Consider the following 144,179-nt stretch of genomic DNA (forward strand, 5'->3'; position numbering starts at 1 on the left):
CTTGTCTGGGTAAAGAACAAACGGCCACCTCAAGTGTCTCCTCCTCCTCCTTCTCCAGGCTTCACAATGGTTGTGATTGGCATCACACAAATGGCTCCCCACATCTGCAGTGGAGCGGGGGAATGTGTGACAAAAACAAGCATTGTAAGAAAAATCTGCTTTTCCATATGCTCATGCAAAACCTGGATCTGCAGATCAGCCAAATGAGCGAGAGTGCGCCTTCTGTGCCTGGGCTAAAGAAAAGAGATTGGCAGCTACATTTGGATAATTATCTGTGAATATTATCTATAAGCATTATCTATTTCTATTCTTTATGAATGTTCTCTCATCCTGCTTTCCCTAATGAGAGCCGAATGCTCTTTTGCACCAACTGTGATGCTCAGCACTGTTAAATTCTCCTGGGGTAGGAATTGTTTTAGTTGTCCTTGCTCTCAGTATCTTCAAACGATCTCCCCGGTGACTGATGTGAGTCAACTAGCGCTGATGCTTAGAAATAATGTACCTTATTGTCTGAGGGCTGTCTTTTTAACCCCATGCTCTGCAAACTTTTTGAACAGTGAGATTCCTATTTGCGTGGCTTTGAAGATGGCACTCTGCCTTCCTCCCCTTTCCTCTTTCAAAGGCTGAATTTCTGTGATCAGAAAGGTTAATGGACTGACAGAAGAGGTGATCACAGTGCAAATTCATCAGTGTTCCCACCAGGATCTTTCACACTTGGTGTACCTGTTAAAACAGACTTATTCCCTTTGAAAGAAGAGCACAGACTCTTTTCCTCCATCCCCCCACCCTACCCCCTGCTTCCCCCAGCAATTCATATAAAAGTTCTTGCCAGCCTTTGATCAGTTTTAAATCCTCCGGTATTACATGATTTGACTTTCTGGTCTTGGTTTGTGACTCAGCAGACACTGATCTGAGGACACTACTTTCATTTTATTTTCATTAATATTGGTGCTGTATTCACAGGTATCCTGAAAAAGACATGAGATTTGATAGAATGGCTAAGGACAGGGTGCCTTCCGGCAGATTTAAAACATGAAATATTTAGATTCTCTAACTGCTGAGCACAGTTACCATTTTATTCCCTGTCCACATGTCTAATGACCATTTTAAAGCAAGAAACCCCCCACCCACCCCCTTACCCAGCCCCCATCATTTTAAAAACTTGAATTGCATGAGCAACAATTTTGAAAGAGAGGCTAGGAGGGTTTTCTATTATGTGCAGGAGAGAAAATTAACTCATATTTATATATCAGCATCTCTCTAAACCTAAAGCCATAATGTATTTAGGAGGACATATGAAAGCCATTCATTATTTTTTCCATTAAAAAAGGGACATGATACTGCTCTGGGGAGGAAAAAACCCTAGGAACAATGATGGCACTCTGCCATTTCTTTTCTGAGTAACTGGGGATTTATGCCCTCCCCTTTCCAAGTAAAATCAGGGAGTTGCTGTAGCAAAGACGGGAGCATTCACAGCATGACAAACAAATTAGAAAACAGCAGATGCAGCACAAATTAAGATGTATTTAGCACAGCAGTCCATCAGATGTGTGAAAGTCTTTTGTATTTGCTTTGTGAGATTGATGCATTACACCTTTGACAACTGATAATGAACCCTTCTAGCAATTAGAGGTGAAAATACAGAAGATTCAAAAATTGGTGTGATTCCCTAAGGGGGGGAATATTTGCAAAGAAATCATAGAAGATATTAGTGTGAAGGTTCATTTAAAAAAAAGACATTTGATTATGCAAACATTCTAATGAAATGCTTCCCTTCCCAAAAGCTGATAACACTAACAGGTTGGCTGACCCATTGCCCTCTAATGATAAGTCTCAAAGGAGCCCATTATGACCAGATATCTCAAGGCCATCCCAAGCCAGTTTGCAACCTGAAGCAAGACATTACCTGATCTCCTCCATTTCCATAAATGTATATACTAATTTTAATCTTATTTAATTTCCCTCTTTTCTCTGAGCTCTAATTCAAAACATGTCTTCTCCCTGAAATATTTATACCCAGCCCTGGATCTCCAACTTGGTGTCTGAGAAGTCCAGGGTACCTCTCTATAGGTTCCTTTGCTAAGTTTTCTGCCTTGCTAATGTTGTGTTTTAATTTTTTAACATTTTTTTTAGAAAGCTAACATGCTGCAAAGGAAGGTTGAACTACAGTCTATTAATTCAGTAATATCTTTGTGCCTCACACAGATCCCAGATACAGTCCTAGAAAAATAAAATGTTTGATGGATGCAGCCCATTACTCTGGAAACATGCTTACTTGCCCAGAAACAATACAAAAATAAATGGAGGTAACAGACAGCCTCCTCAGATGCTAAAGGAGATAGCAAGGGAACAAACTCACTGTTTATTCTGATAAGTGTGCATTTTGCAATTTTGCATTCAGAGTGGTAGCCATTTTAGGATGATGCATAGAACATGCTGTCAATCTTCCAAATTTACCAGTGGCATCTATTGAGGGAAAGGGGGAAAAATAGTCAGGGAGATAAAGAAAAATTCAAGACGGTGATAGTGACTTTGTGATTGAAAGTTCCACCCCATAAATGTGCTACATTTATGATGTTTGTAAAAAGGTTCAGGGCTTCAGACCCAAGGCTGTGGTTTATCCCTTCCTTTGGCAGACTTTTCTGTGCAAAATATTTGAAGGCATTTAAGTCATGCATGTAGGTTTTAAAATAATGCATTTGAATCTGCATTTAAAATTAATGTATCCCTTCCCCTTGCAGTCCAAGGAAATAGGAATTTTAAAAGTCAGACCAAAAGTCCTTGTACTTCCATATCAGGCTTATTAGAAAATAGTGAAGAGAAGAGGGTTACCTTGTGTGAAATGCTTGCCTTCCATTCCTTCCTCTATTTACTGGGAGATTAATTCTTGGCATTTCATAGGGTGAATACCTGCTGAGGGTAGAACATTATATTGTAGTGAGATGATGCCTGTTACATATAGAACAATCATTTTCCTTTTTATAGTCTTTTGTTTGAGGATGTCAAACACTTTACAAATTAAAGAAGCTGCACAGTTATTTTTTTCCAGTGATTTATGGGAAATTGTGGTTATTAAAGTAGGGGCCCTCCCTCTCATTTGCCATAGCTGCTCCTTTTAAAAATTTATCTTTTGATCTTCACTCAACTTGTTAATTAGCTTAGAGACATTTTCAAAAGGAGCCTTGGATGGGTCTTATAAGAATCCCTATGGCAATAACAATTTCAAAGGTGACTTCTAGATTATTAAAAAGCTAAGGCATCAATTATGTTGAATGCAGATTCCATAACTATTTCACGTGATAATAGTGACAATAATTTATAACTATTTTTGACAGAGGCTTCTAGTATATAGTTGGTATTTTATTTGAAAGCAGGCTTCATAACTGAAATAGGAAAACCATCTGACCTGAGTCCAGTGCAATCTGCAACCAGTGAATTAATGTATTACAAATTTCCACAGGAAGAGACTTAAAGAGTGTTTTGAAGACTACCTTGACAATTGATATTGCTACTTGTCAGTCCAGTCATTCTTACTGTCAGTTATGCCCATTTCTCACTCTGCTTATATAAGTTAAGAATTGCAACCTTAGTCTTTATTCCATCGTAACATTGCAGATGGAGATAGTGTATAGAGGGCACAAATGTTCTCCCAAATCCTGACCAAACATCCCTGCACTCCTGCATATGATGTCCATATTCTTATAAAATGAGAATTGTCACATCTTTCCTTAAACATTTAAACCTGCCATTACAATTACTATGAACTACTCTTTCTTAGAAGTTCAGACAATTTTTCATCAATAAGACCTAATGGACCTAATTTCAATTTTGTTTAGTACTGTTTAATTAGGATACTAGCAAAGGAAATGAAGATATAAACTAAGCAGCTGTTTGACATGATTAAAAAATACACACATATTAAGGCAGTTTGTTAATTCAGCCAATGAGAGGGCTAGAAAATAATGCATAAGCTTTTCCAGTTTTGTTAATGTAGATGTTTCTTAGTCAACTTTTTCCCATCAATCAATGTTTCTTTTTCCAAGATTTCCTTCCTGTTTCTTTCGACAAATTTTGAGATAGTTGCTGAAATGTTACATTCATTTTCTATTTGATTAGATTAATATATATGGCTGGGGATTATTTCATTTCAGCTATCTGCACATTGTCTCACCACCATTTTGGGGGTAGGTTTTCAGTGATCAGGCAGGTAGATTTGTGGAAAACCAGAAAGCTTACACTCTATTTGGAACTGTCCAATGGGCTTAATAAAAGTACTTGTTTTATAAGGCAAATGAATGAAATAGTGTTTGTTAAAGAAAGTTTCACCTTCATGGATTACTGCCCTGTCGTGGCGAAGGGGCTTGCGTAATTCAATGAAGCTATGAGCTACTGACAGATTTTATTTTCCTGGGCTCCAAGATCACTGCAGATGGGGACCGTAGCCAAGAAATTAAAAGACGCTTGCTCCTCGGGAGGAAAGCCATGACAAATCTAGACAGCACACTAAAAAGCAGAGACATCACCCTGTCAACAAAAGTGTGTATAGTCAAGGCTATGGTCTTCCCAGTTACAATGTATGGCTGTGAAAGCTGGACCATAAGAAAGGCTGAGCGCCAAAGAATTGAAGCCTTTGAACTATGGTGCTGGAGAAGACTCCTGCGAGTTCCTTGGACTGCAAGGCGATCAAACCGGTCAGTCCTAGAGGAGATCAACCCTGACTGCTCTTTAGAAGGCCAGATCCTGAAGCTAAAACTCAAATACTTTGGCCACCTAATGAGAAGGAAGGACTCACTGGAGAAGAGCCTAATGCTGGGAAAGATTGAGGGAAATAGAAGAAGGGGACGACAGAGAATGAGGTGGCTGGATGGAGTCACTGAAGCAGTAGGCGTGAGCTTAGATGGACTCCAGAAGATGGTAGAGGACAGGAAGGCCTGGAGGAACATTGTCCATAGGGTCGCGATGGGTTGGACACGACTTCGCAACTAACAACAACAAAGAAAGTTTAACCCTACTCAACGAAACTACAATTTTCCAAAGTCTACCTGATTGGTACATTCTTGGTCCCTTCAATAGGGTCATCTTTTGGGATCCAGAAAGTTCATCTTCTCTGTTGCCTTGCCCATTCTGTGGAACAAGTTTCCCTTGCAATCTGGTGGCTTCCATTGGATGGCATTCCAGAAGGCCTTAAAAACCTGGGTTTCCTAAGCCATGAGTTGGGTGTTAGCACCCACCTCTGAGGTGGATATATCTTTGTTTCCTGTACTTTTGGCAAGATTTGTGCTCTTAGGGTGTGTGTTTTTTCTTATTAATACCGTATTTTATTCTGTTGTGTTATGAGTTGTCCAGAGTCATTAAAGGGTCAGGTGATACCTAAATCAATTAAAATAAATTAAATTGGATTGTACATTTTTAAAAAATGTAATTTTAATAAGATTATCTTGATAGATTAACCTTTAACAGAATTATTAGGATAATTTTACATTATTTTACTATGGAGTTCTTTTGCATTTAAATTAGAGGTGAGCCATCCATCCATCAAAGAATTCATCATAGTAATTTTACAGGACAATTAAGTTTCTTTAAAATTTTTATGCTTATTTTGCTTTCAACTTATAATTTTGACCTTCATTTCTGATAATGTTTAATATAGGATGTTATTAGCAGTTATCCCCTGATATGATTGTTATTGCATTAAACAGATTGCCAGGCAATGAAGTTGATTGCATTTAATCAGGAATGAGAGTGATTCAACCTGAGCAAATGAATTGCTTTTTCTGCAGCTTGGTAGAAAGCAGGTGGGAAAGATCAATCAGCCCTTTTCTTTGTCAACTCTGATCTGTTCTCACACAATTGTATCTAATAATTAAACAATGAAATTTAGCCCCAATTTGTTTCTCTGTGTGTTTAGTATGGCTATATTTGAATCCAGATATACTATTTTACTCTTCAGGTGATTCTTGATTTTTCAAATAAACAATTCTTGTATTACTAAGCCGTAGGTTAGCTACTTAACTATATGCTTATATCTCCATATATGAAAATGACATTTAATTTAATTTAATTTAATTTATTGAGATTTCTATACCGCCCTTCTCCCAAAGGGACTCAGGGCGGTTCACAGGGCATAAATATAAATGACAATACAAAAATTAAAAGACAATTAAATAATGCCCAAGTTAAAACAAGAATAATAAAACAAGCCTATAAAAACCCATGTACCCCCATCAGGCCAGACCCGCTAGTTCAAATAAATGGGTCTTCAACCCGCGACGGAAGGATCGGAGGTCTGATGCCGTCCGGAGCTCAACCGGCAGTTGGTTCCATAATGCCGGAGCACCCACAGAGAAGGCCCTACCCCTGGGGGCCACCAGTCGACATTCCTTGACAGGAGGCACCCTGAGGAGGCCCTCTCTGTGGGCACGCACAGGGCGGAGGGGAGTCGACGCCGGCAGCAGGTGGTCCTCGAGGTATCGCGGACCCATGCCATGTAGGGACTTAAAGATCATAACCAAAACCTTGAACCTTACCCGGAAGACAACTGGCAACCAATGCAGCTCACGGAGCAAAGGTGTAACATGGGAGTACCGGGAAACTCCCAAGACAACTCTCGTGGCTGCATTCTGTACCAGTCGGAGCCTCCGAGTAGTCTTCAAGGGAAGCCCCATGTAGAGAGCATTACAGTAGTCTAGGCGAGAGGTCATGAGCGCATGAGTGACGGTACATAAGGCCTCCCGGTCCAGATAGGGCCGCAACTGGCGCACCAGGTGAACCTGGGCAAAAGCCCCCCTAGTCACGGCCACTATATGATCCTCCAAAGTGAGTCGTGAATCTAGGAGGACTCCCAAGTTACGAGCCCTATCCACAGGGGGTAAAAGCTCACCTCCCATAGAAAGAGATGGAACATCCCAGGTGTCCCGGGAAGCCGGAATGTACAGCCACTCAGTCTTGTCAGGGTTGAGTTGAAGTCTGTTCCTCCCCATCCAGACCCGAACCGCCTCCAGGCAACGGGACATCACAGCGAGGGCATCACTGGGGTGGTTTGGGGTCGAAATAAAAAGTTGGGTATCATCGGCATATTGATGATACCCAACTCCAAAACCACGAATGATCTCACCCAGCGGTTTCATATAGATGTTGAACAGGAGAGGCGAGAGGACCGACCCCTGAGGAACTCCACAAGCGAGAGTCCTAGGGGTCGACCTCTGCCCCCCTGCCAACACCGACTGCGAGCATCCCAGGAGATAGGAGGAGAACCACTGAAGAACTGTGCCTCCCACTCCCAATCCCCTGAGACGCCGCAGCAGGATACCATGGTCGATGGTATCGAAAGCCGCCGAGAGGTCTAATAGGACTAGGACAGAGGAATATCCCCTATCCCGAGCCCTCCAGAGATCATTCACCAGAGCGACCAATGCCGTCTCCGTGCTGTGCCCGGGCCTGAAACCCGATTGGTAAGGGTCCAGATAATCCGCTTCATCCAGGACCAGAGGGAGCTGATGCGCCACCACACTCTCAACAACCTTCGCAAGAAAGCGAAGGTTGGAGACTGGACGAAAGTTGTTCAATACAGCTGGGTCCAAGGCAGGCTTCTTGAGGAGAGGTCTCACCACCGCCTCCTTCAAGATGGTGGGGAAGTAACCCTCACTCAAAGAAGCAGATATAACCGCCTGGAGCCAGCCTCGTGTCCTCTCCCTAGCTGCATAAACCAGCCAAGAAGGGCACGGATCCAATAAACATGTGGTGGAACTCAGCTTCCCCATAATCCTGTCCACTTCATCAGGGGTCACAGAATCAAACTCCTCCCAGATAACATTGACAAGACCGCCCGTGTCCTGATCGCCAGACTCTGCCCAGCTGGAGTCCAAACCGGTCCGAATCCGAGCGATTTTATCCGACAGATGTTGACTAAACTCCTCGGCACGACCCTGCAAGGGATCCTCCCTCACCTCCTGATTAAGAAGGGAGCGAGTCACCCTAAACAAGGCGGCCGGGCGATTATCTGCGGACGCGATAAGGGTGGAGAAGTAATTACACCTCGCCTCCCTCATCGCAGCGAGATAAGACCTAATGTAGGTTCTTAACCGCAATCGGTCGGGTTCAGATCGGCTGGACCTCCAGCAGCTCTCTAGGCCCCGTTTCCGACGCTTCATCTCCCGGAGCTCCGCGGAGAACCATGGAGCTCACTGGGATCTGCGCCGGGTCAGGGGCCGCAAGGGTACAACCCGGTCGAGTGCCTCAGTGGCTGCCCTTTCCCAGGCTTCCACTAAGGCATCCGCCGAGTTGTGAGCAATGGAGGCAGGTGGGGACCCCAGCGCTGCTTGGAATCTATCAGGATCCATTAGGCGTCTGGGGCGGTACCATCTAGTTGGCTCCGTACCCCCACGGCGGGGGGTGGCAAACTGGAAGACCAGCCGCAGGAGGTGATGATCGGTCCATGACAGGGGCATAATAAATGGAAAGCCCCCACCAAGATCATCCAACCACCGTCCAGATAAGAAAATCAGGTCAAGGGTGTGGCCTCCCTCATGAGTTGGTTCAGAAATTACCTGCGTCAGGTCCATGGCCGTCATGGAAGCCATGAACTCCCGAGCAAGCTCAGATGAACCTCCCAGGGATGGTAGATTGACGTCTCCCAAAACTATAAGTTTGGGGAACTCAACCACCAACCCCGAGAGGATATCGAGCAGCTCGGGCAGGGCTGCCGCTACACGACTAGGCGAAATGTACACGAGCAGCAAGCCCAACTGCGCCCCAGAACCAAATCTCATAAAGAGAGACTCACACCCGACTATCTGAGGAACGGTGGTCTCCCGCGGACATAAGGTCTCCCTAACGATCACCGCCACGCCCCCACCCCTACCCTGAGCTCGAGGCTGGTGTAGCACCCGGAAGCCTGGTGGGCAAAGGTCAACCAAAGGGACCCCACCCTCTGGGCCCAACCAAGTCTCCGTGATGCAAGCCAGGTCCGCATGCTCACCCTCAACTAAATCCCTAACAAGGGGAGCTTTGTTAACCACGGACCTGGCATTCAGATACACCAGCCGGAGCTCAGGAGGCTGCACATCCTCGCTCCCGGAACCTCGGGAAAGAAGCAGAGGGTCGGAGCGCCTCACCGCTTGCAAATAGCGGAGACGGCCCTCCCGGTAACGATATGGCCCCCTGTCTATCCGCCTGCTGCCATTCCCCGTCGTGGGAATTGGTAATCCCACGACCCGCTCATGAGCCCCGGAGGCAACGACCCCCCGTTCTCCCCCCGCGTGGTCAGACCCAAGTCTGGCCTGAACTATGGTTGATTGGCCGCCCCCCATAGCCAGATAACCCCTACCCACCCCTCTCCCCAACCCCGTAAAATTTTTTGATAAAAACATAATCAGGGGCCTCTTATTAAATTTATGTTGACGGCCCCTGCCCCTGCCCAGCCATCTCTCAGAGACCCAAAACTCGGGCCCTTCATCGAGGTTAAAATTTAAAGAGGCGGGTTGCACCCAGGCGAGGGGGGCACCCCTGAGGGCGAGCAAGTCCTTGCTAGTATATTGTCGCATGTTAGTCCAGCAAGTCCAGAATAGGCAGTCCCGGAGGTGATCATGTCCATAGGAGGGTCGAAGGCCGGAAAAGAAAATATCTGGATCCACACCCAGCTGTACTGCCACTTAGCTGGGTGCCCCAGTAAACAGGTCACCCCCGCCCTCTCACGGCAGGTTGCAACTCTGTACCTGGGGGTGGTCAAAGATATACTCTGGGTAGGCATGCCCCATAGAGCTCCCACCTCTATGGGGCTGCAGATGTAAAAGTCAGCCACTCTCCCACCATGGCTGGTACCCAGGACCGACTGAATCCAAAGGGGAGAGGGGGAGGTAGGCAAAGTTATGTATTCAGGCAGAAGGGTAGACGGGCCAAAATGGAAGAAATAGTCTGAAAGCGTCACCGCCGTTAAAACGGTCCAACAGCGGTATAAAGACCGCCTGTTGCTCCATTGAAGCGGTCCGAAGACGCTGTTTCCAACACAAGCGGTCCGAGGCAGCACAGCAAACATCATCGCCGCTGGGATAACTCTCAGTCGCCCTCTCCGCCGCCAAAACGGCCCGAGGACGACAGCGTCACCAAAAGCAGCCTGATGCAGTCTGGGGTAAGATGGAAACACCACCGCCGGCGAGAGGGGCCAAGAGCCCGAGAAACATCGCAGCCAATCACCGGCCTCCACAAGCGGCCCGAATAGGCCAGAAAACGCTGATGCCGCCGAAGTGGCCCAGAAACAGATCAAATGTTGCCACTCGGGCCAGGAGGCCCCAGGAATGCCACCGCTTAGTGCTGGTCGTTGAGAACGGCCAGAGCCCACTGCTGCCGTCGTCGTTGTTGCCGGATGCAGGCCATCTCCGCCGTCGAATACGGCCCAAAGGGACGCCGCTATCAGCGCCAACGCCCACGCTGTCGCCGCCATCGCCGCCGCCAAGTCGGACCCACAGGCGTCTCTCTCGGCAACCAAAGGCAGCCCAAAGGTGTTAAAGGCGGCCCGAAACGGCCCGGGGAAGCAGGAAACGCCGCCACCGAGCGCGGCCCGAGAAACTGCCGCCGCCAGTGCCGAGGCCGCCGCCCACGCCGCCGCCGCCATCACCGCCACCCGAACGAACCAGCAAGCGTCCTCCTCACCGACCAGGAACAGCCTGAGAACACCAAGCAGCCCAACCGGTCCGGAACAGCAGGGAACAATAGGGAACGCCGGGGGCGGCCACGAACAGCTGAGGGTGGTCCGAAAAAGGCAAGCGGCAAGCGGCAGAAGGCAAGCAAAGGCGAACCGATGGAAAGGCGACAGATGAAAAGAAGCAGAGCTCGCAGGTTACCGACTGTTCTCTGCCCGTTTCATCAGCCACTAGCTGCCCCGTCCCCCAATCCACATCCCAGACAGCCCGAAGGCTCCTGAGGGGCTCCAAAGGGACGCCTAGTAGCTGGAACTCACGGAGCTCACGGAGCTCGATCAAGCACGTCCGCCATCTTGAGGACATTTGAGGACATTTTAGGAAAAGCAATATACTGTGTCATTGCCTTATACTATAACTGTAGGAGCTTGATGGCTAACTCCTGCTTCTCCCTGCTTGTGGGACTGTATCATAGTAATGTTGGTATTATAAAATAGAATCGTTTTTCTCAAGTTTGGCAACTACAAATGGTGGTTGTAGGAGTTGAAGCCTATACATCTTAAAGTTGCCAAGGTTGAGAAGTACTGAGATAAAGAAAGCAAATGCAAATTGCTGGCATCCCAACAATTTGGAAAATGATGGAGATTTCATTTAATTGCAAAAACAGAAAACATGCTAAAATTCTAGCATTGTATATAATTTTATTTTGGGAAAAAGGAGAGTGTAGAGCAAATCAATCAGTTAGTAAAAGGCGTAAGCTGGCCAGCAATTCTCCATATGGAGGAGTTTACAAGAAAGGGCAAACACTGATTGACTCCCACTTGCATAAACACATTCATGTTTACAATATTATGAAATTATCTGAAAACACATAAAGCAGCTTGGGTAGATCATAAGTTCATTTTAAATTGGATTTAGGTTTAGGAAATTGAACTGAAGAATTATCTGGAAGAATTTTGAGAAAGTCCAGTTTCAAAGAGGCCATGATGATCTGGAATATACTTTCTCAAAGTACTGTCATCCCGCATTAAAAAAAAATCCTTGTTGCATGCAATTGAATTGTTCCTACACTTTGTTTGTTTTCTCCTCCTTTGTTGCATAAGAACCAGGACATTATGTTTCTCAGAAACTTCAGGGATGAAGTGGACAGAAACAAGTAGTATGATTGCCTTGATAAGATTGCCTTGAAAATTAATGCACAGAACCCAAAGAAGTGAGGCCGGAAACACAGTATTCATTTAATTGTTCATAGCCTCCATTTTACCAGTTTTAACCATGTGATCTGAGGGAAGGCTGCAGAAATATGTGGATGATGGGCCACACAATGTTCATATGACATAGCTTATTCCACTTGTACCTCTCTATTATTTTACCATCACAGCATTTAGTTCCATTGTTAGGCATATGATTAAGCCTACCTGGTTGGGTTGGAAATATATAAGCCATGATGTATGATATCACTTTAAATGTGAAGATTGGCCAAGGGTGTGTTTGCCTCCCTACGGCCATAAGAGGGAGCTAGGGACGTAGTTTCTCTCTCTCTGCTCTTGCTGTTTTTTCACTGTTAGTTACACTGTTACTGCTATTGTTGGTTTACTACTGTGTTAAACCTGAACAACTGTGTTTTGACCTTTGGACCGGTAAGAAGACTTTGTATTTGAAATACTCCTTGGACTGTTACTATTGTTTATCTGTTCTTTACAGGTGTATGACCTGGACTGTTTATTTTTGACTGTGCTTTGTATTACACCACAAAGTAAAGTATTTTGTTTTTTTCCACACCTCAGTGTATCTGTGTGGTTACTGTGTGAACTTTGCTGCTCTCAGTACCTTTTTTGTCTGTGCAACTTCTTGTTAGCTCAAGGAGATCTCTGCACAATTCATATATATATATATATATATATATATATATATATATATATATATATATATATATATATATATATATATATATATATATATATATATATATATATATATATGAACAAAAAAAATCTGTTTTCAGGGGTGGTGAAAGAAAGGGAGGAAGATCTTAACAGCTGGCAAATAATTATAAGACTTAAGATGACAGAGTAGTGGTCAGAAATAAAAACCAATTCCAATCTATCTGTTCAGCTAAAAGTAGTGGTGGAATTCAGCCACTTCACACCACTTTGGCGTAACTGGTAGCTACTTTTTTGTTGCCCAGGCCAATGGACTTCTGGAAGCGGCATTTACACAGAGAACTGGTTGTTCACATATTTGAATCCCACCACTGGCTAAAAGGTTCCACAAAGAATAATAAGGATGTTTGTTATGAGCTAGAAACCATATCCAAGAATGAGTGAAAACAACAGGAATTATAAACAGCATTCATGGCAGCATTATCACATTTAACAATGATATTAAAAAATGAAGAGACAGTTCTGAAAAAAATTATGATGTTCTCTAGGATTTTCTGCACTAAATTTTCACTTCCCCAACATGGACTCCTTGGAGTTGGACTGGCCTATTGAATATATTCTTTAAAAAATAAAATCAATCCTGGATCTCCCTACACTTTATATTAAACAACTGTAAAGCTTATTGAGTTTCATTGATTCTTATAGTTTCTAAGATCCACCCTGCAGACTCTCAATTCAATGCATTTTTCTATAAAGCACATACTGTATACCAGTGAGTTCATTCACTGTCTTTCTCTCTTACGCATGCATAAATCCTGCCTGAAAATTATAACTCTTTATACTCATATGTTTAGAGTTGAAATCTTTTCCACATGTAGAGGATAAATGTTCAAGATACATGGTGTTAAAAAAAGATTAATGATGAGGGAGGAGGGTTTGATGCCCTGAAGTGTATCCAAGGGACCATTCACCCCAGCTGCTTCTTAAACCCAAGGACATGCTCAATTTCAAGGTCATTATTGCTATTATGAGACAGTCAACAAACATTTATAAGCATTTCCCTAGAGATCTCCTGTTCCCACTTCATTTCTTATGTCATGTTTGTTGTGCTGGTGTTAGTGATTTGCAATATGCCTGTTACTTTACACATTTAAGTATCTTTTTCAGCCTGTATCCAACTCTGTGAATCATTTTAATTATTGTATGCTTCATACTTAGGACCAGAATTTCTTTTCCATTGGTTTAATAGCCCAGTTGTGGACTTTAGTGTGCCAGTAATAAGTTGTAGACTTAGTGTGCCAGTAGACATGAGCCCTATAATAAACAGGGATGTGATTAAAGAATAAACAACAAAATTGCCGAAAAGGGTCTTGATTTGAATCATGAGGTTGTGCACATCCCTATTGCTTCAAAGTCTGAAAGCATCTAAAGCATAAATATCTAGGGATTTAATTGGCTTGATTTAGAGAAACTCCCTCCCATATGCTTCAAAACTCAAGTGCTGTTAAACATCAGCAGGTATGTATGAGCATAGGATGGAAAAGCAAGAGGAACTGTATTTAAAATTTTGAAAACAAAGATTCTCCAACCATATTAATTCATCTCCTTGCCCTGTGAAGAGAGTTCATATTTATAATATGTAATTTTCAAAAAATTAAGCTTAATGGATGGGGTCAATATTGTGTATAACGAAATATTTTTATGTATTCATATTCATAATGTAACTTCTGTTTCTAAGCATTTTTTCTGTATTATTCCTAGTACTTATCACTGCTAGTAAGCATCACTGAATTAAGCTTAGATAAGTATGACACTGCTTTGGTAATAGATCCCCAAGTAGAATGTTCATTCTTGCTGTTATTTAAAATATGTTGTTAAATAGACCTGTCTATTAAGATCAATGGCCCTGTAAATGGAGCACAGGCCTAAGGTATGAAATTACTTTTGTCCTGGCCTAAGGGTAACATTTTGAATGATTCCTTGTTATTGGTCTGGAAGGAAAAGGATCCTATATTTTTAAACATTGAAATACAATTCTGTTTATCAGTTCTTAATGGCAATTGTCTTATACTTTACAGTACATGCATACACAAACAGATAACGTACATACTCTACAAAAATGGCATTGCTTTTCTTGTCCTCACTTAACAAAGATGACCAAAGTTTTCCTATTTAAGAGTTTTAGCTGTTCCCAGCACACATCTATGCTCACTTTTGATTTGATCTGAAATGTCAAAACATTAATGGTAACTAATTAACTAAATAAGGTTTAAAGTTTAAGGCTTATAGTAACAGACAAGTATTCTGGTTTTCTCAAAGAGTTGACCAGATGCTGACGATAATTTTGTTAAATTGCTACAAAAGGAAACAAAATGAATCTTCACCACCTCTTATCCTAATTCTGATATCAAACGTAAAGTAGCTCAATGATTTAAATGAAACAAACCAGTTTCAAAATGCGCCTGCTTAGCTGTGTGTGACATTTTCTACAGAAGGATCATAAATAAAAGTTGGTCCCTTTATAGATTGGTCCCTATTTGGATTACACAATTATAGGCCTTCGCCACAGAAGGAAACAAATATGATAATGGGAACCTCACATTATTCATCATGTAGTTTGCCACTAATTTTTGCTTTATTTTTCCTCCATAATTTATTACATAAAACTGATCTTCTTGCCCCATTATTATTTCAGTTTAACACTGTGGATAGTGTTTAAAACAAAATCTGTTTTCTTAATCTAACTCTTTAGATGATGATTAATCTCTTTTAAAGCAGTAAGTCTATGAAAAGGTAAGCGCACATTACAGAAAAAAGACTTGAAACAGATTTTAGTATATTTAACTGTGAAATTTGAAGAAGGTTATCTGGATTCTCTTTTTTTTTCTTTTTTAGTCTGTGTGTTATGTTTACAAATTGGGCAAAAAGTGAGGGAATGGAGTAAAATCAAGAGGATGGCCTTTTTCACATCTGTTGCCTATGTGGCACATACTAACAAATAAGTTGGAATCCATTTTGACTCTTTTGATTTCTCCCCATCCCATAGATATCCCTGGGAAACTTCTTGGTGGCTCTATACTCCCAACCTGTAGGATGTAGGAAAATCTCCCACTTTCAAACACAAAAAGGATATCTATAGTCAAAGGCAAGGGAAAGAAACCAATTTGACCATAATAAAATATATAGTAATGGATATATTTTAATTCTTGAATTCCTCACTTCTGAATACTGAATTGGGTTTTCTTCTTCATGAATTTGGAATATTTTAGGAATATTGTGAAGTAGTTTTTCTTTCTGAGTAAAAGGCTTTGCTGTTACAGAATGATATTTTCTTCTGTTCACTTTGTTTTATATTTTTTCCCATTTAATGGCAATCTTACTCATTATAAAGTTATTAACATATTACATATTACTGAATTATCAGAACCAGAACTAAAAGTTACTTTAGCATTCAGTGGAAGAAATATGTCTAATCCTTGTTGATAGGACAAAATAAGGAAATGTAAAAAAAAATAAAGATGCTGAAAAACATAATGGTTTAAAATGCTTCTGAGAAAGTGGTCCAGAATCTTTGACAATGTTTAGGAGGATCTCTAGCACTTAAAGAATATACTTTAAATCAACGTGGAAAATATTTCTTGAACATTGGACATTTAAAAATCACATACGATTCTGTTATTATTAATACTGATTGACAGTTGAATTTGGGATTACAGTTTCTAAAGTTTTAGAGGCACATTATTTATGGAGGTGGGGAAAGTATAGTTGATTTCAGAATATAGATTTCACCACTAGGATATATTTAAAGCAATCTGCTAGTCTAACATAAAAGTAATATTTGCTTTTGGACCTATTTCACATATGAAGATTAATAATTTACATATGTTGCTATAGCAACTAGGTATCAAAGTACAATAAGTCTAGACAGTGCTGTTCCTGCCCTTTGAAGCCAAAATCAAATGTAAATATCAGGTTTTGAATCCTGCTGCCAGGAATAATTCCTAAATATTATAAAACAGTGGGGGGAAAAAAACCTGACTACTGAGCTTTTCCACCATTAAATTAAATATTCAAAGCTAATAGAAAGCTTAAGTTTTTAATGGTATTTCTTATATTCACTCTTTAAGTAATTAAGACACAAAGGGGTTTTGAAATAATCCCATTGAATGCCACAGTACCTAAGATGTTGACACTTAGAATTGTGAAGGTCATATCAATACACGTATAAAATAAAAGGTTCATGAAACAGCAACAAGGCACACATTCCTCATTTTGTCTATGAAGGAATGTGCTGCCAACATGCCATTTGTGTGGTAAGGGATTCAAGGCTATGTGGTGGGATTCAGCCAGTTTGCACCACTTCAGCAGAACTGGTAGTTAATTTTTTGTTGTCTAGGCTCAGAATGGACTTCTGGAAGTAGCATCCACACAGAGAACCAGTTGTTCACATATTTGAATCCCACCACTGGCTATCCTCCATCTGAGTGGGATTCAACTTCCAAGCTTCCCAATTTGCAAGGCCATTTTATTTTAAAAGGTTATTTTGATAGTACTCTTTTCAGAGTGACATTGTTCGCTATCTATATTAAATAATTTATTTGCTTGTTTATTGTTTCTTCAATTTGTATGACAACCTTCAAGGCCAAGTTTTCCTATGGCAGTATGATATAGGCATTAAATGATATTAGAAACAAACTAATCTCTTGATGATTTTCACAAGGGTTTTCACTTTGAATGTTAATGCCATTTGGTCAAAATCATCAAGAGAAGGGACTATTATACTGTATATCACATTGAGTTTTCAGAAGATAAGCAGTATATAAAGATAAAGCTTATGAGGCCTTGAAACATAGGAATATTTCATGGGAATGAGCAGTTAGACACTTAATGAAGCATAGGTGGAATTGCAAATGAAAAATAACATTTCCTTGTATGAATACTTTTAATACTTTTGTGATATTTTAAATTTTCTTTGTGATTCTGTCTTATTATCTTGCAATTTATGTTATTGCTTATTTTATTTTGCATCGATTGATCAATTGTTTCAACTCAACTGTTTGAATTTAGGAATATTATAAAGAACTTTGCCAACTTCCCTTTTTTTAAAGGGAAGAATATAGAATTTTATATAAATACATGCTAGTTTCATAAAACAAAGTGTTATATCATAATTTTGTTGTTGTTGTTAGTTGCGAAGTCATGTCCGACCCATCATGACCCCATGGACAACGTTCCTCCAGGCCTTCCTGTCCTCTACCATCTTCTGGAGTCCATTTAAGCTCATGCCTACTGCTTCAGTGACTCCATCCAGCCACCTTATTCTTTGTTGTCCCCTTCTTCTATTGCCCTCAATCTTTCCCAGCATTAGGCTCTTTTCCAGTGAGTCCTTCCTTCTCATTAGGTGGCCAAAGTATTTGAGTTTCAACTTCAGGATCTGGCCTTCTAAAGAACAGTCAGGGTTGATCTCCTCTAGGACTGATTGATTTGAATGCCTTGGAGTCCAGGGGACTCGCAGGAGTCTTCTCCAGCACCATAGTTCAAAGGCCTCAGTTCTTTGGTGCTAAGCCTTTCTTATGGTCCAACTTTCAATGCCATATATTGCAACTGGGAAGACCATAGCCTTGACCATACACACTTTTGTTGGCAGGGTGATGTCTCTGCTTTTTAATGTGCTGTCTAGATTTGCCATGGCTCATTTTAGCCACTGTCTATCCACTGCAGGATGAAGGCCTCTTCTGCATGTTTCCAACCAATATGGTGTGTGTGTGTGTGTGTGTGTGTGTGTGTGTGTGTATTAAGAAGAGGCTTGTGGTAGCAGAAATGAGGTTATTGAGAATATTCTTACACTAGTCTACTTTACTATATTTATATTGATAAAAATGAATGCAAAATATTATTTTGAGAATGCTTGAAGATTCTCAACATTTTAATTTGAAAAATACTTAATTCTTTTAACAAAAGCTCAGTTCTAAACAGAGGCCTTGTTTGGTGTACTGTAGTGGTTAAGGCAGCAGGCTAGGAACTGGGAAGCTGAGTTTTAACCTTAGACATGAAGCCAATTCAGTGCACTTGGGCCAATCTCTTTCCCTCAGCCCTAGAAGGCAGTCAATGGCAAAATCACTTCTGAAATCTTGTCATGAAAACTGCAGAGCTAGTACACGTAGTCACCAGAAGTTGTGTGTGTATCCACAGATGTATGTACACACAAACAGATACAAGCACATGCATACCTTGCAATTAAAATTTGTGCAGTTTACAGAATTTAAATATTAAAAGTTCTTCTATTTTATAATGGATCCATTGTTTATATTTCTTTTCATTTAGTGCAGCAGAGGCTATATAGAAAAATGAAAAACTAATTTTAGGTTAACACCAACAAAACAATATAAACATCAAGGAGATTTCTGAAAAGAAAATTCTGCAGCTTTATTTCTGCCTGGAAAGAATATTTGTTCCTATTTCTTCATTGTTCTTTTTTAAAAAAATCTTTTTTGGATAAGCAAACTATCTGAATATTTTTGAGGCCTATTTTGAAATAAACACATGAATTTATTTTTTTCCCTTTTTTAAAGTAGTAATCATGCTAGATTTTCCACAGTTACAATAAATATCTACTATCTGGCATTATAATATTTTAGGAAAAGATTAAATTTTTGTCAAGATGATAGCACTGTGACACCATATAAAAAATTCTGACAGATGTACTGGAGCTTCAATAAAAGAAGTCAAATTTGTGAAAGAGATTACCATGGGATTACTACTTAGTTCTGAGACATATGAACTGCAGTTTAACTTGTTTCTATTTCTTAAAAATGGTGTATTGGATAATATCCTAAAACATGCCAAATAACACATGAAAAAACTGTTTAATAGAATGTTTTAAGAATCTCTAAGAGTAGGAACACCTAGACTACATGTCCAAAATATTTTAAAAGAACAAATGGAACAAATTATTGGAATGCATTAGAAATCTGGACTTTCCAATAATGGAAAAATTAACAATTGTCTAATTTATTGATCATGTTTTTAATAATTTATATTGTTTTTAATTAATAACAGAAAAGAAATACATAAATACATACATTATCAAAAGTAATAATAAATTGAAAGCTAGGTGGAAGTCAGATCAAAAGGTTGGCATCACAACTACAGATCAAAATTTAGTAAAGCAAATTAGAGATTCAAATTGTGCACATATAAAGAGGATATATAATGCTTTAATTGAATTGGATTCGGAAACGGAACTGGTTAAAGACTGCATGATAAAGTGGGCACAAAATATTCAGGAACCAATTTCGTTGGACACCTGGGAGATAATTTGGGTCAGAAATGTTAAATTTACCCAGGCTCAAAATTTAAGAGAAAACTTTTATAAAATGTTTTATAGATGGCATCTGGATCCCAAGAAGCTGTCCAACATGTATCCTAATTTACAGTCTAAATGTTGGAGGTGTGGTAGTTTAGAAGCTACCTATTTTCACATGTGGTGGACTTGTAGAAATATAAAAGCTTTTTGGATTAAAATTTGGTGGAACATTCAAAAGATTTTTAAGAGAAAGATAAAGTTTTCCCCGCAATTGTTTTTATTGGGCATTGTTGTAGATTGTGATGTTAAAGAAACTAACGGCAGCACGGTTACTGGTGGGACAATATTGGAAGAAGGATAGTTTGCCCACTGTAGAAGAATGGGTGTTTAAAGTTTCTAATCTTGCATATCTGAAGGATATGCATATCTGAAGGATCATTCACAGGAAAGATATATTTCAGTTTGGAGGAGATGGATAAATTATATTCAAAACAAATATGGGACTAAAAAGTACCATTTAGCTTATGAGTAGATTTTAGTGGGATATTGTTATTGGTACGTTGTTGGTAGTTATGTTAAAAGAGAGTTAAAGCGCATTATGAATTTGGTTAATTGTATATTATGTATAATTTCTATTTAGAATATGATTATTGTAACTATAATCCTGTATTTAGCTCTGGGAAGTGGGGGGGGAAGTGGGGGGGTTTGGGGTGGGAGGGATTTGGGGATATATTGTAAAATTTTGTTTTTGTAAAACTCTTTAATAAAAAAAGACTTTAAATACAACATTCAGTATCGTATAAAACATTGTATAAAATACAGACTTTGGAGAAAAGTAATAATAAATGGTTCAAAAATTAGTGGAAAACACAATAGATTAAAAAACACAAAATATAAGGTACAGTATGTTATTACAGTACAGTTAGAATTCTGTACATAATTATATAATGCAAATATTATCCAAGTATGTATCTATATCCATACCATCTATATCTTAATACACTTATGTGCTTTTTAACCTATTATATTTTGTATAAATGAGTCCCATATTTCATTATTTTATCCATACACCTATAGGCAATCCTCTCATAAATAGCAAATATAATCAAGTTTTCAATCCACTAAATGGGGACATACATTTATTTTTCCATTGTTGCAACATCAGTCTTTTAGCTATAGTGAGGGCATGAAGAATCTATTTACATTGTCCAGTTATCAAATTCCATGTACTAGATATATAATTCAAAAGAATATTATCCTCTGAAAATTTTAGCTTTTGTTGCAGTCCAATTTTAGGGTCCAGTACTTTCTCCCAAAACTTAGTAAATAAAGAACATTATTAAAACATCTGTTTTACAGAAATGCTGTTCTAAACAATAATTTTCTATTCAGGCGTAATATACTCCAATAAATTCTAAATATTATTTGTTATTGTATATATTGTCCATTGGCATGCTTGCTTTAGAAACTAAGACACTTTCCCATTGTTTAGGTAATAAGAAACCTCTAATTCTTTTTTCCACTCATTTCTTAATTTCAGCATTTCAGATTGATTTATTGATAATACCTATGAAAAATAACAGGGTTTTACTTTTAAAAAAATTAACCAGTTGTTCTAGTATCTCAGATAACAAATACTATAAGTGTCAGAAGCTGAAAATGTTGCTGCTCCAAATAATGTTAACATCTGTTGTAGCTGTAAATATTGCTGCTGAGCTATGTCTGATAGATGATATTTATCTCTCAGCACAGCATATGTTAAAAATTTATCCTCATTATCTATCAGTTGGTCCAAAGTCAACATCCCCACTTTCATCAATGTTTCCATATCACCATCTTTTCCCCAATTTTTCAATCAATTGAGCATGGGGAAAAGGATCAAATCTGTTTTATGAGACATTGCTTTCCATAGATTTCTAACTGATACAATTGTTTCCAGAGAGTTTTATTGTATTTAGGCCCTAATACTGTCCATCCAACCAAAGGTGCTATATTTATATATTGCAAAGCTATCTGAAAAAGAAAATTAACACCAATTATTGGCTTCTAATATTTAATACTTGACAATAAGTAAGCTTGATGATGCAGCTCCATATTTGGAAAACCAAATCTCCCTCCTTAATTAGTAATTGCATTTTCTATAAAGATACTGTCTTAATTGAAGAAACTAAACAAAGAATTTATTTTCTGAAAAGATTTTCTAGTTACTTGAACTGGAATTCCTCTCAGATAATTTAATGATCATGTGAAGCCTGGTCTTTCTTCTCACATTTGATTTTTCTTGGAGATTTCCTTTTTCATTCAAAATGTACCATTTATGTCAGACTATGTCATATATTGACAGACAGACAGTTGGTGCTACATTCATGTGCAACCATCATAATTTCTTGTCCAGTGAATTACAGCTGGTATCTTTGGAAACCATTTTCTCAGATGTGATCTGCAATGCTTATGATGACTTATTCACACATGCAAGCTGCTGCTTGATGCTTTCATTAAATGGTGAGCATCATTGTATAAATAAACTTTGGAAATACCCTCCTCTTTGTGACAATTTCCCAGACAGCTTGGCCCTTCTGATGCTATTTCCATCAGAATAGAGCTGGAAGGGACCTTAGAGGTCTTCTAGTCCAACCCCCTACTCAAGCAGGAGATCCTATATTATTTCAGACAAGTGATTGTTGAGTGTCTACTTAAAAACCTCCTAGAAGAAATTGTAACCTCCATAGAATCTTATTGAGTTGATAATACTAAAGGCATGATTAGACAAAGGGAAATATGAAGCTGATTTAAATCAAACCATATCAGAATATGTAGAGGTTTATTTATTTCATATGGCATAACAGAATACAACATATTGTATTTTTTTATGCCATAACAATATTCATGCTGCTGCTTCTTGCTGGGAAATCCTTGTGAGGTCCACCAGCCAGAATATGTAGACTATTTAACTGTGACAAACTCATATTGCTCAGGGTGCACTATGGGGATACTGGTGTACACTGCACCCATAAGTAGGGGCAAGTTATGGTCACATTCATGATATTGACTCTTCCTGTTTTGTACCAGAATTTTTCAATCTAACTTGGAAGATGCTGGTGGTCCAACTGTAGGAATCCTGTGTAAAAAACATATGCCTAATGCTGAATGGCAGCATATTAACAAAATCTCGGATGTATTTGTTGCTGATTTTATTCAGTGGTTGCTGTGTTACATAGGTGGATCTATATGGTGTGGAAATGTTATGATCATCATATAGGCTAAGTGGATTACACTTATTCAGGGCAGCGATCATAACAATCCTAGGTCATTAAAAAAAGTTGATCTTTGAAAGCAGACTGAGAAAACCCCTGGAATTATGTTGAATTCTCATATCATCAATTCATTTTTAATGTCCCATGTTTTCAGAACTTGTATTATGCTATCTTTTAAAAAAAGATATTTTGTTGTTTTGGCTGCTGTTTCTGCTAACTATTTTTGTTATTTTTCTTTTCAGTAAATCTGGTCTCCAGCCAAAGTTCAACATCATCAAGGACCTTTCATTATCCCAATGCAACATAGGACGCTATAGTAAAACATCAGATCAAGGAATCCTTATTACTACTTCACAGTTGTTCTGACCAAACATAGATCAGGAACTGTTGTGAGGCATTTTGTGTTATACTGATGGAAGTAAATGATTTTTACTACTTTTATGTCTTCCCGGTAGTATCCATTTCACAGCCTAACAATTTCCTTGTTATCAGCTCAAGTGAATGTGGAATAACACATGGGCTAGTTCAAATCAAATATGGAGTATGAGCCTTCTGATGGCTCATTAGAATTAGCCCTAGAGGAGCTAGTAAATAATGCCTTTTTCCTGCATTCCCTCTGTACAAAATAGACTGGCATTGCTTTTCTGTACTGAATGGCATCTTTTCTACCAAACTGTTGGCAGGAAACAGCTAGGAGAATTGGTAGCTCACTGTGAACAGTTTACATCAATCTTTGTAATTGGATGCATCTTGGACACCAGTATTGAGATGTGCAATTGCCTTTTCTGCTATTTTATGGATCTTGAGGATGTTGACAGGTTATGTGGAGAGATGAGGGCTTACTTGAATTTTGCCCATTCTGGCAACTTAAATCAGCTAGGGGTGGACTGGTCCCATGTAAAAGATGGTGATTAATGACTCCTTGTGGGAAGGATATATTTTCTCTCCCCAAAGAAAGCACTGCGAAAAATTTCCCTTTGACTCAGGAGAGCTGTATCATAGTAGGCATTTCTCAAAAAAATTCATTTGTAGAAAATGATCAAGATGGAGACATCTGGATTGTCATGAATTTCTGGACCCATTTCAGCTGGGCTTTTGGTTGACATATAAGACTGAAATTATTTTAGTTGCCTCAGTGGATTAACCTACACTTAAAACCAAATGAATAAATTTAGTTATGAAGGAAAACAACCTGAAATTAAAATAGTGGTATGTTAGTAAATGATTGGACTCCAGGACAGAGCTTAACCCATTTTGGAGGGGACTACACTCTTCATGGGAGAGCAGAATGCTTAGTTTAGGAATGCTTTTTAAGCTGGAAGCTGAATGATGAGCTGCCTTAAAAGCATCCTTGTTTACACACATAGCTTCACATTCCAGATCCCTGAATGTTAGAAGAGAATACTGGAATACAATAAAATCAAAGTAGTTATATTTTTAAGTGTCCTCTTACACATTGACATATCAGATAATTAATGTTGTTGGAACCAAGCAGATTTAAAATCCTTGGCACATCTTGCCAAGCATTGGTGACTTGGAACCATCAGTAAAGGAAATCACAGCTAGAACCCCTAAATTTTCAAGCATAATTTAGCATTTTGACGATCATAATGGCAATAATCACCTCTTGCTGCCATTAAAGCACCCGAAGGCAGGACAAGAAGCAACGGATGGAAACTAATCAAGGAGAGAAGCAACCTAGAACTAAGGAGAAACTTCCTGACAGTTAAAACAATTAACCAGTGGAGCAACCTGCCTCCAGAAGCTGCAAATGCTCCAACACTGGAAGTTTTTAAGAAGAGACTGGACAGCCATTTGTCTGAAATGGTATAGGGTTTCTTGCCTGAGCAGGGGGTTGGACTAGATGACCTCCAATGTACCTTCCAAGTTTACGATTATGATTATGATGTCTTAGAATGTAAGGACCCACCTCAGCTAAACACCGAAGAAAGCAGACCTCTTGAAATAGGCATTGTCTCAAAAGGAAACTTTTATTAGGGGTTAGTGCCAGTAGGGAAGTCAAGGCGAGACCTGGGGAAAATCCTGCTAAAATTGATATAGTTAAACCAGCAATATTCCTCCTCCCACCAGAGTCATTTGAAATCCAGCCAATTCACAGGTGGCACAATGTGTGGGCAACCGGTATAGTTGGTGTGCATCTCTCTTCTCCAGTTTTGTTTCTCTGCAACCGTCTCCCTGATAAGGGAGACACATTCTTTTCTCAAGTGAATAGAGGTGGGAGAGGAAAGGTAGAAAGCGAACGTTATCCCAGGGCGAAAGCAAACTCCCCCCTCCTCCCAGCAGAATGGTAGGCCCCCAAACAAGAGCATATATGCAGGGAAAACAATAAGGATTTGGGTACCTGATATAGAGTTTTTGGAGTGCAGCTCTGTAGCTAAAAAGAATTAACAAAGTACAATTTAATTTTTGAGAGCTCTGCTGTAAGTGCCTCACTGTGTATTGAATGTCTCTCTGAAGGTAAAATCTGGACTAAACTTTTTAATGATAAATGTTGCTTTGTGTCACAGGTTCTTTTAACTACACCCAATTTGATGGGCTTAAGACACAAAACAGTGAACAACGCCCTTCCTTAGACAACACTCAAGCAATCACACTGTTATTCACTATTTACCACTACTCATAACATGTTGTTTGTCTGTATTGTATGTATGCACCCACATCGAAATATATATATATATATTTATAACATGCTTTGTTGGATATTTTTGGTATGTTGTTTTGGTCTGCACCATCAATTAAAATGCCTAAACATAGAAATAAATAAAAGATGGGTCCTGTGGTGAGAAATGCTTTTGTACAATTAAGGATTGGTGATTGCCCTTCCTCCTTTGGTGATATCTTACCTTGATTCCTGAAATCTGCCATTGAAAAGTATAACAAAAGTGTAATATATGAAAAATCTGTGGCAAGACTGCAAAAAAGACTGATAGAAGAATAGTGGGGATGTGATATACCGTAAAGTCTACATCAGTTGTTTACTGATTACAATTGTCAGTTGTCAGTTGTTTATTGATTGGTATTGACCTTTAAAATCTCAGTTAGTTGTAAAGTTGGACTCTTCAAGGGATTTCTTCCTTCATAACAATTTAAAGTTGAAACTCTTCTAAAGATGCTACTATAGTCTACCTTTCTGCTATAAGGAAAGGGTTTTGCCCTGCCATGCTTCGAAACTATGAAATGTACTAATTTGTGAGTTGCACTTGGCCTGGTATCATTCTCTCAGCATTTAGGAATTCTGTAAAGGTGCATTTCATTGTCCAGATCTTTGTTAGATTACAGTAGTGCCTATTTTAAACTCTAAGCTGTGCTTTTAACATTCTATGTTTATTTACAATTATTTTTTAAATTTGTCTCAGCCACTTTGAATACTCACTAAAATAGAGTTACAGTATAAATGAATTAACTAAGTAATATCAGTCTAAAACATTTATGAGCCATTTTTTCATGGCCAGGGTTTCAAAAATGGTACATAATATTAAACAATGAGACGGTGTGCCTCTTGAAGTCATGGGTGCTCCATCACTAGAACGTTTTCAAGAAAAACTGGCAAGCCACTTGTCCAGAAGGGTATGTGAATTCCTCCACTGAGAAAGGAGTTGGACACTCAAGTTCCTTTCCAACCTTATGATTCTGTGAGCCTATTGGTAGATAATCAGATAGTTATTGAGGGAATAACTATTGGAATTAATAAAACTTGTCTTTGATTTATCATAGCTCTTAGGTTCTTCTACAAGCAGAATATAAATAAATTAAGTGTACTTATGGATGGAGGCACTTTCTACAAATCATAATGGGTCCGGATTACCTATGGGAGCACCTACTGCCGGCGTCAACTTCCCTCTGTCCTGTACGCTCCCATAGAGAGGGCCTCCTCAGGGTACCACCGGTCAGAGAATGTCAACTGGTGACCCCCAGGGGGAGAGCATTCTCGGTGGGTGCACCAGTCCTTTGGAACCACTTACCGGCTGAACTACGGATGGCCCCCGACCTTCGCTCCTTCCGGCGTGATCTAAAAACTTATCTATTCGAACAAGCCGGCCTGGTCTGATGGGTTTGGGGTTTTAACATTGTTTTTAACTAACTTACTACATTGGGCACAATCATTTAACTTTAAATCTTGTATCCTGTATTCTTATTTTTATTGCCCTGTACACCGCCCTGAGTCCTTCGGGAGAAGGGCGGTATATAAATCAAATAAATAAATAAATAAATAAATAAATAAATAAATAAATAAATAAATAAATAATGATGACAAAATGATAAGAGCCCCACTGTTTTGTACTTGTATCCTGACATCTATGCAAAAATGTAAACCATGGGGTTCATATTATGATTTCATGCTATATAATTTTGCCTCTAGCTACGTCTTGCCCTCCCTGGGGATGCCTATGCTTATGGAAATCTTTATTTGTGAGTTGAAAAATCATTTTATTCCTTATGCAGACATAAATGAAGTCTGTCAATTTCCCCATTTCAAAGCTTTTCAGTAAGAATGAAATGAAAGTGGAAACTAGGAAACAAATTAGAAATAAAACTTGAATTATTACAAATGAAAGAAATGAGTACAAGCAATAAAATGACACTCCCCTTTTTATTTTTTGCTTTCTGCAGGCTAGTAAGTGATAAGTGAGTTTAAAGAAAGGAACAATGCCTAAAATATATATTTTGGCCTTGTTTGATTTTCTCATTGTGATGGTATTATCTGTTAGAAATTATTTTCTTTAACAGCCTTCAGGGAAGTGTTCTTTGTTTTAAAAGTCTTTTATATCATTCTGCAAAAGAAATGAAGCAATTTGATATGATCCTTTTATCCTGAAGAAAAGACATAGCTTTTTTCCCCCCAAAGGTAGAACATACTTTCATAGTGAAACCATAATTATATGCACTTGTCAATCATTCTTAACCTGCTGTGGTATGGCTGTGGCATTTTATATAAAAAGGGGAGGATTAAAGGCTTGGACTGAAATGAAAGGTACATATAGGAAAGAAAGTATAATGCATGTTATTAGAATTGTGGAGAGGGAGAAAAAAACAAGGGAAAGACAGTGATTACCAATCTCTGATTATTTACAGGTTTAAGGAATTATGGATAGATGGATATCTTCAGAAAAGGTAGTAATTTTCCATTTTCCATTGTTTTCCCTTCACATATTGCTGTCTGTGACTTTATGCAATAATCTGTGTATTCAAAGATCAGTCATTCTCTTCCAAGATTCAAACATGTTTCTGAAAGTTTAAGTTAATATTATTTTATAGGAACCTGTGAAATCGACAGTCATAGTTTATTATTATAAACTTTTAAACTGAAAGCTACATATTTAAAATCTAGTTCAGGGATTCTGTTATAACAAAACAAAAAAATACAAGAGCTTAAGTGGATTCAGTGTATGGAGAACTCCTTTAAGACATACATTTTTGGTATGGATGGAAAAAAATCATTCATTCATTCATTCATTCATTCATTCATTCATTCATTTATTTATTTATTTATTTATTTATTTATTTATTTATTTATTTATTTATTTATTATGCCACATGTCTCAACCTCCTGAGTGACTCTGGGCAACTACAGTACTCTAAAAGCATAAATATAAAAACATTAAAATTAACAACAATTAAATAAAAGGTTAAAATCAAAAGACTTATCAAGGAGAATCTGAGTTTACCAGGTTCCATATAAAAGATAAATATGATACAGCCGACTTCCGGTGGCTCCGCGGCGACGGAGGGAGCCTTCCCGGGCTGCCCGCGGCTCAGCTGTTGTTTTTTCGCCCGAAACAGCGCCGATCAGCTGTTCGGGCGAATCCGAAGCCCCCTCCTCGGGAGAAGAGGAGGGGGCGAGCTCCCAGGTAGGGGTAGAGTTCTCCAGGGCCGCCTGAGCTTATGGCTTGGGCGGCTGAAGGATTGAACTCCCCCGTAGCCTGGGCTGCTCCCAGCTGGCCGTCGCCTCTGCTCCTGACTTCTTGGAGCAGAGCCAGCCGTCTGCGACCACCCCTGCCTGAAGGAATGACTATGATTTAAAGGAGCAGGCAGAGCGATACAAGAGGAAATGGTAAAGAGGATTACTATGTTTTACTCTCCAGCTTGATGGACTTTTTTGGATTACAAATCTGAAGTGAAAGTGCGTCATATTTGGTAAAAGATGGCGGCTAAACCACCCCCTAAAACTCTTCGGAGTGCTGGAACTTCTCCCGTGCAACAATCATTATTGCAGGCGCTGCATCCTCCTGATGTATTGACATCAGAGGACTTACAAGATGCTCTTGAAAAACATACCCAGGTAATTTTGGAATCAATTAATATTAGATTTGCACAGATGGAGGAGAAATTGGAGAAATTGGAGGAGAGAATGGAGGAGAGGATGGAACAGAAGCTCAAAGCGATGAGGGTAGACATCTTGACTTCAGTGTTTAAAGTGGCTCGGTGTGTGGAAGAATTGGAGGAAAAGCTAGAAGACTTGTCTCAAAAGAATGCTATATTAGAAGCAAAACTATTGGAGAATGAAAATAAAATGGAAAGGGAACTGTGTCTTGCTCAATATTTCCAGATGCAGTTTGCCATTAGAATTAGAGGCTTAAAGGAGAATACTAAGGAAGATCTAAAGCAGCTGGTTTCTGAGGCTTTTGAAATAGTGTTGAAACAGCCAGCATCTGAAATAAAAGGAGGCATGGACAAAGTGTTTCGTGTGAATTCATGGATTGCCAGACAGAGAAAGTTGCCTAGAGATGTGGTGGTATATTTTGCAAAAAGGGAAACTAGAGATGAAGTTATACAAGCTGCTTATGATACTAAAGTTATGATTGCTAATCAAGAAGTTTTGGTTTTAAAAGAAATTCCTCCAAAGATTCTAAGGAGAAGGAAGGATTTTACATTTCTTGTGCAAGAGCTCAAGCAGCGAGATATAAGGTTCAGATGGGAGATCCCAGTGGGGTTGATGGTGACGCACGAAGGTAAAAAGTACCGTTTGGTTACTGTGATGCAAGCGCGTGATTTCTACAATAATGTTTTAAATGCAACGCCATTAACACTTTTGGAAGCTGGAAAGGGATCTGGAGAAGGAGTGCATCAAGAGGCCGAAGATGGTCAGATAGAAGACAACGGTGTTGGAGGAGATCAAGATACAACCTCGTCGGATGAATCTATAAAACAGAGGGTGACGCGTGCTGCTGCAAAACGATCTAAGAAGAGAAAGTAGCAGGAATTGCAGAAGTCTATGGAACTTTTACGATATAGTCAAGTAGTCAAGTAGGGGAGGGGGGAAAAGATTTGGGTGTAGACGCAATATATTTTTATGTTTGGTGGTTCTGTGGAAAGGGTGAGCTTTTTTGGATTGTGGTACTGGAAGAGGAACGGCCGATTACAGAAGAGTTGACTTTAAAGTTTTTTGATTTGGGATCCTTGGTTAATTTGGAAAATTATTTGTAAGAATGTTATATCATGGAATGGATAAAATGGATGGAGTTTATTTAGGATAAGTATAGGGTTGAGAAGGGGTTTTTTTCTTCTTTTTCCTTTTTTTGTCTTTAATATATATTTAATACTATTAAGGTTTGTTCCATTCTATATAAGCTAGAGAGTGTCCTTTTCTTATTCTAGGTTTTTTTTTATACATATATTTAATATTGTTAAGGTTTGTTTTATCCTATATAAGCTAGAGAGTGATGGATTTTAGAATTTATAGTTGTTAGTATATGGTTGCTTAGGTTTGCTTTTATATATATATATATATACCTTGTATTCAGCTCTGGGAAGTAGGGGGGGGAGGGGGGAGGAGGGGAGGTAGGGGGGGAGGAGGGAGGGGGAAGGGGTTTTTTTTTAAAGGAAAATTGTATTTTAAAACTTTTTAATAAAAAAAAAGATAAATATGATACAGATAGTGATCACTTAACAATTGTCCTGCTTGTGACCATTTAAAATTATGATGGCGCTGAAAATGTATCCATGATGTGAGTGATCACCATTTGCAGACTTCACAGCCATCTTCTCATAGACTCAGTGACAGCTGACAGTAAAATGTCATAAGATGTCTTACTTAACAGCCACTGGTGATTCTCTTAACGACCATGGCATTGTGAGTTCATAACTCTGTCACATCAGCTGATGTCTTGGTTAACAACTGTATTGCTCAGTGAATGAGTTGCCGGTCACAATTTTGTTTGTGAAGTGTGGAGCATACTAATAATAATTTAAAAGTAGTTCTTACATTCCGTACTATCAGCTTCATGAAGGTGAGGTTTTCCTTGGTTAAATGAAGTCTGAAAGTCAAGCTGAGAAAGAAATATTTGTTGGCACTCCTTGTTCACAAAAGGAGAGAAAAAAACCATTAAGGAATTATTTTAAAAGAAGGGCATGGCTGACATCTCTGTTTAAAATACAGTGCTTTTGAGACACGCATACACTACTGAGAATTTGAGTAGAAAGTGGATTGGACTTTGGTGCCAAGAACTAACCATCTCAATTTTTCTTTTTTGTTTTATCAAGTTACAAAAGCATTTTTTAAATCAAGAAGATTGTACAGGTTTATGTTTTATTGCTTCCTGTACACATCTACACAGAAGAGAGGACCGGAATATAAATGTATTCAAGGAAAGGATTTTGCTGTTTCTTTTAAGTTAAGGATTTGCCCTTCAAACCTGAGCTTAAATATTCTTATAATAAATAGCAGGCTGCCTTCTTTGGCATACACTGATTGCATTGTACCTACCTCCCCACCCCCCACTGTTTGTGTTTCAGGGGACTTAGATGGACATGTAGCCAACACTATTGTTTTTCAGTCCCTGCTCTATTATAGAAAGCCTTTGTTGATCCTTGCAGTGCAGTGCAGTTTGCCGTTTTTTGAGCTCTCCAGCAACAATAGCCTCTCATCATGATTACAGAGCCTCCTGCTGAAAGATGGCCTAATCCCAATGCTCCATCAATTCAGTAATCTGTTCCAATCAGGACTTGATAGATTTGACAGGCCATCTGTAGCCAAGTGAGGCAGACTCATGACCAGTCAATAAACTGAATGGCTTGGCTTTTCCAGCTATTCTGGCTTTAATACAGATCTCAGCATCTAAGATGCCAACTGCTAAAATAAAAGCCACATAAAATTCTACTGAATGAATAAATACATATACATACAGATGAAAAAAAAGCATCCTGGTCAAAATTCAAACTACAAATTCCTGGTACAATGCTTATGCTTTGTATTTTGAAAAGAAAATGATAGTGCAATTGCACTGAATGGGGACAGGGGAGGATGAAAATGCTATTTTTCAATAGTTTATTTTATGTATTCAGATAAGTTGCTTGTAAATTGCGTGCAACGGTTAAGAGCCATTACAGTTAAACTCCAGACAGTTTGTCTCCTGAGTTGTTACTTTGCATTTTAAGGTGGGAAGTTACTGTTTAATCTCATTGGCTGCCAACTAGGGGCAGACCGGATAAATAGAAGCTGAACAGCATTTGGTTTTTTTAAAAAAAATTTTTATTGCTTTTATATAAACATATATTTAAACAAAAAAATACATAAAAAAACAAGACATGACATAAGCAATACAATCAACAACAAAAATACAAAAAGAATACTTAACTTCCATTATTCCTAATCTTTCTAATCATTTTTGGGTGACTTCCTCGAATCCCCCCTATCTGCGTTTCTTCGTTAATCCTCATTAGCAATTTCTATTTCATAATTTTAAATTGTATTTAATATCTACCTATATTTAATTTCTTATCATTTAACAATCATTATTTCATATTATCCTTAATACTAAACATTAAATTCTAAAACTACAACCTATAAACACCTCCAAGTCCATTTCAAACTAGTTGGTATAGCAATATTTCTTCAAATAATCCTTGAATTTTTTCCAGTCTTCTTCCACCGACTCTTCTCCCTGGTCACGGATTTTCCCTGTCAGTTCAGCGAGTTCCATATAGTCCATCATTTTCCTCTGCCATTCTTCCACCGTTGGTATTTCTTGTGTCTTCCAATTCTTAGCTATCAAAATTCTCGCCACTGTTGTGGCATACAGAAAGAAAGTAACATCTTTTTTGGGAATTTCTTTTCCAACTATACCCAATAAGAAGGCTTCTGGTTTCTTAATAAATGTATTTTTCAAAACTTTCTTTAATTCATTATAAATCTTTTCCCAGAAGTCTTTTACTATGGGGCAAGTCCACCACATGTGGTAAAAGGTTCCTTCTACAGCTTTACATTTCCAGCATTTGTTATCATATGTATGATAAATTTTTGCAAGCTTAACCGGTGTTAAATACCATCTATACATCATCTTCATCATATTTTCTTTCAAAACATTGCATGCTGTAAACTTAATACCCTTTTTCCACATCCTCTCCCAGTCCTCAATCATAATATTATGCCCCACATCATTAGCCCAAACGATCATCACTGATTTCACTTGTTCATCTTCTGTGTGCCACTCCAGCAATAAATTATACATCTTGGAAAGGTTCTTTAATTTTGTATCTAACAGTAACGTTTCCAATTTGGATTTCTCTATTTGAAAACCTCTTTTTTTATCCATTTTATACACTTCGTTCATTTGGTAATATTGAAACCAATCATCAACCTTATCTTTCAGCTGCTCATATGTTTTTATCTTAAATTGGACTCCTTCTTGTATCAATATATCCTTATATTTCAGCCACTTGGTTTCCATATTTGACCTTTTCTGGGTCTTAGCCTCTAGTGGCGAAATCCACCTGGGTGTTTTACTTTCTAACAGGTAGAAGCTGAGCAGCATTTGGGGCTGCTTCTGTTGTAACTGAATAAACTTGTTCCTGTTTCACCATTCTGCCGCGTTCAATGCTTCACCAAACCAAGAACTTAACAGTTTGCATTTTAACATAAATAATAAAAAATCCCCTTTGAAATCATCTTGCTCTTATCTATCTTGCACTTATTGCCAAATAGCCCATATTCCTATGTTTCTGTTCCACACCAAAGCAGATCAGAAGAACATATTGAAACATAAATTTCTGGTTTTGTAAAGTCTAGGACTAGGTTGACTGAAAAGTCTTCTTTCCATTCCTATCTGGATACCCATTATTAATTCAGAACCTTCTACATGTTGGGCATATGCTCAGTTAATGAGGTTCAGGTCTTTCTTTGCTCCATAGCCCTGACCCTTTACCTCATAATATACGATGTTGCTTCTTTGCAATCCTCTGTTTCCTTCACAGTTGATCCTACTCTTTAACTTTGTATCTTCAATTATTTTACAAATAGTGAGATGCTGAAAAATTGTCATCTCTATCTCTCTTTCTCTTTTCATTAAATCTGGAGAGTAAGAATTTGTTTTTCAAATTTATTTCAAAGAAGAAAAATACAATGCATTATTGTTCCTGGGGCATGATATTGTTTCACTGATTTAATTGTAAGGAAGCACTTGCAAAGGGTATAAGAGAACATCTTATTTTTCACTGAAGCCAGTAATCTGTGACCTCTCTGATGTCCAAAATGTAAGTTGAATCCAAAGGGAAGGTAGTATAAAGGATCTCTCTGTGAGGCACTTTCAGACTGGCAAACGTGAGCAGCCAGGGAAACTTCAGAGTAAGGGAAAGATGTGCAAAAGCAAGTCACTTAATACCACTGGTTAGTCCAGCAATAAAGTAAACTCAAAAAAAAAAAAATCCAGCAAGAGAAAGTCAGATGAAATTCTCAAGCAGAGATCTGTTTTGCAGGGTAGACTAGGGGATAGGCAGGTTTCAAGGTAACATTCAAATATCTAACTCGATGAAGTTGCATTTTTAGCTAGGAGAATCACTACTTCTTCTAAACCATGGGTACTACTTTGACTGTAATATATGACTGCTAAACACAATTCCTTTGCCCATGATGATTTAATGCAGTATTGAAACTCATCAGACAGATCCATACTTTTCAATCAAGACAATGAAATTACTTAGTTAAACTACAGACTTTTATTTATGGCCATTGAATTGAATGAATTAATGAGAAAAGGATTTCACTGAACTGGGGTGAAGTCAGATAAAGAAGGAACAAGTGGACTAAAAAAATATTCCTGGACTAATGTTTATAGATTGGGGTAGGATAGGATGGGATGAGGGAGGGCAATAGAGGAGAACAGAGATTTCAATTAATATGGTACATTCATTTTTAAAAAAAAAAATGCTGAAATTTTATCCTAAAAAAAATCCTTCCAAAGTAATACATGGCGACTTGCAAAATTCTACTATATGTTTATGTAGGAAAATATAAAAATTAATTGCTGTCACTCATACAATGGAGTACACATTTTTATCTTAACAACTAATTTAGATCCAGTGTTCGGAACACTTAAGCTAGAAAAGAATTTTGTGTTCTTCTACAGGTAAGGCCATTGTTTTTGTTTTGTTTTTAAGGGCAATCATAGAATTTAGATATTTCTCAGTGGGTTTGATAGTCACAGACATTCTTGAACTAGTTTAAGTATTATCTCTAATACTTTTGGAAAATAGTTTTAATATAAATCATTCCATTTTATGCCTTCTTATTCCTTTTCTGTTCAAATGATGTGTTTTCATTTTCGTTTGACTTAGGTGACTATCGTAATATAGTCAGCTAAGTTACATTTTGCCTTAGAGGTACAATATACACAATGTTAATCAATCTAAATATGTTGTTAGAATTGCAAGAAAAGAGTCACAATAATAGTGAAATAATACTGAAACTGCTAAGAAAAGAACTAAAATGTTTTCACCTAATACTTTAATGAGAGAGCCCATGTTTCAGTGTTGTTTAGTAGTGACATTGCTTTGTTTCAGAAGGAAACTTTAAATGTGATCAGAACAGCTTTTAGCAAACAAGCATTTAAGATAAAGAACAGTAGCATTCTTGAAGTACATTTTTCCCCTTAGTTCTTTACTTCTAAGCCTTTCCTTTCAAATCCCTTGTAACATAAACACATCAAACCATAACCCCATGTCTTTTTTGGGTCACTTCTTAGCCGGCAGCTGTTTTGAGTATGTTCTTTGGCTGAGTTCAGCTTTTGCAATCTAATCACATCTGAGTACCACTGAATTCCCTATTGAGCGCTAATAGTATGTTAGAATGGAATGTGAAAAAGAGTCAAAGGGTTGACTGTCTTTAATAAGTATAAAAGACATCATCCCCTTCTCTAATTTAAAATTCAAGAATGCCATCGCATGAATAGTTACAGAGACAGGAAAACTACAGCAGGTCTAGCTTGTTAAATGTAAAGAGGACTCTAAAACAGGGCTTCTGGTTTTGTCATATATCTGTAATAACATGTTTAGAGAGAAGACATTTTAATGAAGGGGCATCTCCTTGTTACCAGGAAACAGCAAGAAGGAGGGGAGGGAGAACCTCTCTCTCTTTCTCTTTCTAGCATCATAAGCTCCACAAATACATCCACAAGCATTCTAAGCAGAGGGCGGGATGAAAATTTGTTGTTGTTGTTAGTTGCGAAGTCGTGTCCGACCCATCGCGACCCTATGGACAATGTTCCTCCAGGCTTTCCTGTCCTCTGCCATCTTCTGGGCTCCATTTAAGCTCACGCCTACTGCTTCAGTGACTCCATCCAGCCACCTCATTCTCTGTCGTCCCCTTCTTCTATTGCCCTCAATCTTTCCCAGCATTAGGCTCTTCTCCAGTGAGTCCTTCCTCCTCATTAGGTGGCCAAAGTATTTGAGTTTTAGCTTCAGGAATCGTCTAATTAATTTTACAAGACTGTTGCAATAATTTGAACTCCGGATACTGCAGACACTGTTCAGCTATTCCTGGCTTCTCTTGAGAGATCTTTATCAGTTATAGAATTTGTTGAAACTGGATATCAAGGATTCTCTTTCTTTTCTCAGATCTATTTATTGATAGTTGCATTCATAAACATTATCCTTTGAAAAGCCTCTGAAGTTGTCAGTTCTGAAAATAAAGGAAACCGTACCAAGGTTAGCAGTCTTTTCAGGATCTGGGCTTCATCAATGTGGTCTTGTGTAATTGTTCAGCTATGTCAGCTTGTCATAGTCCAGTATGATAAGTCTACCGAAGTCACATTTTTTTCTCTGCTTTCTTCTTTGAAATTTATTTATTAGATTTATATTTCACTTTTCTTCCACAGGCTTAAGGTATTTATTTATTTATTTAAATTCCATTTATATCCCTCCCTTCTCCGAAGACTCAGGGCGGCTTACAAAGCTTAGCAGTAGCCTTCATTCTATGTATATGCCTGCTTATTAGGGCTTTCATACACCCCCCAAGCGGTAACATCCATAGCATCCCTTCTTTAATTATCTCCACAAAAACAATCCATTATATGAGCTGAGCTGAGAAAACTTAAGTCAACAGTGATTTTTCCATGGCTGAGGACATATTTGAATTGGAGTCTCATTAGCTATAGTCCAACAAAAAGCTTCCTTGCGTGTAAGACTGCAGGGTTTTGCAGCAGATCCTTTTGTTTCTTGACTGGTATAAGGATTATTAAATGTATATGTCTGGTCTCTGAGGAGGATGATCCAAAGCAAATTCCTTTCTATTTTCATGGAGATGGGCAGAAGAAGAAAGGCTTAGCAGAAAGGGTAAGAATTTTGCAGCTATGGAGCTTATGATTTTCAGTAGATTCAGCCTGGCCTAGCACCAGCCTTTCATAAGTATTTTTTGACTGGGAATCCTTGGAAGAAGAGAAGGTTTTAAATTATGTCCTTTCCCAGTTTAAAATAACCTAGCAGAGCCATTTTGATTCCAAACAGATGGTCAGTTTAATGCCTTACAAAATTTGCCTTACATTGTCTTGAAAGAGGCTTTTCCCTTATTACTGAAAGCTTCCTGACTACTTCCATTTATCAGTCTGAAAGAGCCCTCATGAAGAATCCCTCTGGAGATTTGACCAGAGAACAGAAAAGAGGAATGCTGCAGATCTCTGGAAATAAATTAATAAAGCAAAATATACAATCAGGACCTCCACACCTCCTGTATGGTCTCTGTGGAACTTAGGAAGTACAAGAAAAACCTCCTCTTACTTCGCCCAAGTAAACCTGAGGGAAGTTTTAACATAAAATTTAATTTCAGCAAATGGAATTAGAACTGCTGGAAAAAGAGGCAGAAGAACTTTTAAGCACAACTATATGTTAAATATTTTGGTCATGAAAATAATCATAAATTGCCTGAAGAAGAAGAGGGTGGGTATAGAGGAGGAAAGAGACAGAAATTAAATTCTGATAATTCCCTGGGTATAGAGTATTATTCCAAAATAAGGAATCAATATACTGAACAAGCAAATAAGAGTTTGTATCAAGGGAAATGAATGAATCAGTTAAATTTGCTTTTATTGAGTTTGTTATTTTTCCCCATCTTCATTCCATTTTATTTCCAGAGCAATGTGTATAAACATTCTGCACATTTTTAGCCTATTTCTATTAATAGGTGCATTTTATATGTTTTGTCTTATAATTAGTGAAATTTCTCCTAAGTTTTTTTGTTTATATATGACCATAATAGATGCATTTTGGTGTGAATAAAGAGCATGTTCATCTTTGTATATTTTCTTTGACTTGTTTTAATTAATAATTTTGTATTAAAGATTAGAAATACAAAGATAAAAAGCTAATACAAACTAAGAATATCAAGATTTTTTTAAAAATATAGAGGAAAAGAAAAATGTAATACAGGTAGTCCTTGACTGAGTCATAAATAGCTTGGGTGGGTGGGGCAATCTGTCATAACTTTGAATGGTTACTTAGCCTTCAAAGTTGCTAAGCGACCATTCAAAGTTACAACAGACTGCTCCCCCACCAAAGCTATTTATGACCTATACTGCAATGCCCTCTTATTATTTTCCCCACCCATCCCATTTGGTCCCTGCAGGCCTTGGCTTGCTCTTAACCTGGCCATTCAGTCACTCAAGGAAGCCTAAAGCCAGCCAGCTCTAGGGACCAGTAGCACCCAACTTACCTTTCTGTTCTTTGAGACAGCCAATGCAATGTGAAGTTCAGCTTTCCTACAGAGGCTGCCTCATGGTAATCATGTGCTATTGTGCAAACAGGTACTATTGACGTGCACCTGTAGGGAGCTCCATTTTTATGGAGGTTCCACAAACTATCTCAATTATTATTTTTCATTGCGTTTAATCTCTCTCTTTTTTTAAAAAAAAATATGAAATTATTTTTCAAAAAACTTAACATTTTTTTTCCAAATCCAAAATAAGAAAGGTATTCAGGTCACTGTTTTATTTTTGTATGCCTTCTTTAATTACTAAGACATCAGCTGGTTTCATTTGTAAATCCAGTAAAACAGGTATGTCAAACTCACAACGTCACATGACAGGTCGCAACGTATCACAACTTTTTTGCCATTGCTGGCAATGGGGTGGGCGCGATTTTGCTATGATGCATCTGGCCCACAGGCCAGCAGTTTGACACCCCTGCAGTATAACATAATTTTCCATATAATTTTTATAACCTGACATTTTAAAATCCATTTTCAAATCCATATTGAAATCAGCTCCAGTCTTCATTTTATCTAATAACATCTGCTCCTTTTCCATAACTTCTATTTTTATAATAGCACACATTTTAAAGAGTAATTTCTGAGTGCGTTGTTCCCAAATATCCTTGAATTCTTATACAATCAAGTAATATTGATGGGTATCTTCTAATTATAATTTTTGGTTCTCTCTAGTTCCCTCTAGTTAATCTTCAAAGTTCTTTTATCATTTTTTTCTAATCAACAATACAAGACAAAACCCATAGGAAAATTTCTTACCGTTAGTTTCAAAATCTTCACATATGTTTTTGTAAAAATTTAAACAACAGAATTAATTACAGGTATTCTTGTAGTTAATTTCAGAAACTTATTTCAAGTCCATCTGGCCCCTTATTCTGTTTATAACTTTCAAAAAGCAACAGTCTAGTCACCCTTTTGCTACTTATTTAAGAATAATTTTGAAAGTCCTTAAACTTACATGAAACTTCTTTCATCAGTGATAAAAGGAAACTCACCTGGTGGGGTCTAGGACAACCTACTGCAGCCAACTCACCATGGCCAACTTGACACAGGACAGCTCACCATGGGACAAGAGTTATACTGATATTGAAGAAATGGTGGAATAGAATAATTAAAAAAAGGATGCAAAAGGAGGGACAAAATGAAATGTGAATGACAAAAATTAAAATTATTTTTAATTATTTTATTAAATTGAACTGTTGGATTGTCCCATGGTGAGTTGTCCTGTGTCATGTTAGCTGCAGCGAATTGTCCCACAGCAAGCTGGCCATCGTGAGTTGGCCATGACAAGTTGTCCCATTCCATACCTGGTGAGTTTCAGAACTTGCCTTCCCGAAAGTTGTTAATATCCAAAAAACATTAATAAGCAATTTCCTAAGGAGGTTAAGGGAGGAAGTACAGTATGTGAACCCAGTGTCCATTTGAAGACACAGATGAGACACAACTGCAGCTTAAGCAAGATGATGTCCCCCCATATCCAGAGCTTTACTACCCGTCAGAGACCAGTCTTTTGGTGTCCTTGTGAGGAGCTCCTATATGGAATGTGGCCGGTCCTTATCTACTCTTTGCTTTGGAGAAGAATTCTGAGAAACAATCCATTCATGAAGCTCCTCTTTTCACCATGGCTGTTAGCTCTGCTCTCTATCGAGCTGTTTTCAGTCCACCATTGCTTCCTCAGAAGTCCTATATTCTTTGCCTTGTGAACTGTTCTGAAATATTGAGGAAAATACAGATTTCAGCAAACAGGTGCCTGTATAATAAGAAGTATATATTGAGGTGGTTTGCAAATTTCTTTATGTCTGATTTTAACAAAGCAAAATATAAAAATAGCTTCAATATGTGCTGAAGATTAATCCATGGAGAGCTTGAGTTTTCAGTTAGGATGGGAGCATTATCTGACTCTGATTCCAGTTCAACATCCTATTATTATCTAATCAACCTTTAAAAGGAGAACTTTAGTTCATTTTGGGAGGGCAAATGAAATGTTCGTGCCACTTTGCAACAACCTAAAATGTTGAAACATTTTACTAAACACATCACTTTTTCAGTATCTATCATGAGATGCATATAGCAGAAATGGAGAACTGTACCATTAAAATGTCAACTCTGATGGATTTAAATGTCTGTATAAATCATTTATTACACACTCTTCTTTACTTCAAGGAAAAGTAATGGATACTAGAAAACTGAAAAAAAGACTTAACATATTTTTTGTTGCTTCTGTTTCTCCATTGTTATCAAAAGTTTCTTTCTTGGGATGTTTTGGAGGAAAAGTGATAAAATATGGGAATTATGATAGTTTGATCAGCAAGATTGATGGACACAATTATACTGGTGATGGGTGCATTTGAAGATGTGAAGGACAGGTTGGGGACCAATCATCTTGGGAACTTCTATCCATACTTGCACTAAAATTTGACATTAACTTCATTGCACATAATCAATCAGTGCTGTGAATCACTAGGCCTCTGTATAACAACTCCACTGTGACTTAAAACAGTAGCATCACATTATGAGACAGTGCCTCTACTCAGAAATTAAAGTCACACTGTCTTGATGCTTTGCATTGGTCAAAGTGAGCTCAAAGTGATTTAAAGTCACCTCAGTTTAACAGAAAGGGCCTCTGAGCTGTGTGTGGAGAGAAGTTCCTTTCTGCCTCTGGGCTGAAGCTGTAAAACTGTACTGGGTGCTTGAATTGGGGTAGGGCAAACGCAATTCTCCAAATCAAGGAATTGCCTCATATTAAATCACTACAGTGGTCTAGAGTAGGCATTTCAAACTCGCGACGTCACGTGACGTCACACAATGTATTGAGACTTTTCCCCCCATTGCCGACAATGGGGTGTGCCCGGTTTCAGTATGATGCATCCGGCCCATGGGCCGGCAGTTTGACATCCCTGATCTAGAGTGAAATGATTATAGATGGAGGCAATGACACTCCTTCAAAGTGCCACTCAGCCCTATACATCATAAATATCACTGATTCCATACAACTTGGGGGATTTAGAACTTGGACTGGATCTATGTTGTGGAAAGCAGTCGTGATGCACCCAGTAAGCAGCCATAAGAGATCAGTCGCATAAGTCCCCAGTTTCCATAAGAGAATGAAATTGTGAAGCTGCAGCCCAGTTGGGATGCTGAGTGCTGAAGTTTCTCTCTGATGTGTAAGGATAAAGTTGATAAATAATTAACACTTGCCACTTTGTATGGAAGTCTGGTCAAAGTGTGGAAGATGGATCCAGATTATAGAATATTTATCACACTTTGTAACCAGTCTCCTCTTTAGTTGTATTTAGTTCTTGAATTTGGCACTGCTGACAACTATTTCATAGGACTATAGGACTTATGAATGTCACATTTGATATTTATGTGCTATGCTTTGGCCAGTTTGCATTGCGGCTGGAAGGCTGTCAGCAAGCAATAAAAATAGCCAGGTTTTCATTTCATTCTGCCTACTCACTGCAGATATTTAATTAACAGAGAAAGGTTCTTACTGTTACTTGAAAATGAAACAATTTCCTAAACAAAACTGAGGACAATTATTTGCAGCAAATTCATTCCAGAAATTACATGGTTATAGGATCATTTGAGCCTACCAACTACACTGAGGGACATTTATTAAGTAGCTCAAGGAATGTCAGAAGACATCAGCTTAGATTTTCTGGATGACTCAGCAAAATGCAAGCATCTACCTGATATACAGCATCTCAATTTTCATTTTGTCAGATTGCAAAATGAAAAGAGAAACCACATTATTTATGAAGACCTTTACCACAAAAACCAGTGGTGAGTGACTGCCTAGGTAAAAATACCATTAACTATTTTAAATGAAATGTCACATTTAGTATATCCTTGATGCTCTGCAGTCATTTAAAGCATATTTATAAAAAGAAAGAAAATAATGTGATTTCTAATCACCTCCCCAACCTTTGCAAGGGGTGGGAGTAGAATAGTTGTATCCTGCATCATCCTTTATATATGGACAATTGATTCAGATTTTGGATCATCCCTGGTTTATTGCATAATTGCTCCTAACTTTTTCTTCCTATTCTTCCTTTAATGAAATTTAATTTTCAGCAGTGGTTAATTCACAGTATGCCTTTCCTCGCATCACATATTGTTGCCATCCCAGTACAGATAAATGCATTTTTATTTGGCATATTAGACTGTGACAATCTAATTCTGAATTTTATGTGCCTGTGACTTTTATGTATTATTTTTTTCCCTTGTGCTACTTTATTACTGCATCTTCAATAGCTTCCTCCTCTTTGAATTATTTTGTGATCCATGCAAAGAGCTGATTATAAATAAATAACTTTTGGTGTTTTGTAAACTACAGTCTTGCATTATAGCTGAACCAAACATAAGTTCTGATTTGTAAATTAGGAAAATATTGCAGCTTGTCATTTCAATTCATTCTTATTTGGAGAAATTACAGTATGCTGTGTAAAACAAATTATTCCTTTTTTTCGCAGTTCACTGTTGAGAATATGATACCTCTGATATCTTAGCTTCTCCCAATCTCAGATGGACTTTCTTATTCTCAGATATGAAATATAGAATCAGCAGATCCACAGTTATATAACCCAGCTATCAGGCCCAGCTGTATGTGTGGTCCTACAGACCAGGTGTGTAAAAAGGGATTTTGTGTGCATGGAACATGGGTTTCCATTTGGTAATTAATTATTAAATGGAATATGAACTTAACTGAGATAAATGATGGATTAGTTTTGTGATTTCATTAGAGCTAGGTTAAGCTCACCATTTCTAACAAAAATATTATAATAAGCAAGATATATTATTTTTCTGTGTAACTGCTGAATAAGTGAGTGTGTGTATTAAGGGTGACAGAGATAAATGAGATTACCTAGAGGTTGTTTTGTGTATTTTTTTCTTCCTTTCCTTTTTCTTGACAATATTTCCTTGGAACATATGTTCAGTACTCTCAGGGTTATTATAGACTACATGGCCTAATCAGGCTCAGAGTCAAAAACAATGACTGGAACACACTATGGGATTTTGATGTTAACAGAGACATTTCAATCTTTTATTAGCCTGGACACCCAATTGCCAGCAATGGCAAAACAGACCCAATACGTTGTGCGACGTCACGTGACATCGCAAGTTTGACATGTCTAATTAGAGTTTCGCTAATGTAACTCTCATATTGATTAAATCAACTAATGCTAATATTTAATTTGTAGATGTTTTCATTTTAATATAAAATATGATTTCTTATGATAAGTATCAACGGACATCTTCTTGCACTGAAAATGAATTTCAAACCAAAACATTTGTGGCCAAATATCTTATGTCTTTGTTAAGATTAAATAAATGATTGCAGCTTTCAGTTTTCAATGCAAATGGGTAAGTGCTGATCAAATTTAGCTCACTGCCACTCACAAAGGTCTTCTGTTTACTTAAAGCAGCTTCCTGATACATAGGATATTACAAGAGATTTCTCCTGAATTTGCAAAACCTGCAGAGATTACCTTTAACACCATTTTCTTAGATGTGCCAAAGGCACAGAAAGGCATAATTTAACAGATATCTGAGCTTTATATGCTGCTCCTTCAGAGATCCTTTTGCAAGAGACTCTGAATGCAAGAGCAACGTATGCAATTGATTCTTTTTTTCACACCACAGCAGTTCAAGAAGAAACTGAAAAGGTGCATAAATTAACATTTTTGGAGATATTTTATTCCCACTTAAAGGTATTTTGAGCTTAGTTAAGATATTACATCTTTAGCAGGGCAGGTTTTCTGAATTTGAGAATGAGTTCAAATATGGACAAAATCTACTTCTGCCTTTATAAAAAGAGGACAGAAGGAAAGCGGGGGGGGGGGGGGGGATAGTCAAGACAGTATACATCAAAGACTCTCTATTCATGCATAATGGTAATCCGGAAATTTAAACTACTAGCTTGTTGAACAAATTATAGTGTCCTGACTCACGCATATTACCAAGTAATAATGGATGACAATACATCATGCTGGACCAAAATCACACTGCATTGTGGATTAGCAAAATGATGTATGGACCTCACCTTCTCTAGTTCAGGAGGTGGAAAGCACAATTCAAATTAGTTTAAATAAAGACATACTTTATAAAATTAAGGGTATTTAATAATAAATTTATCAAATCATTAACATTTATATTATTTTACAATTAACTGTCAACATATCTTTGTATAATTATATAAGAGGGGGAAATAGTGGTGTTAGTTCATTCAAATTTTCTCAAAACACTTGGGCAGAAACTCTTATTTTCCTATTTCCACTGAAATTCTCATGCTACAGATACAAGTGCAACAAGATACAGTATGACTATCTTTTCACCAAGGTTCCTGGGCTACTGTCATTATAATATGATTTTCCTTAATATTGCTAATATTCCCCATACTTAGGATTTGTGATATATCTGAAGCAGGAATTCAGGAAAATTATCTTCCCCAAAAGTGAGAGAAACACACCTGTACATTTAATTTTGCAGAGATAGAAGAGGCAACTACTTCACTGGGTAGATACTTCATATTTATCAATTAATTCTTTTTTCCCCTAGTATGCTACTTGTTTGTACAGTGTTGAGGTAGGATTTATTGCTATGCATTTATTTGGAGGGCCTTCTTAATGGTACTTACTTTTTGATCAACTGTCTGGTAATCCTTCTGAAAACTATTAGGACATTTAAATTGTGCTTGTTCAAAAGTTCATACTCAGATGTTAAGGGTCAGTTTAGTTTTCACTTTCTAAAATAAGTCACATACCTATTTCAAATTATTAAGAATGAGCTACATATTACAATGAAGTCACATCATAACATCCTAATCTGTTCTTCTCTATCTCTAGCAAGAGGCAACTGGAAGCAGAGAAATAGTGGGAGGAATATTTCATTCTTTCCTTACTTTCCATATCCTTTTTTTTACTCTCTTGCCCATTCTTTTTTTTTAAGCCAGGGAAATAGGCTTGTTCTGTGATAAATTTGCGATTTATCAAATGGACATATTGAGGATGGTGGTTCTGGCATAGTTTCCTCAACTGTCCATATAGCCATAGTGTTTCAGTAAACTAGGTTATACTCCTGCTAGCAGTTTCCATACTCATTCTGGCAATTTTCTTGGTGCAGAGGAAAAGGGATGGGAAAGGAATGAGTACAACCAGGTGGACTGAAATGGAGAGGTCTTCTTGATCCATATTTGTTCCTAAGGGCTTAACTATATGTCTTCTGCTGATAATATCAGTCCATGCTAGGGGAATAATTATGCCAATTTGTGGATTCTATAAACAATATGGTTATATCTTCAGTCTTGCTGTCAATGCTGCAAACATTGACATGTTTTTGCACTGACAATATAAGAGGCAGACTTTTGCTTTAATGTTTGGTTTTGAATCACTAAAGCCCTGGTGGAATGCAACCGGATGTTTTGACAAGATAAGGGATTGCCACTTCAGAAGGGAAGTGAAACTTTGTGTGTTAAATTAATTGGTAAATGTGATCCATGACGTGTAAATAAGGGAGGGAAATTCTGTATGATGTGGTATGTCAAGGGGAGGAGAATTCAGATTCTGGCATCCATCCATGAGTGCTGATGCTCCGTTTCTGCTCATTATAGACTTTTTTAGAATAAATAATCATGCAGTACTATTTGACGTGTTTTTTTAATTGGAACCACGACACTTGCAACATGATAGATGACTTATTTCCTTGTTTTCCTTGCATGCCATATCAAACCTTCCATTATTATGGCTGGTATTGTTTCACTTTTATACAGAATATTAGTAGTACTAAGGAAGCTAAAGCTAGGCAATCCATAAATTCTTAATAAGCTGCTTTTTTTCCAGAAATAAGGTGAAGTAACATTTGTTAGCAAAATTGCCCCTAGTCATTACTATTAATTAATAATATTTGCATTAATTTTAATTGCACTAGTCATACCACTAAAACATCACTGATGTGCGCATATACCTTTTCTCTTACATAGATCTTTTTGTGGCTTTTACTAAAAGAATGCATCTTCTTAACGTCCTATCGAAATATTGATTTAAAAATCTTAGTCTGACTGGGTGTAATGCAATTATGTTGTCGAAAGAAAATAAATGTCATTATTACTGGGCAATTGCTCATAGAAGAGTAAAGAGGTTAGAATTGCAGATCAATTACCTGTTGGTTATGATTGGACTCACAGAGAAAGAGGCCATGGCAGATCAATGATGCCACCTTCCTTCAAAAGTATTCTCCAGCCACTTCTCCTCATGCCATGCACATCTGATTACAGTTATGAATGTACTACTGAACAACATTTACCTTTAAGGTCTTTTATTAACCTTCCAGTAAAGTTAACTGTGGTTATTTTAACGCCATTTAAAGCAGAAAATGTATGTTGCATTCCTTTGAATATTTACTCAAAGGTAAGTCTTGCTAAAAGGGACGCGGTGGCTCAGTGGGTTAGGACGCTGAGCTTGTCGATCAGAAGGTCGGCAGTTTGGCGGGTCGAATCCCGAGTGCCGCGTAACAGAGTGAGCGCCTGTTACTCGTCCCAGCTTCTGCCCACCTAGCAGTTCGAAAGCATGTAAAAATGCAAGTAGAAAAATAGGGACCACTATGGTGGGAAGGTAACAGCGTTCCGGGCGCCTTTGGCGTCTAGTCATGCCAGCCACATGACCACGGAGACGTCCTCGGACAAGCGCTGGCTCTTCAGCTTTGAAGCGGAGATGAGCACCGGCCCCTAGAGTTGGAAACAACTAGCACGCATGTGCGGGGGAACCTTTACCTTACCTTTACCTTTAAGTCTTGCTGGGTTAAATGGAGCTGATTCTCAAGAAAATAAGGGGAACTCTTGGTTCTATATATTCCAACTAATACTGTGTACTTTGTATTATTGTTAATCATATCGATATATTTTTGATCCAGCTATGCTGAAGGCATCTTATAAATGCAGCCAGACTGCAAACTTGTCCAGAAACAAAGAACAAGATATCTCATATGTGGTTAACTAGCATAACAAATGTTAAGATATAAAATAGCTTTGCATGCATGCTTAACTCTCATCTTTTTGCTAAATTATGAAGACTGATACCAATTTTGAGTTCAACTGTGGTACCTGTAATCTGTCTATCTCTTCTAAATATGTATAGCAACCTGTTCTTGACTCAGATAGATTTCTCTCCTAAGTCTGAGTTCCAGTTCTGGATGGCATGAGAATCTTTGTTTTAAAATCTTAATGTCCAAGAACAATGGCATTAGCCTATTTAAAACACCACAACCCATACTAAAATGCACATGTTTCTATAAATCAGAAAAGAGTACAGGAAAAGAACAAACATTTTGTTTTGTATAAACAAAACAAAATTCTGAGTGACCAATCTATGGTTGGTACTTTCCAATTAGTTTTGGATTTTTTTTAAAATGCCTTACTACAATCATAACACAAATACCTTTCCAAATTTTTTTGATGTATATTTTTCCTCAGATAGTGCATTATTGCTTCAGCTGAGAATGAAACTCCTGAAAAGACAGAATATTAATAACTGAAATGGGAAATTCATGGAAATTTGCCTGGTGGATCTTTTATAACACTGCTCACATTTTTTTAAATATACACCATATTGAAAATATTAATGTATTCTAAAAAAATTACAGAATAAATAAAACTAGCTTAGTATAGTTTCTTTCTTTCCTCCTCTCCTCCTCTGAGGATGTTGTAAAAGTTATCATATGTGTGCTTGGTATATATTTTTTCTCATGCTGAGATTCTGGTTAACTTGTTCGACAAAATGTTAATAGTGAGTGCAATGTGATGAAGTAATAATGCAATTGCTGCATTAACTTAACAGAATGAAACTGTCACTCGACTCATATCTTGCTGCTTAGTCTTAGTTGTAAGAATCAACCCTCAGGAAAGTAAACTAAATCTGTAGCAATCTGAAATAGAAAGTGTTTTAAGTTCTTTTTTGGTTTAAACATTTGTACTAGGCAAGAATAAATAGCATTAAGTATCAAAGTTGATTTGCATTTTTTATTTGCTGGGTTGAAAGCTCAGTCATTTAAATTTTATCATCTAAAAATAGACAATTTGGCCTGGCAAAATGCTTTGTTTCATTTGACAGACATTTTTTGAAATTATTTGTCTTGTGCAAAAAAATGAGGACACGCCTCATTTTTTTTTCAAGAAAGAAAGAGTTATTGCTTCCTGGGTTATTGCCATGGTAGAAAATATACTACTGCAGATTTTATTACTGAAGCACAAACTGTTATTGCTTTCTGCATTGACATTTAAAAAGAAGGAAAAAGGACAGGCCGTAGGTAAGCATTTTTATTAAGTTATTTGATGTTCTTTCAAAACTAGTATCAAATGGCTGCAGAATTAAATTATTATGACAGGCAAAGAATTGAGCCTAACAACTTTTTCCCTGCACAAGGACATTTCTATAGTCAAGGGCTGAAAAAACCTGTTGGCTGCAAGGGGTCAGCTTTGAGGAATGTGACAGGGACTCTGGAAGGGAGGAATTATTTCCTATAGAACCTAAGTATTTAAGATATCCCAATTTAATATATTTTGATCTTCAGAACCCTATCAAAGAATAATAATCCAGATGGCCAGAACAGAACTGGGTACACCAAACTGATGAAACTAAAACAAAATGGCTTTTAAAATATCTTTCACCTTTTTTTACTTTTTCTGAAGTTTGTGATTTCTTTTACAAGAGTAGGAATGAAAGTATCGGCATAGAAGTCATGCAAACGTCAACTCTCAGTTTATAGCACTTTGAAATGAACTCCTTTGCAGCTTTAATTAACAGTTGCATCTGAGCCTTTTTTAAAGTGCTTTCTTTGTAACAATAACATTGTCATTGCATATCAAGAATTGGTTCTGGAAAAATATCTCAGAAAACATTCACTACCCTAGCTCTGAATTAACTTTGTCCAACATGAGTTACATCATGTAACTCATCATGAGTTACATTTTATAGTTGCATGACATTATTGTAACTAGTGTGAATCCCCTTGGATAATGAGGCCAAAGAAGCTGCCAATTAAGATAGAAATATAGTTATTTTGTGATCTACAGAAGCTCTTTGATCTTCTGTCATTGGCTCCCACCACACCTGATGTTATCATTCTATATCTCTGCTGTTATTTATGTGGCCAGGGAAATCTCAGCTTTTTAATTTAATACTGAACTTGAAATTAGACAGCTGAGTAACTACAATTTCGGTGTGAGGTGTACATGGCACATTTTAAAGAATGTCAAAATGTAGCTATCATCTATCTGTCTATTTAGCTAGCTGGCTAGCTATTTTATCCAGGAATTGCCTCTATTAAAAGCTTTCAAATCTTATTTAATGGAGTATAACAGTCACGGCTCCCTGGAAATGTTTTTGCCTACTGTCATGAGCTCATCTTTTCTTAATCTAGAGAAGGTATTAAAGATCTCTTGGGCAGTGGTCTGTAGCGGCAATGCATTTTATGTTCTTGTTCAGCTTCTTCAGCATTTTCTTACTAATGTTCCCATTTTGCTTTCTTCCATTCTTTTTGCTCAATTCTCCCTTCAAATCCCATATTATTTCAGTAAGGCTCCACAGAAATGGATCTGGTTGCTTTTGAACTCACCAGAAAATGTATCCATACCTTGCAAAAGCCTTGATGGTATATAAGCCTAAGTGCTATTGCTATTCATGATGAAACAGAAATTTCTCATATTTACTCTTGAAAATAAAATAACCTTATTGAGATGCATTTTTATAATTCTTTCCAAAGAGTTGGAGTCCATAAGAGTCCATAATATATTTTTATTATGCCTTATTGATCAGGGGTCCCCAACCCCTGGTTCGTGGACTGGCACCAGGCCGTGGCATGCCAGAAACTGGTTCGCACAAACAAGCAAAACCACATCTGAGGGATGCAGACAGTCTTTGAAACCACACCCCTTCTGGTCCATGAAAAAACCCTCTATCCATGGAACCAGTCCCCAGTGCCCAAAAGGTTGGGGACCTCCGTTACAGATACAGTACAGGGTTTCCATTTGGGGTGAGTTCTGGATAAAAACTTTTTCATAGTGTATTGATACCAATATGAAAGTGAGTTAAAGTTAGTAGCATGGTGGATAAAACACATGTCTCAGAAGTAAACATTCCCAGATTTACTCCCAGGCATTTCAGAGTAGGGCTTCCTGAAAGCTCTGGAAATGTGTTGAACTAGATAGGCCAATGGCTTGCTTCATTTTGGTCCAGAATAAATCTTGAATTTAAAGTTCAGGGTTAGGTGGCAACTAGTGTCTAGTTATTATTATTTTATTTACTGGATATCTATTCTGTATATCTGATAAAGAATGGTGCCTAAAGCAGGAAATCTGTAAAAAAACAAAAAACAAAACAAAATTAATTTAAAACATAACCAAACCATGCATATAAGGGTTTGCTTAAAGAAATACATGTTTGAATAACAGCTTGGGGAATACATAGAAAGAGAGAGGCTCATTCCTTAGCTTGTGAATGGTCTAGTTTGAAATGAACTATGAAGCACAAGTCCCGCCTTGTCCCATTAATCATGCTATTTTTCATGGTGGAATTAAAGAGCCCCTGTTCTAGATCTTAAAACCCGAAAAGCAAGTTAGGGAGCATATGACATTTAAATAGCTTGGTATCACATCTTAAATGACTTTATAGCTCAACACTAATCTGTCAAGAGAGAAGATTTTTTTTAATGGGGAAGTTACATGCAGTTTAATCATATCCATTAATCACCTGATGAAAGAATTCTGACCTGGGCCTTGTAGAATAAACCTAGGAAATGTTTCATGGAGGAAAAATATGTAATCTCATACAATGGATGAGGATACCTGCAAATACCTGAGAAATCTAAACATTCAAAATTGAGGCTTAATACATCCAAGCTCCAAATCTGAGTGTACAAGTTCAACTTCCATTTCTTATTAACCTGAATATATAAATTAATGGATGAATAGATAGATGTTAGATGATAGATGGATAGATGGATGGATGGATAGATAGATAGATAGATAGATAGATAGATAGATAGATAGATAGATAGATAGATGATAGACAGACAGACATTATGTGTGCTTCTATGTATACACACATATCCAATACATATAGATCCACATACATTCACACACAGAACAAAACTATATATGTGGGCACCAAATTCAGAAGGCATCTTTTAACAGTATCAAAGGCCACTGACAATTCCAACAGAACCAGTTTTTTCTTCTCTAGTTTCAGCATATGTTTCAAGTGATCAATACACTGCATGTTTTAAGCCTGAAGCATAACATAAATGGACTAAAGTATCTTATGTCAACCAAGGCATCTTAGACCTGAGCTCTGGGATACCAGTATATATTCCAAGGCCTTATTGAATAATGGACTCTTGGAAACTATTTGGAAATTGTCTAGTCTGATAGTATTCCAGGAGATCTTGAATCGTGAAAAAAATATATATCACATTTTGTTCAAAGACAGTTCACTATTATTACCATACTTGGTCAGTACTTCTGTTTTTTGCTGAGAAAAATGTTTGAAGGAGACTGCAGATGGTCCTCCTAATAAAGGATACAGAGACATTTGCCCTGCTGAGCTGGCAACTGAGTCTATAGATGCCAGCACTGAAGTGTTTTGATCTTAAGAGTTGGAGGAGAATGTTGCGTCTATCAAACAGTCACACTATCTTGCAGGACGTGCCTGGGATTTCAGTAAGTAGATTACATTTCCTTGGAATGAACGGGCAAACCATTGGTGTCTGTATTTTATTAGGAGAAAATGGCTATTCCAGAGCACAACACTGATGCCTACCTTCCTGATCATGGAGAGCAGACATGATTTAGTGCCATTATTTAACCCAAAGCTCCTCTTTTGCTCTCTGTGCCTTCCATGCAGCACTCATTTGACTGGTTTTTGAACTCTCTCACATCTCTGCATGCAATTTTGATAATGGCAAATGTAACCACTAAGTGCAAAACTATCTTTGAGGTGCTTGTGCCTTTGTTACCCATCGTGGTAGAAAAGCTGCTTTTATTATATTCCATAAACTCTGCTTTATAGACTTTAATACGGTTTCCTAGTGATATTTTATGAGCAGATTTGTATTGTTGTCAGAACATCTTTTTAAAAAATGGATATTAATAATGGAGCCATTTTTTAAGTACAAAGTATAGAATTCTGTACAAAGTATAGAATTTTCTTGTAAGTAAAGGATGCATTATCTCTTGAAAGTGACATGTCAGAAATAGGAAAACATGAAAGCTGTATATCTCAGGTGATCAATACATTAGCATCTTATTAACATTATCCCACCTTTTCTCTAAGTAAGTTAACATTGGAGTCTTTCTTCATTTTCTCACAGCAGTAGCAACACTGTGAAGTAGGGTGGATTGAGACAGACTGTCTGTGTCAGGACCCACCCCAATCAACGTCTTAGGAAAACAAAAACTCTTGGAGTCAGTTCTAGTCCAAAAGGAATCTTTACTAGGACATGCTTGGTTGTGGGAATACAAGACAGGACTTAGTATTGTTTTACAAATTGAAATTTTATAAAGGGTACCTGGTTCAACCCCCCTTCCCTCAACCCCATATGGTCAGCCCCCATTCTTCTACTTCGTGTCATCCCTTTCGTGGAAAAAAAAGGAACTTCGAATCTTTATGGTTATTGCCTTCTTCCTCTCCAGAATTAAAAGAAGACACAAGCCAGATGCCTTCTTCTCTAACCCTCCCTTTTGTTCCCCCCAGTTCAAAAGGTTTCCTTGGTCTTTGAAATAACCTGAAGCAGGCTGAATCCATGTATGCTCCTCCTTCCTCGGGAGATGGCAGAATCCATAGGGGGGGGGGATAATGTTTTAAACATACATTTATGAATGTGATATGAATGGATTCTGACAGTCTGAACTAATTTACACAGCGCACTTCCGCAGTTAAGAGGAGATTTGGACCTGGGTCTCTGCAGTCATAATTCAATGCATAAACTACTACATCATACTGCCTCCGTCTCCTTCCCTCCCTCTCTCCTTCCCTCTTCTCTCCCTCCCTCCCTCCGCCTCTGTCCCTCTGTCTCTGTCTCTCTCTCTATTTGACCTTATTTACCAAATGTCAAGACATTCTATTTCCATTCTATTTCCATTCAAATGTCACTTTATACATTGTTTATATGTATATGTACATGTACATATATATGGTGTACATGTACATGTAGGTATAGATGCATATACATATATGTATATGTGTCTTGTTGTCAAATGAAAGTGGCATCAACTAAACATGGAAAATAATAGAAAAGTTCAGCGGTTTCTCAGCTTACAATACATTACATTTACTTGTATTGTTAATTGTTCTGCTTTTGCTGTTCGCAGAGGTTATACAATAGAAAACAACATGAAGCTAAATGTCAGATATTTTTATCAAAGCAAAGACAAAGATTCCCAAGTTCAGCTATTCTCATAAATGTGATTCTAATTTCACGAGGCCTAACAACAGTACTCTATAGTTCTGGATAGGAAGAGCTGCTATTAAAGGGGTGAGGATAATATCAACAGACTGAAAGGAAAGATGCAGTCTCTAGCTGTTGGAGCTTATTCATTCATTTAAACAGGGCTTTTTTTGTCATAGAATGCTCAAAATGGAGTTCCGGCACCTTTTTCAGATGGAATCTTGTAGGGTAGGCAAGGCGGGTTGTATGACATGTGTGAGTTCCGGCACCTTTTTCTTTTACAAAAAAAGCACTGCATTTAAAGCTGGAAACAACGGTTCTTTCTGGAATTTCAAAATAATAATAGCAATGTAAAGAATGAAATGCTTCTGACATTTTTTGGGGAAAACTGAAAGTGATTTCTAGTCAAGAAATTGAGCTTTCTACCTGAAAGCTCTACCTGCAGGAAAGACTAAGATTTTTTTCCCACCAGACTTCAGTATTAAACCCAATGCATTAGGTGTGAATCTTACCTTGTGATAAGTGAGGTGGGGCTAGCAGAATGCAAGTGAATAAAAACTGAAAAAGCACTCAACTCTTTGTCGTGTTGGCCTATGTTCCCTGATGAATCTTCCTAAGATTACTACCTTGACAATTCACATGATAAATAATATGATTGGAAATGTAATTTTTAAATGTTTCAAATAAAAAAACACCCCTCATTACCATTGCTCTTTACTCAATTCTTGTGAGCCTTTTTTTACCCAGGTTATTCATCAATTTAATTGATAGAAATGTCTCTCATATTTTTCAGATGTGGGCCATTTACTTGACTTCAATATTAGTTACGAACATTGCTTTGCATATTCCATTCCATTCTGCTTTCAGCAACATCTAAGCCTGGATCTTCAAAACCCATTACATATGTATTATTTTTCATTCTGACTGAGAGATTGAAATAGTATGCTTCATGTAGTTATTATGCATTATTGTGGTTCTAGACTTTTCAATCTGTTGTTGAAAAATATAGTACTTTACACACCGTACCAAAAAGAGTTTTAAAGCTGGTAAGAGATTTGTAATTGGCTTTCAGCCCAGAAGCAATAGCAATAGCACATAGACTTATACACTGCTTCATAGTGTTTTTAAACCATGTCTAAGCAGTTTACAGAGTAAGCATATTACCCCCAACAATCTGGGTCCTCATTTTACCAACCTTGGAAGGATGGAAGACTGAGTATCCTTGAGTCTTGGCACACATAGTTCTGTTGAACTTCCTAAATTATAATTGCCTGTCATGGGAATGTAGTACAGGGCATGTGTGATAACTAGATGTTGAATAATTGCTGTAAAAAAGTGAAATAATTGTATCATCTGAACTGAGCTATTGGTTGAATATATTGACCCGAAAGGATGACAAAACATTTTCCAGCACAGCTCAGTCCTGGGGAGGTTTCTTCAGAAGTATCATTGTGTTCACAGAGATGTCTATGGCTGAGTCAAATGAAATGGCAAACACGAAAAGGCATACCATATCCCAGAATGGAAGAATGGATTTTAAAGGTAATGGAGATAATAGTGATGGGGAAACTGACTGGTTTAATTGAAATTTAAAAAATCTATCTAGTTTTATTTGTGCTTGGAAACTGTTTTGAACTTTTCTGTTCAGAACTAAAAAAATAAACTTTTGATTTTGACAATTAAATGATTTTTAATTATAGAAATGATTTAATATATTGTGAAATGTATAGCAAAATGTTGATGTATTGTTTTTGTATTCTTCTGCTCTGAAAAAAGAAAGAATCACCTTTTTTGCACTTTTTTTCTTCCTTTCCTTTTTCTAACATTTATTTTTTCTCTATTTTTATGAATGAAACAACAAAATTTACTGGGAAAAAAGAAGTCCCATTGTGTTCACAGATGTGTCTGTGGCTGAGTCAAATTAAATGTGCATCATGTCATAACAATCAAGCTCTGTTCTTCTGTACATGCAACTCCCCCCCTTCTTCTTCTGTGTAATCCTATTTGATTCTCAGAGACTGCCAGGACAAATCCCTGGAGATTTCTGGGCAAGGTTTTTCAGAAGTGGTTTGTCATTGCCTCCTTCCTAGGGCTGAGAGAAAATGACTGGCCCAAGGTCAACCAGCCGGCTTTGTGCCCAAGGCAGAACTACAATTCATAGTGTCAGTTTCTAGCCTGGTACCTTAATGCTTAATGCCTTAATGCTTAATGCCTTGGTGGAGCAGTGGGCTAATGCCTCCTTAAGTAACACCAGCTGCCTGCATTTATTACAGGTTCGCATCCCACCAGGCTCAAGGTTGACTCAGCCTTCCATCCTCCCGAGGTAGGTAAAATGAGGACCCAGATTGTTGGGGGCAATTAAGCTGACTTTAATGCCGCTTGGGGTGTGTGTGAAAGCCCTAATAAGCAGGCATATACATAGAATGAAGGCTACTGCTAAGCTTGTAAGCCGCCCTGAGTCTTCGGAGAAGGGCGGGATATAAATGGAATTAAAATAAAATAAATAAATAAAATAAATTACTATACCAAAATGTCTGCCCAACATATTGTTACCTGCAAATATAAATGGGGAGAGTTTGCATCACATTTAGAGACAATTGCATCTTCATTTTGACAAAAGCGTCAGATCCTGCAGATAGCTCTGCTTAGTTACCAGCTCGTGCATGTTTGGGATTGCAGTTTTCAGAACAATTCTAATGTACTCTTATGGCAGGAGAAAGAGTCAATGGCATAGCCACTCACATTGTATGGACAGTTTGTAGTAGAATTTTCCAGTGACCGTGAAGGGATGGAATTTTCTTGTGGCATAGAAATCCTCTTCGTAATAGGCACACTATTTGTTTTATTCTGTCACTGAGATTTAGGCCAGTGAAACTTCATCAGTGCTGTGCAATTAATATGCCTCTGTCCTTAGTGGTGAGTGGTATTTATTCCACTTACCCTCACCTTATAGCTGAATTTTCCAGTGCAGCTTGACTTGTTAGGAACTTATTAATTCATTCAAGGACCAGCAATTACTTTGTGCCTGAGGGCCACACAACATTTGGGAAAAGCCTCCGGGTCTTATCATGGTGAAACAAATAGACTGAACTGGGAGTTTTTGTTTATGTTTTCCTAGACTTGGGAAAAGTCTGTCTTTATTTTCATTATTTTTTTGAAAAAGCTATTTTTACGTTATTTTAAAGTTTATACTGTGATTTTTATATTTATTGCCTCAAAACGGCAGAAACTGTACAGCCAATTTTCAGTAACTATTTAGCATTTCTGCATTAGCAATTTATAGCATCATTCAGCCATCATTGCAGTAATAAATCACTAATGAGTACAAGCTTTATATCACTACAGTGATAGGTGGGCTATGCATGTTGACTATCTCTGCATTAATTGAATGGAGCAAAAGAAATGTGATTTTAAAGCTAATGCATATTCTTTAACGTGCTCTGTTTATATAAACAACAAACATTCTTTTGTTTTCCTACTGCACTTCTTTTGGGGATTAGAGAGAATTTATATAACACATTTATTTACATATTTATTTCTTTTAGGAAATGTATGTATACATGGTATACTTAATCTTAGTCCATAAGATTAACAGAAGATAGTAAAAATAAAAACAGATATAAATGACCAATTTGCAAAAGCTTTGCCAATAAAGTCACTCGGATCCACCAATTTCTTAACTCTTCATGGGCAAAGCCCAAGGTGGGGACTGGAGTGATATTTTGCCATGTTCTCTGAGATCATTTTGACCTTTAGACTCAGAGAAAGTAGAAAGAATGCACCCTGTTATGACTCAGCCATTTGTTTTCTTGCATCCAGATTTCTCCTGTCTCCTTTATGGTTGTCAGTGTTTCACTTCAGAAGGGGTAGTGCTGGAATTCTTGAAAGAAACTATGGGTGTCCCCTATACAAAAAGCTGGATCGCCCTAGGTTTGATCATTATCATCTGTCCTTTTTTAAGGGAATGTTAGTGAGAATGTGGGTTAATGGGCAGCTGAATAATTTAATTATTTTGGCTCATTTCGGTATTCAGTCTGAACATGGAGCAGGTATGGCATTGGTTTGCCATTGGTGGAACAGGAATGAAGGAAATGTGCTCTTCCTGATCTTGTTAGGCCTCTCAGCAGCTTTTATTACTCTGTCAGGTTAATAAATCTGATAAATAAATAAACCAACAGAGTCTTTCTACAGAGGGAGCTATCTTAATTTAATGTGGCAAAAAAGTGAGAATATTTTTTATCAACATTATCTTTTGAGGCGTGACTCTAATTATCTTCTGTTCTTACAAGTTTTAATGTTATAGTTACCACTGTATGCATTTCTTGCATTTCATTCCCTTCTCATCTCATTTTTTCTTTACCTGGCTGCATATAATTAAAATGAAATATGTAGACACATTCATAGGTTTCTGATGATGGCATTCTACTTCTCTGATTAAAGTAAATACTTGTTAATGAAATCTCATGTTTCAGGAAATAGAATAGTGGTCAATGTGTCAGAATTCCAACAGTAATCATTATTCACATATGTGCAGATTAAATGAAAAAAAAACCCCTACAACTGCGAAAGTGTTGCTATAGCAATAGCAATAGCACTTAGACTTATGTACTGCTTCATAGTGCTAACCAGTTTACAGAATCCCCAGCAATCTGGGCCCTTATTTTACTGACCTCAGAAGGATGGAAGGCTGAGTAGGATCGAACTCCTGGCAGTGGACAGTGAGTTGCAGTACTGCACTCTAACCACTGTGCCACCACAACAATCAAAGAATTACTTTATGCTATATGTTTGGAGAAACATTTAGAGCTTACCTACTTTTAATAGGAAAATCTCCATCTCATCTCCCCAAATATATTGTGCAACTAATATATTTACAGCTGGATGCAACTATGGAAGAATGGAGAGCTGAAAGCTGATGAAAACTGTACTATGCTTGACATTTAACCACATAGATGTGAACATTCTTACCACAAATAACAATCTGTTTGCCTCTATACAAATAGAACTTTAAACTTCCCAATAGGAGGTAAGCTTCTAGTTATTATTGGAAGAATAAAGTGAAGGTGTGTGGGTACACACAAACACACACACACACACACACACACACACACACACAAATGGGATCTCTTTCTGCCCTTCAAATCACAATTTCATAAATAGATTTCTGACTGTATTTGGGTCTGTGTTTAATCAGCTATGACAAAGAGGAAGTTTGAACAAGGCTGATTCAATCTAAATATGTGATTTAAGATTTTAGGTCAATCTGAATTGTTCTGAACCAATTTAGAGAGCACGTAAAAGCTGATGGTCACTATACCATCTTACCATTCCCAGAACTACGGTATATTTTTTTTTAAAAAAGATTTGTCCATCTGCTCTAATTGGGAACATTTAAAATAATGGAAGCTGCTTTATTTTTCTAATAGAATAAAATAAAGTACAAGAATATTCTCTCTTGGACAATATAACACTTTCCAAATTATCTAATATCTAGCAGAGTACAACCCCTCCCTTCATTGTCTTGGTGGATTGTTTGTGTCTCATGAGAATAAACCTCTTTCTGCCTGATCTGCCTACATAAATTATGTAGTTTTGCTGCCTCTGATCACTTGTTTTCTGGCTATCAAGAGGGCTGGTAGCTATTCAATCTTGGCACTCAGGGCCTCCTTTACTTTGCCTGGATTTACTTGTAACATCAAATTGCAAGTTGCATCTTGCTTGCCATATGCTGGGTTAGTTCACTAGCAGAGGTAGTACAAAAATAGACTGAGAACAAAGCTGGCACCAAGAAGTGTTATTCATAGCCTTCTACCTCATCTCCTTCTTAAAAGCAGTAAATATTTGGATCAGCCCCTGTCAGTGTAAGCTTGGCACAAATTCACTCATTGTACTGTGAAGAGGCCTCATCGTGCAGAATGCAAAAATAGTATCTGACTCAAGAGTATAGACTACTACTTGATCAGATTTGTGGAGTGCTGACAGCTGATTTGAACTCCCACTTGTGTTGGCAAGATCGGCATCCAAGTATTATGTGTCATTGTCTCTGGAGAAAGCTACATTCAAATTTGGGGCTAGCCACATTAAAAGAGCTAAGAGCTGAGAAAGTGAATGAAACCCAAGACAATGCTAGCCTTCTCCCACCCCTTTTTTCACCTTGATTAGCAGAACTTGTTGGAGAGACAAAGACTCAATAATAAACGATGAGAAATATTGTTTCTCATAATAAACAATGATGACGATGATAATGATTATTAACTATTGGTAAGAAAGACAAAAAAGTTTAGCTAGGATATGCGGCATTACTTAGAGACCTAAGTAGAATGACATGTTCCTAAAGCCACATCATGACTTCTATCACAATTCATTTCATATTACTTCTAATTCATGTGTTAATTTACTAAACTAATAAAATTAACATTAAAACAAAAAATTAAAGCTTAACACTTAAACATTAAAACCAAATAGTGCTTGGTTTTTATCTTCTTCAACAGACTAATCTTCTCTGTGTTTGTATATGTGTGTTACATACATAACTTATTTCTTGTCTTCAATTAAGTGGGAGCCTTGAAGTTCCACTGTTAGATAGCTCTTAATCATAGATTGACTAACTGAAAGAAAAGAGATTTATAATCGTGCCTGACATGAAATTTGGCATTGTATATTATAACGCAAAGCATACTTGATATGCTTTAGAAACCCTACTAACTGATACTACAATAATGAATAGCAAGGAAACTGTAGGTTTTTAGCCATTTGTGCATCACACAAAAATAGGAGGCCAGATTAGGAGTTTGTGTGCTAGTTACCTGAGCCAACCAACCTGTTGCACAATAATTTAGTGGAATTACAACTCCCCAGAATTGCTAGCCAACATATGTTGAGGAACATGGATGACAACCACCTTATTTCACAAAATATTCCAAGAAGGATCAGCTAGACAGTTAACAGATGGAGAATAACAAATGTTCCATGCTACTTATTCAGAGACCACAGCCTCATCTTATTTTCTTTCAGTCTTGCCTTCTCTTTATCCTTTTTTCTATATAACCTAATTCTGAAAATTAAAAAAGGATAAATAAAGCATCATTCTTTGCTCACAAGGTACTTTTTTCCAAACTTCTATTCCTCAAATGCACGGTGAATCATACTGAATTTATATTTCTGAACTAAGTTAAGTAATATGAAGACTGAGATGAAATTTATCTTCACCTTATTTTCTGTAAATCATAGATGTGCCAATAGTCTATATTTCAGTCCTTAGTGCACATTAACAATATTGTGTTAAGTGACAGATCAGTAAATTTAGAGTACACAGTGGGCTTTATCTTGGCAGTAGATGCTGAATGAATAATAAAATGGTTATTGATTTTAATAACAGATTATTATAGCATTATGATGATGATGATGATGATGATGATGATGATGATGATGATGGTCATGATGAAGAATATTATTTCTAATTCAAGACAGGCCTCTTTCCCAGTTGAAACTTTGTACTAATTATAAATGTTTATCCAGGGACAAGAATGGTGTTAATTTTAATTATGTTACTCCACTACAGTCATGTAAGTCATATTGTCATATATTAGACAATAAAGGAGAATATTCGTAGCTCAGGTTGAAATGACTAGCACTGATGATGTTACCTAGATTGGGTAACAAAACATCTGAAGAAAACAACCAAGCTTACAGATATTAGATGTGTTGCATCTTTGACATTAAAAAATGGTGCATTTATTGTAAATATACTTCCATATATTTCATCCTTACATTTCATTTCATCCATATGTTTCATTCTTACATTTAATTTAATACTTGTACTTTAAAGAAAGTTTTCCCAAAATATAATAATTGACAAGCTGGGTAACCTCATCCATGATGCATGATGGCAATTTATAAATTGTAATTGTTGCTTAGAAGAAACACAAAATGTTACCGAAGATGCAAGGCTGCACTCTTTGGATTTAACAGGACACAATGATTCTAATTTCAGAGTTCACTACAGTGACTGAATGGCCAGTGCCTCCAGTGCTATCTCCAATGAGCCGTTTCCTCTTCCTTAGCCAAATACCGGTACTTGCAAACCAGCCATAAATGTATATTTTGTAGGAAACATTTAAATAATTTTATTTGCATCTCGAGACAATGACAGTTTCTAAGTTTCCAACAGAAGAGAATATATGTAGCTGAGGGCTGAATTGTGGACTCCTTGTTGCAATCTGAGCTTAATTGTTTGCTTATCCAACAAGGTAACATCATGAGGGCTGGTGAGTGCGGAGTTTGCTTCTTGCTTATATGCTTGCCCTGCCAGTATTTTTTTTTGGGGGGGGGGCTCTCCATGGTAATTCCTTGATTAGGGTATTGTTTTCTGCTTGATTGCTTGTATGCTGTTAATCCCTGCTTATCTGGTGTTGGCTGCTGGAGAGGGTGTGTTTTGGTCCCTTTCTTTCCTTTTTAGCTTTTTTATTGTCTCTTAATTCTAAATAAAAAATAAAATAAAAAAATAAAATAAATAAAATATTTTAAATCATGGTGAAATGTACTGTAAATTAAATTAGTCAATGCATTTTTGAGTGATTGTCAGCCCTCTATTTTCTGTTGCCTTCTCTGTAGCTGTTCACAATAAGAGGATTTGCTTTAATTCCTTGTGAAGATAATAATCACAAAGTGATGATGTACAGACATTCCTTGTGTGCTTTTCAAAGAGTTTTAGTAACATGAAATTGACATTTACTGGGTAGCAATTATTTATGTGAAGGCTGATACTCAGATGTGATATTCAAAAACCAGATCTAAGCAATGTTGGTGATGATGTTTAAATCAGGCTATGTTTGCCACAATATGACTATTCCTACTAGGTCAGAGTATGTCACTGAGCCATACAGATAGTCCTCAAACCACGAACATAATAGGGAATGAAAAAATCATTGTTAAGGGGTGCCACGAGACACCACGGGACTTCAGTGTATGACTTCCTGCCAGCTTCCCCATTGATTTTGCTTGCCTGAAGGTGGCTAGGAAGGTTGCAAATGAAAATCAGAAGACTGCAGAACTTTGCAACCAACATATGTGCGAGATGGTTGCAAATGCCCAGATGGTGATCATGTGATAGCAGGGATAGTCAGAAGTGTGAGGATCAGATGTAAATCACTTTATTTCAGTGCCATTTTTATTTCAGCAATAATGGAACTAGTTTAGTTTAACAATCCAGTATGAATGAATGAGTATACGCATGAAATGGAGCTTGGTTGCCATCAAATCAGTGTTGAGTCTTAGCACCCAAATAATCAGACTTTGTTCCAGAATGATTTTTCTCTATCTTGGCCCTTCACATTTTCTAACAATGCTGCTATAATTGAGTCTTTTACCTTCTTACTGGTCATCCTCTTTTCTTTCTTTCCACCTTTCACAGCATTCTATATATATTCTATATATTCTATATTTTAGAATGCTGGCTGGGAAAATCAGAGAACTGAAATTCACACATTAATTGTTGTCATTGTTGTTCTGGTAAATTCTTCTTAAAATTTGCCCAGAGACCTTGGCCTTTAAATCCATTCATTTGTGCCAACCATTATATGGCTCTTCTATGAAACTCTATGAAACCCATGTTTTTGTATTTCCATAGCTGCACAAAAATATGTCCAATTATCCTAATCCAGGCTAAAAATTAAAAACACCAAACATACATGATTCAAACATTATTAAGGACTGTGGTTACACATTTTCCACTGCTTCCATTGTAACCTAGCCAGGATCCTTGTGCTCTGCTTGCTTTAGAAAATTCAGTACAGATCCCTCTATTGTCTTGGTATTCCATAGGAGACAGTAGCATAGAATTAAAAATGAAGTACTGAGAACAGACACTTATTCTTCATATAAGCTTCAGTTGATATGAGAAATGTGGAACTTATATTGAATTTATACGCTGAAAGCAGATTGCTTGGTAGCTTCTCAGAATAGGTCCTGCAAAACGTATCTGCATCCAGGAGCATCTTCTGAACTTTGAATATCTGAATTTGGACAAGATTAGCATTGTGTAGATGCTTTTGATGCTTCAGTGGTATTTATAGTTCTGTATGGCTTTACACTTCTTTCCAGGGAAAATGTCTTTTAGTTCTTTTCTTTTTCAAAGCATGCCTAGAGAGAAAAAAATGGAATATTCATAATCGCATCTGATTGCAGGTTTGAACAAGCAAAACGTAACAATAGCAACAATATTCAAACACTTTGCTCCCTGCATCCTACTAGCAAACTTATCTTAAGTGTGGACCATTACATAATGAAATGACAGCAGTATTCACAAATGAAAGAAGAGTCTTAAAAAACAACAAAATTATTTAAATATTCTTTTCTCTGTGTGTCTCTATTTTGAAAAAAAAAAAGCTAAGCAGGCTTTAAAAATGTAAAAGATAAAAACAAAAGAAGAAATGGTAATAAAGCAAACTGGGTTAGGGTTCTCTACAGAAGCATTTTATACCATTCCCTCCCCGCTTCCATCTTAGGTTGGAGAGTTTAATTTGTCATATTTTGAAGATTCCAATGTATTAAGGTATTGGTTACTTCCCTTTCTGTGGGTAGACAAAAATCTGCTATCACTGGTGGACAGGACATGAAACTTGCCCAGATCATTTAATTCTACTTTATTGAAGGGTACAGGAGCAGAATTTTGCATGTCTAAAAGTATGGTTCTTCTTTATATCCTGAGAAATTATGGATGGTTGTTTTTGAGCCTCTTACTCTACCATTATCCGGCTGTAGCCTATGCTGTCTCTAATCTGATTGTTTAGTAGGCAGCATCTTTGGGCACTGTCTCCCAAGATAATTTCACATACCATTATACAGTACTCTATGGATTTCAGGTGGAAGCTTCCTCTATGAATAATCCTCCACTGACATTTTTCAATAGAACCAGGCAAGAAAAGGAATGTATTGGAAAGATCTGAGAGTCAGATTGAGGGTGGCCTAGGGTCCATCAGTACAACTGTAGACATGCTCTCTACATTACTATATGAAGTTCTAGTCACTTATGGAGACTGTGTAGATCAATATATAGAATTTTAAAAGATTGAACAGTGACTCTCAACTCGACTAACAAGACACATTGGGGGGAAAAAAAGCAAAGAACCAGTTAGGTTTCTTTGATCTGCTTGGTCAGCAATCTCCATGGCTCTGTGCCTGTGAAAATTTTAGCAGGACAATTGAAGTCTGGCCCCGGCCCCTTTGTGCTTGCCTGTGACGGGGATGAATGTTCAGAATAGGTGGGACTTCTACCATGATCATCTTGCTTGTTTTGCCACCAATACAGATGCTTCTGGCTATGGTGGAAAAGGCAGATATAAATGAAAGAAAGGGAAATGAAAATCACAAGACCAGGCTTAAATGCTGCTGTGACTCTTTTAAAAATACATTTGTCTTTACTTTTAGAGTCCTTGTATGATTATTTAATGACATCTTATCATTTTTATTTGGAGCAGATTGGGGGGGGGCGTGAGCTACCTGCCTATCTATCGTTCAATTTATAGGATTAAATAAAAGCACTCTGGGTTGTGTGATAGTTATTTATTTTTCCCAATAACTTTTTGTTCTTATTTAAAGCACAGATTGAACTGAAATATTAATGTGTAGCTTGGGGAAAGCTTTGCAGTCCCTGTAGTTGTTGCCTATGTGTGTATATTTTGGACTCATCAACAGAGGCAAATATTGCTTTTTGCCAGAAAATTGCTTGATGGTCACATTAGCAAGCTGCAGGAGGCCCTGAATTAAACTATCAGGACTGTTTGAATGTATTATTGTGATGCTGTTGGAATGTTACTTTTGTGGCCACTTATTTCTCATATTTTAATAGACATCCATCCTCAAAGGGGTTTATGTTTTACTGTGTTTGAGTTTCCAAAAGTACATAGCAATATAAATAAATAAGAATTAGCATTTGCATTGAACATGTACTTTATAGAAAAGTAAAAATAGCATTGGCTGATTCATTTGTGGCAGAAGTTTAGATCCAATGTTTCAAAAAATATAGTTTTTTAAAAAAATCTGACTTAAAAACAGATTCAGATAAGTCAGAACAGTGGTGTTTCTGAAATTGCCTATGAACAGTTAGGTCCTAAAGAGTAGTATTTCACTATGTGACATTTTTTCCTGCTGTTAATAATCATTTGTAAATATGCACATGTGCCTATTTATTGTCTTACTTATATCTTGCCTCAGTTCAAAAGACTGGGTTATTTAAAACCTCTAATCAGTCTAATACAGCAGCAGAATTAACCAATGTGAGCTTTACATTAAAATTCAAATAAATAAAATCAGGAGATATTGAGAACAATAAAAAATCAAAAGTCACTATATGCAAAAAATAATAATAATAAAATTATATGCCAGCTTCACTACTTTGCTGCTGCTCACAATGTAGGAGCTGAACAGGGACAAACATTTTGTAGACGTTGGCCAGCTACTCAGATTGTCTGAACTCCCATCCTATTATCTTTCATGGTGGGTGATGGGTCATTTCCACCTAGCTGAATATAAAGAATGTACAGATTCAGTATAATTCTTCCTTTGGAAAATAAGCAGAAATCAAGGGTAAAACTAGCACTTTGAACTTCCAACAGTATTGGAAATCTACTGGCAATGGAGTAAATATGGGACTAAAAAGTATTATCCAGCATTTGAATAATTATTGATGTGATATTTATACTGTTTGGAGTTAATTTATATGAGTTAAAGTATGATAGTTTTAATAGTCTATGATTGTTTGCTTAAGGTAGATTATGATTGTTTGTATTGTTATATCCTGTACTTAGCTCTGGGAAGTCGGGGAGGGGGGAGGGGGAAGGGAGGGAGGGGCTGGGGAGGGTTGGGGAGTGGGAAGGGGGTGGGAGGGGAGGGGGTTGGGAGGGGTTTTGTTTTGTTTTGTTAAAGATAAAATGTATTGTAAAACTTTTCAATAAAAAAAAGAAATCTACTGGCAACCAATGGAAAGCTGCCACTATAGGTGTTCCATTGCTGAAATACCTTTCACCCACTAAAAAGTGGATTGCTCCAGTTTGTACCAACTAAAGTTTCTATATTTCAAAAGTGGCCAGGTAAAGCCACAGCCACATTCCACAGTTCATTGTTGAAATCATGAGTTACTGTTGCCAGTATCTTCTGCTCCAACAAGTGCAACAAGTGACTGACAAGTTAACGCTTCTTTGGCTACAGCCCCCACCTCTCTGATCTGGAAGAAGCTGGAAAAATCTGAAGTCATGGACCTGCCTTTTCAGATCTGAATCTAGCACCAGTGTAGCAGCGGACCAGGAGCCAGATAGTTCCTGAATTAATAGAAACATGAATTCAGAATTAATAAAATCATGAATCTATCACAGGAATTTTCCCCCCTTTATCCTATTCTGTGCAGCCAGAGCCATCAAAACTTCAGCTTGGCTCACTGGAGATCATCTCTATGCTGATGATACCTCGCTTTGAACTGATGAATGACATAATGACATAATCCAGCAGTTTCATTTACACATAACATAGTGCATGACGGTATGGATACTGTGGCATTCCATAAAGAAGGGGCGGCCTACTTCTACTGATTGGAACTGTCCATTCAGAAAGAAGCAGAACTCCCCTAACGCTTGCAGGTAGTCTTGTAGGATTTTTTGATGCTGTCAAATGTTGCTGACGGGCCTAATCAAAGTAGAATGTCTGGACTCCCTGTATCCAATCCCAATAAAGACCATCAACAAGCTTGATCAATGTGATTGATGCCCCATATTCAGCCCTCAACCTTACTGATACAACTCAAGATCTGAATTTCTGTAATTGAGGCTTCACCAGGAATTCCAGATCCCTCCCTAGGGAAAAGGGAAATTGAGGGACTTGATACCACCCTTCACTCATAATCATGGCCATTTCTTGACTCTAATCCCCTACTCTACCAGCTGACTGAGTAAGGAATTAATACTACTGAGATTTTTATCCATTTTCTTAGAGTCCATGAACTTGTATCAATCCAAGATGACTTCAGTGTGAAGATGATAATACGGTATTGAGGGAAGGAAAATTCAGATAATATAAGTACAGTGTGTAAAATTCTCTAAAATGTGAATTGTTAATATTTCTAGGTTAATATTTTGTTGATACAAGTGCCATCTTTATTTCAGTCACAAAAATAGTTTCCCTTTCCTTCCTCCCTGCTTTGTGCAAAAAACCTCAAAAGTATAAATATAGGCATGGATAGTATAAATATAGATATGTAAAGCAGATTATTGGTTTAATTTTATTATTTGTGATTTCTAGCTGTGAAAATCAGGATGAAAAGCTACCTTCCATTATATCTGTAATCTGGAAGTGGCAGTCTAGAATTTTGGGTTTTATTGATATTGCTTTTTTCTTTTGATCTACTACCCAATTAGACTATGGTGATCATTTATTATATTGTTTTTTCCCTTTTATCTTTTTTCTTGGTTGTAGTTGTTTTGTATATAAACTGTTTTATCCACTATTTATGTCATCTCTAAATAATGTACCACTGAATTTTACTCCCTCTGTTTATCTGTTCACATTTTAATAAAATTAATATTTAAAGCATGCATATACATGCACCCATGTCCTATTATACTAATATAGATTAATAATAATAAAATTAATATTCCTTGTGTTTAATAAATCAGTTCAGATATTTTTTAAATTTCAGGTGATATTGTATTCCAGAGAGCAAGTGTAGCTAAGGAAAAGGCAGGCTTCTGGAGTTCCCTAGAGGACAATACTTGATTGATGGGACCTGGAGCATGCCCTCCTACTCAATGTAATAGATGGGTATAAACAGTTTGGTATGGGCCCATGCTGTGACACATGCATAATTGTCTGTGCTGCTGCACACTGAACTAACCAAAACTTCCAGATGTTTTTCAAGAGCCCCATGGAATATTTTATTGGTGCAAAGCATTAAAGTAAATATTAGAATATGCAAAAGAGATATGTTTCATATTTAGAATTAAATATGAATTATGTATAATGATATATATTGCAAACCTAAAAATATTTTGTTACACTTTTATAATTATTGTCTTCATACCACAGTGTTAAGGTCTGTTGTATGGAGTAATATTTTGATCAATATTGCAATTATTTTATCTCAATGTTATCAGGATATGCCAGAAGCTTCATTTTCAATTTAATTTAGATTTAAAACTAATTACTTGAAATGAGCAAATTTTCTACAGATTGATTGTTGTGAGTTACAATGTCAAGAGTTGTTTTGATTTGATAGAAAAGGTCAAGGGAATTAGCTTGTTACCCTAGAGGGATGTTTGTCCATAACGAGACAAAGTTCTTTTAGGGAACAATAGCAGACTGGTTAGACATGGAAAAAAGATATAATGGTTTGAAACTTATAATAAATATTTCAGCAGCTGTCTCAGCTGCATAACTTCAAGCAATATCTTTGGACCTTTCCAGCACACACGGGCAAGAAAGGGCAAGAAGCAGGCTGCATGCCAGATCTACTTATATTCATTAAACTGGATGCCTCTAAAATGTACAAAGTGTACACCTGACAAATCTCTCTCTATAAAGGCACAGAAGCTTGCAAAAAAGCAAATTCTAAATCCTGCAGGAAATATTTAGTATATACTCTGTATGTGTTTTAGAAAGAGTAGCATTCTTTAGAAAATCAGGAGTTAAATAGCATCATTGATGAAATTGCTTTTTGTATTGACCAAATGGACATTAAAATAACTAGATAAATATAGTCTTGTTTATAGCTTGTGGATTTCTAGATTCACCAGGATCTTCTATTTGTACTGAGGGGAGTAAGCTCCCCAGAGAAGGAAATATTAAAAGGGCAGAAAAATATATTTCTTAAAAAGAAATTGAAGAACCAGGAAAGCATGCCCAGTTTTCTTAATAGTCTCAGGTCTCCTTCCCCTCAAGCAGAAAACCAGTTCTATAAACGTGCAAATGTGAACCATCAAGAAGGTTGGAGCTAGAAGCTTAGGAAGACAAAGGCCTAACATCGACATACTCCAGCCCCAGGGAAGCAGGGGCTGGGACATACCCACAGCCATCAAGAATCCTAGAAGGGCACACCTGGACTCAGGTCAGGATACATGACACAGGAAATAGCTTCAAACAGGAACAGGAAATAACTCCAAACAATAGAGTCTAGGAAGTATAAAAACCCACTACCCACATGTGCTCAGTCCTCTTCTCCTGGATCCATCTTTCTGTCTGGCTTTCCTCTACAATAAACTGTAACCTTCTTCCTAAAGCAGTCTCCATGTTGTTTATCCCAGGCTCAGATGGAACCATGATGAAGACTTTTCTTCCTACAGTACTATGGCTGATTTATAGATGTCATTTTTGTCCTATTTTGATTATTCAGATAGTGTAAATCTCCTTATTTTCTCTGTCAAGTAGTTTCTCCCCTCCCATTTCTTCTGTAGTCATTTAGGTATCTCCCACCCTCAGAAGCACACTGCTGAGTTTTAGATAGATATTGCAGTGTTCAGTGAAAAAAGAAACATTTAAAATGGTATTTAAATATTCATTTAGGAGCGATGCTCCAGGGAAGTGTGATAAATTTAAAGTGGTAGCTCTGAGCTCTTTGGTGGTACTTCTTTGTGCCTTGAATGGCAGTGTAAATTTTCTGAAATATATATTTTAAAACATTGTAGACTTCCGGAGGTATCTGGGGATCAGTATATGAAGGAAATGCAGGCTAAGTCCTCTTTCTTAAAAATAACTTATGTGCAACAAGACTTCAGACCTTTTCTTCTAACAGATTAGGTTTAAGAATGGAAACTTTGCCTCCTCCTCACCCCAGTTCCACCTATCAATTATGAGTTACACTAAATGGAGCAGAACTATACATTTACCTGGGTTCTTCATGTATTTATACATGAACATCCAAGGAGGTCTTTTAATGAGCAGGGAATGACAACTTGTATTATCAAGAACAACCAAGTCTTTATGACTCCAGAAGACTCTCAGCTGTTTAAAGATATATCAATGAACAAATCTATATTTGAATGGGTTCTGTAGTGGAAGACCAAAAGCCATAAGAGTAAACAGAGTTATCAAGAAAGCTGAATTTTTAGTGCTTGATCTCTGTATTTAAACCAGTGACACCTAAGAAGATAATACCTATATATTAGCATTTGCATATTTTATTACAAATTCTTTTGTGTTTATTTTTAACTCTGCCTCCCTTTTGGGAACACCCTCGGGCAAATGGGCACCCTAAGACATATATTTTTTCAAGTCACACTGACAAAGGAAATAGTAACTCCAATTTTTATTGACTGTCCACAGGACTTCCCTTTCTTATCATCCCTAGTCTTAGGGAAGAGATCAAAGGACTGCAACAGATACCATCGGCTTTTGTAGTCTGAGGGCTTTAAAATGTAGCAAAACAAAAACAAGACCAACAACTACCAACAACCTTGCTTTACTAAGGGTAACAACCGATAGGAATGTTTTCTAATGTCCTGGCAGACACATGCTGTCAGAGGGGGTAGGGAGCAGAAGGCCAGTAATGTGTTAGTACCATATGGAATTTAATGCTGCGCTTGAATTGCTGATGAAACAGTCCTGCTGGGAGACGGTTCTAAAATGTTTCTTTGTCTCCTCCGCAACTGTGGTTCTTTCATGTGCCTTCCCCCACCCCAACTGATTTTCCTCCCTTGACGCTCTCTCCACTTTACTAATTAAAATTCTAATCACTCTGACAGTCAGAGCAAGGGGAAAATCATTCTTCTACGGGAGAAGATAATTTCAAGGTGTTTTAGCTGCCACAGAAAGAAATGGAAATTAGACAAAGAAGGTAGTTGTCATGAGGATAACCTAGTTATGTTGTCTCATTTTGCTTAAAAGAAAACACCAAACATTAAGAGGCTTTTCTCTTTTTATGCACTCTATTACCACACATTTGGATACAATAAATAAGGCATTATAGCATTAAAGCTTTGTGGAAGGGGGGGCTGGGGGGAAGGGAGAAATGCACAGGATGTGTTTTGTACATTAGTAATGGCTCTCATGATTTGCTTGTCTGTTCTTGAACTGCAGAACAATACACTTCATAACATTCTTTCCATGGTCAAAGTCTTCCCTGATTGGAAAAAAATACAATGTAGTGATCAACATATATTACATAGACAAAAATGCAAATGTGTAATTTGTAAAATAGTTTGGACGTTAATGAATCAGATGCTTATTTTGTAGAGCAATGCTATCCCGGAATACCATTAAATTTGTCATTCTCTTCCTTGGGAGAATATTTGTTTTAACACATGAATTCTGATATAACTGTTCTGCCTTTCTATTCATTTCAGTAGGTGCTATAGCTCTGCAGCATACATTCCTATTCCAAAAAGATTAAGAAGTGCTTACTTCTTTGTTTGCTTGTTTATTTGATTTCTATAGCCAATCATCTCAGTCAATGACTCTATGCAGCTTACAATTAAAAATATTACAATTAAAAATACCAAAACATTTTAAAACAATAAAAATAATGAAAATATTAAAAACACCCAGATTAATTATACATAGGAGCAAGATACTTGGCAATACAGTCAAGGAATGGGCCCTTGACCTCTAGGCTCGGGAACATAGCCAAGTTTTTAGAGCCTTATGAAAGGTTAATAGGTTTGGGGCCATTCTGATTTCTGAAGGGAGGATGTTCCATAGAGCAGAAGGGCTATTGTGGAAAAAACCTCATCTTCTAGTCCCCATCAGCCCATCTGCAACGTGCCCATTATGCTCAGTCTAGTTGGATGGGTAGAGACTGTTGGAAAAAAGTAATCCTTCAGGTACCCTGGTCCCAAGCCATGTAGAGCTTTAAAAGTAACCACCAGCATCATGAATTACACCTGGAAACCAATGCACACAGAAGTGGTGTTATATGTGCCGTATATCTGGCACCATTTACTACCCAAGTGGCTGCATTCTGCACCAGCCAAAGTTTTTGTATGGTTTTCAGGGGCTTGCTCCATGTAAAGCATATTACAGTAGTCTAACCTGGAAGTTATAAGGGCATGAGTTACTGTGAATGGGGCCTCCGGGTCCAAGTGTGGGTACAACTGGCGCACCACCTGAAGGTGTGCAAAGGCTCTCCTAACCACGATTGCCTCTGGTTCTTCCAACAGGAGCTTAAATGCAAGATTACACCAGATTGTGCACCAAGTATATTTGGAGCAGTGCAACCACATCCAGAACCAGAGATGAAGGATTATTATCTCCGGGAAGTCCACTACCCACAGACACTCCATCTTATACATTCAATATCTTTTTATTTTCAAATAATAATTTTATTTTGGTATCACCTGACTCTAAACTGAATATATAGAATTCAGTGAAGTTATAAGGGAAATAGCTATCCATTATATATAATTGATCACCTTTCTGGATTACTTTTTTAAAAGTATCCTGCCTTTATTGTTTTTAACTTAAGGCAGAGGACAAACTTAAACTTTCTTTCTTCCTCCTATTTTCCCCACAACAACAGCCTTTGGAGGTGGGTTGGACTGAGAGTGAGTGAATGTACCAAACTCATCCAGCTAGCTTTTAGGTCTAAGGCAGGACTAAACTTCTTATAGTTTATTTACAAAATTCAAAATACTGACATATTCTTTAGTGAGATACTGTTTGCTGCTGTCCAAGAGTTTGTAGGACAATACAAGAAAGATAATGGAAATGTAAGTCACTTTTAAATTTTTCCCCATCCCTACTTTGTAGGATTGCCTAGCTAAAACACAAGTGGAATTTTGGCCAGCATCAGTTCACTGATCTATCCACCTGATGTGATTCTCCATATTTTGCTTGTCAACCTGGTAATATAAATCATTCACAAGCAATGCTTTGGGAAAAAAAAGCATTATATTGGGACCATCCATCATAATTTGCTTAATGAGCTATAGTATACACTTGGATGAAAAATGTCTTACGTTACAAAATTTTGAAGGATTTTTTATACATGCATGTCACCAAAGTGCATCTTCAAAATGCGGCATGCCTCACTCACATGCCTCACTTCATCAACAGACATCATCAGGATTGCTTCTCTGATTGGCTGATACTGTAGCTGATTCATCTACAGGCCTAATAGATCAGAATAGAGGCCAAAGCAGGAGTAGCTATAGAGATGGTAGAAACAATGTTGTAGTAGTAACAGTACCAGCAAGAATATGTCAAGTGTCATTGGCATTTCAACTGTTACTGCTACTTCTAAACTGTGGCTTTTGCAAAAGTTTAAACTGTCTAAACCTTTTAACAATGCATAACAAAAAGCTTTGAATATAATTATAGCACACATATGCATTGCAAATTTTATATTTTTTTCTTAGAAAATAGTGAAGTGTCAGTACCAAATAACTGACTGTGCACGAAGATAGGCTGCTTTGTGATTTCAGCCTTTTACATGGTACAAAGTTTAAAGCAAGTTGTAAGAGCTTTTGGGTTGAAATGTAAAAATATTAAGTTAATTCATTCTGAAGTCAGACTTATTATATAGTGAAGAATGTCAAAATATATTACGCCCTTATTTCAGCAGCAGGTTTAACATTAGCCCTTTCTGTGATGAAGGTTCCATATGGTGTGGATTCATTGCCACTTTTTGGCCAAAGTATTCCCGGAAAGTATGGATGCAAAATCTGGTGGATTGGCTAAATTTCTCATTTTTGAGAGATATTTAAATGAATCTAAATGAAACAACTACAGGTGTTTCTAGGTGAAACAAGACAACAGAAACATGATAAATTTAGTATCGCAATAAGACATTATCATTTTAAATCATGAATAAGCTTTCAACTTCTCCAGAAAGTGCTTTGATAATGTCCCAATTAAATCTGATATGCTTTCATCATATTTGAGTACTAAAGTGAATATTTTTAGAAATAGGATATTTTGTGCACATCAAGGTATTTACCATTGTGACTGATAATGTACTTCTATAATATACCGTTAATCAAACTGTAGAGCAGTTAGTTTATTTGGACTAAAAATGCCATGCACTCTTATATTTTTAATATTTACAATAGAATAGAGGTGAAAGGGACCTTGGAGGCCTTCTAGTCCACCCCCCTATTCAAGCAGGAGAACCTTACCACCTCAGACAAGTGACTGTCTAGCCTCTTTTTAAAAAATCACCAGTGATGGAGCGCCCATGATTTCTGGAGGCAAGCTGTTTGACTGGTTAATTGTCCTCACTGTCAGGATGTTTCTCCTTAATTCCAGGTTGCTTCTTTGCTCAGTTTTCAACCATTGTTTCTTGTCCTGCCATCTGGTGCTTTGGTGAATAATGTGACCCCCTCTTTTTTGTGGCAGCCCCTCAAATACTGGAATACTGCTATCATGTCTCCCCTATTTCTTCTTTTCTTTAGACTAGCCAAACCCAAGTCCTGCAGCCATTCTTTTTACTTTTCTAAAACAATAGCATGTAGTTTCATAGTAGTTAAGGGTTGGTGTTTGGTTTTTTTTTAGTATTTATTCTGCAAATTCATGCCAGTAAATGTCAGTAAGAAAAAAAAAGATGTACTTAATATTATGTAACCAGGACAACAAAATAGCATTTGGTCAGTGTAGAATTATTGCAGAACTCTCCCATCTTGCTATGAGAGAAATGTATTCACAGGAGACGTAATGAAAGGTAGTTTTTTAATTATCAGAGGCTAAAGAAGGTGATAGCCAAAGGGTGCTGGACAGAAATTAACATGGAAAAAGTGGCTCCATGCTTCTCTGGGTCACCAGAGGCACCTGGTCTGCTCACACTGAGTCTTGCTGTGTCTTATTGGTTTGCTTGTCCAAAACTGTCAAAAACATTGCTGGCTATCGGTGCTCGGTCACTGTGGAAGTTCATGACTAGAAAGGAAAGGCTGAATTGTAAAACATTTAGCACAGAGACCCCAACTATTATGGAAGCATTTAGAACTGATTCATTAGAGAAGGAGAAGGAGAAGCAACAGTACTAGTATGCTGTAGCTCAGTGCTTTTCAAACTTTGCAACTTTAAGATGTGTTCTTAAAACAGAATGCTGGGAGTTTAACTCCACATATTTTAAAATTGCCATTTCAAAAACACCGTGGTAGCTCAAATCTATAGGTAGTCCTCAAGTTATGACTGTAACTGAGCCCACAATTCCAGTTGTAAGTCATGATGATCATAAAGTGGTTCACCATGTGACTGCACATGATGTTATGAACTTTCTGTGGTGGTTGTTAAACAAGCATTGCAGTTATAAAGTGAACACCATAGTTGTCAAGCAAACACTGCAATCCTTAAGTGAAGCCATTGTTCACCATGGGGTGTGTTCTGCTGCAAATCAGAAGTAAAAACTAATTTCTGGCAAAAAAACATTGTAACTTCCAGTCATGTGACCCCAGGATGCTACAAACAGCTGTAAATGTGCACCAGGTTTAGCATCCGACTATGGGGGTTGGTCTAGATGTCAGAACTTCAAATCTAGGTCATAGGTCCAATGGTTGGAGTCCATTGTAACTTCAAACAGTCGCTAGCCTGATTGTAAGTCAACTACTATCTGTACATGCTTTGTTCTTTTTTATTTTTAATGAAACTGAAGACAATTTAGAATCCTACTACAACAGAAGTCCTAATGAAAGGGGGTATATAAAACATATTAGGGAATTATGGATGGGCAGAAGGCCTGCATTCATACTACCTGAGAAATATCTAGGTACCCAATGTGGGTCTTCTGCCCATAGAGAAGAGGAAGCTGCCCTCACAACTTGAAAAAGACCAATTATACATTTCATCCCATACTCGAGAAGACCAGGAAAAACAACTGGGTGTGCAACCAACAACTAAAGCAGGAATGACCCTGCCACCCCCTCCATTATAGAGCAGCAGCTGATATGAAGCATGAGATTATGTATAAACTAGCTATAGTCAACCTTGAGACTGGTTGTCAAGGCTCAGTGGAAAAGTACCATCAGATACTATGCTTAGAAATTGCCAATGCTTAGCTACATGATCAATAAGAACAGCAGTACATAGCTTGCTGGTGCATGCACTTGCTGGTGCATGCACACACACACACACATATGGACACACACACACACAGAGAGAGAGAGAGGGGGGGGGGAAATGAAGTTAGAAGTTCAGGTAACTCAAAGAGAAGTTGGTGGGATTACAGAAGGGAGTGAAAATTAAAGATAAGACTTGGGTGCTGAAAAAAAAAGCAAACGTCTGACTCCATCTGAAGCTCTAGACAGCACCACTTATCAGACTAGAGAAGCAGATTCCACAAAGTTAAATGCTCTGTTCTCCAAAAAAAGCACCCAAGGTATAGTCCCGACTACAGTGCAACAAAAAGCACTAGCGGAGCAGCAGCAGCAGAAACTGAACAGTACTGAAAGAACACATGGGAGAAAGAGAAGATATATAACACCAGTGAAAAGTGAAAAGCAGCCAGTATCACACTTGTAGACATCCAACAGCAGTTCAAGAACATGAAGCGCTAGACAACACCTGGCCCAGATATGATATATGTTATAAACACACACTTAACAATAGTGTATGAATGCCTAGCAACACAGATGAACTAGCTGCTAGCATCAGACTCCCACACAGACTAGCAAATACAAGGAAGGATAGGGCTGATCATGAAAGACCTTTGCAATGGAACAGCATCATCCAACTACCAGCCTATAATATGCCTCCCCAAAAATAGTTCTATGAGGCATAAGTTGCAGGACCCTAAGGGCTAGTTAGTACATGAGCACAATTCAGAAGAGCATTGGGAAAAACACCACTGGCCCAAAATATCAATTACTCATAGATAGACCAGCCACCCCAAACTTAAGGTCACGTGATGTGTCATGATGTGTCGCAACTCTTTTCCCCTTTCTAGAGCTGGGGTGGGCACGGCTTCTGTGTGACGCATCCAGCCCATGGGCCAGGAGTTTGACACCACTGGTAAAGATCAATCTGAGCACAGCCTGGATTAGTTAAAAAAAGCCTATGGTTCAATGCAACATACATGGATTTGTGAATGTTTTAACACTATACAAAGTCAACAAGACACTAAGGACCTTCCTCAAGAATTCAATGGGACTATGGAAGACAATATTAGAAGTCAACTCAAGACAGTTCACACAACTGTGACATAGTAAGGTAATGCACTGTCCCCACTACTATTTTGCATAATCTTTAATCTCTCAGCCAGATAATCACAAAGATTGGATATGGATACAAGTTCAAGAGCAAAACTACCATTACCTATCTTCTCTACATGGATGACATCAAGCTAAATGCTAAGAGTGAATAAGACATTGACTTGCTGATCCTGATCTACAGTGATCTACAATAAGTTGTTTATATCAACAACTTAATTTTATGGCTATGGGTGAAAAATTTATAAACATAATTAGGGCAATCTATACTAACCAGGAAGCAAAAGTAATTATTAATGGGGAAACATCTAGGAAATTTCAAATACAAAAGGGAACACGGCAAGGTTGCCCCTTATCTCCACTGCTGTTCATACTGACACTAGAAGTCCTAATGAGAATAATTAGAAATGAACCACAGATAAAAGGATTAGTTATTAAAAAGGAAACTTTCAAACTTCAAGCATTTGCGGATGATCTGGTCTTTATCATGGAGGACCCATATCACACGGGACCAAAATTACTGGAAGAATTAATTAAATATGGTGAAGTTGCTGGATTGAGAATAAATATACATAAGACTAAGATGATTGTTAAAAATATGACTAACAAACAAAAAGAAAAATTGGCTGGAATTATGGACATAGAAATAGTCAAAAAAATAAAATACTTAGGAATCAATATTACGGCTAGATGCACTTCACTTAAAGAAGGTAACTATGATAAAACAGTGAAACAAATAAAAGGAGATTTGGAAAGATGGGGAAACCTGAACCTTTCATTATTGGGGAGAATTGCGGTTATCAAGATGAATGTCCTGCCCAAAATCTTGTTCTTGTTCCAAAATATTCCAATACAACTTGACTCAAAAATTTTCCGAAATCTGAACAAACTGTCATTAAATTTTATTTGGCAAGGAAAAAAACCAAGAATTAAAATGAAATACTTGCAGGATATAAAGGAAAACGGGGGTTTTGGATTGCCAGTCTGGGAGTTATATTACCATGCCGCGGCGTTAAATTGGATTAGAGAATGGATAATTCTGAAAAATAGAAGATTACTGACTTTAGAAGGTCATGATTTACAATTTGGTTGGCACGGCTTTTTATGGACTGAGAATCAAGGATTATTTTCACACTTTCAAAAACATCGGATTAGGCAAGCATTATTTAACATTTGGAACGAAATTAGAACTCACAACTATACTAAAGTACCAGTCTGGCTATCCACTCTCGAAGCGATTGTCTATCCAAATCTATTCGACTTGGGCAACATAATTTCATATAAGGATATCATGAATGATGAGGGGGAATTGAAGTCTAGAAATGAATTAGATTTACAAGGAATAAAACTAGACTGGTGGGCCTATTTACAGATTCAATCAAGATTCGGGAAAGATAAAAAAAGAATGGGGGATAAACACCCAGGAAACGGCCTTGGACAAAATATTATTGGGCCCAGATAATAAACAGATAAAGAAATTATATAATTTGCTTCTGGTATATAAGTTGTTCGAGGAACAAGTGAAGGACACTATGTTGACTTGGGCTAAAAATTTGGGACATGGCATTGACCTTGATACATGGCAAACGCTCTGGGACAGAAATAAAAGAATAACACTGGCTTCATCTTACAAAGAAAACCTATTCAAAATGTTCTACCGATGATATCTTCCCCCAGCACGTTTAGCCAAAATGTATAAGACAGTATCTCCCAAATGTTGGAAATGCTCTGAAGAATTAGGTACATATTTTCATACGTGGTGGTCCTGTAGCAAGTCACAAAGATTTTGGCAAATGATTTGGACATGGCTAAAAGAAATATTAAGACAAGAAGTTGAGTTTAGTCCAGAATTTTTCCTATTGGGCATAACAAAAGAGAAATACCCCAAAGAAGAGTTGTATCTGATGATTCATATTATTACAGCAGCAAGAATGTCATTTGCCCAGAATTGGAAAAGGAGTGAAATCCCAGTAGAAAACGAGGTAATAAGGAAAATTTGGGAATGCGCAGAAATGGATAAATTAACTTTGGAAATTAAAAATAAAGATCAATCAGGTTACTACAAAATTTGGAATAAATTTTATTTTTGGCGGGAACAAAAGGAAGGTCTCTATTAGAATTTATAGATTGGTTGATTGCTTTAAGTATTGTATTATATATAATCGATATGTATCTTAAGTGTATTTTATGTGTATATATACATATATGAATATTGTAGACAAGAAGGTATGTCAGTCCGTTTGTACCATGTCCAATGTTTTAAATAATAAATTTAATAAAAAAAATTTAAAAAAGAAATCAGCTACAAGAACCGTGATATCCCATAATCACATAGTAACTACAATGAGGAGGCAAGGAAAACATCAGCATCCAAGTACCACCAAAGGATCAGACAGCTGGTTCTGAAGAGCCAATGTAATGGAACAAGTTCATGCCATCACATATATGCCCTACTGGTCATTAGATAGCCTCTGATATAATGAACTGGCCACAGGAAAACATGGAGGCTGCTGATGTGAGGACCTCACAATATATGGAGGTTTCCATTCAAAGTCCAACATTCCAAGACCATATACCAGAAAATGGAAAATGGATGGGCAAATATTGGTAAGTGCGGTAAGTGTCAAAGCCGCTGTTCTGAATGAAACCCAGTGCATCTAGGAGTACATTAGTAAGATGGCATCCAATGAGCTGCTGGGAGAACACCTGAGGTAGCAGCAAACATGGGAGGAAGAGCATAGAAACTGTTATGGCAAGACAAGACCCTGGATGAAATGTATCATCACCAGCTAGTTAAGGTCACTGACACTGGCTGGAAAGGGCTGGAGTAAAAGACAGATCATAGCAACACAATAACAGGCATTAAGTATCAGTTCCATAGAAACAGGAGTTTTGACAGAGCCTGAGGTGCAGACTATGTAGAGAGGCCTCAGAGACAATCCAACACTCAGTGGCAGAGTGTAAGATGCAGGCAGGAACAGCATACACTGAATGGCACAACCAAATAGTTGGCACTGTGTACATGAACATTTGCACAGTTTAAGGGTTAGACTCTCCCGAATCCAAATGAGAGATTTCACAGAAAGTTGTGAAGAATAACAGGGCTAAGATTCTATGGGACTTCCAGATCCAAATGGACAGGCAAGTACTTGTCAATCAACCAGATGTAGTGGTAATAGACAACATTGTCGACCAGAAGACAGCAATGTCAATCAATGTAATGATGCCAAAGGACAGCAACTTCAGGAAGAAGGAGTATGAGAAGCTGGAGAAGTACCAGGGCCTGAAGGAGGAACTATAGAAAATGAAAAAAAATGAAAGCCAAAGTGGTTGGAACACTAAGGGTTGTGGCTGCTAGGCTGGGAGAAAGGCTCCAATCTGAGGAACAAAATAAGAGCTTTCTGTCAGAACAGTGCTAGGAACAGCTAAGATACTGCACAGAACCCTCAAACTTCATGAGGCCTCTTGTAGAGGATCTGAGATTGAGAAAGACACACACAGGCAGATAGATAGATAGATAGATAGATAGATAGATAGATAGATAGATAGATAGATAGATAGATAGATAGATAGATAGATAGATAGATAAGAAATTGACAATTAGATGAAAATTCTGTTTCCTCAACTCAGTTTCAGTTCTCCCTATTCAACTGTTCCCTTAATTTCTCCTGGCAAATTATTCTACAATAACAAAAAACAAAAAAACCCTGAATTGTTGAGTATAGCAGAATTGACCTGTGCATTTTGCTAATTAATCAGCAGGCCAATTTGAGGCAATTTTGGTTCACTGCAGCAGCGCACTCCCTGCTGCAGAGGTGATCCAATTCTTCTCAACCAGACCATGATTACCAGACATCTTGCATTGCCCCTTTAACCTGCTCCTTCAAATAGGCAACAACACATGTTAAGGCTACACAGTGGTAGATAATGAAGCAAGAGGCCACTTTGCTTTTAGAAATGTGTCTGTATGTGTTCCAGACGTTTGTTAGGCACGTCTGTTTTAATAAGATGGTTAAAAACAAATCACCAGTGAAGCTTTACACAGCTCTATAACCAAACTGAAAAGGCCCATTTGGAATTTGAGAATAAAGTCCCAAACCTAATAGTAAAAAGGAAGTCCCTTCTACTAGTCCAAACCAATTGCTACTTGTCAAACTAACAGTTCTTTATACTACTCCTGGATGTACATAAACATCAGGATTAAATTATAAGCACAAAGTACTTACTAATCTCCCTTTAAGAAGATAAAAGCAGGTTATGCACTCCTTTCCTAGTAGTAGTTTGGGTTGGGGGATGGGGAAAATGGGACAAGGAGAAAAAGGGCTAAATTTTGTTTAAACATTTCTGCTGCATTACCTTTGCTGAATTTAAAGTTGAAGGTGTAAAATATGATTTTTTTTATTCACACAGCCAATCTGGTTTTCACTGTTTATTATGCTGGAGCAACATCTTTTAAATCAAAAACAATAGATACTACAAAAACATTTATTCCCAGAGCAAATGAATCTCAGAGAAAGTATTGACAGGTGATATTTTAATTGGTTTGACCTCTAAAGTGATTAAATAATCATGAAACCTCTTCTGTTTAACAACTGCTTGTAGTACTTTATATTCTTGTCTCAGAATAGAACAATTTCTAGCTAGTAACAGTGTGATTGATTTTTCCATATCAAATGCAATGTTATGGTCTGTTGTTTCCATAGCAAACTTACAAGAATCTGTCTTTAGGCTCTGGCTTTAGCCTGGCGCTCTCAGGCTGTACTTTATGTGACCACATCCTTCTATTACAAGTATGAGTGGATTAATATTGATTTTTCCCTTCTTATCCAAGACTGAAGGTCCATTTTAACAGCAATAAATTACAGAAGTGAAATATGAGGATATACTTGTTTCACGGTAAAGATTACCAGTTCCCCCACCCCAAGTTGTATCTGTTGCTTTTAATTGTTTGGGAAACTCCAGGGAGAAAGGTTGAGTATGGGACTCAAGATACTTGTTTAGCTTATGTGTGCAAGATTATTTCTGATTTTCAGAAGAAAGTGTTCCATAAAAATTGTTAACTCTTTCCAGATGTTGGTGATAAGGGGGTTGTGAGAAAAATAAATTCCCTTTGTGTGCATCCAACTTATTTACTGCTTCAGTAACTTTAGAAGAAGAACCAGCTGCCTAAAAAGCAGTTCAAGTCTCTTGTTCTCCAAGTAAAAGTTATCCTTCCTTGTGCTGCAACCACATTTAGAGTAGCCCTCTATCTTTTTGTTCAGTTCTTTGATTCTGGATGAGGGTAAAGCAAAAAGAAAGAAAGAAAGAAAACCTTTACTGTATCAGATAAGGTCTCTCAATACAGCCTGTACAAACCCTACCATCTCCTTCACACCATTTCCATCATAAAATGCAACTAGTTTATGTCTTACTGTGGCAAACAGTGAAATAAACCATAGTTCTATTATCCCTTAGATGTGGGTAAAGAACTTTCCCATGCAATGTTCTTGTGAGTAAAGGAAGAAGTAGATGAAAACTCTCAGGGTGTTAGGGCTAGGAGAGCAGATAAGAATATCCATATACCTCAAGCAATGAACAGTTTCAGCAGGCATAAATCTAGCATTATTCAGGTGTTCATGGCAACATTATAATGGCATTGTACAGAGAGCATACATTCATAAATTGCTTGAGAACTTCGTCTTCTTACATGTAGATTTGGACTCATTAAACAAAGATATCAGGAAATGAGCAGGCCCCACTTCACCTTATAAAATGTCAGCCACAAGAACTGAGGGGAAAATTATGATAAAGTGACACCAAAACAAAATTAAATTTAAGAGGTGAACCTGATACTTTTTCTCTTTTTCCTATGTAAGCAAGACCCTCATTTGGCCATTAATAAATTATATCTTTGGTACCATTTGAGAATTAGGATCTTATGATCTTACCAATGTTTTCCTCTGCTAAAAATAAATGGCTCAGATTTGTTACTGTGTATCTATTATCCTGGCAAATAGATGGGGAAGAAATGGAGGTAGTGACAGATTTTATTTTCCTGGGCTCCAAGATCACTGCAGATGGGGACTGTAGCCAAGAAATTAAAAGACGCTTGCTCCTGGGGAGGAAAGCCATGGCAAATCTAGACAGCACACTAAAAAGCAGAGACATCACCCTGTCAACAAAAGTGCGTATAGTCAAGGCTATGGTCTTTCCAGTTGCAATGTATGGTAGTGAAAGTTGGACCATAAGAAAGGCTGAGCGCCAAAGAATTGAGGCCTTTGAACTGTGGTGCTGGAGAAGACTCCTGCGAGTCCCTTGGACTGCAAGGCGATCAAACCGGTCAGTCCTAGAGGAGATCAATCCTGACTGCTCTTTAGAAGGCCAGATCCTGAAGCTAAAACTCAAGTACTTTGGCCACCTAATGAGAAGGAAGGACTCCCTGGAGAAGAGCCTAATGCTGGGGAAGATCGAGGGCAATAGAAGAAGGGGACGACAGAGAATGAGGTGGCTGGATGGAGTCACTGAAGCAGTAGGCGTGAGCTTAAATGGACTCCAGAAGATGGTAGAGGACAGGAAGGCCTGGAGGAAAGTTGTCCATAGGGTCGCGATGGGTCGGACACGACTTCGCAGCTAACAACAACAACAATCTATTATCAGTGAAATTAAGAACACATTGTGAGCATGGCTAAATCATGCTATCGGCTCCACCTTCTTGAGTTCTCTCCCTTCCACATGGGTCTGCACAATAATTATTGGAAGGCTTCTATTGCATTCAACTTATCAGCAAGTATAAAGATATCATAAAGAAAAACCAATGGGAGAAATAATGTTCATAATGTGTTTATTATTGGTAATTTAAAAAAAAATATTATACGCTATGGCAATAGTTCTTTGTGAACTATAATCCATTTTCTTTTCCTTATCTTCTTTTGCCAATTATTGGTAAATGTTCCCAAATTCTACTACTATTGGAGAAAGTGAAAACAAAATGTATCCTTTACTGCTGCTGAGCTTCTTTAGGAAAAGAAGGCTGCTATTATTTTAGTGTTTGTGACACCTCAGCTGAATGCTTTTTAAGCTGTTGCTTCTGCTGAGGTCTGTTTCCTCATATATCTCCCTAGTTTAGTTTAATAAATGACTCGTGTAACATTACTCAACTCGGTCTTTCTCCCCATGCAAATGACAACTAATTAACTGGAACAGGCCTGTGTAGAAAGTGGGTTAGCTCCAAATAAGAATTTTGAAAATATAATTGTTTTTTAGTGTGGCTTGAGAGAACTGTATAACTGGAATAATCTTTCTACTGTAGGAAAGGTTTTAGTGGGAGGCTGCAATTTTTGATGCTTTGCCTTTTTGAATATCGAGCTATGCATCATTTTGTAACATACATTCAAGAATATTACCTTCTACCATGAAATCATCTAGTTAATATAATTAAGCCCAGTGTCATAACACCTCCACGTTTCATTATTCCTCTTTTAAATGGAAAGATAGAGGTTGGCATTAATACATATATTCTTTAGCATCAAGAAAGTCTGACGCAAAATAATGTGTCATAGTTGTCCCAAAGATGCTTTTTCAAAAGGCAGCTGGACTTTGTTTTTCCTTGAAGACATTTTGCTTCTCATTCAAGATGACTGAAAGTCTCCATGAACATTTAATTTGTCGTGGATTTCTATAGAGTAAATAAAAGTTCAGCAAAAATATATTTTCCCTATCAGTGGGGAAAAACATTTTTAACACCAGCATCCATATTTTTTTTTTGTCAAAACATCTCTGTCTCTGTCATAAACACACATACTAACATTCCAAATGAGAGCTATTTCTAAAAATAATATATATATATTTCTTCATGCTGTAGTACAGTACTTACTTTCATATTGTTTGTCTAACTTCTTTCAGCTATCCGCTGGATTGGATTTCTCTCTGTCTTTTGTCCATATTAATTTAAGTTCTCCTTCACTGAGTTATCATCACATTCTCATGAAAGCTTTCTATATGAGAAAATGTGAATGAAAATTGATGCAGATTTAATTCATGGATCTTTCCCCACTCTTCCAAATCATAAAAGAAACCATAAAGAAGAATACCTGTTAGCATGTACAATAAAATGGAATAGTTTGGTATATATTTCATAGCTTGGCATTTATTTACCTTGCTGTTACCAATGATTATTGTCCTATTTTTAGATTCCTGGCCAGGAAATTTTTTAAAAAAGAATTGTACAGTCACAAGGCTTTTAGTTCTGTGGGGAAGCCATCCAGTTAAAAGAAAAGGACATTTCTGCCAGAGCAACATCATCCAAATTGATTGTCCTGATCTGTTTGTTTTTCACATCTTCACTGGAGTAAGTGACAGCCTACAATCTTGCTTGTCTGAAATTCTGATTAGCTGCTCCTAGTCAGTGTCACTATCATTGTTATTTATTTATCAAATTTATATAGCCGCCCATCTCACAAAAAGTCACTCTGAGTGTCTACAATAATTAGGGCTAGACATATCAGGCTTGTGTTTATAAAATAGGATTTTGAAATGACAAAATACTATATTGCCCTTACTTGAATTTCTAAAGAAATAATTTTATCGCTTCCTAGAAATCCTGGGGAAATGCAAGAACTTAATTGTGCTAATGATAGTTACACTGAGGGCAGCGGAGACAACAAACTGTCACAAATTAAACACGAATGTAAAAGCAAACATACATTAAAAACTGAGGAAAAAGTGCGCTTGTTTTTGAAAGTCATACCCCTAAAAAAGAAAAAAAAATAGTCTGTGGAGTAAAATGCTCTTATGAGTTTGTAAAATCTTTCAATTTCTCAGATGTTTGCATCACCCCTGGAGGGTATACGGAGGCCAAATAAATGAAAATTGGATCTATGGCCAATAGAAATCAATTTTATTTCTAATGACTACATGGAAAATATCTCAAAGAATGAGGAAAAAAGGGTAAATGTTCTTGTTTAGTTAACAGTAACAAGAAGAAAAGATTGTACTATATATCTGGATTACATTTAATTTTCAGCTTCCTCTTAAAGGAGACAGTCTGTTTATTTCATTCTTAGGAAGAACCTTGGGGCATAGAATACAAAATGTCAGCAATAAATTTAAAAAATGGTAAAACTAACAAAACACATCTGTCCTTAATGCAGAGAATAAAAATTGAACCTTTCTAAAAAAAATAAATTAAAGCCTTACCTGAATTCTTAGGGGTTTCTTGATTGCAGGAGATTTGGGGATCCTGGATATTTATGTCCAATAAACTTAATTTATACCATCCAGTCAAATGCATCAAGTTGCTTATGCTGGACAAAACCTGGAAAACCTCATTCATTATATATAGAAATGATTAGGATTAGTTGTTTACTGTTTACCAGGTCCACAGGAGGGGAACAATAAACAAATAAACACATGTAGCTGGAATATGGGATGTGGAGTCTATGGTTATATCTCCAATCTCAATAGCTAAGGACACTCTGATTTCTCCAAAGGTCATGCTGAGATATTCCCATAATTAGACATTTTGAATAAGCTATATTTTTCCCCAGGATCTAAGGAGTCCATTTGTAATTAGCTGTTGACTTAGCATATTGTCTACGAAATTCTCATAATAATAAGCAAGGAATGTTAAGTATAGCCACCCTAGTCTATGACTATGCAATGTTATTTGGAAGGGACTTTAGAGGTCATATTGTCCATGTGGTTTAGTTCAGAAATCTTGTAAGTGCAGCATCCTGTGAGGTTTTGCTTGAAGAATGAAAGCTCACTACTTTCCAGCATATTTTTACAATTATGATGAGCATAAATTTGATAGCATTACTCTTTCATCAGAGCTGCTCCTTGTTTAATTGCTTCTTTGTACCAGTGCAGGGTGAAATAAGTCTTTCCTTGATTCCCCAAATGGTATGACATAGCATTTGGTATTACATTTCCAGACATTGATTATTCCATATTTTATTAAATGTTCATCTGTCAGTCTTTAGTGTTTGTCCAGTCCAGTATGGTTAAAACTATGGTAAAATTAAGATACCTCAAATTCCATTCTAGTGTTGTCATAACATGATGGTTTATGATTGCTCTGTTATTATGATTTGTTCACTGTCTCATGGAAAAATAAATCATGACAATGGGATTAATAGAAGCATTTCATACTTGGTTCATTGCATATTTTCTTCTTTTCATTATAAAAATGCCAATGTTTTTCACAGCCATATTAGCTCTCTAGTCTCGAGTTAATTTTACAAAGACTTTCTGCACTTATAATCTAATACAGTTCATTCTCATATTAATGATCAGTAAGGGTCTCAAAAATAATACAAATGAAAATGAAGAACCATTCTTTAAAAACCTTTATATCCCAGAAGAAAAGCTCTTCCTTATTTTGAATGCTAGGATATGTCATACACAAGATTGCCTGGGAGAGTTGTTTAGCCATAGATTCCTATGGGAACTAAAGTAAGGGCAATAGTTAATTCACTCAAAACAAAGATGGAAAAGAACTTTACACATTAGTAGAATATATGAGTTGATATGTGGTTCATTTAATCCAAATTCCTTTAGGATTCCACTAAAAGGTAGTCAACAGTTGGCAATCCAGCTCCCATTTGAAGTCTTCCAGTTTGAAGGCATCCATCAATAGATTATCTACTGTTTGACTGTTCTAACAATAAAAATTGTTTCTAGTTCTGGATAGCCATTATTACTTAGATAATGATAACAATCTTGGATAAAGAAGTCACGGGTAAGGAAATTTTGAACCTGGAGAAATCAGAGAATTATGTCAGTTATGTCAACTTCTTTTTCCCACAATCACTTACTTCATGTTTCCTTCACAGCAGCCATCTTCTTACTTGGTCTTTGTAGGTCTTTGTAGGTCCCTTATGAACAATTGTCCTACTGCTGTCCCCTGCTAACTTTCTATGTAAGAATCTGATTATGTGCCATCGAGTTAGTACTGATTCTTAGTTAGGTGGATGTGTCTCCATTTTGGTTTTTCATGTCTTCCAGTAGTGTACCAGTTACTACTATAACTGAGTCCATTTTGTTCCTATCATCCTCTTCTCCTCTTTCATTTCACCTTTCCCAGTATTAGAAACTTCTCCAGACAATTAGATCTTTGCATAATGTGTTTGAACTAAGATAACTTAAGTTTTTGTGCCTTGAGTGAAAATTCTGGTTTGATCTGTTTGATGACCCATTTAGTAATTTTTTTTATCTGCCCTTGGTATTCTCAGGAGCCTTCCCCAACACCAAAGTTGGAGTTCAGAACTCAAAAGCATTAATATTCTTTATATTTTGTTTCTTCAAAGTTCAATTTTCACTTCCATAAAAGATCATGGGGAAAACCACTGCTTGCATAATTCTGATTTGTAAAGATATAGACATATTTTCCAAGAATATCCTTGTTACTCTATCAAATAGTAGTCTGCAGATATTTTTAGACTGCTGATTGATAAAAAATTGTTTTTATACAGGAATGTTTAAATGTATTCTTTTTTTGTTTGTAGAAAATATGAATGTAATTTCATGATTTATAAACATATTTCATAAAGTTAGGCAGCTTTAATATTGTTGTAGATTGGAACTAATAATAGCAATTACTTCTAAATAATAACTTTGAATTCCATAATATTTGGAATTTTTATCAAGAACTTATATACCTGAAATAAGTCTATCACTTCTATGTCCTATGCATATATACATATTTAAGTGCAGAAACAATCTCTGTCTGCTCAAAATCTGAGGAGAAAATTAAAAACTAAGTTCTCACCACTACCAGATATAATTTTGGGAGGGGCTGGTGGCTGCCTATGGCAGTGGGTAAAGTGCCACTTGAGAATGTGTTGTTCTTCCTAGTTAACTCATAAAATAAATGAATCTGATGAAATCTTATGAAGTGTTTGTTTTAGTTGCTTCTCTAATGTGAGATAAATGGGTATTTATGAGCTGCTGTAGAAGGAAATTCCAGAAGAAGTTGGGTATAAGATTAAGGAATTATTAAACCAACTTTATTGCTTTTCAAAACCTTTAAAAAGCTCTAGATCTGCAATAAATTGTATATGTGTGTTATCAACCCATACAATCTAATTATTTAATAAGCATTTCTTTGTAAAAGTGGGCATTGGGTCAAATCCTTCAGCTGTTTGCACAGTATGTTTTATGAGAAAAATGCAGTTTATCTGGCTAAGAAATATGTGTCATTTATAAAGTGTCATATTAATAGAGAGCTATCTATCTGTCTGTCTTATAGGCGACCAGCTATCAATGAGATCAGGAAAAAATTGCCAAGCCTTTACTTCTTTTTCCATTAATTCCTCCTTGGGTCTAACATGGCTCAGTAAGTTGAATAAGAAATAAATACCTATCTCCTCTGTATTAGAGGAAATTGCAAAAAATTGTTGGTGTATAACAACAACAACAACAAACATGCAATCACACAAATATATTCACACCATAATTTTTCTCTCTTCCCTTTTTTCTCTTCATCTTTTTGTTCTTTTTGGCTTCTGAATTAAAGCCAACATTATTTTTCTTTAGAATATAGGAACCCTTTAATCATAGAAGGAGTTCTTCAGTTGGAGGAACATTTTGGATCTACAACATACAGCTCTACTGTGTTTTGGATTCCAGCATAAAAGGTGGGAGAATGAACATAACATATATGTCATGTCCGACTCTAGGGCACAGTGTTCATCTCTGTTTCTTGGCTGAGGAAGCCCACATTGTCTGAAGACATTTTCTGTAGTAATGTGACCAGCATGGCAAAAGTGCATGGAATGCTGTTATCTTCCCACCAAAGTGGTACCTATTAATCTACTCACATTTGCATATTTTTGAACTGCTAGGTGGGCGGGAGCTGGGGCAGGAAAAGGAGCTCACCCTGTTGTGTGGTGCTTGCATCTCGAACCAGTTCAGTGTCTTTGACTACTGAGCCATCATGCCCCCTTCATCATAGTTTGATAAAATTGACTTGCTCTGATCCATAGCTTTCTGCAATGCAGACATATAGATTTGGGATGAAAAGAGATGCATGGAAGATAATGAATAAAGGGATATTTGTTTTATGATTGACTCTTCATATCAGCCCAGTTGTTTTGAGCATTCAAGGTGTTGAAAATCATCTTATTATGATGGGTAGGAATTAGGACAATAACCCAGATTTATTAAATGTCAAATCTAATTGGGCTATAGCCAGAAACTAACAGGAGTAAGTTCCTGCTAAAGTTTCAATTGTCTGCAAAAATCAATGCAATTTTTTTAAGCTTTTCAAATAATGATAAAAAAATACCAAGGTGACTAGTTGATGACAGATCAAGAATCAAATCATAGTGAATGCTTTTGCAGGGCGTCCCTATCACAGCATTCTGGGGAGGGTTGTTAAAAAAATAATTTATCAGGATGAATTCAGCTTTGATTGCTATTTGCTACATCTATAGTGATGTTCGTAAATCAGGGAGGGAATAGCATTAAATATTTGTTTGGAAAATCCTGCATACTGATCCTTCTACATCTGCCTCATATTGAAAGCTACAGTAACCCTATTTGCCAACTTAGGTGTGGAAATCTTGGAACTGAATTTTTTTCTTTTAACTATGATTTACTTGAAATTCTTAAAAATCTCCAACATCAACCTCAAAAGATGAAAAGAGGGAAGTCATTCACTTTTCTTCAAATCCTTCAACGACTGTACTACATTCTACTTATTTTTCCATCATTTGGTTCATGCCATTCAGTTTTACCAAGACGGAGTGGCTGTGCGTACCGGCATCTCGGGATATTCAGGATATCCCACCCCTCATTATGGGGGGTGAGTCATTACCTCCTGTAGATAGGGCTCGCAACTTGGGAGTCCTCCTAGATTCACAGCTCTCTTTAGAAGACCATATTGTAGCTGTAACTAGGGGGGCGTTCGCCCAGGTTCGCCTGGTGCGCCAGTTGCGGCCCTATCTAGACCGGGATGCCTTGCGCACGGTCACTCATGCGCTCGTGACCTCTCGTCTTGATTACTGCAACGCTCTCTACATGGGGCTACCCTTGAAGACCACTCGGAGGCTCCAGCTGGTACAGAATGCAGCCGCGAGAGTTGTATCGGGGGTTTCCCGATACTCCCGTATCACACCTTTGCTCCGCGAGCTGCATTGGCTACCAGTTGTCTTCCGGGTGAGGTTCAAGGTGTTGGTAATGACCTACAAAGCCCTCCATGGCATGGGTCCAGAATACCTTGGGGAGCACCTGCAGCCGGCGTCAACTTCCCTCCGCCCAGTACGCTCCCACAGAGAGGGCCTCCTCAGGGTGCCGCTGGTCAAAGAATGCCGACTGGTGACCCCCAGGGGGAGAGCGTTCTCTGTGGGTGCACCGGATTTATGGAATCATCTTCCGGTAGAGCTCCGGATGGCGCCCGATCTCCGCTCCTTCCGGCGCGACCTTAAAACCCATCTCTTTAAAGAAGCGGGCCTGGCCTGATGGGATGGGGTGGGATTTTTATTATGACTTCAATTTTAAATTTGTATTATTATGGGCATTGTTTAATTATGTTTTAATAATTTTAATTTTTGTATCCGATTTTTATGTATTGCCCTGTTAACCGCCCTGAGTCTCTTGAGAGAAGGGCGGTATATAAATTAAATTAATAAATAAATAAATAATAAATAATTTATTTCCATTTCTGTCAACAATAACATGCATTATCATGGTTTTATTTGTAGTGGATAATCAAAGGCATTCATGCTGATTAGGATTTCTAAATAAAAAATTGGATTTAGATTAAAGATTGAGGAGTGGAGCTGAGACTTATATCAGGCTGTCTCCCACATCACTGCACCAATGTCTAAACTAACTCTCAAACTAACTTTAATTCGAATATAGTATATAAAATCTTACTTTAAATCTTACTTTATTGATACATTTTACGGTAAATGAAGATTGCTTTAGATTAATGCATCTTCCACTGCTAATTACATTTATCCCATAAAAATATTATTGAGTTTTACTATGTTATGCATTTATTTACATGAATATTTTGTACTTAATGTCACATATGAATTATTTATTACTAATTATTATGCAGGATATGCTTTTGATAGAGTAAGAAATCAGTTCTCAGGAAATCTTAATAAACACACTAATTTATTTTAATCAAAACATCCTTCTCTTTGATTTTACTCTGCTTTGCAGCAACTAAAAACTAGTTACTTAAAAGGTTACACTACCAATGAAATTGTAGGGTAACCTGTTAACCTTTTTAGAAGATTTGTTTTAGACAAATTAAGTGGATTTTTTTTTTTTGGTCTATATAGTAGCTGAGTCTGAAAATTTAATTTTGGAGCTCCAACAAGCATATATTATACATTAAGCCAAATATATACATTGTTGAGATCTATATTAAGGTCTTCAAACTATACATGATAATGACATCATGGCATGTTTACAATGTAGATGTATATAATGGATATAGTGTTGGTGCAATATGCCTTTCTACTATAAAACTGATAAAAATTCTAATCCAATGTTTTATTTTAAAGTGATTCAGTTGAATCAAATTTTTGAACTTAGTATGTCAAATTCAATCACATACTTTTAAATCACTGTAATTTTTGATGGATATTTGATGGAGTTTGAATGAATAAGTCATTGATTAATTTGAATTTTCAAATTTGAATTCAAATGTGAATTTTCAGATTAACTTGAATCATCAATTTGAGTCAGATCATCTTCAAATTAAACTGAACTTGACTCTTTAATTAGAGCCTTGGTGGAGCAGTGGGCTAATGCCTCCTTAAGTAACACCAGCTGCCTGCAATTAGTGCAGGTTCGAGTCCCACCAGGCTCAAGGTTGACTCAGCCTTCCATCCTTCCGAGGTAGGTAAAATGAGGACCCAGATTGTTGGGGGCAATAAGCTGACTTTGTAATAATGCCTCTTGGGGTGTGTGTGAAAGCCCTAATAAGCAGACATATACATAGAATGAAGGCTACTGCTAAGCTTGTAAGCCGCCCTGAGTCTTCGGAGAAGGGCAGGATATAAATGGAATTAAAATAAAAAAATAAATAAAAATAAAACTGGTGATTAGAATAGTATGCCCTTAGTTGATGTGCGTTTCCCTTTTTTTTTCATTGTACATCTAAAAGCAAACCTACACTTCTTGTTAGATTAGCTAATGACATATAAGGTGTTGTGGACCTCCCTTTCCATACTACACTCTACTGAAAATAAATGAAAGCCCTGGAACTGAGTTATATATTTTCACAACTAGTTTTCAACAAGAGAAAGCATTTTAAAACTCCACGAGACTAGTGAAAAATTATCTTGCCAAATTCTGGCTGGTTAGTTTGAATTTTTAGAGCTAAGGAAATGATGTTTGTCCAGCATAAAATTTCCATCTAAGAATTATTCTTTTACAAGTGGGCTCAATAGACATTCCCATTCTGAGGGCAATCTGAGCATTTTAGTTCTATATGTCTTGGTAGGCATGTTCAAAAATAGGTTCCTATCCTCTCCTGAGGTTTTTCTTTCCACAAAGTGAATCAGTGTGAGAAGGACTGCTGTGTCTTTTTTATAAAACCTTTTTTATTTACAAAGAGGTAAATCTGCTGCTATGAGAACATGTTGGATACTTTAACAGCATGCTGTTATGCAGCAGCAAGGAAAGTACTTCTTGGGCTCAATGTAATTTTCCTGGTAACCATATTTATATATATATATAAAAATGACATCTTAGTATGTGGTGGCTGTCTTACTGTAGAATTTTGTGTAGATTGCATGGATCTCAGGGGCAAGTGTCCCCGGCGAGAGCATCACAATTAGTTGCCAGAAACACTTTGATGATTATTTCTAAACTACATGAAAAATGATTGCATTTGGCAATCATTTCTCTCTCTCAGATGGATAATGTTATTTATAGGATATCTAAGAGTAGAACACATTATTTCAATGACGGTTCTGAATTAATTAAGAGGTTGATAAAAATGGCTTTTATAGCTTCTGTGTAGATTTTAAATTAATTAATGCATGATCAAAGTCCTTTGATATTATGTGAAAGGTTAGCCTTTACATTTTCATCAACAAAAGACCTCTTATTTCAAGGAGCAGAAGTTCAGTTAAGTGCTACCTAAAAGGCAACATGGCAACACTTTTAGGATGACACCTTCCTTCACTCTCTGGAGTTTATTACTTTCATCTTCCACTTAAAGAGGAGTGGAAAGGCATTGGAGGTGATCCAAATAATCAGCAGAATATTAATAAAATAAAACATTTAGTTTAAGTGGAGAATAGTCCCATTTTTTCTAAGCATCTGAGATGATTCATTTGAAACTCTTCAACTGTGTAGAACACTGTTACATTTTTTTTAAAAAAAAAATATTGTTTCATCAGTAAATGTTTGCTTTGGAAAGCAAAATCAATGGGGCCATTGGCCTTTATCAGAAATGTACACAAATTCCTATTCAAGTGGAATAATTTCATCCTTAAATCAAAGATCAGATTTGATTTGTGATAAATATTCAGTCTATCAAGTTCCCAAAGGCAGGATCACCACTTAAGAAAGGATATATGTTAGTTCAACTTCTTTATTACTCTATTTATTATGTATTTATTAATTGAATGCATGTGGACACCTACCTCAACTATATTGAGTCTGGACAGTTAACAGGGAATTAAAACATAGTAAAAGAATTATGTAGGATTTGAAATAAAACCAAACAATCCAATCAACATAACCACAATATGGAGTCAACTACATAGTCCAGGCTCAGTAACAAAAGTACAGGTAGTACAGGTAGTACAGGTAGTCCTCAACTTACAACAGTTCGCTTAATGACTGTTGGAAGTTACAACAGCACTGAAAAAGTGACTTATCATTTTTCACACTTACAGCCATTGCAGTGTCCTGGGGTCATGTGATCACCTTTTGCCACTTTCTGACAAGCCAAGTCAATGGGGAAAACAGATTCACTTAACAACTGTGTTGCTAATTTAACAACTACAGTGATGCACTTAACAAATGTGGCAAGTAAAGTCGTAAAATGGAGCAAAACTCACTTAACAAATTTCTCACATAGCAACATAAATTTTGGGCTCAATTGTAGTCATAAATTGAGGACTTCCTGTAGATCTGTAGGACGTCACACAGCACCAGTAGGGTTGGAGCAAGACTAATCTCCAGGGGAATGATATTCCCATCATGCAACTTATTCCTATGGCCTGCTGAAGCTCAAACTTGATGTACCAATAAGAATGTTGAGAGGAGAGAAGGATTATGCAATGCTTTCTCCAAAGGCTGGTTCTGAGTAGCTTTTTCTTTATGGGGAAAAAATTGCCAGGAGGAAATAGATTAAGCAATCCTTTTATCATTCCTTTACTTCAAATCCCAATCTCCCAACACTACTTTGGTCTTGGGGGGGAAAAAACAACAATAAAACCCAAAGGGAAATTTATACAAGACTGAAACTCACAGCTATTTTAGATCTTGTTTAGGTTTATGACCTGGATGACCACTGTCATAAACATTTAAAATATTTCAATCATCCAATTCTGCACCTATGAATGCCAATGTCTTAAGTTTAGTTTGTTTACAAAATGGATGAATGATCTAAATTACTAAAAATGCTAATGGTGTTGTGGGATATATGTTGCTGTGTCTTCTAAAATAAGAAAGTGACTTTGCATATTTTTCCCCCTGATAATTTCTCTACCTGATATGGCAACTGTCACTATAACCTGGTGATATTGCAAGGTACTAAGCTTTGAGAAAAGGACACAACAATGATAATATCTTCAATACTTATGAAGAAAAATAAATAACAACAACAAAACACCCCAGTGAGGCTTGACATAGTTGTGGGGCATGTGTGCTCTGAGGAAGATGAGAGTTATGCCAGAGGTTCAGCCATACTGGACAGGTCTCATCAGAGGAGTCAGACAAAGAATGTCTCTCCCATAAAAAATATGGTAAGACATAAATTTCAGAAAGCTATACTGGCTCAGATGTCACCCGGGTTAACAAGGTCTGCACTAGATGTTGGAGTTCCTGGATATCTGGTGAAAAATGGGCTACAGGACTCAGGGCTGGTGGCTAAGCAACCTGGACCAGCAGCTGCAGAACTACTGGAAGAAAAAGTGTTTACCCGTTGCAAATACACAGTGTTTAAAAATAAAGAAATAATAATCTGTTATTACAGATAAAGTCCAACAAGAAGAGGATATCTGAAATGAATGCACCAGTTCTGGAAAGAACAACATCCAGAATCAGAAATAACAGAACAGAGACTAGCAGATCATTGTCGATTTATAATACGAAATAAACTATTCACAGAAACAGAATTGGACATGTATGCATGGATTTGACTTGATAGTGCAATGGATGACTGTATTGATTTTTTCTAATTATTTTTCTGGAGGCGTGCAAAATAGTTCTTGACTGTTGGTTTAAGAGCCTGGAAAGACCTATTTCATGGTCAGATAACAGTAAGAACAGACAGCCTCTGGAAAGGTTGAAGAACACCTGAACTGTTCTGATTAGTTGGAACAGGCTATTTGGGATAAGGATGTTTGTTAGTTTTTAATCCCATTTATATCCCGCCCTTCTCCGAAGACTCAGGGCGGCTTACAATCTAAGCACAAATCAATGTGCTTAGCAATAGCCTTCATTCTATGTATATGCCTGCTTATTAGGGCTTTCGCCCCCCCCAAGCAGCATTATTACAAAGTCAGCTTATTGCCCCCAACAATCTGGGTCCTCATTTTACCTACCTCGGAAGGATGGAAGGCTGAGTCAACCTTGAGCCTGGTGGGATGCGAACCCGCACTAATTGCAGGCAGCTGGTGTTACTTAAGGAGGCATTAGCCCACTGCTCCACCAAGGCTCTTATTTAGGAATGTGTGCAGAGTCCCCTCAAATAGATCAAGATGGCAACCATAGTGGTGTGATTGAAGCACTGTCCATTTTGCTTACAGTGTTATGGTTGACATCTTGACTTTTTGACCATATTCTGCAGACCTCCTTGGGATGTTGCAAGAGATGCCATTTTTAATTAATTGGTTGCTATAAATGGCTTGTCCCTTACTCTGCCGGTTGCTTCACATGTAGTAGACACTAGAATTCCTATAACCAGGCCCTATTCCATTCCAGATCAATCTCTCTTCATTAACATTCACCACAGTTTCTGTTTCTTCTTTCCTTACAAGTGATCTTATTACATATCCTGTTTTATTAAATCTCCCCTTTTTATTCTTTTTTTAAAAAGAACTTTATAAGCTTTAAAATGTAAACAAAAGAAAGGGGCACAATTTTCTTATATATGTTTCTGAACAATGGTGACTTTTGTGAGGAAATGCAAGCAATAACAATAACCACAGCCAGAAAACTGATATGATAGTCCTTATTTTTCTGGTTTTTTTAAAAAAATTAATGGTCCCATATTATATTCTGTCACTCAGTATAGTAAAAATCTGTATTATGTAGGGGCTTTGGCACTGTGAAAATAATTGCTTCAGGCCCAGGAGACTGAGGACAAAACCCTCCCTTTGGCTGTCAGCTTTCAGGCAATTGATCTTCTCATTTTATTTTAATCTCACCAGCCACTTTCTTTCCCCACTAAATAGACCCCCCCACCTCAGCTCAGAAGCTAAATGTCCCCACTGCCAGGAGTACTTAGTGTAAATGTAATATTACATGAATCAAAGACCCTTTAGGCTATAATATAGGCTGGTAATTTATTACTGAAGAACAGTGTTTTTTTTAATTCTTTTCGTTGAGGCAAATCACTGTGAATTAACTAGCAAGAGGGCAGCAGGTGCTCTCATTAAATTTACAGTCCCTGGCAGCAGATATCAAAGTTAAGGAGGGGAAAAATGTGTAGTGTAGTTCTACTGACATACGTAATTCTACCATGTACCGATCCCATGCTAAGTCAAAAGTGCTTCTATTAGCGTTTGGGTACCTTATTTGGGTGCATAAGGTTATAAACTTGAAGAAAGAATAGGAAAATGGTAGGCGGATTGGAAAAGAAAATAATTCAAGATAGGGAGCAGAGCTAACAGAAGGATTGAACAATGAAAGGACAAAACCTAAACTCAGGGACACAGCAAAGAAACTGCATAGTCTATCCACAAGCTGTTGCTCTACCTACAAAGGAGATGTTTCTTTGAAATCCATCTTAGTATTAGAATTACTCATGCTTCTTCATTTCTCATATTTGTTTACATCAAAGAAAGTTGTGTAAATGTTCCTCACTGTAAGTTGGTAACTTATGGTGTAAACTTTTCTTCTCTGAGTTGAATTAATGGCTAATGAATACGATTTCTGCTTACTTCCAAAGTGCAATGGTCCCCACTACAAATTTTGCTTCTGGAGGTTGTGGAATTTAAAGGGATATGATAACTGGATGGACGGATTGATAGAGAGGACTCATTGGGAAAAAAAATCCTTATTTTGGGAAAGAGTGAAGGCAAAAAGAGAAGGGGATGGCACAGGATGAGATGGTTAGATAGTGTTATCTACTCAATGAACATGAATTTGGGCAAACTCTGGAGATAGTAGACGATTGGGGGGGGGGGCTAGTGTGCTATGCTATTAAAGAAGAAAAGCAACATAGAACTAAGGAGAAATTTCCTGACAGTGAGAATAATTAATCAGCTTGCCTTCAGAAGTTGTGGGTGCTTTATCACTGGTGGCTTTTAAAAAGAGACTAGACAGCCATTTGTCTGAAATGATATAGGATGCAGGAGAAAGTGCTGGGAAAGTTGGGGTGGTAGCTATGCTGTGTTGTGCCATGACAGCCTCAGCAATGGAGGCTGGGGAAGGCAGAGTTTGAAAAAAAAAAGTATTGTGAGTGGACAGGCCAGTGGAATGTGCCATGCTCAAAGCTGCTGAAGAGTAGAATAGAGTATTTTTATTTATTTATTCAATTTCTACAGCTGCTCACGTCAATCAGTGACAATAAGGCTGTTTATAATTCCAAAAGTTAAAAACAATAAAAAGCATTGTAAAAACAATAAAAGCATTTAAAATAAGTATACACAGCAGACAAAATAGTTAATCGGTTAGAAGTAAAGCCAGGAAACAGGCCCCTTAACACATTAAGTGCTTCAACCTAGAGAACACAGCCATGTTTTTAAAGCCTTAGGAAAGGCAACACAGGGTTGGGGCCATTTTGATCTCTGAGGGGAAGATATTCCACAGAGAAGAGGCTACTGCAGAAAAGGCAAGATGACACTTTTCAGATGATGAGATCTGCAGCATACCCAATCTGGTAGATTGAATTGGGTGGGTAGAGACTTTTGAAAACTTTGCCCAGCATGCCCTTCAAAATCACTCTGGCTTCCATGCAATTTTTATTTGACTTGAATTCAAAATAATAAAAAATGTTCTAGATTTTCTTTCTGGAAAACTTTGGCCTATCCATAATGTGTCAGGCCCAAATCCAAACATCACACAGTGAAATCCAACCAATCCAATTCTTTATTGGGCCTATATCTAGGGGACAGAATCTTGCCAAACTAAAGCTATAAACTTCTAACCTACTAAGTGAATCCTGAATGATTCTAGGGTGTGATTACTCTGAACCTCTGCACAGTCTCTTAATGTGGGATTTTCTCTGATGAGATATACTGCCTCCTGCCTGGACATGCTCTATGTTGCCAAAATTCCTATCCGTTGATTCTCCAGATGCACATTTTATCACAGAATGGTTCAGGATAATGTCTGAAATGAAATGTATTTGTTTTGAGTTTGAAACAGAACACTTTATGTTTTCTACACACTCCTTACCTTAATTTATGTGTTCTTGACAAATCTGCATTAATTTCTGGTAATTGTTTTCAAGATGCATATAGCTCAATCACTAAATAAAATATAAGAGAGAGAAAGAGGGAGAGAAAGAGAGAAATAGTCGAACACCAGGATAAATGTAAAAAACCCAACTGTTTAATACAGGGCTTTTCAACCTTTTCACCCATTGCACCACTTTTAGGATATGGCAACATCCGAGTACCACCAGTCGCCTAGCAAAGTGTCAAAAACTTGATGACCAAAAAAAAAAAAAGGAAAAAAGTAATGAAGTACAGGTAGTCCTCAACTTACAACATTTCACTTAGTGACTATTGGAAGTTACAATGGCACTGAAGAAAGTGCCCCCCGAATGGGTGTTCAAAGTTTCGAATCTTGCAGAAATGTCTAAGATTTCTGCTTATTTGAAAGATCACTCACAGGAAAGATATATTTCAGTTTGGAGGAGATGGATAAATTATATTCAGAACAAATATGGGACTAAAAAGTTCCATTTAGCTTATGAGTAGATTTTAGTGGGATATTGTTATTGGTACTTTGTTTGTAGTTATGTTAAAGGGGAGTTAAAGCACATTATGAATTTGGTTAATTGTATATTATGCATAATTTTTATTTAGAATATGATTATTGTAACTATAATCCTGTATTTAGCTCTGGGAAGTGGGGGGGGGGAAGTGGGCGGGTTTGGGGTGGGAGGGATTTGGAAATATATTGTAAAATTTTGTTTTTGTAAAACTATTTAATAAAAAAAAAGAAAGTGCCCCCCAAGCCACAGCCATACAAGACACCTGCCTGCCTGCCCGGCGGTGCTCTTCCTTTTGTCTGAGATTTTCATTGTTGTGAGCATTTCTGTTGAGGATTGGCAGCGGGGGTGGGGTGGGGGTGTGCTTGGTTTTTACTCCCCCTCCCTGCTGGGTGGTTGCAGCAGGTTTTGGTCACTTCACATGACCCTGCAACACTGTGACCATCATAAATATGAATCAGTTGCCAAGCATCTGAATGTAAATCAAAGACCCTGGAACATGCCAGCGGATTGGTGCTTCTTCTGGGCTCAGAAGCGCCAGGATCAGCGCCGAGCTCCAGGAGCTTCCATCTCTCGCTCAGGCTTATGCGGTGCTGCCACTGGTTCAGCTCATTCCCCTCCCCTGCTACCACTTTTCTAGGATGGTCGCCTACCACCTGCCAGGTGCCAATGTACCACAGGTGGTACCTCTACCACTGGTTGAAAAGCCCTGGTTTAATAAACTAAGCTTTCATCGGCTAACTGTCTAGAGTGGCATGAAGGAAGAGCTGCAATGCCAAGAGAACCAAGCCCAGTAGAGAGGCTACATATACCATTATATAGTATAATGTGCTACCATTATATGGTGGCAACAAGATGCTTTTATAGGCCAGATTTCAGCTCTTGACTGATTAAATCTACCTGCCTTGCTCTACTCCAGAATAGCAACCTGAGTCAACAGCATATTTCCCCCAAGAATAGCTTATGTGTCCAAGTCCCTGGCACCAGATCTCCAAATGTAGCCACTAGTTCTTTAACTGATTACTAACCCTGGGATGGGGAGCCCCTTTGTGTGGCTTGCCTTAGAGCCAAGGGAGCTCTAGTGCTGCTTCTAATGGAAGCACAGTTAATTATATAATAATGTTCCCAGCAGCCCCCTCTTAAAAAAAAGAATCAAATCAAAACAGCAATATACAAATACAGGCATAAATTCCTGTCCTCTCCGCCTTATGATCCTAAGGTTGCCAATTGCACATGAAAGAGGTCCTGTAGATTTTCTCTTCTTTTACTTATTCTTGTATTTGTGTATGTATACACACGTATGTGGGCATATATATCTGTCATAAAGCATTCTCCTCCAAGAAGGAGATAAACAACAGGAAGAGGGTACAAAAATAAATGTATATTAATTGAATTAATAGCTACAAATTAAAAATAATTACCTGTCAAATTCACCATTTACAAAATTAATTAATGCCCATCTGCACATGCCAATCATTTTCTTTCTTACAAACCCACACAACGCCATTCTCTTCTCTCATTCCACTAAACACAGCAGAGGAACATAAGAATCACAAACATATGTCATTAGGGGAAGAGATAAATGCAGAAGCAAGTTCCCATTACTTCAATTTTCCACAATCGATAGTCTGTTCTGATAGTTTAAAGCAAAGATAACTGATATTTTTCTGCCTACCTCCATTTTTTGAAAGTTTTTAGCAAGTCAAGCCAGACATTTCTTGGAAGAACCACAGTTTGGCAGAGTTTGGCTCCCAATAGTTTTATAATGAAAGTGCACCTTCATGAATACTTTCAAAGATCTGCAGCTGTTTTTTGGCAAACATCAACTACTTCTTACATTGATGAATTACTAAAAGCAACTCTGTTTATATTTATTCCTCTAATTATACTCATATGCTTACACTGTACAGTAAAGTCAATTTATTTGGATTTCTGAAGAGATTGGAACAGAAATATTACACAGCCTTATTTACTTTTTTAGCCCATTCTACTCAAATTTGAAGGGATATCTAAATATACAATTGACATACCAAGTGCAACCCTGAACTTGTAAATGACTACACCCCTTTGCTGTTTAAGATAAACATATAAGAGAAGCCTTGTCATGTTAGATTAGAGATTCATCTAATCCAACATTTTATCTTTTGATAAGGCTTTGAAAGAAAGCTGCAAACAGTATTAACCAAATCACCCAATTTTCCTTGTGTGATCTGAGTTTCAATACAGGTACAAAGTCATCTTGATATCTTTATAATTATTTTCAGCGGAAAATTATGTTTTCCTACTTTTCCCATTGCCATCTATGTGAGTACAATGGCTATTGGGAGCAAATCTTTGTCAAAAAATATTAAAATGTTAACCTTTTACTTTAAAGTCTTTTTTCTGTTACAGAAAACATATATTGAAGTACATGTCCCAGGTCTTCTGTGTCTTGCTACAAAGTCAAATACAATTATCTGTTCACGGACTGAGGAAGTATATTTCTCTCTTGTATTTCTCCTCTACATTTACAAAGCAGTCAGATGCTAAAGCCATGAGTAAGCCACAGTACTTTTAACAGAGCAATTTGTCTATTCCTTGAGAACATTAGTGTTCAGTCCCCACAGACAATCTTTAGATAATAAGAGTCAAATGAGCCCTATGTGAGTGCCTCTAAACAAATTATGTTTTATTCCCCAAACTCTTATCTGACATTGTCCTTTTCTTATAGCTCCTTCAGTGGGTATTTTTCTGACGCTTGTAGTGTATTACATTGGCTTTCTTCCCTTGCCTCATTCCTTATTCCTGTTGCCCATCTATCATTTCCTTCTGAAGGCTATTAGGATAAAAAGTCATCCCCTTTGCAGGGATTAAACTTCTTGCCAGCATTGGCTCCATATCACACGTAGCCCAGTCTTCAATATTATGAATCATAGCCAAAATAATATCATCTTTAATGGGAAACTATGACATTGTTTGATGTATTGTGCTGATAAGGATATTGTTAAGAGAAAGAGTAAAGACTACTGACCTTTAGTCCTAAGAAAAATGTGTTAATAACTGTGTTTTTTTTTTTTGCCATCCTGGACATGGTTGTATTACATTTTTTCCCCAATGATTTCAAGAGCTTGCCTGGAAAATTATTTCTTCCAGTTGAACCAATAAACAATTATTTAATGTTTTAAAAATGTTAATTGTTTCCAAAAATGCTAGTTAGGCCAAGAGACGGGGGGGGGGAGTGATGAATCCAGCTGCACAAAAGTCCAGTATCTTTACTTTCAACGTTCAATCTAAGTGATCAGATTTCACAATAATGGACCTTTGTATGAAAAAGAAATAGAAAGTTATATACTTTAAATGAATGCATGGAGGGGTTTTTTCCCCAAAAAGGTTTGTCTAATTAATAAGTCTGCAAAATAGAGACATGCTATTATATGTGGACTAATATAGGTGGATCATTTTGCTTTAATCCATCTTTTTCAATAGCAGCTGCAAGAGATCAAAACAGACATGACAACCAACCTCACATTTGTTGTTGTGGGAAATATAGGAAGAAAAAGGACATTAGGTATGTTTGCTGTTAGATACTGGGTTCGTGGCTTCAATGATGAGATGAAGCGAGTGAGTTCAGCAAAGATCATTGTTTATTGCTTGCAGGAACTGAACTGAGAAACAGGGCTGCGAATGCAGCAATTTATACCCTGGCCTCTAGATGACGGCCAATAGGTTTAAAGCAACCTATTGCCACCCTAGAGGCAGCCAATGGCGGCGCTGGAGATAGGTTGTTTGAGGAGCTGGGAGCCGTTAGCCAGCTTCCCTGCTTAAACAACCTACCAGCAAATAACCCACGGGATGTTTAATGTTTTTGGTGGGCCCGTGTATGTCCCCAGAGCTGAATCAAACACATCTGCGAATTCCTCACATACTGTCGCTAGACTTGCGACTTGCGTCCGGTTGATTCTGGTTACTTGGATGTCTAGTGCATCAAACCAATTGAGCCTGACCCCCTACCATGCTGACCTCCTACCACGACATCATCCAGGTGACCAGAAAACCCCATAAATTTAATGGCTAATGTGGACTCACCATTTATTGTGACTCTGGCATTCTGGAAATAAGTTAGTATAATGTCAGAAGGCCTCAGCTTGGCCCATCTCTTACTGCGATTACAGATGAAATTAAATGTCTCTAGTGAAATAATAGATTTGGTGGAGGCCGCGTCCAGCTCCATCTTGCAGGGGACCCCTTGGAACTCCACCTGAAGTCTAAACTTCAGCTTAATGGGGCAGCGAGCTCCTGTGTGGCAAATGCTTCTACGGCTGGAGCAAAACCCCACGCTATACTGTCCCGGGGCCCCGGTACCTCTCCTGGTTGGGATAACCGACTGGTGATGTGATGGCGGTCCCTCTGGCGACCTCTGCAGAAGGACGCGATGTGGCCAGTCTTTCCGCAGGCCCAGCACATGGCTATCTGGAACCTACAGTCTGAGCGTTGGTGGGGGCCGCCACACCCTGGGCACCTAAGGAAGGGATCTGCCTTGTAAGTTGCCCCTTGTTGCTTGTTGCTTGTCTCTGTGATGCTGTTGGTCATTGTGTCTTTGTAGCTTGTCAATGTCTGTGTCATCATCAGGGTCTTCTGTGTGTTCGGTGTCCTCGTGGTAGATGGCTTCCATGAGTTGAGCTGTTTTGGTGGGCTGCATGGCTTGTACGGCCCTGCCGGCGGCTTCATCTGCCATGATTTCTTTCAGCGTGTCTGGGAATGACAGAGTCTCTTTAGCAAAGAGTTTTTGCTGTAACTCTCAATTCCGGAGACCACAGACAAGCCGGTCTCCTAGCCTCTCCTCGACGTCGGAGAACTGGCACAGGCGTGCAGCCTGCCTCAAGGCCGTGATGAATTCAGATGCTGTTTCACCTGGCTGCTGAATTCTCTGCTCGAATGCATGGTGCCAAGTGATTACCAACAGCGTGGATTGAAAGTGGTCTCCAAGCTTCTTCTTCAAGTCTGTGAACATTACGGACTCCAATGGCATTGGTGTGAACAGGTTCTCCGCAATGTTGAATGTGGCTGGGCCGCACACACAAAGGAGCGTGGTGGCCTTCAGGCCATCCTTGGCAACTTGATTTGCACAAAGATAGTTCTTGACCCTGGATAGATACAAGGACCCTCTTTCTGGGTGAGTTATGTCGAATTCTTCCAGCTTTCCGACCTTGGCCATTTCTGCTGGTCTTCGCAGCTGGGGCTCAATGTCTTCGCATCCTGCTCCTCCGTTGCCCAGGGACTGGTCCTCTGGGCACATGGTCTTTAGCGTGGCTGTGCTAGGCCGACCGTAGGGGGGGAATTGCTTTTCCTGCCAGGCGCTGCTTGGCCTCTCCCCTAGTGACTCTTCAGCTCAGTTGGAGGAGCAGGATCCCACCTTCATTGCCAGTCTTAGATACTGGGTTCATGGCTTCAATGATGAGACGAGGTGACTGAGTTCAGCAAAGATCATTGTTTATTGCTTGCAGGAACTGAACTGAGAATCAGGGCTGCGAATGCAGCAATTTATACCCTGGCCTCTAGGCGGCGGCCAATAGGTTTAAAGTAACCTATTGCCACCCTAGAGGCAGCCAATGGCAGCACTGGAAATGGGTTGACTGAGGAGCTGGGAGCCGTTAGCCAGCTTCCCTGCTTAAACAACCTACCAGCAATTAGCCCATGTGATGTTTCCTTAACAAGACAAAGCCCAATACATTACATTTGCTACCTTTAGTTATTTGTAAAAATAAAAAGGTGGGATACAAACAAATAAAGAAACAAAGTAATGTTACAATCAGAGCTATCCCCCTTTATACATGTATGCATTGTTGATGCATTTACAACAGGAGAAGGTTTGAACTGCAGTGTCACAACTACCATCTTGCCTGTTTTGGCCCTCTGCTAATACATGTCACTGATCATTTTGTGCATTTGTGTGAATTGTCTGATTTATTTGCATTTATTTATTTGCATTATTATATATGCACTCTTAATTAAATGCATTTTCTTATTTAAATTTTGTGCATTTATATGCATTGAGCATTCTCTTCTATTGGCATTTGTATTTATCATTATTAGTTTAAGTTAAATTTAAGTTTATAATTTAAGAAGCTATAATGATAAATACAACAGGCTCACATTAAAGCAGATATGGTAAAGAAAGGAAAAGGACTGAGGAAGAACAAAGGAAACATTTATACAGATGTGCACAAATGCCAAAATCAAGACTTGCAGGAGTATATTTAGATGCCATTTCCAAAGGATAGTGATCACCAAAAATATTATTGTCCTACATTGTAAATAGTAGTTTCAATTAAAATAACACTGACAATCTTTCTCAGCTAATCAAAAGTCATATGGAACATTGCTGTATTTATCATTCTATTATACATATGTGTATTAATTTAGAAATAAGACTAACTCAGGGCTCCGCAACTTTGGCTCTTTTATGACTCGGGGACTTCAACTCCCAGAATTCCCGAGCCAGCCATGCTGGCTCAGGAATTCTGGGAGTTGAAGTCCACGAGTCATAAAAGAGCCAAGGTTGCCTACCTCTGGACTAACTCTAAGTTTTTGAATATGGTCTTCACCTTTATTGTTTTTCAACTTGAATCATGAAATACCTATAAAGCTAAACCAATACCATTTAGGTCCATTTCAATGTGTAATTTATGTAGTGCAGCAGGATATTAATAATATGTATTCACATTGATTTGTTGTATTCAATTTCCTGCAAGACTATCCAGCCTTCCATCTCTGTGCCCTATAAATTATCTAACTCTTGAGACATTTGAACTAAAAGGAAGGTAAATTTTCTGTGGAAATATTTATATATAGTTTTTCCATTCTCTTATAAAGGTGCCCTATGTTTCTTCCTTGCAGGCCAGTTTATGTTAAGCAGAATGAATGTGCTCTGATGGTCCTATTACAATGTTTCTGTCTATGGTGGCTCTCTGCTTTTAAGAGGCAGTTCATAGTATGCAGAAATTGCTTCAAGTACTATTATATATCCTTACTTTGAGGTAACATATCTCCATGAGTAAATTTCTATTCTTACAGTGTATTTTTTTTAAATCCAAAAATAATACTTTCTACTCTGGGTTAAAGGCTTCCCATTCTGTTCTGAGATAAACATGCAATTAAGATTTTATTTAAAGCCATTTTCACCAAATAGATTTCAAAATGGTATACTTGTTCTCATCAAAATTAAATAAACTGAAGGTGCACAGTGCATCTAAACCACTTTGTTAGACAGCTGCTTAGTATTTTACTTATTACAATATGTTCTTTTTTCCTCTATTCAGAAGCCATGGTGAATCATGTAGCTTGGCAATGAAGATGCCCTAGTTGACTTCTTCAATAATATTAATCACTTGAATAAATGGCTTCAATTCAAATACAATTTAACAATCTGGAATGTCACTGAGTTACAGACTTTTTTTTTAATTCTCCACATTTCACTCCAGTTCAGTCCATCCCTTTCTGTCTTTTTTGTTTTGAGGGCAACAATAATTTTATATATTTATTGGGGTAAAGAAAAATTGGGAAAGAGAGGTGGGAAATGCTCTGTAGGAATGTAGCAGAGATCATCTGATCCCCAAATTTTCATTGTGTTTCTTTACTGAATCTTCAATTTTATGCCTGATTATTTTGGAGTATATGAATATAATGGGACTTACTTTTGAACACGAGTTTCATACTACATATGATTTAATATCTATTGAGACACTTTTTTGACATTCAGTGAATCCTGATCAAAAAGTTCTTTTCTTATGGGGTCTCAAATATGAAGTCTCTTCCACTGGGTCAGCTTTTTTGATGGCTTTTCAGCACAACAGCAACAATTTGCACAATTATTTCACTATCTGCCATCTATCTACTAATGTTGCTTTGTAGCTTTGCTGAATTATAAATGTGCTTGTTTGAAGATTTATTTTTTTTAATTTTTTTATTGTTCTGAGAGTCCTCTTACTGAAGAGAAGCACACATACTGACTAATTAAAAATGGTTTACTGATCAACTGGGATGTCTGAAATAGCCAGATTTAATATATTCATCTGCTATGGCTTGTTTTCACTTAGTGAATATTTGTCTCTTTCAAGACAACACAATACCTGCGGCATCAGTGTGTGCTCAGTTGTAAGGATGGAAAAACCCTTGAGACAAATACAAAGCCTTTCACCTTTAGATATAAATGACAGCCTTGTCCCATCTGCTCAGATTCTACTTTCCGTTTATCCTTTGTTCAACTCCTTTTCTTGCTTCCCATCATGCTGGTCCACGTTATAATATCAATATGATATTGGTGGAATGGAGCCGACATGATGAGATATTGCTTTTAAATATCCAGGTAGAGTCTTGCTTTATCCCCTACAGTGAATTCCATCTCCCTGAGTTACATATCATCCTTGCCTGTCTTATCATTGCCAATCGCTCATAGCCCAATTGCTCAGCTGCCCCAAAGAAGAAAACAGGCATGTGAAAATTATATTTTCATCCTTCCTCTTGAAGAGGTGATATGAATCAGAAGTAACAGGAAGAAAAAGAGCAAAAGACTCTGAAAGTGAACACTTGGCTTCTTCTTGGATTTAAGGTGCTCTTAATGCTGTCCTGGGATTACATTTATTTATTTAGGTTATATATCATCTATCTATCTATCTATCTATCTATCTATCTATCTATCTATCTATCTATCTATCTATCTATCTATCTATCTATTACCTGTCCAATTTATATGCCAGCCATCTAATCATCAAGAGACTCTGGGCAGCTTACAACCTCATAAGGTTAGATGAGTCCTTTATGCCAAACAAATATGAATCCTGGCAACTTTATTAATTTGGTAGCCTTATTTGACTAATCAGCTAAGTTGCACAGTTTCTTACCATGAATATTTCATTTCTATTCTAATCCTGTTGAAAATGATGAAACTAGGCTTACCTTTATTCCACTTGCACTTAAATCACCTTAACTCAAAAGTAGAGGCTTGTAGTCAATGACCCATAGTTCTGACACCCCTCCCATCCCACTCTTGCATTCATCTTACCAGTGCATTTTGATTAAATCCTTTGTTTCTCTTCCCAACCCTTGTTGCAAAGGGCTTTTCTGTGTCAGAGCTAGACTTCAATGAATTGTCTCCCCACACACCATCTTGGCATGTGTTTGGAAGTCTAGCTTAAAAGGATTTTAACTTTTCAGCCTTGCTGTTTTGTTTCCTTTGGAGACATTTGTAAAGATGTTGTCAGCAGATTTGTAGGAAACAAAGCAGCATGAAGGAGTGAGGGAATAGTTCTGAGCACTGCCAAGAGCTAGAATAGCAGCTTGGAGCCTATGCAAAATAATTCAGCAGGCATTTGAATTCAATACAAGGTAAAAATTAACATTACAAATCCCTTTTTATTCTTACTGCTGCTCTTAGTCCAATCGTTAAGCAGACTCATTCAGCCTGCTAGAGAAGAATTGACAGCCAATCCCAAGAGTCAATAAAAGAGGTCTTGAGAAATCAACCCTCTGCTAGAAACACTGGAAATTGCAGATTTAGATATTCTAAACAGAAGGTTGGAGGGCCTCCTCTGTTTCCTTTTCCTTTCAAGTTACTTATGCATATCTAAGAGATAATATACAACACACACACAAAGAGAGAGAGAGACAGATAGACAGAGAGACAGACAGACAGAGATAAGATACACATGATTAGCAAACTCTATTTTGCAAAATGGTAAAGAGCTACCATTCTAAAACAGATGTGCAAGTCAAGCATTTAAATTCCGTGATTTTATAATCTGCTGCAGGAAAAAAAATACATAATTTAAAATTTATTATTTCACCACTTTTTTGCTTGCATGATTGGGTATATATGGTATTTGTTTGGGCTGTCCTGAATGGAATTGTAGGGAGTAGGGGTAATGTTGTGTAATTGAATCCTGAAGGTTTCTCTGATGGATAGTAGCATCTTTTGATTTAGATAAGCAGGCTAGTTAGACCTAATGATCTTCCATTGTTGTATGAAATAAGCCAGTGTTTCTCAAACTTGGCCACTTGAAGACATCTGTACTTCCTTCTGGGAGTTATAGTCCAGGCATCTTCAAGTAGCCGAGGTTGAGAAACATTGAAATGAGCAATTCAGTTTCCTCCAGATATCATCCAACTTCAGAGGCTTCTAGTAGTGTTGTTGGAATGAATGTGGTATTTAGATGTAAAGTCCCAAACAACTGTCTCCAGCTAATCATTCCTTTTCTCTGCTCTTGCTGCTCTCCCATTTCAGCAGGTGGGGACTTTGAAGAATAGAGCAACTGGTAAGGGGAACTCAGAACATTATAAATATATAATTACCCCCAGGGAGTTTCTTGCTCATGAAATACTGTGGTCTTGTTCTTCCAGGTATCCCAGATTCATGGCCCTTCCTCATTTAAAGGTATGCAGTTAGTAGAACACATGGGAGGTAGTCAGAAGTCACTAATCAAATATGAGCAGTAGGAATGCATAATCCCTTCTTATCAGCAACTGTATATCATCCTGGGAACTAAAGTCAAAGATCATTTCCTTTCAGAGCCACAGAACAATTAGCAGCTATTCCCCTTAGTGATGCTACTTTCCTAACTGGAAAAAGCACACAAACACACAACAAATGTGTCATGGCAGTGGATTGCAGGCAGGGACTATATCCCTAGAGGGGTTAGTTCTATGGCCAGCGTTTTATATCTCTTTGTGCTGCTGTTTTGGTGGAAAGGAATGTTTGACATATCTATTTCTGCCACATTAAATTATAAGGCCTTCCTTCCTTCCTTCCTTCCTTCCTTCCTTCCTTCCTTCCTTCCTTCCTTCCTTCCTTCCTTCCTTCCATCCATCCATCCATCCATCCATCCATCCATCCATCCATCACCATTTAGTTCTTGTTCAAAACACATTATAGGACTAAGTGGGAACCTTTCCAGAACTGCACACAAAGAACTGCTGGATTTCAATATTTCCTATATCCAACATTATATTTGGGTTCGTGTTGTGCACAATCAATACCTAAACAATCAATCAAGGCCTGTTTTTGGTTACCAATTTGCAGCAGGATTTCAGATGTGAAAGGGACATCATATGTTTCCATTTTAAATGCTCTTTTTCTTGGTTTTCATTATAACAAACTATTAGGGATGATTGAGGAACTGTACTTTTTCAACTGAATGCAGACTTGGCAGTAAATTTTCCTCTCTTTTTTAAAAGAGAAAAGAAATGTGTGTGCTTGGCTGTGGCTATGTTTATTCCTTTTTGATTTCAGATTCCATATGCTGAAATCATCTCAGGGTTTATTAGTCAGGGGAGGTCAATTGAGAAATTGCTGTATTTGCTTTCATAATAGCACTGCATGCTATATACCCTGCCGAAAATCACACAATGATTTTTATTTGTCTCCAATCACAAGCAGATGTGGAACAGTCAGGTCATTTCCCCTTAAATGGACTTTGGGGATTAAAAAATTCAAAGAAATTTCCAACTAACGAGTGTCTTTTTATTTCCTCATTATGCTTCTTCATACTTTCAGGGAGTGAAGATTTTCTTGTATTTAAATCCGTTTTTCAGATTGATGTATCTACTGCCATCTTTGTGCCTTTGTACTGACTCTTTGTTCTTTTCTTTTCCAGAATATTTCACCACTGGAATGGCTGACCTGATTTAGTCTAGTCCAGGAAGACAGGAAGAAGGAATGGCAGCAGTGAGAAGGAAAAGCATTTGTTTAATTCAAATGCCCCTAAATGAGTAGAATGCCCTTATACTTCAGTACAGTACTGGCACCTTTTTTTTAAGTTGGGATACAACTGTTTCCTGGGCTTAGGGATCAAATTTGGATCTGAGACGTGTTCCAGAAAAGTACATCTGAGACTAATCCAAGTATGAAACTGGATTTTATTTCATTCACCATCAATTAAATATAGTCAATATGGACTATTTAAGTGGGCTATTAAATTATTTCCCTCAGGTTTTACACAAAACCTTTTTTTTCTGAGAGGTTTTTGAAAAGAGACCTATTCCCCCCTCTCCCCCTAATATTGTATGGCTGGTTTCTCCCAGCCACACCCTATGCATTGGACTGCATAAACCTGGCCTTTCTCCTTGTCCAAGTATGAATATTTGGCCTCTCCCACCTATCCACAGGGATAGCTAGGCTTTTCCCTATCCACCAGATCTGTTTGTCCTTTTCTTCTCCCATTCACATTTCACGTGCATTCAAGTTCCCCCTTTCTTCATAGTCATATGAAGGAAATGGTCCTTGTTCATATACACCATGTGCTTGGCTTTCCTTGCTAACATACAGCATATAGCCTATCTTCTTGCTTATAGCCTGCAATAATACATTCTAACCACTGTGCCACCATGGCTATAGTTATTTTTCAATATTTCTGTGCTGCTTTCCTATGGTAAATAATAAAGGATAGATCTGGGATACAATAAAAATAAATATAAGTAAATAAAGTTAAGTAAAATTATTTTGTCCTTTGATTTTGGATGTATATAATTAGAATTTACTTGTTAAGAAAATATCCATTGTAAGAACTAAATCCCCAGCATTGAGATGTTTGAATGTTAGCTACAATCAGCTTTAGGTGGCGTTTCAAATGGCAAGAGCCTTAAGGAATTTTAGTGCAAACATGTAAAGAAGATCACCTATTATTCTTTCAACTGTATTCAAATAATCCAAGATAATCATTTCCATTTATTCCATTTACTTCCCTCAACTAATAATGACAATATAACAGGCTGCTGGAAAAATCTCAAAGATTTTCATTTATTATGTTGGACTTAACAGGATAAGTCTTCTCTATTTTTGTAATAAATGTAGTTCTGTATTTATCCCCTTCCTGCAAATGTTCCCTGTACAATCTTTATTTTGCAAGTTCATTATTGCATTGCAATCAGCAAGAAGAGATAATTTTATCCTTTGTACAAAAGAGAAAAAATACAACAATAGCTTAACCTATAAGCTAGCTAAGTCATTACCTTAGAGGTTAATTATACAGTGAAAAAATAAAGTATGTTTGTAGAAGCTAGTATAGTTGTCTTCATTTACATTTTGAATTCTGCTATTTCTAGATCATTTCTTGGAATTTAGATTTCTTGTTCATTTTACATTATTTTAATTGGGAATCTAACAAAATAACAAGTTGGAAGGGACCATGGAGGTCTTCTATTACAACATCTGCTCAAGCGGGAAACCTTATAGTACCATTTCAGAAAAAAGGTTGCCCAATATCTTCTTAAAAATCTCCAGTGTTGGATCACCCACAATTTCTGGAGGCAAGTTGTCCCACTGATTAATTGTTCTAACTGTCAGGAAATTTCTCCTTAATTCTAGGTTAGTTCTCTCCTCGTTAATTTCCATCCATTGCTTCTTGTCCTGCCTTCAGGTGCTTTGGACAACAGATTGACCCCTCTTCTTTTGTGGTAGCCCCTTAGATACTGAAACACTGATATCATGTGACCTATAGTCCTTCTTTTCATTAAACTAGACATACCAAATTCCATTCTTCATATGTTTTAGCTTCTAGTCCCCTAATTATCTTTGTTTTTCTTCTCTGTACTCTTTCTAGCATCTCAACATCTTTTTCATCTTGTACCAACCAAAGCTGGATGGAGCATTCCAAGTGTAGCCTTACCAAAGCATTATAAAGTTTTACTAATACTCCATGTGATCTTGATTCTATCCCTCTGTTAATGCAGCCTAGGACTGTGCACATTGCTGGCTCATATTTAAGTGGTTGTCCACTAGGACTCCAAGATCCCCCTCAGAGTTACTATTATTAAGCCAGGTACCACCCATAGTGGCTCTATACCCTTAAATGACAATATTACAAAAAGACCTAAATTACTTGACGATCAAGTTATTTCAAATTGTTAAAAATATTGTGTGAAAATTATTCTTCTGTATTTTAAGATACTAAATGTGTTCTTAAACAAGAATACTAAAAATGCCTCCAGAAGATACTGAAAATATGGTGCAAAGAAGTTCACCAGAAGTTTCCAAACTTTCCGGGCTCATGGCCGAGAGAGAAGGAGAGCAGCTTTCAAAATGGTGCACGTCCATGCATGCACACAAACAGCAGTGGGCTCGCTGGTGCGGCACTAGCAGCCCCATTTGTGCATGCGCTAATGGGCCGCACAACCCACCCAGCGCTAGTGGTCCCATTTGTGCATGCACAAACTGGCTAGCCGCACCCACCTGGTGCTAGCAGCCCCATTTGTGTATGTGCAAATGGGCTGTGCATTCCTGCCTGGTGCTAGTGGCCCCATTTGTGCCTGCACACACACGCAAACAGGGTTGCAGGTGCTTTTCCACAGTCCACTGTCCAAGAGGCCACAGCCCCGTAGTGGGCTGCAGCCCATAGGTTGGGGACCCCTGCTCTAAACCTTTCTTTGTTTAATTGTATTGCATAGAGGATACATTCCCATGCTAATTTTGGCCAATGTAAGAAATAAGCATTTTTAAATAAGCAGATTCCAAGCCATATGAGCTTTTATGGATGCAGATATATGCAGGAGAAAAGGTAATTTCTGAAACCCATACATATTAGGAAATGTAGATATATCTAAAACCAATTATACCAATCAAACACATGGGGCCATTTTCCACCAATGGCATCAGAAGATTTCAAATTTCTCACATATGATATTCACCAGATGTATGACTACTACAGTTCCATTCTTCCTGCATAAGTTAGGAAAATTTTCCCCAATTAATCTAAAGCTATGTTTTGGTATCTTTCCTCTATTGACAAATGTCCTTCCTATTCTGTCCAAAATGATGACTTCTTATGTAAGGGCTGCTCTAGTAGAGCAATGTGCTCTGCAAGATTTCAGAATAGTTCAACAATATTGTTTTGCAAATGTTTCATTTTGATTGAATTGATCTTGGTTTTATATTGCATTTTCCTCAGGCATATTAGCCAGCATTTCCTAATGTCTGAAACCGAAGTGCTCATTTGTTACTTCCTTGCAATGTTTCCAACCTCTCTAGGTTTTTTTTGTATTATTAGTTCACAAACCTGTTTCTGGATGCTAAACAGTGAGAGTATGTGCATGTCCAGGGCTTATTTTTTATTGAATTGTGGTGAACATTGTACCTTGAGGTGGGTTTATTATATTTAACTACTTAACAATGATTTATTAAAATAAACAGCATAGGAATCAAAATAGCCTTTCATTTGGGATAATTTCACACGAGACCATCAAACAGTGTTCCAAACATTATCATATTCTAGACTGATAAAAATAAAATAGGTTACCTGCTTTTTATTCAAGTGATATTTATTCATGCAACATCAAGGATGTTGATGTTGTGATCCCTTTACTATATTTTAATATCTCTCTTTTGAGATTTTTATAATACACATTAGAAGGAGGCAGAAGAAATTTCAACATAATATGCTTTATGGCAACATTTTAGTCATATTTCCACAGCTGTTCACCTCCTTTTGGCTAAAACTATGTCTAAGCACAGCTTGTGCGAACCCAATCAAAAGGAATGTCTGGATCACAATCTGATGTGTGTATCTGTAAATATATGTAGATCATGTACAACATTCTGTACCTGAGGGAAGGAATATCAAGATTTACATAAAGTGTGACCAATGATAGGCAGTGGGTCATAAACTTCTATGTTATTTAAAAGTGTACCCTGCCTTTCTACCCTGGGGCACTCAGGTGGCTATTTATTTAAAATACAGTAAAATCTTGATGTTTACAATAAATGGGATTTTCATGGCCATTGTGCCTCAGCAAGATTGATTGATGTGTCAGCATCTGTAGAGATGCCTGATTTGCATGGAATGTAATCCATTTAACATCTCTTAGGAGAGTTAACCATCTGCTTGCTGTTTTCATATCATTTCATTTTTTTGGAACTCTGCCTTGTTTAACAATTTATATCATTTGTCTCTTTCTGAACCTCATAGAGTAAATTAGAGGTTATAGGATTCTGAAGAGAGATGTGGGAGAACTGGATTTCTGTTCTATAAATATACTTCCCTGACGGAAGATTTGGCATACTTGAAAATCACTTGGAACAAGTCCCATATATTTGTATGGTTTTGAGCTGAAATCTGTCTCAAAAATGGGAATTACAGGATTGGACACACAGAGAGAAGCTATTTAGCTTATATTTGAAAAGCTAAACTAATATATTTGGATGCTGAAAAGTGTCTTGTTTGCTGCAACAATTTTACAAGGTATTTCATGGATATAATCTCCCAAACCTGCTGTAGTTTGGTGTTTGCAGTTAACAATCTAATCAGTACTGTCACAGATGCTTAGTTTAGCTTTACTTGGGCAAATGCATGTAATTGTTTATCCTCAGATACCTTTCAGACATTACCTGAAAAACAGAATGACTGGTGTACATAGCCTTCCCATGATGTGCAGGCAGTGAAATGTCTTTTCTTTGCCAGACTTTCCTGGAAAAAAAATCACATTATTAGATCTTCTATTGTGATTGGGAACATCTGATACCAAGAAAGTCCTGTTTTTTATGCTACCAAAGATTGTATGAATAGACTGAGGCAATTTTTATGAGACAAATGACTTTCCATTTGCCAAAAAATATGAATCATCTTCTGAGAGAGAGTGGTCATATGTGTGAAACCCAGTTGGTTGCAAATTCTCAAGCTGTGCAAGGCTGGCAGAGTCGAGAAACACTTGAATTTCTGGAACAATTTTTTTGCTGGTAGGATAATATAACAGAATTTTGAAAGCCTGCCAAAACATTTCTCCAGATCGACTTGTATCTAGTATAATGAAGGCAGAGCTATTCTGAATCTTTTTTCTTATGTGTCTTCCTTCCCTTGGACTAAGTAATCTTTTAGTAATGGTTTTGTTCCCATGGCCTGCTAGACAGAGTAAAATTACAGGATGTGGGAAATAATAACTGGAGACATATTCTCTTCCTGATAGAACTTCCTGGCATCAAGGTTACTAGCTGCTATGATTAGGAAGGAAAGAACAGAATGAGAGAACATAAGAGCTAGTTTGGGGGGAAAAAAGCAGAGTTAGCTCAGAAAACTATATTAAAACTCTCAGATTCCTCAGTAAGAAAAAGACAAATAAAAAGAAAGGAGGATATAAGACGCCCACAATAGTTACACACTTTAGACATTACTCTGAAGTGCTATAGAACAATGGTACCCAACCTTTCTGGCTGTGTGGATAGTTAGCAGTGGTGATGGCAGTGGGGTGGGGAATGGTTTCACACACACCCGCTGCTTGTGCAGCCCAGTTCTTGACGGACTGGTACCAGTCTGCAGACTGGGGGTTGGGAATCCCTGCTATAGGACACTATGTATCAATTAACTGTTGGCATTGCGTATAATTAAGATAAAAAAATGATGGATTAGAAATAAAATGAATGCTTGAACATAGAACCTTGCTTCAAGTAGATTCATAAAAAGATTACAGCTGTATAAATTATAACATGTAAGATGATGTCAACTGCTTAGTAGATCCCCATGGAAGAACCAGATGTGATGGATTGAATTTATAGAGATTGGTTGGGACCCTGGACCTTAACATCACTGAGAATCAAATTGTAGAGATGCAATCTAAGGGCTTTGTCAATATCTTTAGATACTGATCCTAGTTAGTTTCAGAGAGATCAATCAATTGTCAGCTGGAATACTATAATAGGTAATGAGTTTTAAGAGTGAGTATCTTAATTTTAAGTGTCAGCATACTATGAATCCTAGGCCAATCAGGAGTAAAAAGATAGGATTATCAAACCCTTAGAAAGATATAAAAGCAACATCCAGGAGATTATTGGTAGGAACTTTATTTCCTAACATGAATTATATTCTTTTCATTGCATTTACCTGGCTTTTTTGTTCTCTAGTTGGACAGGCCATGTAACTAAGAAAATCAACATCACAGAGTAAAGATTCCTTCTCTGTTAGAAATAGGAAATAAATTTATATAGAATTCACTTTCAATTTTGCCTAATTTTTGTATTGCTTTTGCTTACTCTAAACTGATAGAAATAAACTGCATATGTAATTTATTCTTAGATTCTTTCTGGTTTTCCCTTTCCATGTATCATTAAAGCCAGAAAAAGAGGGATTCTTTGAAACTAGAAATTCTTTAGTGAGATTTACAGCTACTGAAATTATGAAAGTGTTAGTGAGAATGTCTCAACTCTGATAAGATTGTTAACCAGAGCACATAAGAGCTGCAAAATTTGAGCCCTCCAAGAAGCCTGCTCTTGAATATTCTCCAGCTTTGATGAGAATTTACCTGTGCTTCTGGTGAAAGTTACAGTTCCTAGAGATTTTCTCATGACTTGAATATAATTTGTTTATGACCATCAGAAGCTAGCTTTACTGCACAAGCTAATGGAGTGAAAAATACTTAAAGTTGAGTTAATCAATGGGCAACTGATCTTAGAAGTTGCTTCTGGGGAAAAAAATATACCGTATTTTCTAAAAATTCTTAATTTCTTGAATATAACTCATTTCTGGCCATGAAGAATTATATATTTCCTAACAATATAGTTAAAATGTTGAAAATGTTTACAAGTGGAAGTCCAATTCCACAAATAAGGAAATTGCCTTCCCTGAAAAGCTTCCTTGCCAAGAATGATTTAGGGGCAGATTTGAAGCTCTGCCTTATAAGATTTTCAAGTGCCACCGAAGGAAGTGATTGTCAACCTGCTGATAAAAAAACAAATTCTAAATAGAGATGCTGTATTTCTTTCAATGAATTCTCAGTTCTGTATTTGTAATTCCTGGGCAAGGTGGGTGAGTGGGTTGTAGCAATACAACTATTTTTTTTATTGGTCTCTGTGGTGTTAAGCACTCAGCTATAGCAGGAAATTGGCTCCCCCAGCACTTAAATCAAGTTGACTACATATTAGGACACAGAAGTTAGAGAATGGTAATCCAGAGTCAAGGACACTTCTAGGAAAAAATGGTAGCTCATGCATTATTGGAGTTAAATATATGGATTAAATGTAGACAATTGTGCACTGATAGAAAGTTATCTGGATTGAATTTTTGTGGCTGATGATGTTATGTATTAATTAATTACTCTTTATTTTATTTTGGGTTTACTATTCTAATCAACGTTCTTTGTTAATGTTGATGTTTTAATATTATGTGTTCAACACTGTTAAACATTGGGAATCTGAACAAATTTGGCAGGAGGTATACAAACAGAATGAAAACAGAAGAGAATACAATCAGAATGTAAGATGTATTTAAGCAACAGAGTCTGTACACATGACCTACCTAAAAGAGACCTTGAGGCCTAGAGAAAGAGAAACAGAGCCTATGAAAAAAGATCAGATGAATTTCAAAACCAGCTATCAAAATAGCCAAAGAAAGTCAGAGAAGTAAAGCCTTGGGGAAGGAGAACATGGAATGCAAATATTCAACATCAAATGAGAAGAAACAATAAATCAATTGAGAATATGAACATATAAAGGAAATAAAACAAGAAAAAGAAAACCACAAATAGCGTTTATGAAGAATAGAGAAATCATAGAAAAATGTACAGCTAAGGTGGAATATTCAAACAGGGATGAGATCTAATAAAAACAAAGATTAAAAAATACTATTGTTAAATATTTTTCATATGGAATAGACCAGGGGTCGGCAACCTAAAAAAGGAAAAGAGCCACTGGGAACCGGTTCCATCACAAATTAAAAAAAGTGGGAGCCGCGTGCGTGTGTCCATGCACGCGCATGCGTAAAAAAAGTTTTTCGCATGCGCAAAACGGTTTCTTTGCGCATGTGCGGACGCACGCGGTTGCCATTTTTTTTAAAAAGTGAGATGGAATCGGTTCCCGGTTGCCCGACGGCGACGGCCCGTCTGCAAAGCTGCCGCTTTCGGCAGCTTTGCAGACGGGCTGCTACAGCTTCCTCAAAGAGCAGCGCCCCTGCCCATTCTGAGAGGTGCGCGCGCACCTCTCCGAACGACCGGAGGTGCGCGCGCACCTCCCCAAACCTTTGGAGAGGTGCGTGCGTACCTCCGCGCGAACGGGCAGAGGTGCCGCTCTTTGAGGAAGCTGTAGCGGCCCGTCTCCGAAGCTGCTCTCCATTTGGAGAGGTGCGCGCGCACCACTGCCCGTTCAAAGAGGTGTGCGCGCACCGGGCGGCTGGGAGCCGCAGGAGACGGCTCAAGGAGCCGCATGCGGCTCCGGAGCCGCGGGTTGCCGACCCATGGAATAGACCAACAAGAACAATGGAAGAAAGAAAAAGCATTTAGAAAGACTACGTTAAACAATAAGGTATATCAGTTAAAATACCAGCAATCAGATAGAAAAGCTTTAAGAAGAAATGTCCATTGAACTATATAAAGCTGCAAGAGGAAAGGTAGCTAAACTGCCAACAGGTTTAGATCAACAAATATACTAAATAATATGTGGCTTAAAGGCTGGAAAAGATTGGCGCTGAAACTTAAACTGAAGAGTGAGAAGCAAAAGAATGCCAAATTACAGTATAAAACCACTGCATCAATTCCTCATGCCAACAAAGTTTTACTTAAGATGTTAGGAAGAGCCTTGCAGCTCTATATGGAGAGAGAGGGAAATGCTAAATGAAAAGACAGATTCAAAAAAGGTATTCAGATGGAAGGTAATAGCAAAAAACAGATAATGGAGAGAACAACAAAATGTAAGTTTTGTCTTTGGTTTATTGACTACAGCAAAGCCTTTTATTATGTAGATCATAAAAGAATGTGAAACATATTAAGGTGAATGAGTATAACTGAATTATCCTTCTGAAAAACCAAAGATAGTGTGAGAACTTAAACAGAAGAAATAATAGTGCAGAATAGGGAAGGGAGTGAGACAAGCATGTACATTATCCATATAATGCAGAACAAATTTATTACAATAATTGCAGGTTTGAAAAAGATAACAAATGAAATCAAAATAGGAGACTGGAATGCAAACTTGAGGTAAACAGACAAAACCACTTCGTTAGTCAAAGATAATGAAATCTTAGAACTCACTATAATATCAAAAGAGAAAGTAAAAAAAATGAGTTAAGGTAAAATATCAAAAGGACAATGGCATAAATAGCATGTTTATCATAGCATGTTTCTTTATTGAAAAAGAAGTAAAAGTGTTAGAAGGAAAAGATAATTATATACAGAGTGCTGAAGCAAACAGAGGATGTGATCTTGAGGAGGAAGGCAATGATAATAAAGGATAAGGATACTTTTATGACAACAATGATGAAAACCATGTGGTCTTTCCAGTGGCATATACAACTGTAAAACTGGACATTGAATAAAAGTGACATAAAAACCCGACATGTTTAAATGGACAGCTAGTTTGCTGTAATGCTTAAGGTTGCTGAACTAGAAACCTAAGAGATGGCGAGTTCTACTTTAGTTCTGTCTTAGGCTTGAAAGCCAGTTGTGTGATTTGGGACCAGTTTCACCTTTTCAACCCAACTCACCACACAGCATTGCTGTTGTGGGGAAAATGGGAGGCAGGATTATTATGTATGCTATGTTGAGTTGTATTGTACAAAATAAAGTGGGATTTCAAAAGCAGCAGATCTTGAGACAATTAAGGGTACAGTGGACTGAAAGAAGAACCAATCCACTCTGGACTAAATGAAGAGTGATTGTTACTTGCAGACAGAAACTCACACAAGTACCTGTATGTGATGGCAGTGGAGAATGGACTAGCTTAGGGAAAACAAGGATAACAATGACAACAACCATGTTTGGCAAGGCTGAGATAAGAAGGAGCCCCAGAGCTCCTTGCTTTCCGGTTTTCTTTTAAAAGTTTGATTAAAACAAAATACAAAACAAAAACTGGTTAAGTTTTTCCAGTACATATAGATTCAAGAACCAGTCTGCCACCTGAAAGCCAACATTGCCTTTAACTGAAAATGGCTGAGTATACAGAGGTGCCTAAGCAAGGACCAATCGTCATTTTTATAATGTAATAAATGGCATACAAGCAGATGTATATGACAAATGTAAAAGGGATGCTGATCTATCAGACTGCTGGCTAAGATTGCTGAAAAGGAGATGAACTTGCAAGAGGTTAGTTCTGAGCTTCTTTTGCTCAGCACACTCAAGTGCTTATTGCAGGTCTCTCTTCAAACTGCTGGCTAGACAGCTGCCTTTGCCTCTGAGGAGCAGTGAGTGAGAAATTACTGTAACATTTTAGGCCAAGATAAACTGAAACCACAGGGCTACAGGCAAAGAAGAACCAACAGAAGGAAAAATATTTATATCAAGTCATGCCACTCCCACACAAACATACATACCCACTATTCTTTCCTGACCATATTTTGTCTTCCAATATTTTGTTAGCTTAAATATTTGGAGCTATGTAACCTAAACCATCCATTTCACCCCCTCTCAGAAAAAATGTAATTCTAAGTTTATGTATCCCTATGCTGTCATTACTTACAAATGCTAACCAATTGCTTTGCTGTGTGTTAAATTTCATCTGGCCCTCTACTAATCATGAAAAATAATATTATTTCTTAAACTAATATATCCTGAAAGCAACCTGCCAAGTAATAGTCATAGAGAAAATACCAATACTATTCAAACCTTTTTAAAAAATCAAATCTGTTTCTCAAGAGGGCTAAATCCTGAATCCATTATATTTAGTGTTGAGTAGATTACATTTTAAAAAAATATTTTTATAGCTGTTACCATAATGTTGTTCAAAGGCTGCCATAAATTTCAACTGTGTTTAAGCTTAAACTATTCATTATTGAAACAAGAATGGTATCATGTTTTGTGACATTACTTGTGAATAAGTCATAATTTTTAATCAAGTGCTGTTTATCAACTAGAGACATAACTTTATCTTATAAATTGCAGTTAGTAGAGAAAACAATTGCACAATAAGGAAGCTTCAAACGTGATAATATTCTAAAGAATAAATGAGTCAAAGAGCAATTCTGAAAAACAAAGTACCAAAATCACAATCACAAATAATTTTCAGGAAAAGAAAAAAAAAATGAGGAAACATTTTAGAAGCCTGCCATTACCATCAAAATGAAAAGCCTAAAGGAGATGGATGGAAAATGAAAATGGGGGCTAATATCCAAAGAGGAGAACAATCTGAGGCCTGTAAGGATGAAGTTAGAACAGCTAACATTCAGAATAAGATGAGACTTACGAGTAATGCAGGACAGAACAAGGAGTATTTCAGTGGGAGTACAGTAAAAGCAAAATAAAAGTCAAAGTGGTGGTTGACTACTGTGCAGAAAATATGTGTATGGTAAATAGGAAGGATGTGGAGTTAAAAACTTCTTGTAATCTCTCTTCAAGATACCTTCTTGACTATAATTGAGAAAAAAGATTGACAAGGTCCTTTATGTCATACTTTGGATCAATTAGTCCTATAGGAAAGGTCACTGTTTTTAAAGGAGATGCTAACTGTACTGTGAGTATATCCCTGATTTCTCCAAAACTCTATAGACTCTAGTCCAGGAGTCAGCAAAGGCTTAAAGGCACCAAAACCAAAACAAAACAAAACCTCCTTAGGCATGGGTTAGCAAACTAGTCACGTATAGCTATGTTCTGTATAGAGAAATTCATACTTTCAAGGTTTCTGAGTGTTATATATAATTTTGTGAGGAAGTGATGACAGGTACACATAAACTAGCTGGCAATAAGCTAGGTGGCAAAAACTAAGGCCAGCACTTGAATGCTTTCTTTTGTAGACAACGCTCCTTATTGAGATGGCTTGTAAAAGGTAAAGGTAAAGGTTCCCCCCGCACATGCGTGCTAGTTGTCTCCGACTCTAGGGGCCGGTGCTCATCTCCGTTTCAAAGCCGAAGAGCCAGCGCTTGTCCGAGGACGTCTCCGTGGTCATGTGGCCGGCATGACTAGATGCCAAAGGTGCACGGAACGCTGTTACCTTCCCACCATAGTGGTCCCTATTTTTCTACTTGCATTTTTACGTGCTTTCGAACTGCTAGGTGGGCAGAAGCTGGGACAAGTAACAGGCGCTCACTCTGCTACGCGGCACTCGGGATTCGACCCGCCAAACTGCCGACCTTCTGATCGACCAGCTCAGCGTTCTAGCCCACTGAGCCACCGCGTCCCTATGAGATGGCTTGTAGTTGGCTATTTTTATGGCAACAGTACAGCGTAATCAGCTTGCCCTAGTCTGCAGTTATCACATGCCTCCTTTCACTCCTCAAATGAAAGATGACAGCACTATTCAGGCATAACACCAAATTATTGTTCTGACAGTGCTTGGGTTTGTAAATGTACAATTAGATGTTTCTCTGCTTCCCTTGTTCATGTGCTCAGCATTTAGCTCCCTAAGTGCACACAAGTTATCTTGCCTTTTCATGTTCAAACTGCTGTGAAGCACTGGCCATAACTGGCATTTTTCAGTTGTACTGTGCAGTTGACTATAAAGATTTTAAACATAGTAATACACTGCATGTAAAAAAAACCCTTTGTCTTTGAACTACTTCATATCCTATTCAGAGAGATAGTTTTAAAAAAAGAAGGGAGGACAACAAAATTAACCAGTATTCTGACATAATGGAACCAGTAAATTCTGCCTGCCACGTGATCTCTGGAAAAAAAATACAAGCTATTCTGTAGCTTAAAGGCAGGAGGGGAAGGGAAGGAAGGAAACAGAAAGAAGAGAGGAGAGAAAAGGAGAGGAGAGAGAAAGGTTGTCTAGTTTTTAGATAAAGGCAAGTACAATTCTGCTTCAGGCATTACAAAAAAATTTGGAGGCAAAGGCAGGTCATATGAAATCTATACCTGCTTGTCTTCTCTTTTATACACATACATACCTGTCTTATCTGCTTGGTTGGCCATCTAAGATGAGTGTCTGCATTCAGTCAATGTCTTGTTGCGATATAAACATACGGTTTATATTCTCTCTGAAATTAGTTTTCATTGTGAACACATTTGATCTGATCTTAATAGACTTCATTTAGTCATTTATTGCAAGGATTACTATTATAGTCAATTTGCAAATATGAGTCAGAAGCAGAAATACAGAAATTTGCATAAGGCAATCTAATAAGCTCATGACTAAGCTAAGATCAAAAGTGAAAACTCTTCAGCTCATGTCTTGTATCTCAGATCAGTGCAATAATCATTTTGTATTAAGCCTAAAATGAACAGTGAATCTTTACTAGATGCAAAAGTGAATGCAATTTTGGAGTTTAGAATTCAGAGTAATATTCATATTCTCTACTTTTTGCTTTTCAGAATTAAAAGATGAACCATCCTCAATGGTAAATTATCCAAATGGTTTTAAACATAAAATTGAATTTCTGCTGGAGCAAAAATCATAGGTTTTAATCAATCCATCAATAAAAATACTCTTAAAATCCAATCAATAATTGGAGTTCTGAAGAATTATTTCATGACTGGTCAATGTGTAAGCAAAATTAATCTTGTTAAGGCCTCAATTAGTAGGATCAGCATTTAATTAATTAAAAAAAAATAGGTGGGGAAAGTAATCCAAAGTTCTTATTAAAGCTTTTCAAAATCAAAGTTCTCCAGCAAACTCTAACAAGAGTAATCTTTAACCTAGATGACTTCCAAGTTTCAATTCCTTAATTCCTAATAATTGGGAACTGAAATCCCAACTGACAGTACCTAAATTGGGTAAAAATGTGTAAAAATGACTACATGGTTTTTCATGTTAAAACAAATCACCTTTCTTGATACAGAAATTCTCAAAGGATCTTTTCTATATTTGTATCCTGGATTAATTCAGTAATTTATTTATTTTAAAAAATTGCAGGAAGTTGAGATGGCTCAAAACAATAGTATACAAATAATTTATTTTACAGGAAATAAATTCAATTAATATCATGTAGCACATCCCACCTTGGTCTGGAGATTTCATGAGTGCATAAAAAATGGACAGAGTTTTGATGCATCTTTAGTTTTTAAAATAATCCCTTCTTTCCCTCCCACTACTCAGAAATCAGAATATAAAACCATTACAATATTATATACTAACCAGCTACATAATATGAACTTGGTTTGTTCTGTATCAGGACCTGACATTTTCACTGAAGTACAAGTATAGTAAGATTCAATTTGTGGCCAGTGAATTTCTGCTGTAATTATTTAAAACAGACTTGATAATTCTTCTTTATTTGCTTTTTCCTTTTATTGGAAAACCAATTTACGGCTTCTCATTTGGACTACAGCATTTAATTTTGCATTCAGCCAATTACTGTGGGTATGGATTTTGTTTTGTTTATGGATCACAACACTCAAGCAGTTATTTTCATAAATATATGGTGCCTTTATGGCAGCCAACAGAGTCAAATGAACTATGCTTCTTTCTAGCAATTTTAGTCCATTTTTTGCCTCTCTTTTACACCACTAGCAATTTTCCCTGAGAGCTGTGTATAGTTTGTGAAACCATGAGAAGCTGAGAAAATGTTCTGCTGGCTGGTTCATTCCCTCAGGAAACACCACTTGAATGTCAAAAGAACCACAAAGTAGAAATTATTCTTACTTTCATAAACCAAGGATTTAAACACAGTGTGTGGTATGTATTACTGCTCTGCTGCAAGGCAATATAAAGAGCACTGCTTTATCTTCATGCCTCAAACCTGGCAACCTCTGTGAGTGCACTTTCAGTATCAAAAAAATAAAAATGAAATAAAATAAAACATTTTCACTGCAAAAATGAAGAACCATTCCACTGCAGGGCCATGGTATCCAGATTTGGCTTCATGAAACAAGATGGAGGATTTCTTCAACAATCTTTTGGGAATTATTTCAATTCCCTTGACGGGCCAGCCTTTCTTCTTCTGCGTTTGAACACTTAATGGAACAGCCTTTCTTCTGTATTTTCACTTGTCTCTTTCTCAAATACCTTGGACCAGGCACATCAAACTCACAACGTCATGTGAAGGCATGCGACGTATCACGACTTTTCCCCCATTGCCGGCAATGGGATGGCCGCAGTTTCGTCATGATGCATCTGGCCCGCAGGCTGGCAGTTTGACATGCCTGCCTTGGACTAAGGCAACTGCTATCCAGTCACATCCATTTAACAGTGATTTGAGACAAATATATTTAAAAAGCCACCATTTGGAGAATGGAGAACCATTACCTGCTTACTCCAGTTAATGTTTAGGATGCCACAAGTCCTTAAATGCGGTTATATTAAGTAGGCATCAGTAAGCACGGCTTGGACTCTGTAGCTCTGTAGTGTTTGGGATGTAGTGTTCTGTACTGCAAAACCTGGCATGAGTTCTGTAACCCACAGGTTTGTTTCATTCTTTACTGTTTTCTTCAGCAATTTCCTGGAGGCTTACATATGATGATGATTATGATGACAATGAATTAATTCTCATACATGTCTGGATCTGGCGAGTTCTTGGTGCTCTTTGAGCTTGGTTGTTTGCTTGCAGGCATTGCATTACCCAAGCAAGTAACATCATCAGTGCTAATGAGTGTGGAGTTTGCTTCCTGTTTATATCTATTAGCTTGCCCTGCCAGTATTTACAGTAGCCAGAGCAAGCTACTGTATATAAAGAGGGAGCAAACTCTACTTCTACTAGCACTGATAATGCTACCTAGGATAATTAAACATCTGCAAGCAGATCACCAAACTCAGAGAACACCAAGGACTCCATAGTCCAAGCCTGAGCTATAGATATTTGCTTCTTTTGGAATGTCTGGCTCTGTTTTGAGTTAATTAAACACCCTAGGGATTACCCAACTACTGTAATTGTCTGTTCATATAACATGCTTTCTCCCCAATGAACTAATTAAGTATAAGCTTACCATGGGACCAGGGCTTAGTTATACACTAAGAGAATATGTGCACCAGGATATAGGAAGATACATGTATATGTTGAATATGTTCCTGGATAAATGAGACCCTCAAATATGAAAATGTTAGTGGGGGAAATCAATGCACGTGGCCCCAAAGGCCATAGGTAAACTAGTGTCTGCTCCACCAACATTTCAGCAAAGCTACTGATAATGAGTAATTGTCTAATTAAAAAACCCCTACAATTGTAATTAAAATAAGTACAGTAGATGGTACTAATGGTCTCTCCATAAATGCAGTATTTAAAAGTCTGGTCTCTTGGAACATAGGATATATTTTGTTGTGATCCAATGACTCAATAATTACAAACACTTATGTAAAACATGGGAAATTTTTAGCCAACAAGGTTCTTCCCAAAGATCCTTTTTTCCATAACAAGTAAAAGGAAAAAAAATTCTTATTTACAATCAGCAGCTGTTCAAAGATAAAAAGATTCCCCTGCTCCCCAATTAGGATATTTCTGGCTGTTTTAATTGCTGTAAAGGCACTCCATTGGGAAATAAAGGGTTAGTCCTTCTCATTCCATGCTGGAGTTTCCCCTTTCCTTTGGGATTGCCTCCACAGCTGAGAAGGGTTGTTTATAAGGCTGCTTTTTGGTAGCTTTCCATTCCCACTAACCATGACCATCTTTCCATGCTGCAGGCAAGTATAAAAATATTCTCCATTAATATGAAAGGAAGCTGCTTTAAAATCTAATTTTAAGGGAACATTGTCTCTTGTAGTGAATTGGGAAGAATGCCATCCCATGAGTTTCAGACCCAAAAATGTTAAAAAAAAGTTTGCCTCAGATCTTCATGTAAACATATCATTTCAGTTCCACTAGTAAAGGTAAAAGTAAAGGTTCCCCGCACATGCGTTCTAGTTGTTTCCGACTCTAGGGGCCGGTGCTCATCTCCGTTTCAAAGCTGAAGAGCCAGCGCTTGTCCGAGGACGTCTCCGTGGTCATGTGGCCGGCATGACTAGAAGCCAAAGGCGCACGGAACGCTGTTACCTTCCCACCGTAGTGGTCCCTATTTTTCTACTTGCATTTTTACGTGCTTTCGAACTGCTAGGTTGGCAGAAGCTGGGACGAGTAACAGGCACTCACTCTGTTACGCGGCACCCAGGATTTGACCCGCCAAACTGCCGACCTTCTGATCGACAAGCTCAGCATCTTAACCCACTGAACCACCACGTCAGTTCCACTAGTGGGGCCCAAAAAATCAAACTCTGAGCAACCATTCAACTATTCTTCTAAAGTAAGGCTTTATCATGGGAAGGAACAGCCCTATTTTGCCTTGCCTTTGTCTTTCAGCGGAAATCTAGAAGCAACTTTTTCTAATACTGGTTCAGGAAGCTCTGTTCAGAAGCTCAGATGGATATCCATGAAACCTATAACACCACTGCTGAATAGGGTCGCCTTAGGAATTTTGAGATGATGCAGTAGGGATTTTGGTGAAGGATTGATGCATCCTGGTGAATAGTGCGTGATATCTTATACCTCCCCTTGGAATATCATTCCCACTCTGATGCACTTAATGGTGACAAAGAAGAAAAACAAGCATAATGTACGTTACAATTAGTTGTAAGCCATAATTTAGTTTTCAGGCCATATTTGTAATTTTGCTTTAATGTATGTCTAGCAGTTTGAGGCCGTTTTAGAGTCCTTTTGACAGAACTATTTTCTGAGTTATTTCTTTCTATGAAAATAATTAAAAAGTGTTTCTTCAGTGGTTTGAAAGAAGGAAAGAGTTGAGAAATCCAGAACAAGACTTTAAGAAGGAGCTAAAGGGAAGCTTTTTATTTTCTTTCTGCCCTTCCGAAGATTCTTGGCAGCTAACACATGAAAAACTATTATTTCATGTTTTATTTATATCACAATTTTTAAAGTTTTTTTAAACCCACCTTTATTATTTCTATAAATAACCAGTTTATACTTTACACGTTTTAGCATTTCTTTAATTTTGAAATAACAAAAATTGGGCCAGTCACCAGTTTTTACTCAGTTTTACATAATGTGATATGTAGGTCAATGCACAGAAAATAAGGGGGGGGGAAGCTCTGCCTACATTTTCTCCTCTCCTAGTGAGAAGGAAGGAGGGTGGGGGTGGGGTGGGGTAGGGGATTCTGTCTTACTGACTGGCAAAAATGAAATGGGGCTCCCCCCACTGAACAAGATGTATTTCTAAAATGCTCTGCAAGCTCACCAGGCAGTTTGACAGTGTGCAAGCCTTACATCTTTAAAGGCATGTGGGACCTGACTGGTGTTTAAAAAAAGAAATGTGGAGGAACAAATTAAGTGGTTTACATAGCAAAAATATACTTGGCATGTTTGCACACCAAAGCACCTAAGGCTTCAGAAATGGAACCAGCAACAATCTTATAAGCTAGATCCTTTTTTCCCCTCTATGGAAATTGGAACATGTTAGGTTAAACAATTCCCATAGGACAGTGTTTCTCAACCTCAGCAATGTTAAAATATGTGGATGTGAACCCCCAGAATCCCCCAGCCAAGATGCTGGCTAATAATTCTGGGAGTTCAGGTTTATACATTAAAATGTTGCTGAGACTGAGAATCTCTGATTCTGAAGTCATCTTTTCCACAGCAGTTAAATTGCTTTGGACTGTAGTTTAAGAAGTGTGTAAGCAGGTTCTTTTACAGCGGTTATAGCTGACAGTAATCCATGGTGAAGGCATCCCTAATACACATTTTTATTGCACAACAATAATTTATATTGATTTTACACAGAATTTCTACCTGGTTTATATGGCAAAAATACATTTTTCAACTCTTTCCTTCTTTCAAACAACTGAAGAAACACTTTTTAATTATTGTCACAGAAAGAATTAACTCAAAAAATAATTCCATCAAATGGACTCTAAAAAGGCCTCAAGTTACTAGACATACATTAAAGCAAAATTACAAATACTAAATATTTATGTTAACTTTAATTTGCCAAGGAAGCAGACTAGCAAGTGGCTGAAATGTGGAACTCATTAGTGGAAAGAAAATGTGGGTTTTAATTCTAAACTGATAATAAAATTACCACAGATCTCAGGAAATCATATGAGACGCAAGGCAATGATGTTCAGGAAGGCTTCCATGTCTTGGCATTGTTTTAAATAACTACCATGGAAGATCTCTCTATTTGTTTGTTTGTTTTTAAATTAAAAACAAACTTTGTGCAAACTCTAATCTGATGGGACAAACAGCATTCAGAGAGAGGGTGTTAACTATCTCCAGTGCTTTTTTTGTAAAAGAAAAAGGTGCCGGAACTCACACATGTCATACAACCCGCCTTGCCTACCCTACAAGGTTCCATCCAAAAAAGGTGCCGGAACTCCGTTCTGAGCGTTCTATGAGAAAAAAAGCCCTGACTATCTCCCTCACATGCTATTTTGTTTGATTTCTGTATCTTCTGCTAGTCTCCTATCATGTGGACACACACACACACACACACAGGTACAAATTTAGTATCTCTGTATGTTGCAGGACAAAAAGTAGCAGCTTTAGGAGATACAGAAGATGATAGGAGAGAAAGGAGTAAGTAAGCTTTTGAAGCTGTGCTGATCAAAATTGCAACCAGAAGTTGCATCAACACCATTTTATAAATGCCAGATTGAAGGGAGATCTCAAATTTTATTTGGCCCCTGGAAGAGTCAAGCAATGTTGTTAAACGCTGCCCAGGCTCCACACAGAGTGCCTGTGATGGAGATGAGCGGTATAAAAATGTGTTAAATAAATAAATAAAAACTAGCTAAATAAACTGAACTGCAGATTTCATTCTAGGGCTGACTTGCACATTATATGAATTTACTTGGCTGTCATGAGTTAAGTTAAACCGGGAAAATCCCTTGTTGGATGTTTGATTAGCTAACTGCATGTGGCTAACTGCTATTTGTATTCCTTTTGTTTCTTGTTTGTGTGATATATACTTCTTATAGCTTCAGGATGTTGCTCTTTGACCTCTTGTGCTTATATTTATTTTTTGAAAAATAACTCTACTTTGGAAACTATAGTAAGGAGTCCAAATTTGAATTTCTGTCCTGGGCATTGCTCCACTGAAATCTGGTGAAACTTGCTGTTTAAAGCAAATAATATGTAGGACTTTAAGAATATTTTTTTTTCTCTTAAGAGAATTTGACTTCACCTGGGAAAACATATAATATATCATGGAGATGGCTGACAGTTTTGATTTAAGTTATGAAGTGGGTTATATGAGGTAAGAGGATTTGTCTAAAATAACCAATTGTCGCTTGTCAAATAATATCTCTAAGAAAAATTGTTACATTCGCAATCATATGTTCCCTTTAATTAGAAAAACAGGATTGTATATGGGATGGTTTAAAGTACAGTTGAAGAAAATGGAGTGGTAAAGTAGAATAATTTGCTGAACATCACACATCTAAGGAGTGGAGCCAGAATAAAAGATATATGAGGAAATCTAAATTCAATTACAATGAAATTAACTAAAGGCCTTTAACATGATTGTTTCCCAATCTATTTATTAATTTTCCCCTTCTGTGAAATTGAACATTGCACTTTGGCACATCTTTTGGGAAAAAAAAAACAATGTTGTGTTTTGAGGCTATAGGATAAACGTACCTATTCTAGGAATGTAACATTTTTCCATAATAGTTTCTCCTCAGAGTGAATTTGTGTACTTCACTTCTGGGCATCCATGGGAAGATTTAATGCCAGTGACTTTGGTCTTTTCCTTAAAAAAGCCACCTTTATTATTTATGTAAGATGACCAGGAATCTTTATTATATCTTTTCTTTTACAGTAAAAAAAAATCTGCCAATTTTTTTCCCATAGCACTACTAGGGAGGAACATGTGGTCATAGATGTTCACTGCTAAGATGAAATATGCACTGCAATATCATGACTGCACTATTTGGTGTCCTGATGTTAGAAGTCCATTCATCACAGAGTTTGTGGTTGGTGTCATAACACACCTTTCATCACCGATTCCCTCTTGCCTGCTTCAGATGCCTCTGCACATACTATAGCCAGACAAAGGACAGCAATGGGAATGGCACCCTTTACTGTATGCTGTTGTGACAAGGCAGGTAATTTTATAGAAAAATAAATGTAAGATCTCTGGCATGTACATTTGCACAAAAAAATGTAAAATGCTTTCCCCCTAATTTGCTAGCAAAATTTTTTTCCAAATTTTTCATCAAAGTCCAGAGGAGAGGAAAATATTCCATATAAAAAACCTGTTCCCAAAGCAGGCAAATAAACAGAGTTTAATTCCACTTCATCCTTCGCTTTATCTGGTTTATGTTAGTAAAAAGTAGTATTTTTGTTTGTTTTTTGTAATATCTAAGTAAATAATTAGTTTTTCTTAGACTATCACCTGTACTATTTGTCCAAGTAGCTAATAGATTTGAGTCTGCGGGTGACTAAGGCAAAACAGGTAAAAATCAAAACTTAGAATGAATAGGATGGATATACTACTGTTGGTTTCTGCTTATTTGAGCAAAACTAATATTCATTATATTCATCATCATTTTATTGAACAGTTCAGCATTAATTTGACCATCCACTGTTGCTAAGCCAATTAATATCATCTCTAAATAATGAGCTCACATAAGATGAATTGTGAGCATCCTGTTTCAATATTATCTTATGCTCAACTGAGGTTTCTAATTTCCCAAGCAGCTTTGAGCACCAGCTGGGGTTACAGATTGTTTTTTGTTTTGTTTTGGAAATTTAACAGGTGAAATATATTTCCCATCCCTGCTTTCTTGGGTGAAAAAACTCTTCTCCATGAGGATTAGCTGGTCCATATTTGTGACTCTTATATTGCACTCCTACCATATATCAACCTGTTCAGAAGAAGAGTTATTGTACTGTAAATTTGCACTGTAAAAAAATTTCTGCTGATAAAATAACTGAAAGAAACAAATTGATAAAGTATATGCCTTTCACTTAAAACAGAGGTCTGCCATCTGGGATTCAGGATATTCATATTGGCATAGATACATAGATACTTCTCAGCAATCTATAAGTAGAATAATATTATCCTTCAACCATGAATGTGAAATTGTCCTTTGAAATAAAAAATAAATAAGGGCTTCTGTGAAGGGCAAATCTGTCAAAAGGTGGTGGCTATGACCATGTGATGGAAGTTCTCCCCCTTATAAATGTGGAAATTCTCTTTCATCAAATGATATGAAAACTGAAGAAAGAAAAAAAAATGCTGGAGAATTTCCTCTGCTAATTTTGTTTGTCCAATACCCATGTGAATCTCTATATTCTTTTCCATTCCCACAGTCATGGATGTAGATTATATCTATAAGAATGGCAGATAAATAATCTTTGAGGAGGTGTCGGAGGAAAAGGCATTAAAATAAAGAGTAATATTTTTAAAAATACCTAAATAATGCAATAAAAAATAATTTTTGCTAATGTACTTATAGAAAACCAAAGAGTTAACAGTCTTAACTTTCTAACATGAAAGTGACCTTTCTAACTTTTACATTTACAAATGATCTCTTTCGCAGCATGTGACTCAGAGCTATGAAGTTTTACATAATGCAAGTGACACTTTTTGATAATTTTTTTCTCTTCTTGCTCTTTCTTGTGAATAGCAGATGTTGCATATATGCCTGTTTCCATAGAAACAGTCAATTCTGGACTTTGAAAAGGAGGTGAAGGGTGGAGTAGAGAACCATAGAGTTCTTTGGGAACAAGTAAACGAGTGATAAGGTTAAAACAATTATTCATGGAAAGCTCATTAAATATAAAACAAAATTAAAGATAAGGATAATTGAGGGCGGTCATCAGAAACAGAAATATCTGATTAACTATAGATTGCAGTGTAAATTTGTTAATGATGATGCTCTGGTATCTTGAGAAATCCGTTTCCTTGAATGCTGAGTTTCTTTTCCTGGAGTAAGAAAAAAGAATCTCACAACTTAAGACTCTGCTTGCTTTTGCTTATTTAAGTAAAGCCTGTCAGCAGCAAGCTTTAATGAGCATGATAACAGCAGTGTAAAACCTGGCTTTGTTACACAGAGAATGTATGAAGCTCTAGTAACATCTAAGATGGCATAAACTCAATGGATGGCTCTGGGATCAAACAGCAGCAGTGCTTTTAAAAGGGAAGTGTTGTATTATGTGAAAGCCAAAGAAAAAAATTGTCAAAGCTGTGACCTCTTTGTTGAATCATCCGGCTGGTGGAAGACTGACTCACAATGTCTAGTGGAACTGTTAGCTTGATGTTTCTCAGCAGAATCAATGTTGTCAGAGAAAAGCAAAATAAAAAATAGAGTGCCACTTCCAAAAGGAAAATAATGGTGGGAAAAGCAGAGGACCAGTCACTTAGTAATAAAAATAGAAAACCTTTCACCCTCAGTGGAATGCTGTCTGTTTAACTTGAAGATTCTCTGAAAAAGGCTAAGGATGGCCCTAGCCACCCTTATCATACATAATTCAAACTAACTGGATTAGAAAAAATAAAATGGGAATTGCATGTAAGTTGCATGGATCTTTCTTCCTTTTTTTTTAAAAAAAAACACCATACTTAATTTTTATTAAGAATTTTATTTACATTAGTAAAAACTACTACAAATAAGCTTATAGAAAACAAAGAGGGTAGAAGAAAGATTCAAAAGTACAGGCAAAAGAAAAAGAAGAAAAATATAACATAACATAACATACATAACATAAGATCACAACACAACAAACATAACAGAAAAATAAAAGAAATATATAAAGAAATGACTTTCAGCTTTTATCATTCAAGTATAAACAAATTTAATAACTCTTCACCTTCTATAAGGTTACAAACATTGATTACTTATCTATAAGCAAATTCATAAAACATCAATTTTTCAACCCTGGTGTCAGCAAAAAGTTCCTAAAGGGTTTACAGATTTTTGCAAACAAGGCTCTATTTTTAACTTGATCCTGTAAACCAACTTTATATTCCATCCTTTTACTTCTAACAGTCTTTTATTTAATCAAATATTGTTATAGGGTTTGATTTATTTTCCATTCCTCTTTATCCCATCATATAGATTTCTTAGGTTTTTAACAAGCTTCTTTTTATAGAGCCACTAAAAAACTATTTTCCAAGTCATTCTTTTGGTTTAACATTTGCATTTTAATTTTAAAACGTCAGCTAGTTTCTTTTGTAGATCCATTAGAACAGAGGTCTCCAACCTTTCCAGGCTCATAGGCCAGAGGGAAGGAAAGCAATTTCAAAATTGGTGTGCACGTGCGCATGCACGCAAATGGGACCACATGCACTGGCGCTGCACTAGCTGACTGGTTCATGGATGTGGCATGCATTGGTGCCATGTGTTTGTACAAACAGCTGTGCACCCCCATGGCGGCTAGCAGCCCCATTGTTGCATGCGCAAATGGCCCACGCACACCTGCCCAATGCTAGTGGCCCCATTTCCCCCTGCATGTATGCACAAACAGGGCCACGAGCGCTAGCACAAGTGGGGAATGTGCACCCACACGTACATGTACTGGCCAGCCATTTCCACAGCCCACTGGCCAAGAGCCCATGGCCCAATCCCAGGCCATGGCCCATAGGTTGGGGAATCCTGCATTAGAACATCCTTTTCCAAAGCATTATCTTGGACTTTTGTTTGTAATTCCATATTCTGCACTTTCTCATCTTGTCAGATAAAATTTGTTCCACATCTCTCCTTCCTTCATAAACATCTTTTTGACATAGTCTATCCATAGAATCAGGCAACAGTACTGACAATACTGATACTGTAGTGGAGATTTCTGTCTCCATTCTTCAAAGATTTTCTTAAATATTTCTGGTGTTATAACATTTTGTGTCAAATTGTAAGTCCCATATTAACTGACACTGAAAACAAGCTTGAATAGTTTTTCTTCTGCTTAGAATCTTTAATCCCCTCTAGTGTACATCACCTATCTTTGTTATGACTTACAATAATCAGGATAACCAAAATAAGTCTGCTTTTTGCAAGAAGCTGGTTATTTTTTATAATTAATTCCAAAATCTTATAGTAAAATTAAATATTCCAAGTTTATAATCCATTTCAATCTTTCTTAGATCAAAATCTTGTTTAGCATTATGCTGCTTATTTCAAATTCTTTAAGTTCTTAAGTTTACAATTTTATTTTGTTTAGAGTTGAAGATACATTCACCTGATGAAGATTTTTCAAACATGAAGTTTTGAAGGTCTACAATAGCTTTAAGATGGTTAATAGTCAATTTCTTAAAGTGATTAGCAAGGTTTTTGAATTTAGTGTCCTTTAAAAGGGTCTGATCCCAACATCTCCTGATGCTCAAACCTGTGGTCAACCACTGTCCTGAGTTCTCCATGTGAGGAACGGCCATGTGGAGGTCATGTGGGCAATCTCCCATTCTCTCCTTATCTAAGGAGCTGGTTTACTCATCCCAGAAATCTCACCTCTTTCAATGCTCACATTTTACTTTTTTCAAGCAGCATCTAGCCTGTTTTTCATATATTGTAGTTACAGCAATAAAAGTTTAAATCTGGGGCCGCTGGAAGACATAGCATGCAGAGTCTTGTAATGTTTAGTTCTTTCTGTGGTTTGAATTTGCTATTGTGTGAGATTATATGAGAACTCATTCTTCCTGCAAAGATTTTTAGATCAAGATAGAAATAGTTTTGTTTCCCTTTACTAATTCAACCATTGTTGTTGTTGTTAGCTGCGAAGTCATGTCCGACTCATCGCGACCCTATGGACAACGTTCCTCCAGGCCTTCCTGTCTTCCACCATCTTCTGGAGTCCATTTAAGCTCACGCCTACTGCTTCAGTGACTCCATCCAGCCACCTCATTCTCTGTCGTCCCCTTCTTCTATTGCCCTCGATCTTTCCCAGCATTAGGCTCTTCTCCAGTGAGTCCTTCTTTCTCATTAGGTGGCCAAAGTATTTGAGTTTTAGCTTCAAGATCTGGCCTTCTAAAGAGCAGTCAGGATTGATCTCCTCTAGGACTGACCGGTTTGATCGCCTTGCAGTCCAAGGAACTCGCAGGAGTCTTCTCCAGCACCACAGTTCAAAGGCCTCAATTCTTTGGCGCTCAGCCTTTCTTATGGTCCAACTTTCACTGCCATACATTGCAACTGGGAAGACCATAGCCTTGACTATACGCACTTTTGTCGACAGGGTGATGTCTCTGCTTTTTAGTGTGCTGTCTAGATTTGCCATGGCTTTCCTCCCCAGGAGCAAGCGTCTTTTAATTTCTTGGCTACAGTCCCCATCTGCAGTGATCTTGGAGCCCAGGAAAACAAAATCTGTCACTACCTCCATTTCTTCCCCATCTATTTGCCAGGAATTGAGAGGGCCGGATGCCATGATCTTGGTTTTCTTAATGTTAAGTTTCAACCAAACTTTTGCACTCTCCTTCTTCACCCGCAACAAGAGGCTCTTTAGTTCTTCTTCACTTACTGCCATTAGAGTGGTATCATCTGCGTATCTTAGGTTGTTGATATTTCTTCCAGCAATCTTAATTCCAACTTTTGATTCATTTAGCCCTGCCTTTCTCATGATGTGCTCTGCATATAAGTTAAATAGGCAGGGCGACAGTATACAGCCTTGCCGGACTCCTTTCCAATTCAACCATTAGCTATAAGCTATTTAAACAAAGTATTTTCTGAGTATAGCCATGAAGATACATAGAATGGAAAAAAAGTGTTTCCAATAGCATTGTTTACTTGTAAGTTTGGATTTATAAAACCAAATATCACTTCTCAATAGAACATAGTACAGCTTTGACTTGCTGTACAATGGAAAAGAAGTTCCATTTGATGGAAAGTTAAATTTTAATCCCCACCATCATAAATATTTCCCTTCTTCAAACAAGATTCGAAATATTCTACATAAAATCCACTGAGTTCAGCATGAAAGGGGATTTATGCTTTAACCCAAGGTGACCTTGTTAGAATTCAGCAGTGTAGTTAATAAGTAAGAGAAGGGAAAAAAAGTTTTTTTTTCATACGGCAAAGCCCATTTTCAGCAGAAGATTTACAGTAGTTAAACATTAAATGTTTTTGTGCAAGCAGTTTGTAAAACAAATGTGCAAATGATTACAGAGAATGGAGAGTGTGCATGGGAAGGAACAAGCTTGAAAATCCACAGAGAGTTCGCTTTTCATTGCTAATTTACAACTCTTGCTGCACCTGTCACTTTTACAAATCAATGGGAGTGCCTAGCCTTTAATAACACCGGGTCACTAATAAAGGTTGCAAGTGTCGGCCATACAGGCAAGACCTTTCAGGATGTCAGAAAAAGAAGCTTGGTGATGCACATTAACACTCTCATGCTCTTTTATGTCACTTCCAATTTACTTTATCTTAAATTGTCAGCTAGCAGAATTCTCTCCCATATTAATAACTCAAGGTTTGTATCCCAGCCAGCAAAAATAAACCCTGCTGCTCAACAAGACAGCTGGCACACTCAGAAGACCAAAAATCCAGAAAAGGAATATGCCTCAGCTTGAGTTGAGATTGAAGAACAAAACATTAGATGTTTACAGTGTTGAAGCTGGTAAAATAGAAATATTCTCCTTATTCTGAGTTTCCCCCCCTGCAGTATAAATAGTTCAAACATTTAGAGATTTGGGAGCTTGTACTGAAGATAAAAAATACAAGTTTGATCTAACGCTCTTGGAACTGTTTGATATTTGGTTGGTTGTTTCATCAGGCTGGTTTGAGCTCACAAAAACAGGTTTACTCATAACTTAATGATAGTATGAGGATCAATTATTCCAGTTAAAATTGCTGAAAAATAGGAATAGTAATATTCTTTAGTGGTCAAGAGTGATTGGACACACAAGGAATTTGCCTAATCTCTCCATGTACATACAGACAACAAAATGGTAAGTCATAGATCATAAATCATAAGATACAATCATAAGATGCAAACAACAAATGATAAATCATAAGATAACTATGGCCCTTCTCCAATATTGGCCAGAAATTGAGTTGGTGGAGTATTGTAATTTGCATCTGTCCACATTGGTCAGAAAGTGGACCAATATGGATAGATGCAAATTACAATCACCCACCAACTCAATTAACGTAAATCTTATTTAATTTTCAGAGTTTTTAGACTACTGTTAAATGTTAGGTATGTCATATGTACAATAATGTGCAGATGATCTCACCCGCTTTATTGTACACTTACTTAAACATAGTGCTTAATGTGATTTACTTTTCAATAGTTATGCACAGGTTTACAAGTTTTACCATGTCCTTATTCTAACTTTGGCTTCTTAGAGCTGTGAAGAAACATTTTCAGATTAAGAAGGCATGTTTCATTACAAAATCCGAATTAGATTAAACTGATAGTAATTTGCCTCAAATTAAAACAGAAAAGTGTGGAAAAATTGATTGCTATATGTATATCTGGCAGGGATCACTCATAATTATGCTGTTTTCGAAATGATTTATAAAATCATTTGCTGCAGGGCTGCATCTCTGGACTTCTTAGGGTAGTATAATTTTTTAATGAAAGAAAAATAAAAAACACTATTTTAAATGGATTGTTCTTTATTCTTATATTCTTTCTGTTGACTTATAAATCCACTTAGCTCTTCCTTAAACTCTGCCTTCTTTTGAGAAGATCACTAGCTGACTTTGGTCAGGAACTATTTATGAGCCTAACTTCACAAGAGTCTTTCTGTACAGATAACACTGGAGAAGCGACTGCTATGTGAGCTGTGGTGTTAAGTATATCACATGAAATCTAATAATTTTTAAAAAACAAGAATATATTACATTTCTAGGACTGAGAGCTTCAGCTGGGCTTCAGTGCCAGGGAATGCACTTCAAACTTTTGCAGAGAGAAATACAATGAATATGTCCAGATAAAATGCTAACTTTAATATAAAACAAATTAATCTATTTGCAATTAATATGACTACTCACCATGATTTTAGAGTCATAAGAGCCAAGATGATACAGTATTGCAGATGACTCTGCCCACAGCCAGAAGTTCGATCCTGACCAGCTCAAGGTTGACTCAGCCTTCTCTCCTTTCGAGATCAGTAAAATGAGAATCCAGATTGTTGGAGGCAATATGCTAACTCTGTATACCATTTAGAGAGGGCTGTAAAGCACTGTGAAATGGTATATAAGCAGTATATAAGCCTAAGTGATAGTGGTATTTAGTTTTACATAACCAATCAATCCATACTATTGTATTTCTTATATGCTATTTCTTGACTCACATATGTATTAGGTGTAATAAGTATAGGAATCCTATAATCTGAGGCATTAAATAATTTTTTTAACTTTCAAAACAAGTTGGGACTATCAAATAACAACTTTCCTGTATACATGGAGTACCAGTCATGCTTTGGGGTCCTTTCCTATGAAGAACATTACTAAACAACATGGCTGAAGAAACAAAAGAGGAAAGGAAAGTACCAGTCCCTGATTCCCAAGTATTTAGCAATGAATATCTTCTATTTCTCTAACAATAAAAACAGAAAACCCAAACCACCTGGAATAAAAGAATAACCACAATCTACATTATATAAGGGACGCGGTGGCTCAGTGGGTTAGGACGCTGAGCTTGTCGATCAGAAGGTCGGCAGTTTGGCGGGTCGAATCCCGAGTGCCGCGTAACAGAGTGAGCGCCTGTTACTCATCCCAGCTTCTGCCCACCTAGCAGTTCGAAAGCACGTAAAAATGCAAGTAGAAAAATAGGGACCACTCCGGTGGGAAGGTAACAGCGTTCCGTGTGCCTTTGGCGTCTAGTCATGCCGGCCACATGACCACGGAGATGTCCTCGGACAAGCGCTGGCTCTTCGGCTTTGAAACGGAGATGAGCACCGGCCCCTAGAGTCGGAAACGACTAGCACGCATGTGCGGGGGAACCTTTACCTTTACCTTTACATTATAGTAGTATTTATTTATATATGTTTGGAATGCTGGTGGTAAAATAGTCTTGCTCCAAAAATGGACCACAATTTCACCATATAGAACTATATAAAAAAAATGATACTGTCTTTGATTCCTGTTTTCCAGATAGCGGTGATTTCCTCATTTAAGATCTCTGAGTCAGGTTACAACCAGTCAGTCTTATTTTAAATAGAGCTGACAGTTCTAACTTATGATGTAAGGCTTGGAGTTTTATCTCTGTACTCTCACTTTAGAAATATTTACTAGCTATCTAAGAAGAGTGAAAATAAAGTTGCTGATTTACTAATGTTAAGCTGAAAACAGGGAACTAGGGGTGCTCAAGGGATCATAGTAAGTAGAGACTAAATTCATGGCATTATTAACAAATGTTTTTTTAATCCTACTAGCACTAAATAAGAAATGACAGTAAATTGGGAAGCTGCCAGGATGGTCACCTTTTAATAGTAGATGGATTTTATTGGAACCACATTGTTTGAAAGAGAGGAATTCTGTATTTTAGACCAGCTTCTCTGAATTGTACCTATTCCAACTAATACAGTTTATTAAATGACACTAGCTCTCATAAACTATGGCTCATTTCATTAGGTTGCCAAGAATATTTCCATACTTGCATGGATTAA

This window comes from Vipera ursinii (genome assembly GCF_947247035.1).
Source record: "Vipera ursinii genome assembly, chromosome: 2".
NCBI classification, from domain to species: domain Eukaryota; kingdom Metazoa; phylum Chordata; class Lepidosauria; order Squamata; family Viperidae; genus Vipera; species Vipera ursinii.